Raw genomic sequence first — 144179 nt, 5'->3', positions numbered from 1 at the left:
TAAGGCATTCATGCCCACAGTGAATACTATAATACCACTGAGGAGTGCCCCCAGGGTAACAGGAACCAGGGCGAGGGGATAAAAGAGTATAATCTATTATATTATATATAAGATAACAAAGAGAAGGAAAATAAAAAAAAAATAAAAGTGACATCTATTTCAAAATATCAGAATGGGAAACACAGCCCCAAATGCTGTTTTTTTTTTTTTTCTTTCCTATTATAATCCTTCCCCATACCACCTTAAAACAATAAAAGAGGGATTGAATCTCTAAAAAATGTATAGACATTTTTTATAGACACTTTTTCTGTTTCAGTTTTTAGAGGTAAGGTCTCACTTTAACCCAGGCTGACCTGGAATTCACTATGTAGTCTCAGAGTGGCCTCAAACTCATGATGATCCTCCTACCTCTTCCTCCTGAATGCTGGGATAAAAGGTGTGCACAATCCTGCTTGTCCTTTCACAGACTTTGATCATTTATTTTTACTTGGATGATAAACAGGCTTCACTTTTCCTTCTTGCCTTTTTACCCTTTGTATATGCAGAACTGGGAAGCTGAGTGGGCGTCTTCTCAATGACAGGTTATGATGAATGTAAAGTTATCTTTTATGTTTCTTGAAACATATGAAAGGGGAGGAGAGAGGTGGGGGGAGAGAGAGAGAGAGAGAGATGCAAGGAGGGAAGAGATAAAGAGAGAGAGGAAGAGAGAATATTCTTAGAAATCTTAAACAAAAATAGTAACTATAAGAAACAATGACAAACTAAGTTTAATTAACATTTAAGAAAGGCAATCCCCGAGAGCTGCTCACCCAGATGTTTCCATCAATAACACTTTGCTCATTGCATAGGCAAACATGAGCTCAAAATAATAAGCTCTATTGAAAAATCATTTAACTCACAGTTTAGCTTCTTCTTTTCTATTTTTAAATTTATTTGGAATTGATTAATACAATGTTAAATTTATGGGATACTATATTATATCTTTTTTTTTAAAATGTGCAATAAAGTTTATTTATTTGAGAGCAACAGAGAGAGAAAGAGCCAGATAGATAGAGGATGGGCTTGCCAGGGTCTTCAGCCACTGTAAATGAACTCCAAATGCATGTACCCCCCTTGTCCATCTGGCTTACTTGGGGCCTGGGGAACCAAACTCAAACTGGGATTCTTGCCTATACTTATAATAAATGTGAAAAATGATGTTATTGCTATTCTTTCCCAGTTCCCCCAAAGGTAACATCTTGTAAAACTTCATTACATGATGACAACCGAAATATTTTCAGTGAGAGAGTCAGGACCTGGAACTTTCCCACACTGCAGCGATACCAGCAGTTTCTCTCTGTGACCATGCCTGTGTCTCTTCTGCCTACATGGCTTCTTTTTTTTTTTTCCTTTTCTTTTATGTTTTCCTTTTGTTTGGTTTTTCAAGGTAGGGTCTCACTCTAGAGCAGGCTGACCTGGAATTCCTATGCTATATCTTGATATGTGTTTACAATATAGAAAGACTAGATCACATTTTTTAAAATGTTTCCTTTTAACTCTCAGTTATAGACACAGGTAGAGATACATTTCTTTGGTGCAATAAATTCTTATGGGAAACCTTTATTTGATCTTCATTCACTGAAGTAAATTGTACATATAACTAACCCAGTTTTAAAATAGACACAAATTATTTTATAGTTAAAGTTTTAAATTTGGGGATGGGTAGTCAGCAGTTACAGGTGCTTGCCTGCAAAATCTGCTGGCCAGTGTTCAAATCTATTTCCCACATAAAGCCAGAAGCACAAAGTGGTGCATCTAGAGTTTGAATGCAGCCCTAGCATGACCATACTCCTTCTCCCTCACATTTTCTCTCCCAAATGAGTCAATGAAGAAATAAAAATATTTTTAAAATAAAATTCAAATTTAAATTGGAACATGTATGAATATCTGAGACATTTTTCATGTTCAACTCTGAATCTTTATTGTACTTGTTATTAAAATAGACAAAATTATCCCTTCTATCAGACTCTGCACTCTTTCTTCTGCCTCTCTGCTTCCTCAGACATAGGTTCCTACTCTCTGTCTCAATTCTCTAGTTTCTCCTCTTAATCGTATTTACATAATATCTAAGGAATAAAAATGCAGGGAGAATAATGTCAGAAGACTTGGATCTGAGTCAGAGATCTATCATTTGCTTATTTTGTGACCCACAATAAAGTATTTTACCTCTTTCAGATAATTTATTGATAAAAGTGGGGAAATGCTCGATAGTATAATTTGGTTTTTATACAAAGTTCTATCACCACAATTCTTTTGGATCAATGTTGGCTTGAAACATACTAGTAATTTCCCTCTGGTCATTCCTCTTCTGTTCTGCTTCTTCTATGTTGATATTGATATTTGTTAATATTAAGGCAAATTACAATAATCTTTCTCCCAATGGGGTTTTGCTATTTTTAATTGCTTAAAATTGGCTTCTTTTTGCTTTACATGATCTTTGAAAGTAGATGAGTGCTCTATAAGCTTAGTATGTTCCTCACAGAACAAATTAGTTGCTATGTGTCAGACCATGTTGAGTACTCAGCAGAGTTTCTCAGAGAATTCCTAGGAAAGACTTCAGGAGCAAGGTTGTCTAAGGAGATCACCGGGAAGTAGTAGGAGTGAGAAAGAAAGGCATGAGGGCGTCTGGTAGCCACCTACTGTCCAGCGAGAAGGGGCTATAACCAAAGTACATGAGAGCAGCCCCCTGCTGTTAAAGCTGTTGGAATTATACACCTGACAAGAAGGACTTCCTGACTGGAGCTGGGAATGCCCAGGAAGCAGGGTGTGTATCCCGGGACAGGAGACAACTTCGAAAGAACTGAGGCTACTTGCAGACATGGGATGCCTTTGCCAGCAGTGTGTGTGGCTCAGCACAAGCCACCAGTGAAACTTCTATAGCAAGGACTAGGGGTTCATGATCCCAACAAAAGCCATGCTGCAAGCCAAGAGTGGTGGCTCGTCCCCATAAACTCAGTACTTGGGAAGTGAGTGAAGGACAATTAGGAATTCAAGGTTCATCACTTACATAGTAAATTTGAGACCATCCTGGGATACATAAGACCTTGTCTCAAAACAAAATAAGGGCTGGAGAGATGGCTTAGCGGTTAAGCGCTTGCCTATGAAGCCTAAGGATGCCGGTTCGAGGCTCGGTTCCCCAGGTCCCACGTTAGCCAGATGCACAAGGGGGCGCACGCGTCTGGAGTTCGTTTGCAGTGGCTGGAAGCCCTGGCGCGCCCATTCTCTCTCTCTCCCTCTATCTGTCTTTCTCCCTGTGTCTGTCACTCTCAAATAAATAAATAAAAAATGAGCAAAAAATATTTTAAAAAAACAAAACAAAAATAAAACAAAACAAAGTCATTCTCCCATCCAACCCAGCCTACCATTGGTAGGAAATTATTTCAGCCTCTTAGAGTAAGAATATTTATTGCCAGCCACCAAGACACTTTAGAATGTTTTGTTTCTTATAAGTGCTGTGACCTTAGTAAATGTTTGCTCAGTCTATTCATTCATTTCTTCATTTATAAATATTTATGAAACTCCTATTTATAGGCCTGACATTGCTTTAAGATGTAAGACAATACTAATGAACTAAATGCCTGAAGTCACAGAGTTTATGTTCTGGAGGCCATGTAAGATAAGAAATACCAAAACAAACAAGCAGGAAATGTCAGATATTGATAAGTGCCGTGAAAGCGTAGCTAGAGCAGTGATTTAGAGTGGCGGGATCTGAGGACTGACTCATGTCAATGACTCATCCTCCCTGTGGTGGTTTGAGTGTACAGTGTCCTCCAGAGCCTCATTTGTTTGTGATTAAGCCTCATACTTGATCCCCAGCTGGCTGTGCTGTTTGGGAGGTTTGTGGAGTCTTTAGGAGGCGGAGCCTTGCTGGAGGAAGCATGTAGCTGGGGGAGGCCCTGAGGTGTTATATCCCAGCCCTACTTGCTGCCCTCAGTTCACTGTCTACTTCTTCCCTGTTTCTGTGGAGATGTGATGCCTGTCTGATCCTACTATACTTTCTTCATCCTGACAAAACTTCCCCTCAAAACTGTGAGCTGGAAATAAACCCTTTCCTTTTACACATTGCTTCTTGTTGGGGGTGTGGTCCCAGATAATTGCTATATACCCTAGAATCCACGCACAGAGAACCTTGAGTGAATTCAATAATATGTAGTGTTTTCTGGTGTTTTTTTTTTTTCTAACTCTACAGCCAGCCTTTCATTCTAATACACTATGGTCAGAAAATTTTATTCAAAGTATTCATTGAACATGTTCAATTTCCTAAGCATTGTTAGGTGCTATGAATATAAGAGTAAAAACCATGGTCAGGCATTCAAGACACTTTCATGACTTTCTAATGTAGAGATCTGGAATCATAACCAAGTACAACAGAAAGTGACAGTCTATGATGGAGCCATGGATAGGACCATGGGAGACTTGTTGAAGAGGTATCTTTGTTATGATGGAAATAGTAAGACTATCTGTTTTGGTTAACAAAATAATTCTTCATGATATGTTTCTGCATCCCTTGTCAACACAGAGATCTTGTTTTATTTATTTATTTTTTTTTGTGGTTGTTGTTTGTTTTGTTTTGAGGTAGAGTCTCACTCTAGCCCAGGCTGACCTGGAATTCACTATGTAGTCTCAGGGTGGCCTTGAACTCATGGCAATTCTTCTACCTCTTCCTCCAAGGTGCTGGGATTAATGGTGTACTCCACCATGCCCAGCTGCAACACAGAATTTTTTATTCAGAGCTATCTTTTAAGGATATTAATATAGCAAACATCTTTAAGGTAAGAGTTAATGTTTACCCTTAGAGCAGAGACACATTTTTTTTAAACCAAGGCGCTAAAGAAAATGTTTCCCTTTCATACATGTTTCTTAGAAGACTGAAGTTTCCTAAGCTCAGGGCTCCTTACTATGATACAAACCACTGAGGTGCAGTATGTCTGCAGGCAGCTGCCACTCTGTTTTCCCATAAGTTTTGGAGGATGAAATAACCAAGCTGAATGTGAAGGTGTGCTCACTGCTGTGTCCTTAGTAATAAGTCCTTTCTCTGACTCAAGAGTCTTGTGTCTTCTGCACGAATACATACAATGTGTCGGGATGCCTTGTTAGCTGAAATTAGATAATATTCAAGACACTTAGTAATTCCTGAACATGCTCATCATTCAAAAATGGTTTAACATTTCTGGTCCTTAATCTTGTCATTTAAAAACATGGGATATAAACCCTTTTAAGATCACCATAAGAATCCTGTAGGATGTCAATGGTGTAGCAGGGATAGTCAGTTCTTCCTTAATGTTTATTCTTTCTATCTCCCATAATATAGAAAATGTTAGTGTGGAAAACCAGCAGATTTACAAAATCTCTTGCAACTAGTTATAAGCAAGCAATACATTGCTGGTTGGTCAGTGGGATGTGAGCAAAAGTTGGAAAGACAACTTTCAGATGATATTTTTAAAGAGAGATTTCTCCTGCCTTCTGCATTTCTCTTCCTGTTTCCTGAAATATAGACATCGTCGTTAGGCAGGTTGGGTCATTTATATAGAAACACACCATTTATGACAGAACATTAAGGAGTCTGGAACCTCAGTCTTTTGGGGACCACCATTCAAGTCCTGAATTGCTCATATGTTACAGGAGAGGAAAATAATCTGTCTTGCTTGAGATAATCCTATTTGATATATCTAATGGAGCCTGAGTCTTCCCTAATTAGTGGGTGCATAAGAACACTGTAGTGATGTATCAGAAAGATCCTGTAGTGGTGATGGAGAGAAGACAGGTGAGTTAGAAGGGAGATCATCCATGTGGTTATTTTCCAAAGATTTTGAATACTGGCTAATCTTTAAGCCTTAGCTGGCCTAGAGATGCTTATAAGTACTTCAAATTCAACAAACAAGTACATTAGAAACACATTGAATTTAAGCTAAACATGTTTACTCCAGCTACTTTAATGAGTTTTAGAGGCACTGAAATCAAAGTGTTCCTTAAGCTGTTCTACAAATGGTGTTTGTATCATAAAACTTCTAATATTCGTGACCACTGATGTTTTAGGAGATGTAATTTAGAAAACATGGTGATTCAGAGTCTATTATAATTAGTTATATGTATTTAGCCCTTTATATTTCTTTTCTCCTGTGCAAGTTTACTATGTGTGATTGTGTGTATGTGTGTGCGCACACACATGCACACTCAGATGGATATGCTCCATGCATACTGGAAGCCAGAGAAGAATAACAGATATCCTCCTATATCAGTTATTTGTGTATTTCCTTGAGATGGAGTCTCTCTCTGAACCAAGAAGTGCAGTTTTCATGAGCCCTAGTGATTTTCTTATCTCTCTCCTCACATAGTGTGGCAGGTGTCACCACAGTCAGCTGTGTACATGTGTCTAAGGGAATAGAACGCAGCCATTCCCAGGCCCTCATGCTTGCATGGCCGTGTTCTTAACCACGGAGCCATCACACACACACCTGTTCACATATGAGAACCAAAAAGTTACAAGTATATCAAATACCACTGAGTGTCAATTTTCTACCTTGGCTTTTCACTTTTGTCAGTGTGTAAGTGAACAGGAAAAGAACAGAGAGTCCACTTGGGAAGGGTTAAAGGTTCAGGAATGTCAGTGGAGGGAATGCTCTAGTTTCAAAGCAAGAGGTTGGATCATATTGGGGATGGCCTGCTTGCTGAGGAAGTTCCGACAACCTAAGAGGCAAAATGAAAAGAGGCAAAACAACGTGTGTTAATTCAGACTTTTGCAACTTTGGCTTTGAGAGTGTTTGATCTGGCAGGAGCTATTTTCCATGAGTAACTGTGCCCTGAACTTAAGGGATCAAATAGCAGCATAAATTGGATCAATGGTTAACATCTTAATTCCTTCCATGACCAATGTGAGGGAAAGTAACTCTATTTAAATGCTTCATAGAAAAACACTTCATGCAGAATCACTGGGTTGTGGGGAAGGGGGGAAATTAAAACTTGTAACCTCATGCCAAATATTCCTAAAGTTTTCTTAGCAGTACAGCTAATCCTCTGTGTTGGCAAAGCTACTTTTCTTTCATTATTTATGTATAGGTTGGCAAGAAGTTCTTAGGTACAAAGGAAACACACACAAAAGTATCATGCCACACTTGACATTGTTACTGTGGTGACAAGGTTTTCTCCAGCTGTCAGTTTCAGGAGCATTTCATTTCAGTCGATGTTGCACAGCTTTGTGGTGAGCAGTGGAAAACAAGGCCTTTTATCCTCTGGAATGTCTTCATTAGTAACAGCAGTAGTCAATTGTCTTGGTGAAAGAGGATGCAGCATACATGGAGGACAGTGTGGCTAGTGTCTTTAGGTAGCATGACCTATGTTGTTTTCATAGAATTGAGGTCAGTTCAGCAGTAAGATTTTTGGGTGCTAGGAAGGAAAGGAGAAGCTTCTAATTCTTCCATGCATATCGTTCACATAGGACACCCACCACAATCTCTATGCAATGTTTTCTCATTTCCTTCCAGGGCTGGGTCATTAACCACCTAACAACCTGAACACAAGTATGAGTTGTGTCTCTAGGACCAGACATGAGATGGTGATTTCTTTTGTTTAAAGAGCAGTGGAGCAACTCCAAGAATAAAAGAGATTTACTTTCAGAGATTAATAACTTCCATATGACCCAGATAGACCATATCCCAAGCAGTCTAAGTCATCATGCTACACAGACACCTGCTCATCTGTGTTTGTGGCGGCATTATTCACTGGAGCCAACTTGTGGAATCAGCCTGCGTGTCCATCAACCAATGATTGGAGGAGACAAATGGAGTTTTATTCAGCTATAAAGAAGAGTGGAATTATGTCTTTTGCAGTAAAATGGACAGAATATATGGAGAGAGAGAGAGAGAGAGAGAGAGAGAGAGAGAGGGAGGGAGGGAGAAAGAGAGAGAGAGAGAGAGAGAGAGAGAAACACATATGACGTGAAAATATAAGTCGATTTGGGAAGAGTTAAAGTACATGATATAATTAAACAAAAATTTTATGAAATACATTGTTTTGTATGATAAAAATTAACCAGTAATCCCTCATAAAGACATTAATAGCAGGATTTTTCAGTATTTGATGAGACATTACTTCTGTGGCAAGATGATATGCATAGAGAAAAAGCTTAAGGGTTTCTTGATCAAGTGTTAGCTTGGAGAACATGAAGTTATAAATGAATCAGGCTTCTTTTTCATAGGCCTTTTGGATCTTTTGTAAAATGATGCATACTCTGAAACTTCTTCGAGCCAAAGAAAATATACCAGGTTTTCTGAATTTAATTCAACACAGAAGCCTTTGTTATAGGTCTAGAGAGTTCCTTGAAGCACCTATTTTGGAAAAGGCTAAAGGAATCAGTTAACTTACCAGCTTTTACATCTAATGAGCACCTAGATCTATATTATAAAAAACTAAAACAAAATGTTAAAGACTGCTTTCTAACTTGGCAATGTGACCAAACTCTACATTCATGGCGAAAATATTAGAGCTAACAGCATAACAACAGGGATGCAGTTTATTAACTGGGAATATTAAGAATATAGACATGACTTACTTACTTTGAGTTGTAGCAGAATTAGGCTGTAAACTTTGTGCAATTGACATATCAATGGAATTCCTCCTTTCCTGTTCTTTGAGGGAGTGTGGGTGTGCACCACAGATATTGTGGCAGGACCAAACTCACAATCACCTCTAAAACACAACAGAGTGATTTGAAAAGGCTGGTTCTCCACTGTTGGTGACACCATTCTTATGGGCATTATGCTCCAAAATGAGTAAGTTCCTGGATTGCCAAGTCTGCAGTTTGTTTTTGCCATCAGAGAGTGTGCTAGTGCACATGTGTGCAGGTGTGCATATGCAAGTTCTCATCCATGTGCAAAGGCGGGGTTAGAGGGAGGGAAGACTTGGAGAAGGGAAACACAGCACGTGTTCCAAAGTCCTCGAAGCTCGTGGACTGCAGAGGCTGTGTCTCCTCTGATACTTCCAATGCTTGATGGGATTTTAGTTTTCAAGTTATCATAGACCATGGTCACTAGGGTTTGGTGTCATACACTTGGCTCTATTCTATAGAGAAGTCTTCACTTGACATTTTACTGTCCCATCCTGGAAAATGTGACAGGCAATGAAATAACCTTTGGTTACAAGCTGGGTGATGAGTTGTAATTTGAAAATATAAAGTGAATTTAGAGCAGCTTAGTATGAGGACTAAGAAATAAAGATTTCTGGAGCCTTCTTAAATGAATTTCATCTTCATGTCTGAGCCTTTCTGAGCCATTTTTCTTCTCTGTGCATATGAAAATACCACCTCAGGTTGATACAGGATTCAATGAGTTCATATTTTAAATTTTCATTTGTTTATTTTATGTCTTTGAGAGAGAGTGAGAAAGAGAGAGAGAGAGGATGCCAGGGCCTCCAACAACAGCAAATAAACTGCAAATGCATGTGCCACCTTATGCATCTGGCTTAATGGCTACTGGAGAATCAAACCTGTGTCCTAAGACTTCAAAGCAAACACTTTAACCCCTAAGCCACCTCTCCAGCCTGAGTTAATATTTTAAAAGCCCTTATAATACTACCAGAAACTTAATGATTGTTGTTTATATATTAAAATATTTTACATTGTTTTAAAAATACTTTTTATTTATTTATGAGAGAGGATAGAAGGTAGAGAGAGAGAGTGAATGTGGGTGCACTAGGGCCTCTTGCCAGTGTAAACAAACTCCAGACCCTTTGTGCATCAGGCTTCATGAGGATTATAGGGGATTAAACCTAGAGTGACAAGTTTTGCAAGAAAGTACCTTTAACCACCTTGAACCATCTCCCTAGCCTAACATTTGGTTTTTGTTTTCTTTTTTGGATGCCATAGCACTCAGAAGTCATTCCACCAGACACCTCTGAGAAAGCTGGCAACCTAATGCCTCCCTAGTAAAAAGCAGTGACATGGCGCAGGGCAAGTGTTGGCTGTACAGAGAAGTAGTAGCAAGACCCTGGTGAGCTGCAGAAGAAACAAGGGGAAGCAGGCAAGGGGTCGTGTGCTGCAGAATACTCTCCCCTCCAGTGGGCTCCATGGAAGAGGTATGGGGTGGCAATTTGCAGGCCAAACCAAGAGTAAAGCAGGTTCTTTCTCACTTTCATGTGGTGACTGTGGATGTTTTTTCTTCTCTACAGGCTGACACAGATAGGCCCACCTGCAGAGGTTCAGCAATGGTGGCACAGTTAGCCTAGGGGTGACCAACACTGAGTTTGCCCACTGCTCACTGTGCTTCCCTTGAAATTCTGAGATTGTGTGGAAGCATGAGCAGAAGGCATGTAGCAGTGCTAAGGGTAGATTTACTGGAGAACGAACAGATATATCTGCTGGCCAAGGGCTTTAGGCTGGACTACCTGAGTATGGATTTGGCAAAACATAGTCATAGACCCAACTCCTCTAGCAGGGAGCAACAGAAGGGGCATTTGAGGACTGAGATGCGTGAGATAACTAAAGGCTTGATCTACCCGATGAGGGGCTTCCAATTGTACAATGGACTTTACAACCAGGTTGGACTATCACAGAAGTTGGTATTTATAAGGAACATCAGATATAGTATGGAAAAATAGTGATGCTATGTTTTATGCACATCTGAACACAGAGTAGCTTGAATGAAGATCTCCATAACAGAACCAGCCATTGCAAAGATGATTGTTGATAGCTCACTGCAAGGTGTTGTGCTGGTTGCTTCAAAGGAAAGGGAGTGAATCAATACGAGTCCTTTACAAAGAAAAGAGCAGGGGAAGCTCACTGGGCTTAGTTTTTATGCGCTGAATTGAAAGGGTTGCACAGGGCATCAGATAAAGTTACTCCGCAAAAAGAAATGTAAAGTTGGTGCAAAATGCCAATGGAGCTAGGAGATGCGGACCGATGGGTAAGATCACTTGTCATGCAAGCACCGAGGCCTGAGATGACATGAGTTTGATTTACGTGACTTCCATGTAAGTGGCTGAGCTGAGCTACACGGGCCTCTAACCCCAGTCTTATAGGGAGCAGGGACGTGGAGAATCACTGGAGCTCATGGGAACAGCAAGCTTCTGGGTCAGTGAGAGACTCCATCTCAAGGAAATATGCCAGTGAGTAATAGAGGAAGACAATTGACATTGTCCTCTGGCCTTCACATGTGTGCTATGGGGTGCACCAATCTGCACACACATGTGCGTATTATCACATCACACATCACATACACACACACCAAAAGAGAGAAAAAGATAAAGGAAGGAAGGGTAAGAATGTAAGGTTTAGCACAGGACAGAGAACAGATATGTGAAAACTCAGCCGCTTAGTCACTTAGAGATGATGACTAGAGTTGAGAGAGATAGGGGGAAGAAGAGGCAGAGAAAGAGAACGAGAGAGAGAGGAGGCAGGTCACGTTTGTTTATTAGGTGGATATGTACGAACCCCTTTTGGGGGCAGATGTAGCAGTCAGTGTGAAGAAGGATAAGCCTGGAAGTGCTCATGGAAATTTTCAAGGAAAGTCCTAAAGACTTGCTATGTTGTGCCCCTCATATAGCAGAGACCACGTGGGCTGGCCAATAACAAGTTCTCTGCTTCCCAGTCACCTCTTTCAACTAACCACATTTTCTAACTTCCTTTGCACTAGGGTGGCCATGACATGGAATTCTCTCCAGTGGCATGAGGGTGTTTGCGATTTGGGGAACTCCTGGTCTACCACAAAATGTCAGTCTTTCAGCCCTTGCTTTTCTTCCACATAATTAATTCTTTCTTTTTATAACTTCCCACTTAATAAAGAAGAGGAGCTAAAGGTAGATTTCTTTGTAGGCAGGGCTCTCACCCCTCTGAGCTGCAGGGACAACAATGTGAAGACTTGAGTGAGAGATATTATCAAGCCTTTGTTGTAAAGCGACTAGTATTTAGAGTGTTTCAATTCCAACAGCTCACATTATTGTCTGCCCAATTAATATAAATCAAGATTGAGTTGACTCACTAGCTTGCACTAACAAAACCCCAAGGGAGACTGGGTAGTTGTAAAGACGGCATCTTATTCCTTCAGTTAGACAAGTGTATCTGTCATTCAGACCAGAAATTCCTCACAATGACATGGTCCAAGTTTCTCTCCCTGTTGTAAGACTGCTTAGAAGCCAAACCTAGCCAAAGACACCCTGTCTGCTTGCCATGAGAGACCACTGCACACAAGAACCACAGACATATGACTTTCATAAGCTCTTGTCCACTGTGGAGATCCAGATAGAAACGAGAGATATTTAGGGAGCATAAAAATAGAACAGGAGGAGTTACTTGAAACAAGGTCTAACAGTGAGGAACTAAGAGACACTGAAGCACCTATCTCTTGAGATCATGTTCCCAGTGTGACTGAAAATATTAGAAGGCTGATAAGTAAACTTCCTTATCAGATAAATTCTCAAGTGTTCACTTATAGCAGATAGAAGAGTCTCTGACATCCTGCCCCTCCATACTATTTCCCTTTTCTTCTGCTGTCATAGGTCATTCTTTTCCCTTTCTATTTCCACTGGAGAAATACATTGGTTCACTATTTTTGTTTATACATTTAATCAGGTTGCCCATCTCTCTCCTCTAAGTGTATGTTCATTTTATAGTCTACTATATAGATTCAATGGCTGGAGAGGAGTGGAGAAAGATGTTTAAGGTTTCTAAAGGGGGATAGCACCATCTGAACGCTGGTCTATAGAAAAGAATGAGGTAGACACTTGCCCTTCAGAGTCTGACAACAAGCACATGACAACCAAGATTATAATGTGATGTTGGACAACCACAGGAGGTGGATCCAGAGGCAGTCTTCGCGCAGAAGAGGGAGCATGGCTGTGCTTGATTGTTGGGCATATGTGGAAATAAGAAGCTTCATGTTTGAGGGCGTGATTGAGCTGAAACACCCATGCAGATTCTCTAGCAAGGAAAGCAAGCTATAAAATGGTTTGAGGTGCCCATGACTGTAACCCTCTGGCAAGGTACAGATGGTAGGGTAGGCATAACACTAGAAGAAGGAGATGAAAGGAAACAAAACCAAAATTTGTTTGGAAAACACCATAATGAAAAATACTTCTTGCAGACTAAAAATCATCCAGCCGGACAAGAAATGCACACTTGTGCAATAGTGGCATAGAGCCCCTGTGGGTAACAAAGTGCTCTCTGATTGAACATGAAGACCACTCAGTGGGAGAGAACTCATATCTGGTACTGTGTGCATGTATGTGGGCATGCATGTTTATCTCTGTGCATATATGTGTGAATGCATGTGTGTGCTACATGTGCATGTGTGTGTATGTGTTTGTGTGGTGATTGTGTTTGCAAGTGTGTTTGTTCATGTGTCTGTATGGTTGTACATGTGTGTCCATGTGTGTGAGTGTGAGTGTGTTTGCGTACCTTTGTGTATGTGTATGTGCTTTTGCATGTGCGTATTTGTGTGCAAGAATGTGCATGTGCTCATGCATGTTTACATGTCTTCTTATGTGCATGCGCATGTTTCTATGTGCGTGTGTGTGAGTGTGTATGTGCATCTGAGGTTGTACGTGAGGGGCATGGGCATGTCGGGGGGAGCGTGCATCTGTGTGTGCATGCGTGCCTGTGTGTTTGTGTGTTTGCTTGTGTGTGTGTGTGTGTGTGTGTGTGTGTGCATGCATGTGTAGATGCCACAGGTTGATATCAGGTATTTTCCTCAATCGTTTCCCTCCTTACTTTATGAGGCAGGGTGTCTCACTGTGCTTGGAGCTAGCTAGGAAGCCCCAGGAATCCTCCTGTCTCTGCTTCTCCAGCACTAGGATTGCAAGTGCATGCCACCTCCACCATGCATGACATTTTCTTATTTTACTTTGAGACAAATACAGAGACAGAGGCAGGCAGAAAGAGAGGAGAGTGAGTATGGCCACACCAAGTTCTCCTTCCACTGCAAATGAGCTACAGATACACATGCCACTTTGTGCATCTGGCTTTATATGTGTACTGAGGAATTGAATCCACATCATCGGGCTTTCAGGCCTGGCAAGCAAGTAAGCACCATTAGCCACTAAAGCATTTTGCTATCCTATACCTGGCGTTTGACATGAGTGCTGAGATCCAAACTCAAGTCCTCATGTTTACACGGCAGACACTTTACTAATGGAGCCATCTCCCTCGCCCTTGTGTTTTTATCTTCATACAGCATTCTGGTGTGTGTGTGTGTGTGTGTGTGTTCTGGTTCACAATCCTCCTTTTCAGGATTCCAGGCATATTGGACTCAGGCCTACACTGATGACTGTATATTAGCTGGATGACCTGCCTCCAGATGAGGTCACCTTCTGCGGTATTGGGTGTTAGAATTTCCATGGAAATTTTGGAGGGTTGCATTTCAATCCATGACAAAGTACATTTAAAGGTCAGCTAAAGAAAGAGAACAAAAGAAACATAAGACGAGAATACAGCGTCTGAGTGGAGCAGGCCAAGGGCTGATCAGAGAAAAGTACGAGAGTTCGGCAGATCCCAGCTTTGCTTCTTCCAGTTCCTGCTCCGTGTCTTGTCCTTCTCACCTGCGACATAGGGGTCATCATACCCCAGAGGGTATTTCCTAGACATCTATCTTGAGGATTTCCTATGATTAACATGTGTATCAACAAATGCTAAGCAAGTAGTAGGTACTCAGTAGCAAAAGGAGCTAGACATAATCACACAATTATGACATCTTTAATATGTCTGTGCTACTTAATGCCAAAGGCTCTATTTAAGCTTTTAATGCACAACATCATTTAAAAGCTGACACCTTGTTCAGGCATGGGCTGCTTTTGTCTCCTAGCATGAGCAGTGCTGGTTAAATTCCTAATTTACTTCAAAAGATGTGAATTATGACTGTGAAGCAAGATTTTACATCTACCTTCTCTTGGACTATCTGGAAATGAAACATTTGATTTGAAGCCTTGAGAATCTTGTTCTCCATCTCACTTGGTTTGGATTAATGTGGTAAATGATCGACCCACAAGAACAAACAAAAGCTTGCCTTTCTCTGTGCATCTGGCTCTTGAGTAGCCCAGAGGTTAAGTTTCTTCTCCTTCCACTGTGGTTCCTACCACCAATGAAACGTCAAGACTTTTCATTCAGGAATTAGGAAGGGGATTGGTTGGAAAGAAAGGATTTAGCAGAAGTGTGAGAGAGATGAATGATAAGAATGGTTGTGGATGTCATCAAAATAGATTCATGTAGGAAATTGACAAAACTAACAATGAAGATTCTTCATTCAGAATAGTGACTTTTTTCTTTCCTCTGAGAGCTAAGAAGTAGTTTAGATACCATGCACATGCCTGGAAATAGCCTTTCACATTCATGGCACACCAAAAATGGCTGGAATGGGTGTCTGCTCATGGCTTGAGCTCCTCCGAAACCAACACAGGGCTACAGGTCTATGTTGTTTGAACTCCCAACCTCTGAGCCCTTTCATTACTGGTATTTTGCTGGCTTGCTTAAGGTTTTAAAAGTAGCCTTACTTCTTCAAGTGAAAGACACAAATATTCTAAAACATGCTCATTGTCTAAGCATTTGTGGGATATGGTATCCAATCTCTCTCTCTTCTTTTTTAGATACTACTTCATTACATTGTCCATCAGTCCTAGAACTCCTGTCCATGGGTTTCAATGCACCAAATATTCTGCTTTGCTCACCCTCTAGTAACCCCAGCAAATCTGTAAGCAGCTTGTTTGGAATAAAAGGGAAAATTTTCAGGCATTGTTGATCATTCCTAGTCACCTGGGTCACTGCTGCTAGCTTCCATGAAGAAAAGCAAGGAGCAGGAAGAACACTGCATGCTGACCTCTTTGGCCATGGGCTTCTGAGTCATGGTCAATAAATGTTCATTTGTTTAAACCCTCTACTGCTTCCCCTCAACCCCCCAGCTTCACTCCTCCCTTGATTAGGTCTTTCCCCTACTTAACTCGGATTGTTGCCAGTTTCTGAATGGCCCCCCCCTTCAGCGTGACAATATCTTAACTAACTTATGTTCGAAAGGCCCACTTCTGATTTTAGGCATATGGACCTTTAAGGGCTACCACTGCTCTTAGAATAAAGTGAAAACATTCTTACTTATCAGTCAAGATCCTTCAAAGATGTGCTGAAAAATCCTTCCTTATGCCACATTCTCTAGTCACATATCAGTCAAGAACCTTCAAATACGTGCCCAGAGACCCTCCCCGTGTGCCATGCTCTTGCCAGTGGAGCTACCTTCCCTTGGTCACTTTCATCTCTCTGCATGGACTCCCCCACACCTCTGTCTGGTGCATCTAAGAAACCTTTCCTGACAACTCTGGTCAGAAGTTGTCCCTTAGGGAACTCCATTCCTAGGACACATATCATTTTTGCTTCATACCTCATTGATTTGTCTGTTCAGCTTCATCCTGGACTGAGATCTCACTGAACAGAGGTGTCTGATTCATAGTCCCAAAGCACCTGCCATGGTGTCTGAACACACAGCGGACACTGAGTACATGTTTAGGAATGACGGAATGCCAGACTAACGCATCTCCATTGTCTACCCACATATAAACACCAACCACACTGTTGTAAGCAACACTTTATGCAGAACTGCTGGATCATTTACCCACCCCAGGAAGACAGCTGTGTTGCTTTCTCTCATACATTCTTATCACAGTCCCCGTGGCAATAGTCACTTGCCGTGAAAGCAAGATGGATGTAGGGGGCGGGGAGAGAAAGGAGGGGAGCAGTATGTTTGTGTTTTACTTGTCCTGCTGTTGCCTCAAATTCATTCCCCGCATCTTGTCTTGGTTCGGAAAGGCCAAGTTGATTATCACCTGTCTTGTCTGAAAACTTGTCTGAAATGCACTGGAAGATAAGCACTCAGAAAGCTTGGTACTGGAAGTTCCAGCAATATTTTGTGATTAAAGACCCCGTGATCTTCCCATGGGAGGTGAGACAGTGCCACGTAGTTTGTTTTCTGTGCTGTGAGCATGCAGAATCCCAGATGTAGAGCTAGCTGTGAATCAGAGCAAACTGAGGCGTGCTCCCCAGGGGATGCTTCCTCTCCCTCTCTCTTTCTTCCATCCTCTCTCTCTCTCTCTTTCTCTCTCTCTCTCTTTCTCTATCTATCTGTCAATGTGTGCTAAATGTAGTTTGGATGACTAAACATAGTTTCAGGACTTCCTTTTCTCATTAAACATATTATGCATTTAAAACAGAGGCTTAAGCCAGGTGTGGTGGTGCATGCCTTTAATCCTTTAATCCCAGCAGTCGGGAGGCAGAGGTAGGAAGATAGCTGAGTTTGAGGCCACCCTGAGACTGTACAGTGAATTCCAGGTTGGCCTGAGCTAGAGCGAAACCCTACCTTGAAAAAACAAACAAACAAATAAACAAAAACAAACAGAGGCTTAGTTAACGTCAAGGAGAATAGAGTAATATAGTATATTCTGTTTGAAAAAAATACACATGCATATACATACATATATACATGAATACACACACACATATATATATGCGTGTATATATATATATATATATATATATATATATGAAATTTGTTGTCTCTGTGTCAGAGGGTAGCGACAAATAAAGACAAGGTCAAATCAAGAGGCATTTAGCATGATTTGAATTTTATCATATCCCTCTTCATGTCACCACTGAATCATGAAATCTGTCAGAAGTTACCAAGTAGATGGTATTTCAGCCTATCAAGTAAAAATTCCTGGGCAGTGAAAAGCATGTGGAACTAAGGGAACGGCAAGTGCCATTTGCACTTGGCTGGCAGTGTGAGGCTCCCCATGCCATGGCCTCCAGCTCTGTACCTGCTGGACGTGGCTTTTGGAGCTGGCGTTGGGGCAGCAGCCGCACGTAGGGCATCTGGGAATGGAATGAGTGCAGTTCCCTCCCGTCAGTCACGGGTGTCCTGCACGTTACGTGGGAAGCCCAACATGTTTTCCAGAAGTGAGCAGAGTCGTTGAGAATTTGTATGTTTTGATGTGGAGCTCATGGCTCCTTAGTCAAGTTCTCTGCAAAACTGGAAAAAGAAATTATGAAATCTATTTTATTTCAACAGTATGAAATAAAAAGATTTGTTTAGTAGTTTTCCATGAGGTCTTATAATCGAAATCCTTGAAATGTCTCAAAGACTAATTAGTGGTGATGGTGTTGGTGTGTGTGTGGCATCCTGTTATAGGTTTTTGTAAACCCAAAGTTGGGTACATTCCAAGAGTATTGTAGCTGAAACTAAGCAAATAGTGTTAGACGAAATGAGAAGGAGGGAATTAGAGGTTCTTGGGGGCAAGAGAGCCTGTCACTGGATTGTCTTAAATCTCACACCTAGATCTTAAAACAGTTAAAATATAAGCTCAGCCTATGGCTCTTACAATCTTTCCAGCCCCTCTTCCACAAAATTCCCTGAGCAGTGGTGGATGAGTTTTAAGTCTACTTCAGTGATAATAATAAAAAATAAAAATGTATAAGCTCAGAGTAATGCAAAGTACTTCTTTTCTAGTTGATACCTTTTTGTTTCACCAAAAATCTAGTACAAACAAATCTAAAAGAAGAACTCTTTCAGGGGGATTTTTATTAAAAATAGCAATAGCTTATTTTTGTGGAATTATTTAGTGTTTTCAAGTTACTTCACACCAAATATTTTGTTTTGTCCTCACAAGGGTGCCAAGACTGGTTTTCTTGTTCTCTAAGTTACAAAAATCTAAGATACAGAAAATAGGCATAAAAGTCAAGGCTAGACTCTAGATGTTTTTCATCATAATTCCATACTACTTTCAGTAGTTCACCAAAGAAAAGGGGAAGACGGTAATCTTTTACATCTACTAGAGTTCTAAATTTCCTGAATGTGGCTATAATAAAATGGGTAGTAGTGAGTAACTGAGGATTTCAATGAATTCAGGTTTTGCCCACAATTGGATAATTTTTGACCATAGTTTTGGTAGTCTAGTATAGGGATAATTAATATTTTATTTACTTAAATTCTTTCAATAAAGCACCAAATGAAAAAATTATAATTTAATAACATTTATAAAAATAAATGCTTACTTACACTTGAGGACTTGACAATAATAACTTATCAAGTGAAAGTCTTATTGAGCTTCCAGCTTTCATATGTCTGAGTTAGGCTATACTTGCAGTTTCCCTCTCACGTATGAATCTCCAGAACCCACATAAACAGCTTGACATGGTCATGCACACCTGTAACCCCAGTCCCACAAAGGGGAGCGGAGACCAGGAAATCAATCACAAGGGCTTAAGGAAAACAGCAAATTCCAGTGTTAGTAACAGAATCAGGGAGGCAGAGCAATGGAGTGGACACTATGTTCTGTTCAGGCCACCACAGGCAAGCCCCACTTTCCCATACACAGGACAGTGCCCTGCACCGCAAATGCCCAAGGCATATAAATGTGCATACATGACACACAAACCACATTACACACACACACCCATACAAGAAGTACATTTTTTTTTTTGAAGTAGGAACTTCCTCAACCCAGGCTGACCTGTAATTCACTAGGTAGCCTCAGGCTGGCCTCAGAATCACAATGCTGGGATTAAAGGTGTGCCCCACCATGCCTGACAACATTCTTTTTTACAGGAAAGGTAAAACTGATTGCAATTTTCTAGAAAAAAAAAATCAAAAACAGAAAGTACTTTTGACAGCTCCCTTGAAAGGGTAGAATGACTTACAGGCATATTTCAAGGTCTAGACAAGTGTGTGAAATGAATAGTCTAATCAATAACAAATTAATTAATTCTCTAAGTAATTTCATGCTACTCCATAAACCTGAAATACTGACTGCATAACAATAGCTCTGCCACACATAATCCTTCTGAGGATTACTGACTGAGGCGACCTAGAGATGCGTCCTAAGTGGCACACAGTCATTCTGTTCATCATGGCAGCCACGGGTGGCTACTGCCCACTTACAGTGTGGATATAATGCTTTCTGATAGGATGGACATGGAAAGTCCTCACCAGAGTTTTCATCTCACTTTTCTTTTCAGATTTGGGTTACATAATGAAATGATAGTATTTGAAATGAATTGTATTCAGCAGATTATGTTATTAAAATAAACTCCAATTATATCTTTTTAATTTAAAAATTATAATGATTGCAGAATTTTAACTAGAATATGCAGTTTATATTGTTCTTCTGGATAGCACTATTATAGCATGAATTTTTAAAAATGTTTTATTTTTATTTATTTAGCAGAGAAAGAGGGAGAGAAAGAGAGAATGAGTGCACCAGGGCCTCCAGCCACTGCAAACGAACTCCAGATGCATGCAGCCCTTGTGCATCTGGCTAACGTGGGTCCTGGGGAATCAAACCTAGGTTCTTTGGCTTTGTAGGCAAACGCCTTAACTGCTAAGCCATCCCTCCAGCCCAAGCACGAACATTTTATAGAGGGAGGTCAGTGCAGTTTTAATTGAAGTACTATAAAGCTCCTTTACACACTCTTCTGCCATAGATTACACTACAACCGCTCATTCTTTGGTGAGTCGTGAGAAATGAAAGAAAGAGGAAGATTATAAGGTCAGGCAGGTACAAAAGCTGCCACATAAATGGATTGCAACATGTGGGAGGTTAGAAGTTCAATGAAGGGGTTTTGTTTAGGAAAAGAGCTTAGAAGATGGTGAGCCTGGGGGGAACAGGGAACACAGAATGCAGGAATCATCATGTCCCCCTGAATGCATATCCACAGGGAAAGGACTGCTGCTCAGAAACATGATTATAACTCAGTATCCTGGGCATGGCATTTCCAGGTATGGCCTGATGATTTGACATCTACTACTCTTAATGATTTCAAAGACCACCTGTACTTAAGTTACTTTTCAGAAACCCCAGTCTTAACTTACTGTCAAAACTTTGATTATGATGAACAATGTGTTTGTGTCCAGCCAAAGAGAAAACTAACCATACATCTGATAACAGTCTGATCAGTTGGATTACATCTGGATCATTTAAGCCTACACCTCATCAAAATGTCCCACATAACCACAATCAAGTACTGTGGTCTCGATGATCTGAACCAAGAGTTGCTGAGGAAAATGGCTGAGTGGATAAGACGCTTGGCAAACAAGTGTGAGTACTAAGTTCAGATTCACAGAACCCACACAAAAGCAGATGTTGTGGTGGGCACCAGTAAGCCCAGCGCCTCCCTTGGGAAGGGAAGTATAGACAGGAGAATCTCAGGGAAGCCCAGAAGCTCACAGGCTGACTAAACTAGAAAAGGCAGAGATGAACAAAAAGAGTGAAACCCTGGGCTGGAGAGATGGCTTAGTGATTAAGACACTTGCCCGGAAAGCCTGAGGATCCAGTTTTGACTCCCCAGAACCCACGTAAGCCAGATGCCCTAGGTGATGCATGTGCACAAAGTCACCTAGGTGTACAAAGTGGGACACGCGTCTGGGGTTCATGCAGTGGCTAGAGGCCCTGACATGCCATTTCTCTCTCTTTCATAAAATATTAATAAATTAAATTTTTTTAAAAGAATGGGAGACCCCAATTCAAGTGAGGTGGAAAGTGAGGCTCGACACTGAAAGTTATCCTCTGACCTTCACATGTATGCTATGGTACACATGCACCCACACTCACACATATGAACATATGACACATACACACCACAAACACACACCTAAAAGAAAGGCTTGGTATAAGAAATGGTCACATAACGTATGATGGTATTTTGCCAAACAGATGGTCCTCAAGATTTCTCAAAGTCTTTGTGATTAAGATCCATGCAATGTGGGCTGGAGAGATTGCTCAATGGTTAGGCACTTGCCTACAAAGCCTAAAGACTGGAGTTTAAGTCCTCAGTACCTATGTAAGCCAGATGCACAAGGTGGTGCATACACCTGAGTTTGTTTGCAATGGTTAGAGGCCCTGGTGCACTCTCTTTCTCTCTCGAAATAAATAGATAAATGAATAGCTTTGAAAAAGATCCATGTAATTTGCCACTGGTTCTGTAACCTGAAAAGACATCATCTCCTTAAAATTGTGCATCTTGGCTGGTCATGGTGGTGCATGCCTTTAATCCCAGCACTAGGGAGGCAGAGGTAGGAGGATCGCCATAAATTCAAGGCCACCCTGAGATGACACAGTGAATTCCAGGTCAGATTGGGCTAGAGTGAGACCCTACCTCGAAAAAAAAAAAAAAATTGTGCATCCTTTCTTCCACGAGATGATCCCATGGCACTGTTCATTTGCCTCAGGCAATCATAAACACAGAATTCACTGAGTGATTACTTGTGATAATCTAATTCATGAGTTTTGATAAAATTATCTTTCTCTAATGTCTTTTTACTCTTTTATTTTTTCTTTGGAATTCCCTAGGTACATTTTCACAGTGTTAACTCTTCGCTAGAGCACACATTCAGCTGTCTGGCAGGGGGAAAAGCCAGCACCTGCTCTGCTCCTCAACACAACTACAATTTCAGTGGATCTCTGACCTATGTCCTTGTCTGAGGTTTAGTCATGTATGTTTTCCTCGTGGGCTCACTGGAGACTTCTTCAAGAAGACAGACAGAAGAGCTCCAGGAATACATCCTCATTTACTTCAAGAGAAGAAACAAATGGTCCTCAAATTTTTTCTTCTAGGGCTGGAGAGATGTATTAGCAGTTAAGGTACTTGTCTGCGAAGCCTAAGAACCCAGGTTTGATTCCCAGTACCCAAGTTAGCCAGATGCACAAGGTAACACATGCGTCTGGAGTTCATTTGCAGTGGTTGGAAGCCCTGGCCCACCCATTCATTCTCTTTCTCTCAAATAAACAAATAAATGAATATTTTTTCTTCAATATTGAACAAAAATCCTACATGAGAAAGATATTGCCTCTTTGGATTAATAATAAAAATATGAAGGAAGTATGAGGTGATAGATTGAGTTAATTAAAAAATCTTGATATTCAAAGCCTATGGTGTCCTGAAGCTGTGCTCTGAAGCTTAATACAAACTCCTTACACATGTGCAGGGCCTGTGGGGTCAGCTTGTAGCCTTCCTCTCTAGAAGTCACCTGTCGCTCTCTGCTTGCTCACTGCAGCTCAGGCACTGAACTTCACGTTCCTCAGTGTGCCAGCTCATGCCTGTCACAGGGCCTTTGCACAGCTGTGCCTTTCTCTTAACTGTGACCAGTAGATCTTTCTATGCACAGCTCTTGGCATTTAGCCACATTTGGGCTAAAACAATCAGAGGCCCTTTAAAATGTTTTAACTTTTCATTGATAATTCTCATGTATGTACATAGTATATTTTGATTAAATACCCCTCCTATTGCCTTCTCTCTTATTATATTTTAAACCTTCCTGTTGTGAAATAGATACAAACATACAACATCAATATTGAGAATACAGATAGTTGCAACATTTACACTAACATAGCAACTACCACCCAGTTTATGCAGTAATCAGCACCCCTGTGGTGGATTGAACGTGAAGTCTCTCCCATGGGCTCATGTGTTTGAACACTTGGTTTCCAGCGGGTGGTGCTATCTGGGAAGGTTGTGGACTCTAGCAGGTGGAGCCTTGCTGGAGGAAATGAGTGGTGGAAGTCTCAGCTCAGACTTGAGACTACTCTGTGTTGTGAATTGCAGTGTCCTTACTGTCCATGCAAATGTTTCTGCTCTTAAAGAAACATAGGGGTTTAATTATGGAAAATAAAGTTTCATATTTTCTTCTCTTTCTCAACTTATAGATATTAAACCAGTATATCTTTGGATTGCACTGTGTTAGAAAGCTTGATTTTAAAAATTGCTGTTTTAGTTGCTGACTTGAGTTGCATACAAAATGAATTATGAAATTAATTTTGGCCTGAGATCAGGAAAAATTTTCTAGCAATTTCTGGTCAGCCTTGGCTAGAGTGATACCCTATCTTGTTAAAAAAAAAAAAAAGAGAGAGAGAGAAAGAGAGAGAGAGAGAAAGAGAGAGAGAGAACCAGTCCTGTTCCTCCTGCCAGCAAGTCGCCACTTCTCCCTGAGTTCTCATCTCGCTGTCCTACAGCTGCTGCTCAGCTTGTCATTGGCCCAAAGAAAGGCCAAACCAGCTCTCTTTCCCCTTTGCAACGCCTCTGACAAGCCATCCTGATAAGACGGGTTGTGTGACGGGACTTGTGTGGCGACTTGCCGGCCGGGGAATAGGAATGCTTTTCTTCTTCTTTTTCTTTTCCAAGGTAGGGTCTCCCTCTAGCCCAGGCCGATCAGGAATTCACTATGTAGTCTCAAGGTGACCTCAAACTCACAGTGATCCTCCTACCTCTGCCTCAGTGCCAGGGATGCTTTGTAGAGGAAGAATTGTCTGAGTTGAAAGTTGAATGTGACTGGAAGTTATCCATGAAAAGGGAGCGGACATGTGCTCTAGACAGGGCCACAGCAACACAAGGGCTCAGAAATGGAAGTCATTCAAAATCCACAGGTAGGCTAGAGGGACTAGAACAAAGACAGTAAGGAGCGAACAAAGCAAGAGGTGGGAGTGGGGGAGTGCTGGATCGTAAAAGCCCATGTGAGCATTGGTGAGTAAGGATGGCAAGGAAGTGTTTGTGAGTCAGAAATGTGATATCTCCGGTTGAGTCCCATGCTACTTAAACTAGCCACAGTGGCGTTGTCTTTAGATCAGAACGGAGACACTACACACATAGAGCCCGTTTGATTCCCATTTTACTTGTGTGGGTCTGGGTGTGTGCTCAGGCCACAGCACACATGTGGAGGTCAGAGGACAATTTGGGATCATGTTCCTCACCTGCCATCTTGTTTAAGGCAGGGTGTCTTTTGTTGTTCACTGGTGCATTCACCAGGCTAACTGACAAGCTTCCAGGTGTCTTGTCTTTGCCTCCCATCTTACCATAGGAATGCTGGGATTACAGACATGCACTACTAAGCATGCTGCAATTACAGATGCAAACTACCATGTCTTTAATGTGGGTGGTGGGGACCCAAACTCCAACCCTCATGTTTGTACAGCAAGCCCTTTTTCCACTGAGCCATCTCTCTAGCCCCTTACCTTTAATTATTTTTTAAATTAGTTGTGTACACAGTGTGTACACAGTCATGTTGGTACCATCATTAGCCACCTCCTTGCCCGGCCCCTAAGCAGGGACCCTCCTCATTGGGGAATATGGGTTGTGCAATGTGGGGTAGCCATCAGTTATAGGTAAGAGGCAATGTCTCTGTGCTTAATGTCCCAACATGTGGCTCTGACAATCTTTCCACCCCCTCTTCCATGAATTTCCCTGAGCCATGATGGGTTCATTTTAGGTCTACTTCAATGATGAGGTCTTGGGAGCCTCTGTGTCTCTGGCTCTCTGGTTTGGTAGGAGTTGAGTGTTCTCTGTGTCTATCTCCATCTTTAACTCAACTCTCAATGTGTGTATCATCAGCCCGGGCTTAAAAGTTCTCCATCTTTTTCATGTCTATAGTATACTAAAGTTCCTCCCTTTCCTGAGAATCTTTAAAAAACTGCCTGAGACATGAAACACTAGTTCTAAGAGATGATATGAAAAACGAAGTGAGAGGAACTTTTGGGTCAAATGTATCTACTTCTTGGAAAATTACAACACACAGGAGACCCTGGAATAACTTACAGACAGAATAACCATTTTAACTGTTTGCATTACCACTTACCAAATATATGTTATGACAGGATTTGTCACGGTAAAATTCTCCAGTTGTTTTGTTGCTGCTCATCTCATAATTTACCTAACAATATCCCTAGACAGTGGGAGTCTGCCTAGTGACCACTGGCGTCATCTTCCTCCTCTGTCTCCCATTGGGCCACTGTCCTATGCATGGCTCCTGCAATCTCGTTTTCCCTCCTTAGTCTCTGCAGTTCCAGCTGCATTCTACATTGCCAGGAACGTGTCATAGTCCTGAGATAAAGTTTATTTGATTGCTTTCCTTACTCAAGAGGCCCACTGGGTCTGAACCGTCCCATCTAATTGCCACAGCCTTATAAATGAGGTTTTTTTTTTTTTTTTGTCAAAGTTCCAGTTTTCACTTAAAAAAAATATTTTCTGAAGCAAGCCCAACAAACTGGCCCTATTTTTTGTTTTTTAATGCAAGAGAGTGAAAGCCACTGTAATTGGACTCTAGGTACATGTGCCCCCTTGTGCACATGTGTAACTAGTCTACATGGGCTCTGGAGAGTTGGACACAAGTCCTTAGGCTCAGCAGGCAAGTGCCTTAACTGCTAAGCCATCTCTCCAACCCTTAAAAAAATGTTTTTGATCATGTATGCAGTGCATTTTGATCCTGTTCACCTCCCATTGCTCTCACTTATCTCCCTCCCACTTCTGCTAAATCTCTTTCTCACAACCAATTCCCACCTTCCCTTTATGTCTTTTCATGTGTGAGATCCATTGAGATTAAATTGAGTTGCTTTCATGAGCCTGGGCAATTTATCATGTTACTCCCCTCTGTCTATCTGGCCTGCGAGGTCCCTCCCTAGTACAAGAAGGGTATATTTCTTGCCTTGTGGATATTATCTTTCCCACTGCTCTGACAGCTCATAGCTATTCTGCCTTTGGTTTAAGACCCACCTCCTCCAGAATCTTTTTCTCTATTTGTACACACTTGATTTTATTTCCTTAATATATCAATGCTTCTGTAAAGTGGGTGAGAGTTAATCTTCACTGTCAATGTGACCGGATTAGAATGTCCTGTGAAGCACACCTCTGGCTGGAGATAAGATATGAGGCTAACAGACACCTTGTGCTGTCTGGGTACCCCAGGCACTTCCTTCTATGTCAGAAAATGTTCCTTTGTTTCTCCCATCAGAACCTTAGGCCTTTAAGCCTGAAAAGAGAACAGTCACCATGACACTAATTTTCATCACCCCCAACCCTTTTTGCTGTTGAGTCCTCCTACATATCCCAAGCTGGCCTTGAACAAGTACAGGTGATCATGCTCCAGCTTCCAAGCTTTTCTGGGATCACAGGTGCGTGCCATCACATCCAGTTGGCCTTGACATTCACTCTCGGCCACCACCATGCTGTCTGTCACAGAGGCCTGCTGTCTTTCCTTTGTTCTAACTTGGCCGCTCTGCGCTCTTTTCTCTTACTCTGAATAGACTCCTGAGAAGCCTGCAGCTATTTTAGGGACTCTGTGTCAGGTGGCCTTAGATGAAACTGGGCCTTCCTGGAAGTTAGCTGGTGGTGGCACCTTGCAGGATTCAGTGTTCTCTGTTAATTAAATTCTGATGAATAATTAAGAATGGAAATATTCCAGGAGAGCAGAGCTCTGGAGAGGTTAACTGCACTGGCAGCCTAAGTGTGACCTGCCACATTTGTTCAGCATTGGCATGAAAGGAAGATATGACTAATGTTAAATGCTGTCAAAAAAAAAAAAAAATAATAATGGCTTTCCATCAGCAGGGAAATCCTTACGCCATCCAAAGTCATTTATCTATGCCCATCAAAGCCAATGTGAAATGTTTATTTCCAAAGTGGGAAATGTTTATTCCATGCCCTCTCTGCAGACAAAGCCCTGACTGTGTCACGCTAGATGACAGACAAAGCAGCAGCTCTTCTTCTCGTGACACATGCGCAAGTCGGAAGGAGAAAACCAGTTGCTGTTACGCCACATGCAATCCTTCTCCCAGCTGGCTAGGGATGGCTTTCCTTATTACGTGTCATAACCCATTTGGCACGGGAAAGTCATTTTAAAGACGAGTCCCTGCAATGCCAGGAGTAAGTTCAGTTGTCTGAGGAGGCCATGTGTTTATTTCAACTAACAAAAAAAGTTTTCCCACTTTATATGTGTTCAGAGGTATGGCATTTGAGAGATTCCTCAGAATTGGGATCCTAGAAATTTCAGGAATGTCTGAGCAATATGTGAATAGGGGGCAAAGGACCTACCAGCTCATTACTTGATACTCTAGCAGCACAGCAATCTGGGAGATTCACATTCTCCCACTCCCACTCTCTGGATAGCCCACATAGTTCAAGTGAGATTGAGAAGGGACCAGCAGCCATGCTGTTGCTACGCTATGCTGGGTTCACCCAGAGTTCTCATGGCTTTCATGTGGTGAATGAACTTCTCTGGCTGCTGTTACTTCTGACTATTCTAGGACAGGGATGTATTCACAATAATCCACCTTCCCACTCATGTAACATTTGATATTTAATCCACCCTATTGTTTTGTCTTTTCATTTTAACTACTGGCTTCCTGTCTGTGCCTCCTTCTAGCCATTGGAAAATTTTAAGTTATGCCTTCTTGTTTGTATTAGGATGAAGTGAACTTGCCCCAGACCCAGATCCTGGGCCTACAATCTCCTGTTGAATCTTCTGATGCCAGATGATTTAGGACTTCATTTTGTGGCTTGATGTTTTGGACTCCTCTAACTTTCTCTGGCACCCCAATAAAAACTTCCTGGTCTCTGAGTCAAGCTCCCTCTGCCTGGCTCACTCCACTCTGTGCTCAGTTGAGTTTCAGTGGTCAAGACCTTAGGGCATAGATGCCTTTTTTGCATGCGTATATGTGTGTGCATGAGTGTTTGTATGCATTTGGGTGTGCATGTACATATATATATGTATGTGAAAGTCAGAGATAACATTCAGTGTCTTCCTCATTCTCCCACTTTGCTGGCTGAGGCAGGGTCTCTGTCTCTCACCCAGCCCCACAACTTGATGATTCAGCTAGTCTAGCTAGCTGGCTTCCCCTAGGGGGTCCCCTGTCTCTGCCTCCTAAGCATTGGGATTACTGATGGGCTGCCACTCCCACCAAACATTTGTGGGGGGATTAGGAATCAGATCTTTGGTCCTCATGCATATACAGCAAGCCCTTTACCACTGAGATATTGTCTCCCCAGAACACCCCCTTTGTTTGAATGTTTCTTCCCAACACTTCTTTTTATCTTGGGTATCACCTTACCTCTTCAGATATTTATTTCTTCATTCAAAAACATTTATGGTTTTCATGCTGTGTGGGGCACTGCAATTGGTAGAAAGAAAAAAAAAAGATAGCTCTTTTCTACAAACAGTTCATGGTCTAAGGTAATGCTACAAACAATAATGTAGATAGATTTTAAAGTTTACAAAGTGTTTTGATATACATATTTCTTAACCAGTATGCTGTAAGCCATAGATTAATTAACTTTCCATATTTGAGACCACAGCTAGTCCAGGGCAGTCATGAAACTTACTTTCTCATGATGTAATTCGGTTTCATACTGGAGAGAAACTTATATAAAAAAAAGTGATGGATGTGGGAAAGCCTTCAGCCAGAATCAGCGCTGTTTTCAACATGCAAGAATTCATCTCAGGGAGACAATAAATGTACATGTTTCTTTGTCTGAACAAGCTGGTTTTTGAGCTGTATTTTCTGTGAAATTTTTTAAAGAGGGAGGTCCCATTTGAGGATCATTAGAGGTCTTAAAACCAAAACTGAGAGAGAATGCAATTTATGCTTTTGAGACTACATACACACACACACACACACACACACACACACACACACACACACACACACACACAAACACACATCTTAGCATAATCATAGTGTTTCATCTTTAGTTTGTACAAAGTCTGAGATATCACATAATTCTATTTTCCCACCACTTGGTAAAAGTTGCCACTTGGTGAATATTCCATATCATCAGAAGAGGTATGGCTATGTCCTATTGCATTAAAAAAGTGTAAAAATACCTTAAAACTAATAAAAATATGCTTCTGAACATTTCCAATAAGACTTGTCCACCATATCAGGTTACAGATCTAGAAAGGAGCCATGTCAGGGCCACCATGAGGAGCCTCCTGTCATAGGTCAGTGCTCCAGGCTGCGTAGTTAGTTCCTTTGGGGGACACACGCACTCACATTGGTGAAATGGTTTCAATAGCAGGGGGTGCCAGGTGGGAATGAAATAGAGAAAATGTAAAGGATGGGTGGGGTGAGGGACCCCTTACGCAGTGAGGTCAGAAAGTGCTAACAGAAAAGATGATTTCTGGCCTGAGAAACGAAGAGATAGAAGATAGCTAACAAGTAACAAAAGGGAAAAAAATAAATAGAAGATCCTAGGGCTCCAAACCAGAAATGAACTTCTTTAATTTCAAAAATATGAAGTCACTTGCAAAATCTTGTTTTTAAAAACTAGGGGCTATAAACCAGGCATGGTAGCGCATGTCTTTAATCTCAACTCTCGGGTGGCAGAAGTAGGAGGATCACCAAGAGTTCCAGGTCACCCTTAGACTACATAGTGAGGTCCAGGTAAGCCTGAGCTAGCGTGAAACCCTACCTCAAAAAAAAAAAGAAATAAACATTAGGAGCTGTGGGGTTCATTCAGTAGTTAATGACGCTTGCTTGCAAGCGTACTGACTTGAGGTCAATCCTCTTCAATGTTCATGTAAAGCCAGACATAAAGCAATGTGCCTGCCTGTCATCCCAAGATGCCTACAGCAATGGGAAGGGAGTCCAGAAAATCTAGAAGCTTACAAGCAGCAGTGGCAAAACTATGAGAAGCTCTGTCTCTAACGAAGGTAGGAGAAGAGGACAAACACCCCAAGTTTGTGTTCTCTAACCTCCCCACATGTGCTGTGGCAGACTCACACCCATACACACATAATACACATGAAGACATACATGCAAGACACATATGTACACATAAATAGTAATAACAATAAAAATGAAACTGAATTCATCAGGTCATTAAAAAAACTCAAGTCAATGAATACAAAAATATCAAGCTAATGCAATAAATTAAACTAGAAAGAGTGGGTAATTCTACAGAGAAAAATGACACAAAATTGTATAGAAAATTCACAAATTCTCTTCTTTTTCTCAGAAATGTTAGCATTTTGCTCAATGCATAAGGTCAGGATGGATTAGTTGAGTGACCTATGGACTCATTCGTAGAGTTAAGACACGAGCTACATGACTAGGAAAGGGAGGCACTTGACACTACCTACCAAACGCCCCATCGGACCCACTGAAACAATTCTATAGCGCTCCCTGTGTTGTCTGATGTCTGCTGCACACGGGGACAACCATGGCCAAGAACTTCTGGCGTCTGATCGTATATTTAGCCTCATTTTTTCATTAAAGGCAATTTGTCAGATATTCTGAACACAGACTTGAAGACGTAGTTATGTATTGAGAAATGAGTAAACACTGAGATGTACCCAACACCTCTTTAAAGACACCCAGTTCTTCAGTCCATCTTAGGATCTTGTAACAAGATGGCTTTAAAAATGTTGAGTGTGGGCTGGAGAGATGGCTTAGCGGTCAAGCGCTTGCCTGTGAAGCCTAAGGACCCTGGTTTGAGGCTCGGTTCCCCAGGTCCCACGTTAGCCAGATGCACAAGGGGGTGCACGCGTCTGGAGTTCGTTTGCAGAGGCTGGAAGCCCTGGCGCGCCCATTCTCTCTCTCTCTCTCTCTCTCTCTCTCTCTCTCTCTCTCTCTCTCTCTCTCTATCTCTATCTGCCTCTTTCTCTCTCTGTTGCTCTCAAATAAATAAAAATAAACAAAAATCTTGGGCATATTTCCTTAGCAATTAACTGAGTCATTAAAACCTTGGTACAATCTTCCCATCTTCTCATAGTAATGAGATATAACAAGCTGAGTTTTCTACATATAATTTCTGCATTGCCCAATTTGTTTTTTTAGCAACTTGACTTGAGGATGTGTAGCTCTTTTGTTATATAGAATCCTAGGAGACACGCCCTTGTTGCACTCATAGCTTTGCTAGTCTAGGCTTCTGGGAATTTGTGTTGCTTTCCTTTAAAGCGTCTAATATAAAGTCTTTATTTCCTAACATATACAAACAAGGGACCATTCTTATAGTTTCCCCTTTAAATTTTAATAGACATCTAAAAAAAACATCTTGATTCATATCCTCCACACACATCTGTTTCTCTAGCTTCTTTTCAAATGGCCCACCAGTCAAGGACAGCTCAGGCAATATTCTGTGATTCATCCTTGATTCTCCTCTTTCATTTAAACTCCATCTTCAGTCATTAGAAAATATCTCCATAGCCTGGCTTCATCTCACCAACCCCATTGCTGGTCCAAGGTCCTCCCACTGTCACTGTGCCCTGTCCCACGCAGACTCCTATTACTACCCTTTACTTACTAGAGAATGTTCTCAAGACAACCTGTTCTGGTTACTTCTGCATATATGTGACCAAAGTTCCAGAGAGAAAAACCAGAAGGAGGAAAATTTTATTTTGGCTTATGGCTTCAGAACGTTTGTCCTTGGTTGCTTGTTCCCATGCACAACATGGTGGCAGGAGCACGGAGTAGTGGGGGGAGCTGTTCCCCTCCTGCTGGAGAGGAAGTAGAGCTGAACCAGCAAGGGGCCGGGGACAAAATGCTGCCAAAGAACTACTCCCAGTGTCCTGCTTGCTCTAGTGAAGTGTCACCTCCTAAACTTCCCAGAGCATCCCAAAATAGGATGACCATCTTAGAACCAACTCTCCAACACATGAGCATTTGGGGGACATTTTATATGTAAATTACAACACCGCCATTTGGGATATGCTCTTTTTTTTTTTCTCTTTTTATGGTTTTTCGAGGTAGGGTCTTGCTGTAGCTCAGGCTGATCTGGAATTCACTATGTAGTCTCAGAATGGCCTTAAACTCACGGTGATCCTCTTACCTCTGCCTCCCAAGTACTGGGCTTAAAGGCGTGCACCACCATGCCCAGGAGGGATATTCTTTTAAAATATAAACTCTATGGGATGGACAAATGGGTTGATGGTTAAGGCACTTGCCCTGCAAAGCCAAAGGACCCAGGTTTAATTCTCCAGGACCCACGTAAGCCAGATGTACAAGGTGGAGCATGTGTCTTGAGTTTGTTTGCAGTGTTTGGAGGCCCATGGTGTACCCATTCTCTTTCTCTCTTAAATAAATAAATAAATCTATTTATTGCTTTACTGACTATGTAAACCCTTCCACTAATGTTTCATCACACCAGTGTCTCTTCCATATATAGAGAAAGAGATAGGGTTTTACTTAAGCCCAGGCTGACCTGGAATTCACTATGTAGTCTCAGGGTGGCCTTGAACTCATGGTGATCCTCCTACATCTATATGTTGACTCCTCATTCTCTCTTGTCTCCTTGCTCTGCTTCAGTGACACTACCTGGCTCATTTCATTTTTTCTCAGAGGGTGGAAAATAAGCATGTTCTATTCTCTGCTGAGAATTTTGCTCATGTAGAGGGATCACTTCCTCATGCCATTCAAGTTTTACCAGGTCCAAGAGAATGTTCCTACAGACCCTACTCAACACAGAACAGCTTGGCACGATGCCTACCCCTTCCCTATTATTGCCTCCTCAACTTTAGGTGATGTGCTGTGCCCATTGTTTCTTCCTTGCTAAACCAGAAGCCCTCTTAAACCAGACCTCTCATCTGCTTGTTTGACATCATAGCTCCAATGCCTAGGACAGGGCCTCAACAAATTATACACTGAAAATGGGTAGATTTGTTGTAAAGAACTTATATTTTATTTTATATTTATTATATTTATTTTATATTATATTTCAATTAGCTTCTTATTAAAACTTAATTTTGAGAATTCAGAGAAGTGGGAATGACTGAATGAAAGCAATACCTAAATTGACTATATGACCAAAATAGAAAATAAAAACAGTAATATATAGAAAGGAGCATGAATGGCAGTCCATTGAATTTTAGTTGAATATTCAGAAGGTTGACCTGATATACTTGCTAAGGGTTATAATTACATTTTATACTATTAATTTATACATATTTAAACTTACATACTTATATTTTTGTGTTTTCTGTGTGCTAGTGACTATGCCATTTCCTACATAAATTACTTTCCTCACTGCCCTGGATGTAGTGCTGTTACAGGTTCTTCACAGGAAACATGGCCAAGAGAGTTTATTTCTAGTCAAAGTCATGGCTACCAACTAGTGGTATTTGCCTTTGAAGCCAGGAAAACTCCAGAGCTAAAAAAAAAAAAAAAAAAAAAAAAGGAGGACGATGAAGTGGATGAAGATCTATGTTAAGTGGAGGATCCCAGCATTTTCTAATTGTCTCCCTCCTGTAGTCTTTGTTTCTCATACGCTCAGGAGTTGGGACTTCATGCCAAACCAGGTTCAAAATCATCCTTTCCCAGCTGTGCTCTCAGTATGGAGAATACGTCTTGCTCCTATTCACATAGGCCCAAGTCTTCCTTCTTTTCAGCTAGAGCCTATATTGGAGTATCAGGTTTTTGGGTGATCCCCAAATCCCCAAGTTGCAAGCTCCTGCCTACGCTGAACATCCACATCACTTTAGATAGCATAAATTATTCTGGCCTATGTTGCTCAGGTCAGGCTCAGATCCTTTCAGAAACCATTCAGGAAGAGAGTTATGTAAGTGGAGAAGAGTTCCCACAAAATTGCTACGGTTTGACAGGAATCTTCCAAAGGATCACATGTAAAGGTTTGTTCATGCACTGGAGAGATGGTGAAATGGTTAAAGGCATTTGTTTGCAAAACTTGTGGCCTGGGTTCAGATTTGCAGTATACACGTAAGGCCAGATACACACAGTGTTGCATGCATCTGGAGCTCATTTACAGTTGCAGGAGGCCCTGGAATGCCCATTCTCCTTCCCTTGTCTCTCATGTGTCTCTCTCTTCACACATAAATAAACTATTTTTTAAAGGTTATTCCATAGGTGATGGCATTGAAAGGCACTATGGACCTATAACAGGTGACACTAGAGATTCGTAGATCCACCATAAGGAGTATGTCCTCAAAGGGTGTGGGAAGACCCTGGCGTCTTCATTTTCCTCTGCTTCCTGTGAGTGCTCCAAAATGTGTTACTGTCAATGAAGCCTTTACTGAAGGCCAAATGAATGGCTGCATCCCAGTCAGTCTTGAAGCTAACCCCCCAGAAGTAAGAGCCAACATAAACTCCTTTAGTTCATGAGCAACCTGTGGCAAGTATTTCATGACAACAATGCAAACTGAGTCGTACAAACTCTCATGATTTTTCCGTTTACTCCAACTCAGACATAACCTTTTCTATATTCTTATGAAGAGTAACTCTAAACTCTGAAACAACTTCACAAAAGATATATCCACCACTTTCTCTTACTACCGCCGTATATAATATGACACGACTCTCCCATCGCCCTTCTCCCAGTTACTCTTCTTCCTTTGCTATTTGCCTTTTAAGTTTTTATGTTTATTTATTTATTTTGAACCTCTCATTTTTGACATTTCCAAGTTCCTCAACTATTTAATTACACATTCTCAGAACTACCATATTTTGTACTGAGTCAAGAAATCATCTTTATCCCATGTAATACCTTTCATTTACCTAACATCTTATGCTCATCCAAGGTGTTCACACACTGACTTCAGCAAGATCTCAGCAATGCTATGAACTAAATACTGCCATCTCAACTTGGCAATATAGGCGTCTGAGTCATATAGCCATGTCTTTTGTCCTCAACTGCTCAGAAATGTGGAAGTGGGAGACAGAAGACCTGCTGCTCATTAGAAATTCCCTTCATCATAATCAGATATGTTGGACTAGATTCTTGCTACTTAGGGATCCTGTAATTGATAACTCAAAGCAGCAAAAAAAGCCTTATTCATGTCAGGGCACAGTAGACATTTTCCATCACAGTCATTTTTATTTGTGGTTGGAGAAATGAAAATCAAAAGAGATAAAATGACTTTTACGAAGTCATCTACTTAGTGGCAGAGTCAAGACTAAAGTCAAGACAAAAAAAGGAAAAAAAAAAAAACCCTTTCTAGATTACTAGAAAGCCCAGGCTTTCTTCTATTTATTTATTATTTATTATAGACAAGGCCTTACTCTGTAGATCTGGCTAGTCTTGAACTCTCAATGGTGCCTAAGCTAGTCTCAAACTCTGGGTAATTCCTTGGCCTCAGCCTAAGCCTCTAGAGTGCTGGGATCTCAGGCACGACAGGGCTGTCTTTCTAAGCCGTGCTGTTTTATGGAGCAGGTGTGCTCTGTCAAAACGTATGCCCGAGAAGAGTGAGGAAAGGAGCTAAAGGACCGCCCCACCTACCTCCATTCATACCACTCCATCAGCAGCCTTTCTTTAAAAATGAACTGTTTTTCTAGGCTATGCCAAAAATGAGTCACCATAGCAGGCTCCTAAAACAGCCGGCCAGAGGGATTATGCAGCCTCGCCTAGGGTAATGGAGCTGTGTCTCATAGGGAATCTTGTCCTGTTCACTTCTACCAGAAAGTGGGTCTGCTGAGAACACCTGCCACTCTCCCCTGCTCCCCACTCCATCAGGCGCTGCTTGCAGGAGTTCTGAGTAAGTCAGCTGGGTTGCCAGAGAAGTCTCCATAACTTCTTGTCTACTAAGTCAAAAAGTAACAGCTGGGTGTGAAAATAAAAAACCCGGTCTCTTTTCTTAACAGCACGAGACCTGGCCTGAGGGGGCAACGGTGGTGTCTGAGGCATGTCATTCACAGCTGCTGCCTGGAGTGACTTTTCCCTTCCTGAGGTTTTCAGTGGCCTGGGTTATGAACATCTTCCCGTGTTGCTTTTCTTCCTGAGGACCTTTGTCCATGCACCACTGGCATTTGCCCCCTCTGGTCGTAAATGTTTGCACATGGCTGGGTGTGAAGTTCACTGACAGCGGACATGCCCTGAAGCTGCCTTTTCATGACTCCTGCAAGGGAAGCTGAGATTTCTCCTGACAGAAGGCAAAGCCAGAACCCAGCTCCTGGCCTGACATTCTTTTTACTGGAAACCACCAGCTTTCTAAATTTGGTTGCTGTTTCTTTTTTTAGTGGGATAACACAAAAGCCTGAATTTCTCTTGCAGAGAAACAGTGTTAAAGGAGGGCAATGCCCATTTGAAGATCTTTTGCAGGCGTCCATACTCAGTCATCTTCCGGTTTGATTCCCCACTTACACAGACTAATTATGGGGTAAAATAAATTGTGAGTTTCCTTCACATGAAGCAGAAAGAAGTATTATAAAAAGAGGGAAAAAAGACATTCACCAGCTGCCCACATTCATTTTTATCCTGTGAATGTGATGATTAGAAAACCGGGTATGAATATGCTTTAAGCAAACAGCCCAAGTTCAGAAGAAAGCTCTGTGTGGGGAATGAACCAGAGCCCTGGTCCCACCGAGAGCTCTGTCATCAGCAAAGGCAGGGCCATCTGTCAATGCTGGTCCCCTCACCCTCAGCCTCTGGCTACTGGGGCCCAGCTGACAGACGGGCATTCTTAGCCAGCTTGTGGGCTAGGTCACAACACCGACACAGGTCACCTTGTGTCTTTAGGGTATTTTATTCCCCTTTGCTATCAATTCTGATTCTGGGAAAGGAAAATTGAATTTCTGGGCTAAGATTAAATGATGAGAGTATGCAATCTGTCCACTTCTTGCTGGTAACCAAGGAGGCTTGTTAAATTGAAAATGGAGGTCGGGCGGGGGGTGGGGTGGCTGGTGATCCAGCCTGCTTTTCCTTCAGTCCTCCAGGATCAGAAGCAGGGAACCTTGGCTGGGTCTGGCCCATTTTCATGCAAGGGCCTCAGAGCTGCGTCTGCCTTCACAGAGCCCAGTGTAGTCATAAGCAGATGGAGAGTAGAGCACAGGGGAAATGAGAGGCGCTGGTACTGATGGAAAAATCAAAGACTGGACTCCATGTGCTAGTGAGCGGCAGGGTAGGAACAGGGCACAGGGAAGCTTCTAGCATGTACTCTGCCCTTCCAGCTGGTCTGTATTGCTGCACCACGATTTAAAGATCAGTCTTGCATTTCAGCTCCTGAATAGGTGGCATAGACTTCCTTTCAGTATTTTTGTAGGGCTCCTCACCAAGCCCCTCTCCACTAGCACCCCAATGAAGCCCTATATTTTCTACTTTCTCTGGGGTAGCTCCCAATTCTAATTTCTCCTCCACTGAAGAATGCCCCCAACAGTGGCTACCTCTCTAGACCCATATGCATGTGAGGCATCATTCATTCTATCACTGAGCTGTGTTCCCAGTCCTCTCTTAGTACTGTGTTCATTTTGTGCAGGGTCTCCCTAAAGGCCCAGGTTGGTCTTGAACTGTCTCTATAGCCTAGGCAGTCCTAGAACTTGTGATCCTCCTTTCTCAGCCTCCCAAGTGATGGGGCCTGAGTCTCCAGATCTGGCTTTCCCCTGCTTTCTGACTCATGCACCAAGTGACTATTTCTTATTTTGGTGTCAAAGGGCTTTCCTCAGTGGCAATGACCTAGTTCCAAACCTCACCTTACATATGTACTGGAGAAGAAGTTTTCAGTAATCAAATCAGAACCTGGTCAATTACTGCTGAGGTAACTTGATTCTGTAATTGAGGGGATCAATCACAAGTTCTGACCAGAGATCTGGTTGGGTGCTCAGCAACATTTTAGTTTGAAAGGGCTAATGGTTAGAGCCTAAATATAAATGATAGCCAATCTGAGAGATTTCATTTATGTAAAGAATGGTTTCAGAGCCGGGTGTGGTGGCGCACGCCTTTAATCCCAGCACTCGGGAGGCAGAGGTAGGAGGATCGCCGCGAGTTCGAGGCCACCCTGAGACTCCATAGTGAATTCCAGGTCAGCCTGGACCAGAGTGAAACCCTACCTCGAAGAAACCTAAAAAAAAAAAAAAAAAAAAAAAAAAAAAAAAAAAAAAAAAAAAAAAAAGAATGGTTTCAATGGACAATGAGAACTTCACCTTCTCTTCTGATCAAATACTGATCATTTAATGTTTTGGTTTTTTTTTAATCCCCCCCCCCCACCTATCATTGTTCGTCAGAACTGAAGAAAATCAGCAATTCTGGCATTTGGGTCATCACCACAAAAGGTACAAACCCTACAGTCCCAAATGTTAAATCTTGAATGTTTAAAATCCTTAAGGTCTCAAATTGTGGTATACCATCATCCCCCAAATATGATATTAAAAGAATAAAAGGTTTAATTTATGTTTTAAAAGATTTTATATTTTCATATTTCAAAGATTTATTTGCAAATCATGTAAAAAATAAATGAAAACTTCATAGACCTTTTCACATAATCAAAAAGACAATAACAACAAACCCATTGTTGCAAACATAAACATTCTAATGGCAGATGTGGAAGGGTCAAATGGTTATGAACAGACCAACTGTATTCATAAAGAAATAGGTAACCTCAATGTTAGACCTGAAACCCTGAAATGATTAGAAGTAAATGTAGGTAGAACACTTCAAGATATAGAAGTAGGGCCAGGTATGCTGCTACATGCTTTTAATCCCAGCAATTAGGAGGCTGAGGTAGGAAGACCACCTTGAGTTTGAGGTCATCCTGAGCTACAGAGTGAATTCCAGTAAACACTATCTTGAAAAAAAATCAACACACAAAAATATATGGATGTAAGGAAGGACTTTCTGAACAGGACTTTGGTAGCTCAGGAAATAAGGTAAACAATCAACACATGGGAACTTATGAAACTACAAAGCTATTGTACAGCTAAGGAAACTGTCCACTGAGTCAAGAGATAGCCTACAGAATGGGAGAAAATCTGTGATAGCTATGTATGTGACAGAGAATTAATATCCAGAATTCACAAAGAACTTATTATAAGCAAAAAAAAAAAAAAATTCAAACTACCAAATTAAGAATGGTTAATGGAACAAAGCAGAAAGTTCCCAAAAGAAGAAACACAAATGGTCAATAGAAATTTTTAAAAATATTCAATCTCTTTAGTCCTAGGGAATATGGAAATTAAAACAAATTTGTGACTCCATCTCACCTCAGTGAGAATGGCTATCAATAAAAAGGAAATGAAAGCAAATGCTGGCAAATGTGTGGAGAAAGGGAACCCTTATTGATTGTTGGAAGGTAAACTGGTGCAGCCACTATAGAAATCAATGTAGAGGTTGCTCAAAAACCTAAAAATAGATCTACCATATAACCACTAAACCAGCTAAACCACTCCTGAGCATGTGCTATAAAGACTCTACTACTTTAGAAATACTTGCTCATACATGTTTGTTGCTGCTCTATTTACAATAGCTATGAAATGCAATCAGCCCAAATGTCCATCAACTGATGAATGGATAATGATATGGGTATATATACACAATAGAATTTTATTCAGCTACAGGGAAAATAAAATCAGGAAAACCATAGGATGGATGTGGAAGATATTACACTAAGTGAGATACCCCAGGGTCAGAAAGACAGACCCCCGCATGCTCTCTCTCTCTCATATGTGGATAACAGCACTATGTTTTTAGCTTTGTAAGCTAGACAGAGGCCACCATGGAAGGCTTAAGGTAAGAGAATAATAGATACATAAATAAAGAGATAAGTCCTGGGGAGCTTAAAAATTCCACGGGGGGTCAGAGAGAAGAGAGGATGGTATGAGAGTAGGGTCAACCAAAACTAATATGATATGGATAAGCCATATAGAAACCTACTTCTTGATTAGGTAATTAAAATATAGTTAAAAGAAAAGAGAGAGAGAGAGATAATTCGGGCAAAAATATTCTGTATGGTGGATAGTTCTGTGCCCCAAGCTATAGCTTAATACAGGAAAATTCCAGCACCAGGAATGGGATAGCTTCCAGTAAGTTGTTGGTCAAGGGGGCCTATGAGACCTCCAAAACAATAATGGCCATTACCAATGCCCACTTTAAGCAGGACGAATCTATTGCTAAAGGAGCTGTGTGCATTGGCCATAGGACGATAAATTAAGCTAGAACTTAGGTAGAAGATCACCTCTTTCCTGCTGGCTAGTTTCCATAGTGCTGGACAAGCTATGCAGGATGCTGGGGATTGTGTTAAGATAGTTGATGACTTATCTTAACAGGATCGTGTTAAGATCATGTACATAGCCATCCATCCAGGCAAGATGTGCCCACTGGTACAATAGTGGCATGACTGTTGTGGGAGTAACCAATGGCTTTATAATTGGATTTGAAGTCCACTCCACAGGAGGGAATTCATGCCCAGTACTGAAAACATAGACAAAAGCCAGTGATTTGAAACAGGCGTGGTGACACATGCCTTTAATCCCAGCACTCAGGAGGCAGAGGTAGGAGGATTACCATGAGTTCAAGGCCACCACAAGACTACATATTAAATTCCAGGTCAGCCTGGGCTAGAGCAAGACTTTACCTCAAAAAAAAAAAAAAAAAAAAAAGTCAGTGATTGGAAAAGTCACAGGTCTTAGAGAAAAGCTGTTACTGTTGTTTGGCTAAATGGATATGTTATGCTTATCCAATGGCCCTCTAAATATTTATGTATATGTCCATACATTAGCTGCTCTTACTTTTTGCTCATAATAGCTTCTTTTTGTAAATGGCAGTAACTACTGGGAAAAGATGCATCAAAGTGCTGATAAGAAGAAACAGTTAAGTGCTCAACACTAAATGAAATATGTTTATCATACCCAACAAGGCTCAGGGAATATTGTAGAAGAGGTAGAAAGAAGAATATAAGAGCCAGAGAATGGGAAAGAGAACCTTAGAATGCTGTTTTCTAACCACAAAGTGGTCATTGCATTTATCCCCCCAGAGTGACTGTTGTTACCTGCACATTGATGGTAGATGATGGAAAAAGGAACAAAAAGACACAAAACTAGAAGAGCTAGTTATAAAAGAAGGGATATGCAGAAGAGATAAGTGGGGAAGGAGGACAAAAAATAATGGAAAGGGATTGTGATCAAAATACATTATGTATATGAATCAAAATTGTCAATAAAAAGATGAAAAATATTCAATTGCATGCATTATATTTCTTTAAGATGTACTATAAGCCAAACACGGTAGTGCACACTTGTAGTTCTAGCCCTGAGGCTCAGGTGAGATGAACACAAGTTTGAGGCCAAACTGGGATATGTGTGTGTCTGTGTAAAATCTCTCTTTTGCAACATATTTTTCATTAAATGGTTCAGACAGTTTATGAGTTTCCAATACAAAAATGAAATATATTTTAAAAAAGAAGTAAGCATGAAAGTGAGATAATAACTACAACACCAAAAAAAAAAAATCAAATGAATTGTATAAACACATATTGCTAAGGTTGAATATTATGTGCACCTAACCCTACAAACGTGCTCATCTAAAACACTGTGGTAGACAACAATGTGCATATGCAGCCACCAAAGATCTCAAGAAAGTTTATCCTTCATAAATGTGGATATACATAAAGGGCACTTCTTCATTTGCTGAGAAGTTTTCATCATTGTTATGCTTATATATAAAGCTTACCAACAAACTCAGCATTATGATAGCATATTTTCAGTCAAATTTGCAAGAAAACCCCACAAAACAAATTACAAATGTCATCATTTATATGCTTAGCTTATTAGGAATGATGTATAAATAACATTACTTAGGACAGAGAATTGTACCCAACACTTTTGGCAATTTTTAAATTGTTGGGGAAGCCAGGTGTAGTGGCTCACGGTTATAATTCCAGCACTTGGGAAGCTGAGGTAGGAGAAACACTGTGAGTTAGAGGCCACATCATGAGTTCTTAGGTTGCATAGTGAATTCCAAATCAGTCTGGGATAGAGTAAGACCCTAAATAAATAAACAAACAAATGAATAAATAATTCCTGGATAAAGAAAACTAAAAAAAGAAATGGAAAAAAATAAGAACAAAACAATCCTCCAAATATGGAAAAATCCATTTCAGGGGCTCATTATGGCATGAAGTCCTCCACAAATGCCTGCAAACTTTCATGATCACTTGCTTTAAAAAACAGTTATTTATTTTAGAGAGAGAGAGAGAGATAGAGAAAGAGGAATGGGGTGCGTGGGGAGGAACAGAGAGTGAGTATGAGTATGCCAGGGTCTCCAGCCACAGCAAATGAACTCCAGACACATGAGCCACTTTGTGTATCTGGGTTTACGTGGGTACTGGAGAATCAAACCTAGGTTATCAGGCTTTCAGGCCTGGCAAGCAAGCAAGCACCTTTAACTAATGAGCCATCTCTCTAGCCCCTGTCTGTACTTTTGAAGACAAGGTCCCTCATTGGCCTGGAGCTCAAGTAGGCTACACTGGCTGGCCAGTTAGTCTCAGGAATCTGTGTGTCCCCACCTCTTCTAAGTGTGCACTACCATGCCTACCTTCTTTAAAATTGATTCTGGAACTACAACTGAGGTCCTTAGGAGTATCTCCCCAGCCCTGGATGCTGAATCACAACAAAGAGCTGGTTTTCCTCATGTTAAGGTTATCATTGCCTAGAAATATTCAAATGGCAAGGATCTGGAGAAAGGTTGTAAAGAGCATAATTTTCCTTGTTAAACCCATTGTCACCTGAGCCCACAGATCAGTTCTCAAGTCCATGCGCCAAGTGCAGAAGAGGTTCTGAGTGTGAACTCCAGTCTCTGGAGCTTCATCAGATGGCAAGAGTTCCTTCTAATTTTACATGGAAATTGTTCCAGGTGTATGTCACTAAAGTCAAATGGTTAACATATACTAAGGAGTTGTAATAATGAGTTACAAAGGGGATGAGGCCACTTTTTGGTATGTATGTTCACCTTTAAGTCTTATAGCAACTCTGTAAATAGCTAACGTCATTATTAATCCTATCACTATTACCTCCATGTTAGAATTGAACAAATAAAGACAGAAAGAAGCAGTTATCCTCCTTCATCAAAGCCAATGAGTGGTAGAAGTAGCTCTCTTGGGGCATGGGAGATAGCTCAATGGATATAGAACTTGCTGAGCAATACCTGAGTTTAGATCGCTAGAACCCATATAAAAGCCAGATGCTATAGCAGGTGCCTGTAATCCAGGCAAGCCTATGGTGAGAAGAGAGGTAAAGACAAAACAATCTCGCAGCTTGTAGGCCAGCTATCATGGTGAACACAGTGGTGAAAAACAGTAAGAGACCCTGCCTCAAACAAGGTGGGAGGTGAGAACTGATAATGAAGTTGTCCTCTGACCTCCACATGTGACATGTGCACCTTGGCATGTGAATGCCCACACTCACACACATGCACGTACCAGAAGTAAAAAATAAATGCTTTCTCATTAACTATCTTCAAGCTCCCATGTACTTAGAGTTGTATGAGATAAAACCCACACTCCCATACAGACAGGAATTTCCATATCAATGCTCCCCAAGACAAATGTATACAGTTATCCATATCTGATGGTTCTGCACCTGCAGATTCAACCATTTGCAAATTGAAAATATTCAGGGGAAAATGTAGTTATGCTAAATATGCTTGCTATGAATTCCTTCCTTATAATTATTCCCCAAACAATTCAGCACAACTTGTTCCACAGCATCTTCATTGTCTTTCTTACCATAAGTAATCTAGGGATGACTTAAAGGATTTGTATAAGTTCTATTTAAGTGCAGTTTTCAGGAGGATGGATTCTAGAAACAATCTCTCTTGAACACCAAGAGATGACTTCAGTTATGCCCCACATCATAAGAACTGCTTTCCTCTATTCTGTGATTCCCTATTAATGACCAAATTCCCCTCCATCTGGATATCTTTCTTTCCCTGGTCCTTGTCACTCACCCTAACTCCACTCTCCTCTTCCACCTCCCTCAGAGCATTTTCCCCATTCTGACTGGAAAGGTGAGGGCCTCCCCTCTCTCTTGCCATTGCATTTGATTCCTTGCTGCTGCCCTTATCCTTAGTCTACATTGCTCCACTTCCAGAATTTTTGAAAACATAAATGAGCTATGCCCTTGCCAATTGTCTGCAGACAAGACCCAGAGAAGTAAAGTCCTCTGGCCAAGACCTGAAGCTTGAGCGTCAGATTTACTATGCACCCAGAGGACTCTGAGCTCTGTCTATTGTCAGCCATGCTACCCAGACACTGGAGAACAGGTCATCAAGCACTCCCCATCTCTGCCAAGCTCAACCTCAGAACTTCTGAAGGGCTGTTTTGTCTCCATCTGACTTTAGTTTGCAGTAAAAATCAGAGAGTCACAAAATACCACACAAACCCCACCAATTTTACTGAGGTCTTTCTTGTCAAAGTCTCCTTAACACCTAGGGTTACTCGCCCCACAATCAATATAGGAAATTTTTATAAAAAAATTAATTTGTCAAATCTAATAGGTACAATGCTAGCTTTAAAAAAAAAAGTTGTTGAAAATATAAGTTCTCTAATGGGATCTGTTTTAATCTTTCTCTAATGCAGGCATCATAGATCATTTTCTGATCTGTTTCTAAACATTAGAAATTCACATGTCAATCATATTGAGTGACGGAGGATGAAAGACATTGAGCTACACAAGGTCACACATGTAGTAGATAGCATGGCTGGGATTTGAATCCAGACAGGCTCGCATCTATGCCCACAATTTAACCATAACTCAGAGAAAACTCTGAGACTTTAGCAATGCATATATTTTCAAGATGTCTAAGGTTTAAACAATGTGATCTGTTCTGCTACATTGATTTCTAAAATAGATCACTCATCTTCCTGACACAGATCTCATACTTTCTAGTAGGAGAGGGTTAGTAGCATGAGCACAAAACTGTGTATTTGCTTAACTATTCTCATCCCCCCCGCCCCGCAAACAGGAAACTCTAAGTCTAAACTGATAAAGGGTGAGTCTTAGTGAGTTGCTTAGTGAGTTTGCTCCTGTCCTCCTGGTTTATCCATTTCTTTCATCGTGGTAGGTCTTCTGTCACTTTGCTGCATGCTCTTGCTTGTTTGTACCACACTCTTTTTCTTTGCTGGGGATGTAGCTCAGTGGGAGATCAGTTAGTTACCTAGGACATGTGAGGTCCTGATGTTCTGAGTCCAATCCTCAGCAGCACCAAAGAAACAAAACAACAAATAGAAGCAAATGTTCTCTGTCGCAACCAGCTACTTCCAGTTTTCTATCAGAGTTGTACCTTAAATGAAAGTAACCAGATACTGAATGGTCTCTAAGGCCTTCTCCATGAGCAGAGAGAGTGCATGCAGATAATGATATACCTATTTTTTTTTCAGGGGCTTGCATACATTGCTTGTCTTCTTTTTTTATTTCCTTGGTCTCCTCATCCCTGAGCTCACATCTGGGTAAGGAATGAATGTACCCCACATGATGTAATAATTTCTTTTTTTTTTCTGGGCCAAAATACTGACACTTAGGGAAGGAAACAGGTTAAATTTTGGCCTATAGTTCCAGAAGGTAGAGTCTATTGTGGCAGGAAAAGCATGGTAGGAGCAGGAAATTATACCATTGTTACATAAGAGGAAGGAAAGAGAGAGAAAAAGAGAGAGAGAGAGAGGACAGCAAGCAAGGCTGGACTGTAACATCTCAAGGCCCATCATGCAGTGACACACTTCCTCCAGGAAGGCTATACTTCCTAAAAGTTGCAAATCTTTCCAAACAATACCACCAGGGGTGGATGAAGTATTCAAACACATGTACTTACAGGCATCATATTACACTCATGCTACTATACATGTTGAGTGCAATGTCATGACAAAATAGATAATAACTCATCATCACTAGTTACTGTATTTCCTCAATCACACTACTAAAAGGCATGGAGAGAAAGAAATAGTTGTTCGTATTTTAAAAAGAATGCAAGACTGGGGATGTAGCTCATTTGGTAGAGTGCTTACTGATCATATATGAAACATGGTGTTCAATCCCCAGCACCATATAAACCAGGCATGGTGGCAAAGGATTGTAATGCCAGCACTTGGTAGTTGGAAGCAGAAAGATCAAAACGTTTCATGTCATCTGTAGCTACACAGTGAGTTTCAAGCCATCCCTGGATCTCTAAGACCTGAAGAAAAAAGTAAAGTAGGAAAGGAAGGAAGAAAGGAAGGAAGGAAGGAAGGAAGGAAGGAAGGAAGGAAGGAAGGAAGGAAGGAAGGAAGGAAAAGGGAAGGAGGGAGGGATGAAGGAAAGGAAGAGGAAGGGAGAGAGGATAGAGGAAAATAGGTAGAGATGACAATAGTAAGGAAGAAGAAGCTGTGACTATCACACCATGAAAAGTACCTTTTGCATAACCTAGGAACGAAGCACAATGATGTCTTATGAGCTATTAAATGGAGGGATTTCCTCCTATTTGGTGATTTTTGTTTTTGTTTGTTTGAGATAGGGTTTCACTCCATATCCTAGGCTGGCTTTGAACTTGAAGGAATCCTCCTTCCTCAGCCTCCCAGGTGCTGGGATAATAAGGGTAAGCCACCACACATGGGTGTATGAAGACTGTTCTGAGAAATACCTGACATTGAAGGGTTCAAGGTGAAGTATGGGTTGTTTCTTATCAAGTGATTTGTTCCACACATGACACAGACAGCGGCAACCCCAGGCTGATGCTAGCTCCCTACCTTACACAAGGATTCGTGGCTATAAAACCACATGATTATTTCCTTTTCATCTTCCCCAGTGCTAAAATTATACCAAACATTTTCAGATGGATGGAGTTTTTGTTCCTGGCTTGTCCTAGTGGAAACAGAGGAGTCCTCCGTCTGGACAGAGCTGTGGCCAAGTTGAGCAGGAGGCTCTCTTCTATTTCAGATCCAGCCAAATTTGGGAGATGGTAGCTGGATGAGAACCAAGGTGCTTGTTTTTATCTTATAAAATCTCTTGTGGTCTCCTAGTTGCCTCTGTGACATCCCAGAGGGATGTCATCCACATCAGAGAGAAGGGACCATATGCTGCTAGAGAAATTCCACAGGGGTGCATTGTTTCTATGACTTAGAACTTTTTCTGGAAGGCTGCTCAACAAGCCTGAAACAGGGCACTGGCTCTTAATTCAGTTTTGGGGGACTGCCGAGGGAAGAAGAGTGACTTAGTTTTCAGGTTGTAAATCTCACACTCAGAGCTCATCACTTACTGATCTCATGTGTGGCAATTCCTTTATCCTTCTGTAAATGGAACTGAAGAACTGTCAATAGCATGTCAATAATATAAATACTCTTAAATTATGTGGTTAGAGAAGTTTTAGTTTAACACTTCCTCAGAGCTTATTAATGATCAAATCTCATAAAGAATTTAACAAGCAATCACCATTTCAGGTCTTTAAATTATACACTTCACATCCTTTAACACCTAAGTCCCTGCTGAATTGGATCTATACATTATCAGAATCATTCTCTAAACCAAATTCAACAGATTTATTGCCAACCCTATCACTATTGTATAGATTACTCAATTGAAAAGATATTTAATTTGGGCACCATGTATAGTCCAGGCAGTTTCCTGATGGATGAATTATTAATTAAAGATAAATTAGGTTACCAGGAAACTTTTTCTTAGTTTGACTTTCTAAAGCAACAACAAATATAACTGGGTCTTCCCAGAAATGGCATTGTGGTCTAACCTATTATCCACCCACTGTTCTGGTTTTATGTGTGATAGAACCCAGCCGTGAAATCAGGACTCTATTTTTAAGGCAGTTCTCCAAACACCAGAAATTTCTAAGTATAGCAGGGACTATATTAATAGCCAATTGAGACACTCATCTCTGCTCACTGCTTGCTTATAACTCACCCTTTGGTCTACCTGGGTAACTGGGTGGTATGTGAGTAATGAAGCACAGGTTCTATTGGTAGCTTGTTTTTTGTTTTTTTTTTTAATCAGCTGATACTGGGTAAGAAAATGAATATTCCTCACAGGTCTCAGAATAGGTGGCTGCCCAGCTGCCACATTGCTTCCTTCATGGTGGTCCCTAAGAAAGAAATGCAGCTAGTCTAGCTATCAAATGTTATCTAAGAGCCAAAGAAGAGGAAACGAAGCCCATGCCCTAGTTAATGAGTTAATGAATGAGTAAATACTTGTTTAAAGTATTATCTTATGATTTGTTATTTCTCACTTTGCCCTCCCTTTGTTTTTAAGAACCTCCCTTGCCCTTTCCTCAGCACTCATTTTTGGAGTTCCACAGGAGACAGACATCCCTGGTAGTCCAATATTTAACTCTGCTTCATCCGTGTCCACAACCATTACCAAAGTCTTTCTCCAGGGTGATTAACATACAGGTGGGTTGATTGTCCCCCCTCCAATAGAGTGAGAGAAGCCATGCAGCCAACAGACTGCAAGCTAAGGCTCAGAATGGGATGAGAAGGAGCAAGACTTTCTCCTTCCATTTCTAGCCCTCAGGAATTGTGTAAAACCATGGTCTTTCTGAAGAAGAAACGAGGAAAGTGGAGGAATACTAGGAGGAAGAAAGAAGAGAGGACAAAGGATGTATGGCTACCCACATGGAAGGTTTACTTGAAATTGGAGTTTTTCCTGCTAGTTAGCTCATAGAAGCCCTATAGCAACATTGAAAAGGATTAACATCATTATCATGAAAGTCAGAGGCTCTACACAACTTGCCACAGGGTGCCCAGTTAGTAGTATGCAGACCTAGAAGTTAAAACCTGCACGTGTGCTGCTTTCTACCCTTCTGTGGTAGTCCCACGGGTGAAAAGAGAGCCATTCGGAGCTCCCAGAGCACCCTTACCCACCGCTTTCCTCACCCACACTGTCTGAAGGGTTGAGACACCTGTGGTTGAAACCAAGTCAATGTCAACAGAAACACTGGAGTCTCAAACGCTGCTTTCATCAGGACAGAAGAGCACCCATCCCTCCAGACAGGCTATCATTGCTCTATCTTGAAGGTATTGACATTCATCAATAATGTGGTTTGGTTATGGCTGGGGAGATGGTTCCGTGGATAAAGCACTTACCTGGCAAGCACCAGTGCTTGAGTTTGGACCTATGTAAAGTCTGTTCTGCAGCCGTGGTGTCTGCAGAGTGCCTAGGGTGAGAAGGGAGACAAGGACAAGAAACCTGGAAGTTCATGGGCCAGCTGGCCTGGCCCACCATAGTTGTGAACAGTGAGAGAGACCTGGCCTCAAACAAGGCAGACAGCCACATGCCTGAAGTTGTCCTGTGATCTTCACATGCATGCTGTGGCAGACGTGTGCTCACCCTTGCATAAATGAACACACATCATACGGATATACACCGAAAAGAGAGATGCTTTTGTTTTTCCCTGCCACCAAGATTGACATATCTTGGTGGCATAGATTAACAATCAGAATTGGGCTGGAGACATGACTTAGCAGTTAAAGTGCTTGTCTATGAAGCCTAAGGGCCCTTGTTCAACTCTCCAGGTCCCACATAAGTCAGATGCACAAGGTGACTCAAGTGTATAAGGTCTTACATGTGCACAAGGTTATACACACATCTGGAGTTTGATTGCAGTGGCTAGAGGCCCTGGGCCTCTGATTTTCTCCCTCCCTCTCTCTCTCATAAAAAAGGCCAGTCTGTTGGGCTTGCCTCAAAAAAAAAAAAAAAAAATCAGGTGGTTGATAATGGTAATAATTTCAATAAGGTAGAAAAAAGCTACAATTCCTGGAATACAAATTAGAATATATAAATTTGGCTATAATTTCTAATTACACATAACAATACTATGAGGACCATACTGGTGCTTCATTTCAAAGATGGAGCTATGGAGGATCAGAGGCATTAAGGAAGTGCCCAAAGTTAAACATGAGGAAAGCAGCCAAGATGCCACTGAAACTCTGTATGCCCCCAAAGCATTCCTCTCCAGTGCACTCTGTTCCAGCTTCTCCTTCCCCATGCCTGCCAGGTTGAAGGGAAATCTGCCCAATATGACCAGAGCATCTACATACCTGCCAGCACTCAAACTCCCAACTATCAGTAAATCAAAAAATTACAAATTCTCTGCTTCATTCTTAAGCCATCTTGTCCTTGTTGTTTCATATGAATCAACCTGCAGCAGTTTCCCAGTGCCCAGGAAACCATTCCCCAAATGCTTTAATGGCCTCTGCAGTCACCTCTGCCAAGTTTCCAGCCTCATCTCAGACCATCTACTTGAGCTGAACTATCGATTCTCCTTCTTTGCGAAACATACCAGGTCCTTGCCCTGTGCCCAACAGTTACCCAGTTTAATCCACCTCTCCTCAAATCTGCCTACTTTCTCTTGAATCCATCTCAGATTTTCCTTCTAAAGTCATCTGGAAAGTTCAGGTAGAAGGACTTGATTTTACCCTCTTTACTTTTAATAGTAATGAGCTCACTTGCCAATGAATTTTGTACAATGTAGGGGCCTTCAGAGCCTTGACACAGTGTTTAAATATTATTATCCTATTCAGCATTTTAAGTGTGATCTCAGTTGGGGAGCAATCCCCTCTCACACTCCTTCATGTCGCTCATACAGCACAAAATGTATTGTCTGGTAGGTTGTAGTCCAGACCCTTTGTAACCCAGCACTGTGTCATGGTACAAAGTGCTAAGGTCCAGTTCTATAACAATGATAAGGCATTAGTGGGAAAGACTTTCTGCCACTGTTTTGACTTGGGTGAGAGTCACGGTTATTTTCCTGCCTTGGTACTAATTTTCATTCAACTTTAGAGGCAGACAATGTAAAGGATAATGAGAAAATGATACTGTCCTCAAAGATCACGTGACATTTGACTAATACATCATTGATCCTTAAGTTCATTTATTGATATCAGATCACTCCCTTTCCATCTCTATGTCTTTGAGTATGAAGATACAAGGTCAGAGTGGTGAACAAAGGGGGTAGGTAGGATAAAGCAGATTAAAAAGAATTCCATTAAATTCCTCTGGTAATTCTGATCAACAGTCTCCCTGTAAAGCCATCTGCTTTTCAGGAGCAGAAAGGAGCATATCTGGGATCCACAGTGAGATTATAGCTATAAACCAACCAGGTTTGGCTCTTCCTTATGGTTGTTTATCTCTCAACCTGCCTGTGGATCTGTAGTGGACAGAATGTCCGAGAGCTGGAAGATATCTCCTCATTTACTAGGAAACTGCTTCGAACAGTTGCTCTGTAACTCAAGAGTTTCATCTTGGGTATACAATTGAGGCAAAGAGAAACACAAGCCATCCAAGAAAATAAGAGGGGAAATGTCCTCCCTGAAAGCTGTTTGCCTATATCACACTACTTTGCCACCTCCCCTCTGGGAAGTGAAAAGGAACCTTTATAGACAAGAATGCTAATTATAATCATTACCTAAAGTAACAAATCTTTCTTGACAAGGGCCAGTGCTGTCAGATACTGAGACTGAAACTCCATGTTCCATTTTAGCACAAATTACTTTTCTGTCCCCTATGACAAATGCCTCCATTTGGATCTCAGAGTAGCTCTTAGAATGAACATGTAATTATCTGCTCTTGTTTACAGCAACAAAGGTCAGGTTCTTTAGCAGATATTAATAACTGCTGTGCTTAGCATGCTCTTCCAGCTCATCCCACAAGCTGAGCTTTGCCCTGATTTCAACCTTGTGAAATTTTCATGGGGCCCAGTCTGTACCCCCAACTCTCTTATGATTGCATATTGATGGTAATAACTATCCTCAGCCAACTTTACTTTTATTACACCAAATTCGTATGCATTACAAAGACATCACCTTGCTCTATTAGGGTTAAGAGAGTCCATTGGAGAAATACTGAAAATTTTATCTAATTAATTGGGTCCCTCAAAGTTCTAAAGAGTCCAAAAGGGCATGAACAGAAGACAGTGATGGCACTATCATTGCTTAGGCCAGGTTCATGTGAGCTAAGTAGAAAATTAACAACTTTGAAGAAAAAGTCCTACATAGCACCAAAATAATTTTGCCTCAACAACTTGGCTATTTGAAATGCAAAATTGGGCCAAGTACCACATAAATTTTATATTTATATTTATAAACTTGCAATATAAGCTACCATTTACCATGCCGTGTTCTAACCACCTAATGAATTATTTAATACTTATAATAATAGGATATAACTATGGATGTAATTTTCTGTTCTGAAGGATAGAAAACTGAAGTACATAGAATTATGTAACTGCCTAGTTAGTAAGTAATGGAACGGGATTTGAACCTAGAAAGTTTGGTTATAGATGCTAAGGGCCTAACCACCATTTGGTCCTACTTTTTCAACCTGGTCAATGATTTTCAGTGTCAAAACTAGGTGGATTCAAGCAGGAAGAAAACTTCAGACGCATTTTACTTTTATTTGGCACAGCTTCTCTATGTAGAAATATAGTATACAATTTTCATATGATCAGAAATAAAGTGTTTGGTCCCATGTTGAAAAGGGGATAGTTAATTTTCCAAAGGGAAAAACCCATCATTTATTGATCACCTCATAGCACCATGACATAGAATTCAGTATTTACTATAGATATCTGTCCTCTACAGATGAGCAACTCAGAAAAGTTAAGCAAGCAACAAAAGTACAATGTTACACAAGTAAACACACACACACACAAAGAGGAAAAATCACTTAATTTTGTTACTTTCGTCTTTTGGACAAAAGGTTAAATCACACAAAATTGAAGACCCAACCTAAGTGAGCTTACATTTCATTATAAGGATTAGTTCAGAAACATGAAGTGCAGTTGGAATGGGGACAGTCAACGGTCAAAAGCTGCATCAGGACAGACAAATGTCAAAGCTCTGTGTTCAAGTTAGTCCTATTTACTATGTTTGGTTCCTGAATGTCCTCCAAGCATCCAAGTGCTACATGATTGGACTCTAGTCTGTGGGACTAGCAGGAGGGGCCTAGTAGAAGGAAGGCAAGTCCTTGTGGACGTTCCCTTGGAGGGGACATGGAGACTCAGCTCCTGCCTCATTCACACTCACTTCCTGGTTGCCACAGCTGAGCAGGCCTCCTCCACTACTTACTGCTACTGTGTTGCACTGCCTCATCACTGGCACCAGAGAAACAAGCTAACCAATCATTTACTGAAAATTCCAGAAAGGTGAACATAAACAAGATTTTTTTTTTTCTTTTAAGTTACTTGAGATTTTTTTTTTTTTTTTTGGTCACAGTAGTGGAAATTTAACACACTGATGTGTACTTAGCATCTCTTTCTCACTCCTGTTAACTATGTGCGTGAAAATCTACCAAGGCTGCCCATGTACTTTTAAACTTTTAGATTTCAAATTTCTCAATGGTATTGTTTATACTGTATAATCAAACTCTACTATTTCACTTGCTACATTGCCTCTCTACTCAGAGTATATTTGTTTAGTTATTAATTTGAGCAAGGTACCATATCAAATAATCCAGTAGAAATATAAAATTAAAATCTCTGCTGCATTTTATAATCAAATAAGAGAATGCATGCAAATATTTACTATTGTTATCATTAATCATATAATAAATATGCTAATGTGTATTCAAATTATCTTATTTAATACTACAGGGGTTTCTACTACCAGCAATAATTCATAAACTCCTTTTCTGACCAACTGGTGGGCCATCAGGCTCCATTAAGATAGCAACATGAAGTGGGTTTGAGATTTGCAAGTGTTTTATTATAAAACTTATCAAAGAATAAAAGCTTTAAAGTGCCTATATTAATAAAGTAGAAAGGTCACAAGTAAATAACTTAGTGCTTCACTGTAAAGCCTTGGAAAAAGAAGAACAAGGCAAACTGAAAATTAGTAGATGGGAAGAAATAATACAGATTAGGGCACAAATTAATAAAATACAACCCCCCCCCAAAAAATCCAAAGAATCAATGAAAGAGGTGTTTCTTTGAAAGGATAAACAAGACTGATAAACCTTTAGCAAATATAACCAAAACAAAGAGAGAGGAGACACAAATTAATAAAATTAGAGATGAAAAAGGCACTATGACAACAGATACCAGAGAAATTCAATAAATCATAGGTATTTACAACAAGAACATATATTTCACTAAGTTTGAAAATCTGAAAGAAATGGATGATTTCCTTGATTTATATGACCTACATAAATTAAATCAAGATGAGATTAACCACTTAAATAGACCTATAACAAGTATGGAGATCCAAGTGGTTATCAAAAATCTCCCAACTAAAAAAAGTCTAGGTCCATATGGATTCATCAGTGAATTTTGGCAGACCTTCAGGGAAGAACTAACACAAATGCTTCTTAAACTTTTCCATAAAACAGATAAGAAGGAATCCTACCTAACTCCTTCTACAAAGCTAGCATCACCCTGATTCCAAAACCAGGCAAAGATAGAAAAAAGAAAAGAAAAGAAAGTTATGGACCAATCTCCCTCATGAACATAGATGCAAAAATTCTCAACAAAATATTGGCAAACAGAATACAAGAATATATCAGTAAGATCATTCATCCTGACCAAATAAGCTTTATCCCAGAGATAAAGGGATGGTTCAACATATGCAAATCAATAAATTTAATACATTATATAAATTGACTGAAGGACAATAATCACATGGTCATCTCATTAGATGCAGAAAAAGCATTTGACAAAATTCAAATCCCTTCATGATAAAAGTCCTAGAGACTGAGAATAGAAGAAACATACCTCAACATATTAAAATCCATTTATGACAAGCCTACAGCCAACATAATACTAAGTGGAGAAAAACTGGAAGCTTTTCCACTAAAATCAGGAACAAGACAAGGGTGTTCACTGTCCCCACTTTTATTTAATGTAGCACTAGAAGTTCTAGCTATAGCAATAAGGCAAGAGACATACATAAAAGGGATACAAATTGGAAAGGAAGAGATCAAGTTATCATTATTTGCAGATGACATGATTCTATATATAAAGGAACCTAAAGACTCTACTAGCAACCTGTTAGAGCTGATAAACACCCACAGCCATGTAGCAGGAAACAAAATGAGAACACAGAAATCAGTTATCTTCCTATATGTTAGCAACAAACACACAGAAGATGAAATCAGAGAATCACTCCCATTCACAATTGCATCAAAAGAGATAAAGTACCTTAGAATAAACCTATCCAAGGAAGTGAAGGATCTCTACAATGAAAACTTTAAAAGACTCAAGTGAGAAGTTGCAGAAGACACTAGGAAATGGAAAGACATCCCTTGTACTTGGATTGGAAGAATCAGTATTGTGAAAATGGCAAACTTACCAAAAGCAATCTTCACATTTAATACAATCCCCATCAAAATTCCGATGGCATTCTTCATGCAAATAGAAAAACAATCCAAAAATTCATTTGGAAGCATAAAAACCTTGAATATCTAAAATAATTTTGAGCAACAAAAATAAGATGGTGGTATCACCATACCTGATTTTAACCTATACTACATAGCCATAGTAACAAAAACATCATGGTACTAGCACAAAAGCAGATATGTAGAACAATGGAACAGAATAGAGGACCCAGATGTAAGTCTGGGTAGCTATAGCCACCTGATCCTCAACAAAAATATTCACTGGAGAAAAGACAGCCTCTTCAGCAAATGGTGTTGGGAAAACTGCATATGTATCTGTAGAAGGATGAAAATAGACCCTTCTCTCTCTCCATGCACAAGAATTAAGTCCAAATGGATAAAAGACCTTAACATCAGACCTGAAACTCTGAAACTGCTAGAGGAAAAAGTAGGGGAGACTCTTCAACATACTGGTCTTTGCAAGGACTTTCTAAATATAACCCTAGTTTCTCAGGCAATAAAACCACAGATTAATTGCTGGGACCTAATGAAACTACAAGCCTTTTGTATGGCAAAAGACTCTGTGAATATGGCAAAAAGGCAACCTACAGAATGGGAGCTATACATCTGATAGAGGATTAATATGTAGGATATACAAAGAACTCAAAATCTTAAATAATAAGAAATCAAATAAGCCAGTTAAAAATGGGCTATGGAATTAAATAGAGTAGTGAAAAGAAGAAACACAGATCACATATAAACATCTTAAAAAGTATTTGACATCCCTAACCATCAGGGAAATACAGATTAAAACTATGTTGAGATTCTATCTCACTCCTGTCAGACTGGCTACCATCATGAAAACAAATGAACATAACTGCTTGTGAGGATGCAGAAAAAGAGGAACCCTTCTACAATGTTGGAGGGAATGCAATCTGGTCCAGCCATTATGGAAATCAGTGTGGAAGTTCCTGAGACAGCTAAAAATAGATCTACCATATGAGCCAGCTATAGCACTCCTTGGCATATATCCTAAGGACTCATCTCACTACCTTAGAGATACTTGCTCAACCATGTTTATTGATGCTCTATTCACAATAGCTAGGGAATGGAACCAGCCTAGATGTCCCTCAATGGATGAGTGGATAATGAAAGGTGGCACATTTATACAATGGCGTTCTACTCAGTGGTAAGAAAAATGAAGTTATAAAATTTGCAGGAAAATGGATGGGTCAGGAAAGGATTATACTAAGTGAGGTAATCCAGGCTTAGAAAACCAAACATCACTTATTCTCTCTCATATGTGGATCCTAGCTACAAATACCTGGCCATCTGTGTGAGTAGGAAGAAGACTCAGTAGCATAGGCCAGTAAACTAAAAAGGAGATATAAATGGAATAGAAAGGGAGGGAGGGGGTACCTAATAGGATGGTATTGTATATATGTAAGCAGAAGAACAGATTAATGGGGGTGCAAAGGCCTAAATGAGCTCAGGGGAAGAGATTGAGTAAAGGAAAGGTGGAGGGAGGTCTAACAAAAATCTAAAAGGATATAATAAATCATATGGAAACTTACATTTTTGGACAATGGAACTCACAGGAACCATAGATTGTTACTAGAAAATTTTCAGTGCCAGAGATGTGGGATACCTTCCAGTGAGTTGTTGGTCTCTGATGTCCCAAAAACATTACAGGCCATTGCCAAGGTCCTTGGTTTCCCACCAGAAATAGATGGTAAGACGCTATTGCTCAAGACTCCACATACTTGGGCTGCAAGCCCACTGAGAAATACTGCTGGAACTGAGCTGAAAACCTCCTCCATGAAGACCAGCTGACAGAAAGCTGGAAAAAGCCATTCTGCATGCAATTCAATGGGAGAGAGAGAAATCACTAGTGAAGATACTCAACAGTGGACCCTGCAGGCCTTATATTTGGCCAGCCTGAAATGAGCCAACCAGTACAATAGTGGCATGTCTGTTATGGGGGGGGAAACTAACTGCCCTCTAATTTGACTGGAGGCCCTCTCCGTGGGAGGGAATACATCCATGATACTGAAAACCTACAGCAGGGGTTGTCATGAGCCCTAGATGTGTAATGTCTGCTGCTGTCTGGATAAAAGTATATATTATGCCCACCAAACTACCCAGTAAGCACTTCTCTTAATGTTCATACCCACATATTAGTTCTACTCTCACTTTTGGCTAGAAAACCTTCTCTTTTTTGATGGCAGTGACCTTGGGATGACTCAGGAAGCACCATGGTGTTGAGAAGTGACAGAGGAGTGCTCAGCATTGAAATATCTCAAACACACCTTCCATGGATCAGGGTTCATTGCAGAAGAGGTGACAGAAAGATTATACAAGTGAAAGGAAGGGTAGGAGTCCTTATAATGTACTCCTCCAGACACAAAATGGCTTGGATATCCATGACCTCACAGTGCCTGACACTACCTACTGAAAACCATCATAATAGGGAGAAAAGATCATGACAAGAGAGGGGAAAGAGGACATGATGGAGAGTGGAGTTTCAAAGGGGAAAGTGGGGGAGGAGATTACCATGCTATTTATAATTATGGAATTTGTCAATAAAAAATATAAAAATAAAGAAATGTTAAAAATAATAATTAAAAAATAAATAAATAGGGCTGGAGAGATGGCTTAGTGGTTAAGCGCTTGCCTGTGAAGCCTAAGGACCCCGGTTCAAGGCTCAACTCCCCAGGTCCCATGTTAGCCAGATGCACAAGGGGGTGCACGCGTCTGGAGTTCGTTTGCAGAGGCTGGAAGCCCTGGCGCGCCCATTCTCTCTCTCTCCCTCTACCTGTCTTTCTCTCTGTGTCTGTCACTCTCAAATAAATAAATTAAAAAATTTAAAACAATAAATAAATAGTAGTAATTTCAGAGAGCAATTGTTTCATTCATCTTCATGGTTTGTGTGAGTCAGAAATTTGTAAAGAGCTTGGGAGACAGCTCTGGCTTATAGTCTAGCATGTGACTGCATTCAGATGGAGCTGGCTGTGTCTGGGACAGTGGAGATAATAATTGACCAGATGGGGCTTCCCAGTGTTTGTCCATCTTCATGTATTTTCAGGGTTTCTCTTATGGGCTAGTTTGGGTTTCTTCTCAACATGGAAGCTTCAAGACAGGAAAACTGCTTTCACAGTGCTGCAAGTTTCAAGAGAGAGCCTCTGTAAGCAAGGTGGAAACTGGGTCACCGACCATTTGGCCTGGCTCAGAAGTTCTGTTGTGTTACTTCTATGATACTCTTGATCACAAGGGTAACCAAACATTCAGTTCCCCAGACAAAGAAATATAGACCATATCTCCCTGTAGAAATGTTACAGTTAGGTTTTAAGTAGGGTATGTGGATCAGAGAGTGTGGTACTTATAATTCTAGCACTTAGGAGGCAGGAGGATCATCACAAGTTTGAAGCCAGCCTGGGCTACATAGTAAGTTCCAGGATAGCTTAGGCTACAGAAGACTTTATCTCACAAAACAAAAAAGGAGGAAAGGGTAAAAGGAAGGAAGAAAGGAAGGAGCGAGGAAGGGAAGAAGGGGAAGGGTGGTAGGGAAGGAACAAAAGTTAACTTGGCATGTGATTAGAATTTCTGATATTATGCTTTGAAAAAGGCACCAGCTCAGTCAACGTTTGTCAAATGAACAGAATGAAAGAATCCACAGAGCAATGCAAAACTTAAAGACAAACTCAACAAATTTGAAATGCACTCAAAAGGTTTCATTTAGGATTTTCTGGGTCTCTGTTCCATCTCCTACTCTATAAAACAGGTACGCATGTATTTCAAAGCATTAAGAGAAAGGTCTCAATAACCCTGATTTGCTTTATTAACAACGTTCCCTCTAGGCTGGCTCCAGGGAACCTCATTTGTGGGGGAATGGGTGTCATTTTTTTTTTTTTTTTTTTTTTTTTGCTTAATCTGTTTGCATGGCTGGTGGAAGCAGGCTTATATCTACCATTGTAGCAGAGAGCCTCTCTCTGCACTTAACATTGTCAAACTATCATCAGAATAGACCATAATACTTGGCTTACCGCTCTTAAAGATATCTTAAATTGCAGGTGCCAAGTCCATGCCTGTTCCTACAAAACAAAAGTTCCAAAAGACAAAATCTACATGGTCAGATTCATCTCAGCCCACCCCTTGGTACCAGTTCTGTAGTAGAAAGCCTCTGGTTGCTGAGATGACCTTCCAAACCAGGCAGTTATGGAAGAAGAGATTTACTGAAGCAGGGGAAGTTCCATAATGGCATAAGAAGTAGATGAGCTTTAACAGAGAGGGAAACCAACACCATTACCAGCACAAGCATGCACACTCCAGGAACTCCAGCAGAGCTCCAGAATTTTGCATATCTTCAGACTGAAATTTCAAGTCCATCCCCACACCTTAGGGCTAGACCCTAGGACCTGTCCACAGTGACACCAAGTTACAAGCTTGAATAAAATTCCTGAATCAACGGGGGACATTTATTCAAACTACCACAACCCTGATCCTGCCACATCTCCCCAAATATTTCCCAGAGATGAGAAATTTTCTTTCATAGGCTTACCATGGGAAGAAGGTTGTCTTGAACCTCATGAGACAATGAACATGGATTTTTGCATGATGCTAGAATAAATTAAGCCTCAAGCACTATTGGAGTTAGAATGTTTGTATTTTGCATTTCGAAAAGGATAGGCAAGCACTTAGGAGGCTTTGAAGGATCATAAATTTGACCAAATAAAAAAAAGTGTGTGTGAGAACCAGTCTTACAAAAAAAGGAGGAGGAGGAGAGAGGGAGAAATCTAATCATCAGGGCAAATGGAAAAGTTCACTAACGACAACTCAGAAATATTTGTGACATCACAGGACCAGAGGTCTTGAAGGACAAAGTTATTTCAGGGAAGAACATTGGGGCATTGTCCACAGGCTTGCTGCCTATCTGCCTCAGGATCAGGACTCTACTCCCAACTTCCTAGCAAAGTGCTGTCTATGAATCAGGTAGGTCCAGGTCCAGCTCACAAAGGCAGCAAGTTTTGCTGGGATCCACATGCCACTACTTCCGCAGGTGCATAGAGCTATTGGGGATCAAGGAAGATTATGCCAAAATTTCAAGGGAAAGCATTGTAAACCACACAGAATTTGGCTATTGAGTAGGATCTGCTACAGAAAGCCCCCAGTGGGGTGAAACCTGGTGGAGACAAGTGAATGGATCTGTATCTAGGCTTCCAGAAAGCAAGAGTTACCCATTGCATGCAAACAGCCTTATGAGTTTCCAGATACCAGCATGCCACTGGAGACAACAGTATGTGTGTAAGACCAGGGAAACTTCAGGGACTGAGCTCCCCAAGGTCTTGTCTGCCCAATGTGTGAAGCACTGGAGACTTGTAGCTTTGAATGTAATGTCCACCTTGTTTTGGACTGGAGCTTCCTTTCTGCTTCCCTATTTTTCACTTTTGGATTGGGAATGTTTATTTTACCCTGTTCTGCCATTGTATCATGAGAGAATGTGAGGGTGGTTTGATGTGGTTTTCCCCCAAAGAAAGGGCTCTCATGCTGGGAGCTTGGTTTCCATTGTGACAATGTTAAGAGGTGATAGAACTTTTCAAATAAGAAGCCTACTATGAGATAATTGAGGGACCACTCCTGAAAGAGGTTAAAATAGTTCTTGGGAACACAAGTTAATCCCCATATGAATAAGCTAATTCTTACATAAACACTGTTGCATATAAGATAATCTTTTTTTAAAAAAACTCATTTTTTTTTTTAAGTTGGGGATGTTTCTGCTACCAGAAAACGAAAATGGTATGTGCTACAGATTTCATTGTGATGTAAAGGAAGGTTGTAACTGGTCAGACCTTTCTTCAATAGTCATAGGAACTTTCAAGGATTCATCATGTTCTTGAGACACCCAAGAGCTTGCAAAGCACTCCCACTGCTACATTTGCACCTGCTCCTAATGGTAGACTCCTTTGCTTCTAGGTCCTTTGTTGTGTCTGAACAAGTCCCTTCTAATCATGTGTGTTCTTTAGAGTTCAAGACAGAATGCAGAGATGCTCTTTTCATCGAGTTTCCCAAGGAATTCTAAAAGTAGTCTAGGAATGTCGTTCTATGTGTTTCCACATTCCAAATAATTACCTTGCAATCATGTCTTAGCTTCCTGGCTGGTTGGCACTGTGCTAGGAGGTCTTTTAAGATCTAATAAAGAAAAGGAATTAAATACAGCACTTCCTTCTTCTCTCCCCTTTCACTATTCCTTGTGCCTTGGTTACCCTCCATTTCTGGCCCTGGAGCTATTTCCCCAAGAGTAGCAATCTGAAAGGTGTCAGAGGTGTATGATGGAGAAGGACAAGGAGGTAGGTGGTCATGGGGGAAAAAATAGTGCTTTCTTCTCCAGTCATCAGTCAGCATTTCTAAAGATAGCTCCATTCTGAAATCATGGCAAGATGGCATCAGTATTTAGTGTGATTGACACTTTCTCTTTGATGTGAGTATATGGAGAGAATAAAGCTTCTTTCATTGCTACCTGTCATTCCTGATTTTGGCAATTTGTTTCTTTTTTCCATTTCCTTTATAGCAAGGAGAGAAGTCTATGGGGCATCATGGAAATAAATAAGTCATGTGAATTCTGGGTACAGCCCACCATTACCTTGCTGAGAGTATAGACTCGGGAAGAGTATGTATAAAATCCTCTAGGCCCCTGGACTATTTATCTGTCAGTGCATAACAAAATTATCCTAATTTTAGTCACTTAAGCTACAAATACATATGATCTGAAAGTCTCTGTGGGTGAAGAATCTGGGTGAGGCTTTGCAGGTGAGTCTGTCTCTGAGAATTTGGGGGGTGGGAGGTTATTTTCAGGCTGTGTTATCACAGGGCTTTGCTCTGCTGGAGTGATATCATTGCTTTCAAGCCCACTCACAAGGCTGATAGCAGGAGTCTGCCACTGTGACTATTGGTGTAGGCTCTCAGTCATTTTCTGCATATGCCTCCCGAATCTTCTACCATGTGGCCCTCTTCATGGGCAACTTATCACAGGTTAGTGTGTTTCCTCCCAGGATGAAGGCTCTGAGTGAGACAAAGTTAGAGGGAACGGAGTAAGGCACTTTCTTGCCAAGCATGAAAGTGTTGTGCTGTTGTTGATAGAAGGCTGTCACTACACTCAAGGGGAAGGGGTTTCCCATGAATGTGAATCTTAGGAGGCAAGGATCTTAAGATGCTGATTTCTTCTATTTCAATCCCCTTTGTAGAAGGATCCTGCCAGCCTTGGAAATCAATACCTACCTTCAGGGTTCTGAGACCATGCTTCAAGTCAGACCTTAAACTCTTAGTCATAAAGAGAGGAGTTTGTGTCTTTTACTCCTCTATCTCCAGAGACCCCACAGAGCCTGGCCCATAATGCGTGCTTATGGATTTTATTCATTCAACAAACATCTATTAATTATCTACTAGAAACCATGTCTTGCATATAAGTGATGGGAAACAGCTATAATCAAGTTAGATATAAGTTTTCAATATCATGAAACATGCAGTCGGAGGAAAAAGTAAATAAGCAAACAAATGGATGAGCTATTACCCAGAGAAAAAAGTTTGTCAGGCTGAGAAAAAAGTATTTATAACCTATATTGTAAACAATATTTTAATCACTTTACTCTGTGAGGAGCTATATATAAATCAATTAGAAAAATCTAAATATGCCAAAAATCAGTTTTCAGTTAAAAATTGAGATGAAAAACAAAATTCAGTATCACAGGTATTCTAAGATCTGGAAATTAAAACACAAAACAGAACTAATTAATTACACTCTTGAAATTGCTCTTGTTTTAGTAATCATAACCAAAGTGTTCAGTGAGAATGGGCTTTTTTGCAGACTTTTACAGGAAGTGAATGTCAATTTTCTTTTCCTTGTAAGTGTCATGGGAAGATGCATCCACATTCTAGAATGAGGGAAAAGCCTTCCGAATCAGTGAGACTGGAGGCTAAGAGAACAGGTGGTAGTGATATGGTGCCTAGGATATGAAAGTACAGGGCGAGCCAGCTCTGCTTCATGTAGGAGAGGACTGCCCAGATGCTCAGGAGTGAACATAGTCATACATGCTCTGGGGTATGAAGTAGTACTGTGGGCAAAAATGAAAAAAAAAAAAATAGTTGCATTCAAGATAAACTGGCAGCAAATGCCAGGACAGCAGGTTTAAGGGATGTGAGGTGGTAGTGAGAACAGGTAGTTTGAGTTCTCTTTTCTAGCACGTGGTACAGACATTACCACTAGTGGAAAGAAGGGGGAGTCCTCACATTCATAGGACGATCACAGTTTCCCAAACCCTTTTGATGACAGCCCACTCAGTGAGGTAACATACCTGGAAGCCCATGTTTCCTCTCATTATTTTACAGTTTATTTTGTTAGCCAGTACCTTGGAGATGGGTGAGGTCCTACCAACTTCCACTTTTTGAATGATGTAAAAATTAATTAATATCAAAATAGAGTCAGGAAATGTTAGTGGTTTCTATATGTTAACATTTCATCAATTAGCACTTACGTTATGATGACTACGTAACTTACGTGGACAGAATAACAAAATCTAACCAGAGATCGTTCATGGAGATGATACCTCAGCCACGGGCTTCCAGCCTGCCTCCTCCAGGGCCCCCTCACTCACTATGCCTCCGCCAGGTTCTGGTCTCAAGGTCAAGAAACTCTCCATTTCCAGAGAGTGTTTGAGGGGCTGAGGAGGAGGTGGCTCATAAGTGAAGTGCCTGCTGAGCCAGCATAAGGATCTGAGCTCAGATCCCCATTTCCCATGGAAAGTGTCCAGCATAGCATTGTTCACCTGTAATACAGGCACTGAGGAGGTGGAAACAGAGAATCCTTGGGTCTCACTGGCTATCTAGTCCAGCAAAAGATGCTCTCTCAAAGAATAAAGTGGAACACAATTGAGGAAGACACCTAATGTCAATCTCTGGCTTTCACATACATATGCACATACACCTGTCGACCCACACAGATGTGCCCACACACATACGAATATACATACATACATGCACGCACACACATGCACACAAATACCACACACATGCATACGCTGACAAAGGAAGAGTTTCTTTGATTGTATTAAGAAGAGAACATTTTTGGTCTGCTTCAGTGATGAGGTGTTGGGGGCCTCTGAGGCTCTGGCTCTCTGATTTGGTAGGAGTTTATTTTTTCTATGTTTGTCTCCTTCTCCCTTGTGTTGGTATCTGGCTCATCAGGAAAACAGCACCTTTGCTTGTTTTGCCAATTTTCCTTAGTTTCAGTCAGGGCCTTTTTGAGGTATAATGGGGTGGCTCTCTCCTTAGGATCTGCATCTATCTGAAAAAGAGAAGCAGAATCTCTAACAGAAAGTAAGTTAGCACCAGGACAAATGAGATAACCCTTACAGATCAAAAATGAACCCAACATAGCTCAGGGAAATTTTGCGGAAGAGGGGCTGGAAAGAATGTCAGAGCCATGTGTCCTGATATGCAGAGAGATTTATAGTACAGGTAACTATGGGCTAACTCCACAATGCACGACCCATATACATCAACAAGGAGGGGCCATTGGGGAGGAGGTAGGTCATGGATGAGCCTAATAATGGTACCAAACTGCCTGTATTTGCTGAATATAAAACTAATAAAAAAATTTAAAAAAAAATAAAAGAAGAGAACAGCAAGCTGGGCATGGTGGTGCTCGCCTTTAATCACAGCACTTGGGAGGCAGAGGTAGGAGGATCACTGTGAGTTCAAGGCCACCCTGAGACTACATAGTGAATTCCAGGTCAGCCTGGGCTAGAGTGAAACCCTACCTCAAAAAAACAGAAATAAATTTTAAAAAAAGAAAAGAACAGCAGTCAGTTCCCTCTTCGTTCCTCCCTTCTCCATTATATGTTCTCAGACATTCAGTGTCTTCAGGCAGTTAAAGAATTGTATCTATTGTCATCTTTTAAAAGAATGACATTTAGAGTGTATGCCTACTTGCTAAATATATCATTTTTACTATATCTTGGCCCTGTGATCATTTTATAATAGTTAATAAATGTTTATAACAGTTTAATATTATTTTCATATTTTATAAAATAAGGTTTTGTAGGAGAACACCATTTTCATTCCTTGAATGTTTTTTGCAGATGATGCAAAGAGAGTGCTTCTGTTCAGCATTTATCTATTTATGGTCAACTGGTGAATCTACCTTGACCTGCAGTTATCGTTATGGTGAGAGCTGAAGTTCTTTGAAGAAATTCTATCTGTGTGAATGATCCTGCTGACTTCTTGACGTTGGCTAAGCAGAAAATCTTCATCAAAGAGAGATGGAATGCTGTAGGTCTTGAGATCAAGTTATCCTGGCCTGTTAGTATCCAATTACCTTAACTGTTGTATTTGACTTATAATAAGTAAATTTCCTGAACTATGTCAGCAAGTCTAGAAGACCTCTGGCCTCTACCATCCTCGAAAGCAAGAATGTTATAGACTCTCTAAAAAAGGTTTCCCATTGTGCTGTATTCTGCCTCCCTGATGTCCCCAACAAATGTAACTGGAAAATGTACTGACGTATGACTTTTTTGTTTTTGTAACTATAGAAGTTCATGTAATGTCTTTCATGGAAGATCATGTTATTGGCGAAGGGAGTGGGATGTGTGAGTCTACTTTCGCAGGCTATGATCACTCATCTTTGGCACAGAAGTTATTGTCACATTTACTTTAAAGTAGAATTATTTTATAGCAAAAGTTTTAGAAATTCTGATTCCACTTTATAGTTCTATGGTCTGAAGGTGTTCTCCAAAATTTCTGTGCTTAAATTTAATAACAATATGACAGCATTCAGAGGTGAGGCCATGGAGAAGAAAGTTGGCACCTTATGGGTTTAGGGCCCTTATAAAAGGAGTTGTAAGGATGGATTTACTTTCTCACCCTTCTACTGTGTGAGGACTCAGGGTTCCTTTCTTCTGGAAGGCCCCATCTTGAAAGCAGAGAACAACCCTCACCAGATGTGGTGGTTTGATTGAGGTGTCCCTCATAAACTTTGGTGTTCTGTATGCTAGTTTCCCAGCTGATGGAGCTTTGGGAATTAACACCTCCTGGAGGCAATGCATTGTTGGGGGTGGGCTTATGGGTATTATAGCCAGTGTCCCCTTGCCAGAGTTTGACATACTCTCCTGTTGCTGTTGTCCATCTGATATTGGCCAGGAGGTTATGTCACCCTTCTGTTCATGCCATCGTTTCCCCCCTGCCATTATGGAGCTTCCCCTCACGTCTATAAGCAAAATAAACCTTTCCCCCACCCCATAAGCTGTTCTTGGTCAGGTGTTTTCTGCCAGCAATGTGAACCTGACTGCAACACCAGACATCATTCTGCCTATACCTTGATCTTGCCAAATTCCAGAACTGTAAGAAATAAATTTCTATGTTTTAATAAATTGACAGGCAATGGTATTTTGTTACAGCAGCACAAGTGGATTAAGGTGCATACTAATAAGAATACTGAGCTATTTTATTCATTGTGTATTCATTTTGGTAAGTTGTACCTTCATACAAATATTTACATGCATTTTCTTGGCTTTTACCTCAAAGAAACATCTGTTTGATTTGTTTTGTACTGTACATTTATTTTCTATTTAAACTTTTATTATTTGTTTATTTGAGAGAGAGAGAGAGAGAGAGGGAGGGAGGGAGAGAGAGAGAATGGGCATGCCAGGGTCTCTAGCCCCTGCAAACTCCAGACACATGTGCCCCCTTGTGCATCTGGCTTTACATAAGAACTAGGGAAATGAACCTGGGCCCTTTGGCTTTGCTAGCAAGTACTCTTAATCGCTGAGCCATCTCTCCAGCCCTTATTTTCTATTTTTTGACTTAACTCATGTCCTACTTTCTTTGGCTTGCTCTGTTTCTTTTTTGTAGCTACTGAGATATATGGTTAGCTCATTTCTCTTCTTTTTATTGTAAAGACAAAGTACATATTTTACTATGTATGTGTGTGCACAAGTGTGTAGCAGATTTTTGTGCAAAATATTTCTTCACATGTGTCAGAATCAAAAGTGTTTGAGGGTTGAAGAAACGGCTGAGTGGTTAAGGCACTTGCCTGTGAAGACTAAGGACCCAGGTTCCATTTCCCACTACCCACAATAGGCAGATGCACAAGGGACCATGTGCATCTGGAGTTCATTTGCAGTGGCTAGATGTCCTGGTGTGCCCATTCTCTCTCTATCTGCCTCTCTCTCAAAATGGGTAAATAATGGGCTGGGGAGATGGCTTAGTGGTTAAGGCACTTGCCTGTGAAGCCTGAGAACTCATATTTGACTCTCCAACTCCCACATAAGCCAGATGCACAGTGACACAATCACATAAGGTCACACATGCACACAGGAGGTGCACACATCTGCAGTTTAATTGCAGTGGCTGAAGGTTCTGGCATGCCAATTCTCCCTCTCTTTCGTTCTCACTCTCACATTAAAAAAAAAGGCAGCCCATTGTGTTTGCCTCAAAAAATTTTAAATGCATAAGTAAAATAAATGTTTGAAAGCAACTCATTCTGAGTCTTATCAAGATGCTTCCTTTCAATAATTTAATTTTCAGAATATTTTGTATAATGTTTCATATTTTCATTTTATAAAATTTGTTTTATTGATTGAAATTTTAATGTACATGTACAAGATAGTTTGATACTATTGACCTTCCATTACCTTCTCTTTCCTCCTCTCTCACTGAACACCTTCTTCTTCCTAAATAGTCTTCCCTTTCACTTTGATGCATTTTATTTGTAACTCAGTTTAAATAGGGCTGCTTGCATGAGCACATATGAGGGGTTGGTTATTTACCAGAGCATGGCAGCTTACCAGTGGCTATGCCACTGAAGAAAATGCCTCTACTTCCCTCAGCAACCATTATGAAGAATCAGTAACTCATCAGGGAGAGGTGCAGGGTCTCATAAGTTCCCCCACCATCCATGACAGAAGGTTGATGAGCCCAATCATGCGTAGTTCTTGTGTAGGAAACAGGTCTGGACCACAGCCACGGTGAGTTCATGAATGCAACAACCATGTCATATCCAGAAGATAGTGTTCCACAGAAGTCTTCCCTGTCCTCCTCCATCCACCTCTTCCAGTGTTCCCGAGCTTTGGGGGAGAAGATGTAGATGTGCTATGTAGCACTGAGCTCAGCAATCATGTATTCTCTCTTAGCATGATGACAAGCTTAAGCCTTTCCACCAGTCACTGTTCACTACAAAAATAATTTTCTCTGACCAAAGCTGAGAGCAGCATTAACTTATAGGCATAAACATAGATATTTAGATAGCAATTTCATGAATGAAACATCTCCATTTAGCTAATACACAGTGGCAGTTTCCCTCCTAGGACCCAGGGCCTCCCTAGCCATAGGTATTTGATTACATGTACAGTACCAATGAGTCTCAAATCCAATCAGATAGCAGTTGATTATCCTCCATAAGTCATGCCACTATTGCCCCACTGGATGTATCTTGTCTGCCTTGTCAGTTTTATGGCGAACGAGGTCCACATCTGGGTATGACTGTTGATTACTTTTCTTCTCTAGAAGCCTTAATAATACTTTCTGTCACTATGAAAACAAGCTAGCAGAGAATAAACTTCTAAATCAGTTACAACTTGATTTCTTAGTGTCCAACACCTAAAGCTTGTGTCTTCAGCAAAAGGATTTTTATCATTTAGTTCTGGTGGGCAACCAATAGTAGTGGCAATAGCCCATGTTGTTTAGGGAGCCTCAGAGGCCACCCTGACCAACATCACATAGGGAGGTATCCTATACCTGGCAGTGGGATTTTCTTCAGGGAATAGCATTATCAACCCATGCAGAGTCCTATTCAAACGGTTCATTATATTTTTTCAAATTGCTAACAAAAAAGAAGTTTCCCATATGGCTGTTTCATACCTATTTAGTTTTGGTTAATCCTCCTCCCTCCCCTTTTACTCCTCATCCCCCCATTCCATCCCACTTAAACTCTCCACCCCAAGTATTCTGTTTTTCTACTTTCATAGCACATATGTTCTTCTATCCCCCTCCCTCAAACCCTCTCTTTTCTTCCTCACTCATTGCCTCTGCCTAGCTTTGAAATCTCTATTGATCTTCACGACAACTTACATATGAACTAAAAAAATTTGAAGCCAGGATCCACATATGAGAGAGAGCATGTGACATATGTCTTTGTGAGCCTGGATTGCCTTATTTAGTACAATAGTTTGCAGATCCATCCCTTTTCCTGAAAACTTTATAATATCATTTTCTTGACAGCTGACTAAAACCCAATTGTGCATATGTACCAATCTTCATTCTCCATTCACCAGTTGATGGCCATTGAGGTGGATTCCATTTTCTAGCGAGGTTCAATGTTGGTGGTGTGATGAGTATAGCTGCCTTCTGTTTCTTAGCCACAGTGAATAGAGCAGCAATAAACATGTGTGAGCAAGTATCTTTGTAGTAATGTACAGAGTCCTTAGGGTATATGCCTAGAAGTGGTATAACTAGGTCATGCTATTTTTAGCTTTTTGAGAAAACTCCACACTGATTTCCATAATGTATCAATTTGCAGTTCTCCTAACAGTGAATAAGGGTTCTTTTTTTTTTCTTTGCCAACCCTTTGCCTGTGTTTCTGTTTCTTGTCTTTTCTTGATGATAGTCATTCTGAGTGGGAGGAGACAGAATATCAAAGTAATTTTAATTTGCATTGTAATTATGGATGAAAGCTTTAAAAATATTGATTGTCCTTTTGTAGTTCTTTTGAGAATCTTCTGTTCAGTTCTATAGTTTATTTTTGATTAGGTAAGTTCATGTAGCATTTTGCATGGGGTTTGTTTATTGTCTAATATGTTCATTTTTGGTTATACTGTTTTTATGAAACACTACTTTAATGGTATCCTAAAAGTTTCAGTGTATAAATGTTTTTATTTAGTTCCAAATACTATCTTTTTATTATAATATATTCTTTAGTTTATTGGACAATTATAAATGTACTTCTTTTTATTTATTTATTTATTTATTAGAGAGAGAGAGAGGCATATAGAGGGAGAGAGAAAATGGGCATGCCAGGGCATATAGACTAGACTCTGCAAGTGAACTCCAGATGCATGCAACACCTTATGCATCTGGCTTGTGTGCATACTGGCGAATTGAACTTTCATCCTTAGGCTTCACAGGCAAGTGTCTTAACCACAGAGCCATCTTTCCAGCTCATAAATGTACTTCTTAACTTCCAAATATATGAAAATTTTATGTTGTTGACTCTTCAACATAATTTCCTTACCGCCATATGATTTCAGTCTTCTAACTGCAAGTATGTAATCAGTTTTGAAAAAAATTTACACATTCTTTAAATGAATGCATTGGGCAATTGTTTAGAGATAGATTATGTTTGCTAAAAATGCCCAAAATTTCACAAATTCTCATCTGCTTGGGTGAGGGTTAATTTTCATTGTTAACTTGACTAGATTTAAAACCATGTAGGTAATAAGCCTCTAGACATTCTATTATGGCATTTCCAGAAAGGTTCAACTGAGTTGTGAAGTCCCATTCTGAATGTGGGGAGCAGCATTGCATGGGCTAGGGTCCCAAACTGAATTAAAAGAACTAAGTAAGTGGAGCATAAGATTCATCTCTCTTCACTTTCTGACTGTGGATGCTATGTGAGCAGCGACCTTCTACTCCCACCACCATGATTTCTAAGCCATGATGGACTGTCAGCCAAAAGAAATAACCTTTATTAAGTTGTAACAGTAATGAGGAAAGTAGCCAATGCAGCTTGTTAAATATACACATATAAGACTGGAAATGTATGTTTTAAATTTCTCACTATGGGGCTGGAGAGATGGCTTAGCGGTTAAGCACTTGCCTGTGAAGCCTAATGACCCCAGTTCGAGGCTCGATTCCCCAGTACCCACGTTAGCCAGATGCACAAGGTAGCACATATGTCTGTAGTTCGTTTGCAGTGGCTGGAGCCCGTGACATGCCCATTCTCTCTCTCTCTGCCTCTTTCTCTCTCTGTCTGTCTCTCTCAAATAAATAAACAAAAATAAAAATAAAAAAATTCTCACTATGATGAGACCTTGTATATTTTTCCTTATATTGTGTTTATTACTAATTTTTTTAGAGAGAGAGAGAGAGATTTGGCTTGCCATGGCCTCAGCCACTGAAATTGAACTCCAGACACTTGTGCCACCTAGTGGGCATGTGAGACCTTGCAGTTTCCTCACCTTTCTGCATCCGGCTAACTTGGGATCTGGAGAGTCAAACATAGGTCTTTGGTCTTCACAGGCAAGCGCCTTAACTGCTAAGCCATCTCTCCAGCCCTCATTTTTGAGATACTATGAAGTATGTGCAAATATGAAGCTCACATAGTCTTGTGATAAATTGAACTTTTAAAACATAATTTTAGCAGGGCATGGTGGTACCTGCCTTTAATCCCAGTGCTCGGGAGGCAGAGGTAGGTGGATCACCAAGAGTTCGAGGCCACACTGAGACTACATAGAAAATTCCAGGTCAGCCTGGGCTAGAGTGAGACCCTACCTTGAAAAAACAAACAAACAAACAAAAACAAAAACAAAAAAACCCCATAATTTTATAATGCAGGCCATTGCAAAAGCACTTGGTTACTTTAAAAAGCTAAAAGGTAAGACCATATTGCTGAAGATACCACAAGCTGCAGTTACAGGACATTAAGAGACCTGCTGGAATTGAGAGGAAAGCCAATTCTGTCATGGCTAGCCCTCAGAGTGCTGGAAAGTACTATGAGAGCTGCTATGGGATAATGGTCATCAATAACATGAAAAAGCATTTAGCAACAAATAACCGGATGTGATGCCCACACAAGTGCAATAGTGGTACACAGCCATGGTGAGGAATCAATTGCTCTTGATTTGGCTAACTGATCCACTCAGTGGTACTAGACCCATAGCTGGAGCTGGGAAACAAGTCAGAACCATACCCAAACACAAGCCCACTCTACAATATCAAGCTACCATCAATCACGGGGTATAAGAGGGCCTACACCTATCAAACTGTCTATCAAAAAACTAAGTGTTATCTCAATTTTCCGGATGCTAACTTACTCTCCGTTGGAGAATCTGCTTCTCTTTTCCAGATAGATGCAGATCCTAAGAAGAGAGCTGCCCAACATACCTCAAAAGGGGCCCAACTGAAACTAAGGACAACTGGCGAAATAAGCAAGGGTGATGTTTTCCTGTGAACTGGATACCAGCACAAAGGGGAAGGAGATCAACGCAGAGAAAAATCAACTCCTACCAAATCAGAGAGCCAGAGCCTTAGAGGCCCCCAACACCTCAGCACTGAAGCAGACCAAAAATGAACCCAACATGGCTCAGGGAAATCTTGCGGAAGAGGGGGCGGAAAGAATGTCAGAGTCACATGTTGGGTCATGATTTGCAGAGACATTTATCATACCAATAACTGGGGGCTAGCTCCACAATGCACGACCCAGTTTCATTAACAAGGAGGGTCTAATGGGAGGGGGTAGATCACAGATGAGCCTAAATAATGGTACCAAACTGCCTGTATTTGCTGAAAAGAAAACTAACAAATTAAATTAAAAAAAAAAAAGAAAAGAAAAGTAAAAAAAAAAAAAAAAAAAAAGAAATCCTGCAAGCTGTGAAATCAGCCTATGCAGGTAACCAGCTGTTCTCAGATAGGACGTGAGTCCTCAGTGGGACAGAACTCATACCTAATACTTTGAAGCAAGTCAGAATCCTATGGATAAGAAACTCATAGACTGAAGAGAGATGCCTCCACTGCTCTTTGACTATGAAGAGTGGGTATACACATCAAAAAGTCTCTCAGGTTACTCGTTACTATGCTTATTCCCTTTAATCTAAGCTTCTCTCACTTTTGGTTAGAGATTCTTTTTATTTTTTTAACAGATGGAAGAAAAGACTGGGGTCATCCAAGATCCACTAATATGACAAGAAAAAAAAAAATATAAGCTGTCTGCCTACTATGAGATATGTCACCTCTACCACATCTGCCAGGAGACAGAAGATACCACAGAGGAAGTGGGGATTTTTACAGGAGAATTGTTCTGTGGAGATGACGATAGGCATTGTGGTCCCTCAAAACTCATCAAAGCAGAAATTCAGAGGCTGCAGAGAGCTTGACATTCAATCAGATTTCTATCACACCCACCAAGGCTCAGAGAACATTGCAGAAGAAGGAGTGGAAAGATTCTCAGAGCCAAAGGGTGGGTAGGTATATTCTGAGGCACAGTCACCCCTACCAACATTTACTGAGGCCTTCATGACCCCAAAGTGAATACAATAACCCTGCTGAGAAATATCTTCAGTTGAATGGAGGTGAGGGAGAGAGGCCTTTTTAAAAAAAATAAATTAAAAAAATAATAATTGCATTGAGCCAGGTGTGCTGTCACACGCCTTTAATCCGAGCACTCAGGAGGCAGAGGTAGGAGGAGTGCTTTGAGTTTGAGGCTATCCTGAGACTATATAGTGCATTCCAAGTCAGCCTGGGCTAGAGTAAGCCCCTACCTTGAAAAAAAATTATAATAATAATTGTTGTTATTGTTATATTGGAAACTTTAATATATGTAGCTACTGTCAATTGTCCATATTCCCATCCACTTATCCTATTTTGTTCCCTCTCCTCTTGGCCCATTCTGCTGTGAACCCTCTTCCGTGGGGGGTCTGGTAGTCACTGTGGGATCATGAGTGCAGCAGTCTTTGGTGTTGAGAGGACGCTGTCCCACAGTGTGCTTTTCCACCCCGTGGCTCTTACATTCCTTCTGCTCCATCTTCTACAATGTTCCCCGAGCCTTGGAGGACTAGCTACTGTGACATGAACTCCTTTCCTCTAGTAGTCTGTCATATGTCATATGGCTGCAGCAGTTTTTGCATAATTAATGCTTACATAATGCAAGCTTTCAGGCTCTTGATTTGTTCCTGTTTAGATGTGTCTCTGTTAGTTATCTATATTAAAGCATCCATTCTAAGGGTCCTTTCCTTCAGACTTGTACACATCTGCTTACATTTAAAGAAATCACTAATAATTTGGTTTCAAGTAAGGCAATTTCCAATTTTTCCTACTATTTGATGTTCTTTTCCCCTTCTCTTTCTTACTTTATAGAATCATTGTGATGGATTTTTTTCCCTTTAAGAGAATTCTAGGTATGTGTATGTGTGATATTCTATGTATTTAGATGTGTGTGTGTGTGTGTGTGTGTGTGTGTGTGAGAGAGAGAGAGAGAGAGAAAGAGAGAGAGAGAGAGAGAGAGAGAGAGAGAGAGAGAGATTCTTATGTACTTAGGTACATGTGTGAGCAGTTACATGTGCATGTGTGTGTATATGCATATAGGGGCCAGAGAAAACCTAGGGTATTATTTCTCTCACGTGCCACCCAGTCTTTTTTGTAGTTCTGGGCATTGAACAAATGGCCTTGAACATGCTAGGCGAGTACTCACCCACTGAGCTGCATCCTTGGCCAGTCCACTTTAAAAGAAAAACACAGTCTCTCACTGGCTAGGAGTTTGCCAATCAGGATACACTGGCTCACTTGTGAGTACTGAGGATCCCCCCCGCCCAATCTCCACTGCCCTAGCACTGGGATTACAAGCACTTGCCACCATGCCTGGCATTTTTACATGGATAGAGCTCAGGTCCTTATGCTTGTAAAGCAAGCTCTTTATTTGACAGAGCTGAATTCATAGCCTGACTGGTAAAGTTTTGGCTTTCAATAATAATTATAGCAAACATAGTATCTTTTTCTATCTACCAAGGTCAGGTTTTGCCCTATTTTGGGGGACACAACTCTGAGTTTGTAGAAGACTAACTCCTGGAATGTTCCTATCCAAAAGTGGGCAAACAGCTTCTAGGAGCCGAGCTTGAGAAGGGAGAGAGCTAATCCTAGTACACCCAGGAGTAGGCTAGCTGCCTTTAAGCCACTAGTAAACCTTCAGCATCTTCTGTCACCTTTGCTCTGATGTCATTGTGGCTGTAGCTTCCCTTGCATATAGGCACTCACTGACATTTTTATTAAGCAGACAAAAACCCAGAAATACATGAACAAGTTCTACATTGCATGTACAAAAAACAAGAAACTTTCAACTCTGGATAATCTTTAAACATTTGTGAAAGGGCGGGATTTAGGGGTACGACCTGCTGGACTCTGCTTATCCAGAACATACACACACTCCGATCACAAATGTAATCACATTGAGCCTGCCTGCTGTCTTCAGCAGATCTGTGGGCCCACAGTTACCGGCATTGTGGTCTTCAGCATTATGGAGAGCACAGGAGTCCAATCTGTGGAAATGGGCCCAAGACCATAGCTTAAGATCAGTCAGCATCTCTAAACATTGCTTGTCAATATTGGTCATCTGAACTGTTCAGGCCAAAGGTACTCCAAGGCAGAGGAAACCTGGTCACATGGCTTTAAATTGATTGCATAATTGTAAGAATAACTTTAGAGAAAGTTACAAGTAAGGAATTTACCATCTCGTGGTAAAAATCTCAGCATAGTTATTGGTAAGGTTCATAAGAAATATTCCAATATTTCTTTCCCGTATTTCATTCTTAGAGTCTATTCCTACAGTTTGTTCTTATAGTTCCTTCCCAGTTCATCCACACAAGGTTTACTTACTCCCTTCTTAAACAATATCAAAACTTTAAGGAGGGGTGTGTGTGTGTGTGTGTGTGTGTGTGTGTGTAGATGCATGTGTCCATGTATTTGTGTGTGAAGTTTAGAGGAAGACATTGGGTGTCCGTCTTTATTTCCTCTTTGCCTTATTTCCTTGAGACAGGTCATTGTTTTCCACAAGCCCTAGTGACCCTCCTGTCTCCTGTCTAATCTCAGTGCTGGGGTCACAGGGGTTCTTGGCCACCTCACTTTTGCATATGTGTCCTGAGGGTCTGAACTCAGATCCTCATGCTTGTTTAACAAGTGCTTATCCACCAAGCCATCTTCTTGGTTCCCACTAAGTTTTTTTTAAATTTTAACATAGCTCCCTTTTTCCCCATTATATGCAATATATCCTATTCTTTCTATATTATTTGATAAGTTCTTACAATATATTACAAGTTTTATTTTATACAGTCAACATTTATGATTCTCAGCTGACTCAGGCTGTAGAGCATGAGACTCTAAGGATCATTTAGATCCGCACATGTATTTGCTCATTTTCACTGCCCTTCATTTCATCCTACATCTCTAACCTCTCCTCTGGTGCAAAGTTTCTTCTTTCCAAAATATGTCTTTAGAAAACTCTTTAGTGAAGGTTGGTTTGTGACAATATCTGTTCTGATTCTCTTGAAAGTATCTTTAATTTTACTTACTTTAATTCTTGGGGAATGTTTTCAAGGGATAAAAGTTCTAAGTTTGGGGCTAAAGGTATGGTTTATCAGTTAAGGCGTCTGTCTGCAAAGCCAAAGGACCCAGGTTCGATTCCTTAGGACCCATGGTAGCCAGATGCACAAGGGACACATGCATCTGGAATTAGTTTGCAATGGCTGGAGGCCCTGGCAGGCCCATTCTCTCTCCCTCTCCCTTTCTTTGTCCAATAATAAATAAAAATAAAATATTAAATAAATTAATAAAAAGTTCTAAGTTTGTAATAACAGTAATTACAGTGCTCAACAACCAGAATACACTCTGAGAAATGCCTAGTTATGTGACTTTTGTCATGATGCAGACATCAGAATGTACTGAAACACTTAAGAAGGTTGTCTCCTCTAGGTCATATGTACTGTCAATTATGCTGTCCATTGTTTTCTTAAATGTTGCTATGTGACACATGGCAATCGTCATTTTCTTTTTGAGCACACTGGAGTTGCTTATCCAACTTCTGGCTTCCATGGTGCTTCCTGAGAAGTTAGCTGTCAGTCTAGCTATTGTTACTCTCATTCTCTCTCTCCTCCCTCTCTTGTCCACTTCTCCTTCCCTTTCTTTTCCTCTCCTCTCTTCTCTTCCCTTCCTCCCTCCTTCCCTCCCCCCAGATCTGGTTTTCTATATTTCATGATGTGGTTTTGCATTTTTCCTCTTTTGTGAGATTTGTTAAGTTCTCATTATGGCCAATTGTCTGTCATCAGCTTTAGGTGATTCTAAGTCACTGGCTGTAGTAGTCCCTGCCACTTTTCCAGCTTCTCTCTTCCAGTCAAAACTGTGTTAAACTTTGTTAAACATTCTTGGCTTCTTGCATTTTTTACCATTTTGTGACCTCATGCTTCTTTTTGACTAAATACCACTAACCCATTTTCTTCTCTTCAGCTGTGTTTAATTTATCCAAAAGTTGTCCACAAGGATTTTTTAAAATTTTAATATTGTCATTTTTAGCTCTATTATCTCATTTTGAGTTTATTAGAAATCATGGGGTTTCTACTCCTTCATATTTATGCTCACTTTTTCTCTTTGTGAATATAGCAAACACTGTTTTACATTCTGCGGCTGATAATTCCAATATTCAGTCCCTGAGGGCTCTGTTATCCAGTGTACTTGCTTGGCTCTTCTTGCCTGTGCTTTCTTTTCTGCCAGTGTTCTTTTACTTCTTGTGTACTTGAAAAATGATTTGTAGAAATAGGTTGAGGCATAAAGTGAAGTTACCATCTTTTAGAGAGGATTTTTATTTGCTTTCTCCAGGCCTTGGGGAATATAGGCTGTCTAATGCAAGTTTAATCCAACTTCAAAGCTAGAGTTTCCCTTGAAAGTTCAGTGACTGCAGCTAGATACAGTCACTGGAAGACTCACAGATGCGCCTTGGCTTACACTGAGGCTTTGTCTTGATAGAACCATTGCAAGTTGAAAATATTGCCATTGGAAAATGCACTTAATATACTTTACCTCCTCAAACCCATAACTTAGCAACAGAGGAGTACATTAAGGACAATTGTCATAAAAGATTTTCCTATTTCTAGTGACCAATATTATAAATGTGGAAATTCCCATTTCAAATATATTTCTCTTCCTTCTTAGAAAATGTTCATCCTTGTCATAAGGAAGTTACAGGGGATTTATCCACATTCTATATTCTGTGTCAATTTGGATTGCTCTTTGAATGTACTTGATAAAAGCATATGTCATTGTAATTGCTTTGTATGTACCTATAGCTTATCCCTTTCTGTCAATAACTGCTATCTTTCTAGGCACTAAGAATATTGTGTGCAAAGGGAAATGATGCTTTCTGTCATGTTGTTTATGAACTCAGATAAAATGTGAATCCAGAATACCTTTCCAGACTGATTGACTAAAATGCATAGCTTATCCATTGATGGATAAGTTACCCCAATCCGACTTCCAGAAGCTATGAAACAGAAGCCAATTTTTTTCTAACTTACAAGAAAGTGTATTTATTGAAAGCTGAGCATGGTGACACACGCCTTTTGTCCCAGCACTTGGGAGGCTGAGGTAGGAGGATTGCTGGGAGTTTGAGGTCACCCTGAGACTACACATGAATTATAGAACAGGCAGGGCAAAAGTGAAACTCTACCGCAAAAGAAAAAGAAAGAGAGAGAGAAAGAAAGAGAGAAAGAAAAAGTAAAGAAAGAAGGAATATTTATTGAAATGGCATCAATTAACTCACAGAATCATTGAGGAGGTTGGTGAGCCAGAAAGTGATTAAACCAGGACAAGGGAGGTGAGGCAGCAGGTAGGAGCACATGTCATGTCTAAATCCAGTCCAGAGAGGACCTGCTTCATTCATCACAGTGTGTAGAGATTCTGCCAGAGACAACTCTGGAAGTCTCCACAGGAGTGCTGCCCAGCTGCCTCTACCAGGGCACATTCTCTCGTCCTGGCTCTTTGTGACTAACTCCTGACTTGGATTTGGTGTCTGAGCGCCTGATTGGCTCAGCCTAGGCCACATAGTCACTCTAGCCACATGGGAGGATGAGAAAGAAAGAATCTGGCATTTTCTGAAAGATTCTATAAACACACTGGTTGTGTATTTGAATTAAACTGATAACCTAAGTGATTTTCCAAACATAGTAAGGCAATGAAGCTAATGAACAGCCAAAAAAGAATGACAAAGGCATTTACCGTTATTTTTGTACAAGTGACTCTGACCAGTCACTGTGCTTAGACTCTCACTGTATCATTTCATATAATTTGTGGAACTACCTTGTTCTTTTTTTGACAGATGAGGAGGTGACTGAGGGTCAGAGAGTTCAATAACCCTCCCAGGTCCTCTTAGGCAATATGTTCCAGAGCTGAGTTTTTCAATCAAATCACTGACCACAGAATACATGCCTAACCAGTATACCCCACCGTCACCCCCCCCCACACACACCTACCCTAGCCCCTCTGTTAGGGTTAGGGTTAACATCCTTGTTCACTCACTAGTGAGAGACTGGGGTCATCTGTAAAATAAAACTTTCATTGTATGTAGTATTTCAAAGGATCATTAGGATTTAGGAAATCTCCTTCCAAACAATGCATTAACATAATTCGCTAACAAATGAAGACTGGTTGCTGTGCATTACTGGCAACATAAATCCCACGTGTGAGATACTCATTAACCATCTTTTAAGATGCCATCTTCTTAGATCATTTAATGCGTGTCAGAAATGAATTTCCAGAAATGGCATTTTAATCTATGGCATCCCTCCTTCACTCTCAGCCAGAAGGATGTAAAGCCAGAAGTAAACAAAAAGAGCACCCCAGTAAGATAAACCACATGAATTCAAAAGCACAAATGTGATGTATTAAGGCATATTTGGGTCTTTTTCAGCTAATCTTTTACTGAGGTAGTCCTATGCAAACACTTGAACAAGTGAATCAAGACAGGGACACTCTGCTACCTAGGTTGTAACTACAAATAACCCTGAACCTCCTAAGAGTAAAGTCACGTTTGTCAGGTTGAAACCTTGCACAACTGAAAAGGAAAAACAAAGCAACATGGAAAAGCTTATGAAACAACAACAATAATTAGGTTGGGTAGCGGTCAGTCACCTGCCTCATAAATACTGGAAATTGAACCTCGTACTGAAAAACAAAACCAAAAATGAACCAGAGCAGGCAAGATGGTACAGAAACAAAGGCAGCAGGAAGAAGATGGGTCCCCTGGGGCCAAGACAGGACTCTGAGGCAGCCACCAGGAAAAGATGCAGCCTGGGTCTTGGCAAGGAAGGCACTTCCCGCTGCCCTCAGTGATGTGGCTCTGAGAGACAGATCACCACAGTCAGGCAGCTCGGCTGAGTACAGGAAATACAGAGAGAGGGAGAGGAAATGAAAGGGAAGAGTATGTTACAAGTATTGAAGGCGAGGGAAAATGTCATCTCTGTGAGAAGGCAAAACAGCCAAACAAGGTTTTTCTCTTCTATGGACCCAAGCTCCCGGGAACTTTCCGCAGTTGTCGGTATGCTTTCATTTCATGGCTGTCTAAATATGCCTTATGACATAATGTTAGGCAACAATACAATTGCAAATGTTTATGTTGCCTCAAGAACTTTGGTTTAGATGTTTCCGGTTGTAGCTTCTCTGTAGCTGGTGTCCTCGGGATGTTCACACATCTTATTTTCCTGAGAAGCAAGTTGAGGTTTTTTGTTTGTTTGTTTTTTGTTGTGGTCTTTTTCTACTGTGGCAGGTTTCATCAAGTGCACTCAAAGTCACAAAACCTTGGAAGAAAAGGATGACTTTGAGAATAGAATTCACTTTTAACTATCTTTGCTCAAAGAAATCCTCTTGAATGTATATTGTCCAAGAATGTTTCTGGGCTCTGCTTTAAAATAAATAGGCCTAGACGTTCATGGGGATATACTGCTGACAAGTACTGAAGGTGAGACAATCAATCAGAAGCTCATATCACTAGCGTGGCTATTCAGCACAATGCATGTAGTCCTTCCTCCACACTGAAAGGACAATGTCTTCACAAATGTTTGCTAGAGATGAAGTCACTTATTGAAGCTGTAAGTAAATAGCATCCAAACTTGACTTTCCCCTTGGCAGTGCCTCCCCATCACAACCTGGATGGCAACACAAAGACTGTCCACACAGCAACCCTGTGTGAAGCTTCTTTCTGTCTAGATTCATCCACCCTTGCACATTGTTTCTATGGCACAGAATGCCGTTAGGTGTTTGTTTGTTTGTTTTCCCCCTCAGTAGATCGCATCTAATGTACTCCAAAGCTTTCTTGAAACAATGGGTGCAAATGAAGTCACATCTTAGTTTTTATGTATATGTATGTCTATTCATGTTTTTGTATAAGTGCTTGTGTGCACATGCATGTGGAAGCCAGAGGACATCCTCCGGTGCCCTTTCTCAAAGAATAGTGTCTTTCTTTCTTGAGACATGGTCTCTCATTGGGCAGGGGACCATCGATTTAGACCAGACTAGCTGGCCAGTGGGTCCCAGGGGTCCTTCTGTCCCCATTTCCCTGCACGAAGATCACAAGCATGCCACCACACACAGCGTTTTGGTTTGGAGATCAATTCAGACCTTTATACTTGTTAGCCAAGACTTTTGCCACCTGAGCAGTTTCCTCAGCTCCTGAAGTCATCTGAATATGATTCTGCTCTTGCCCACAGCTACTCGCATATACAAATCAGTAGCACCCTCCACTGTCCTCCCATCTGCCACGTGGATCCTGAGTTCATATGTGCTGTGAGTGAGTCAATCCTGATCCCCATTGGGTATGGTTGATCACCTCCTTTTTCTTCTCAGACCATTCTTGTCCGCTTCCCAGCCAGCCACATCTTGACTCCTCCTTGCTGCTTGCAGCAGCAAGCTTATCATTGCTGGGGCAAGATACCTGACCACAGGCAGCTTATGTATGAGATGAAAGGATTTATTCCAGGTTAGTTTTGAGGGGAAGTTTCATCAAGACAGAGGAAGCTGGCTCACTTCCTCATACATCCACAGCAGAGGGAGCAGCAAGCCTTGGCTGTCTCTGAACACACATTAGGCTAAAGTGAAAGGTGTGTCCCCGCAGTACACCTCCTCCAGCAAGGCTCCACCTCCCAGCTGGGGATTAGGTAGGAAGCTTAATCAGAGCTACTTGATGCTATGCGGACATTTATGTTCAAACCCCCACACTGCGGATGCCAACAGTGGCCATTATGCTCAGCAACAGCCAGGCCAAGAACAAGAATTTCTCTAGCTCCAAAGATGACTATCTAAATACTCCAGGGTGCCTACCACTTTCCAGACACTGCTTGGGCACTGTGGCACTTTCTGCATCTCTTGACTCTGGCTCAGGCCCCTACATGGCTGGGAAAGGTCCTTGTGAACTCTGCTTTTAAAGGTGCTTGCTTGCACAACCTGTGGGCCAGAGCTCAAGTCCCCAGTCCAACCACCTAAAGACAGACAGGAGGCATTTGATTACAGTGTCAAGAGATGTGTGTGTGTGTGTGTGTGTGTGTGTGTGTGTGTGTGTGTATCTGTGCTTGTGTGTGCACACACACATACACACAAATAAATACAAATTTAAAAAAAAATAAATGAAACTATAACTTGCTGCTCACTGAGCAGACTCTGAAAGAGAGCAAAGGCATGGCAGGGGACACAATCATGCCACCCCCTCCAAAGGCCGCACCCCTCTTTTTTCTGTCAGCCCAGCAGGAGAAACATCCTTATCTTGTAATTGAAAGTACATACCAGTGCACATTCATTCACACAGGCTGTGATGGGAGAGGGTCCAATCATTGCAATTTCAGGAATGGCTGAGCTCTCTCTCCCAGTCTTGATTCAGCGCTGACATTCTTCATGACAGTCTACTGGGAGTTTGTTAATGCAGTTGAAAAAATACTTCTTAGCTTTCTTTATGTCATTTTAGGGCTTGCTGACTTCATACTGTCTCTTTCCCAGACTGAGGAACCTAACTAACATAGCATCCTCTCTGTCATTATTTATTTGACCTGGTGATGGCTTTTCTTACAAAACCCAAGCAAATCTCAAGCAAGAGTGTCCCAAAGTCTCTAGAGTCACAGTCCAAAGCAGCACTACTGCTGGCCTGCATGACCTGAGAGAAATGTGTAGCTTCACTACTGATAAAATAATAGCTTTTCATGCCATACAGCCACTCTCCCAAAGTATCCCCCAGCTCTTGTCTTTCTGTTATTCCTTCTCATCAGAGTTCTACACGCATGACAATCACTAAGCCCAGAAAGGAAGCAAGCATACCATACATCTTCTTTTCATGTATCTCCTCTCCCATCCCCACCCCCCCCCCCCCCGTGCAACATTCCCGCTTTGATCCCTCATCCTCTGCCTACTGTCTACTCCAGCAATTTCTCACCTGCAAAGTATAATTTGATCTCTCCTTTGGGTCACCTTTTAAATGTTTATTTATTTATTTTGAAGCAGAGAGAGGCAAAGAGAAGAGAGACAGATAGATAGAGAAAAAGAATGGGCACACCAGGGCCTCCAGCCTCTGCAAATGGACTCCAGAAGCATGTGCCAATTTGTGCATCTGGCTTTACGTGGGTACTAGGGAATCAAACTTAGGATGTAAGACTTTGTGGATAAGCACTTTAACTGCTGAGCCATCTTCCCTCCCCCAATTTTTAAAATTTATTTATTAATATGTAGTAGAGAGGGATAGAAGAGATATGTATATATAGAGAGAATGGTGGGACACCCGTTAAAATTTTTTATTTATTTATTTATTTATTTATTTATTTATTTATTTATTTATTTGCAATCAGAGAGACATAGTGAGAATGAGACAGAGAGGGAGAGAGAGAAAAGGGAGAGAGAGAGAGAGAGAATGGGCACACCAAGGCCTCTAGCCACTGCCAATGAATTCCAGATGTGTGGGCCACTTTGTGCACCTGGATTATGGGTATGTGCCATCATACCCAGCCTCTTAAGCTCTTGCATGTATTTTTTAGGCGATTTGGTCCTTGCAATAACATAGAGTAAAAATACTGATAACTTTATAAGAAAAAAATCTCTTCATATTCTATGTTTTACAAACAGAATGATCTGCTCAGAAGCCTCTTCAGGTCTTTTCTTAGTAACTCACTATGTTCTTAAGCACAAGCCATCATGCCTCACGTTTCTCTTAAGAACTACTTCATGAACTACCCAGAACACTCAAACTTCCCTTGCATAATGACACCCTTTCTCCAGCCTATTCAACATCTACCCACAGTCTTAGAAAAAAATCAGACAGAATAATCTATTAAATCTACATTCTGAAGATAATTCTCTTTTTAATTATATGCAGCTATAAATGAAGTGAAGATTAAAACTGTAGCTTGAATGTAAGATCCTGAGCACCATCTACACGCATGCTTCCTGACCGTCCACTGAGGCTGATGATATGCGATACATATGGAAGCTAGAACCTATAGGACCACCCTTTCCATGATGCCCACCTCTGCCCATGGAACATAGTCTATCCAGCAATATAACTTAGAGATAAGAAAGAAAGGACTGGAACAAGTCGAATCTTATTCAAAGCCTGCTTTTACCACTTTTGAGCTGTGTAACTTTCCACTTTTGAGCTGTATAACTTTGGGCTGGTAATTTAGAGCTTTTGTGCCTCCATTCCAATGTCCATGAAAGGAGGAGAATAATTACAAAGCTCATAAAGTTGCTGCATTTTCCTGGTTTTACTTTCTTCTACAGAAGTCCAGTTATCCTTCAGATTTCAGTGATATATTTGAGGACTTCTTCCAGTGAGACCTGCAAAGTTGTGATCTTGATCCCAGAAGGTCATCAAACACTTCAGCTTTGGTGAGGTCTCTTGTTACTGCCAGCACGAGTGTCTTCTAGAAGGTCTATCATGGCACACTGTGAGGCAGGGCAGAGTGGTGTGATGAACAAGGCCATGGCCACTCTGGGGCTCGGAGTCAAGTTATTGTCCCGTCCATGCTACCAGTGCGACTTTGACTTTTGTAAGTTTCAACTTTAACATCAGTAAATTGGAGATAATCATATCACTTATCCCACATTGTTCTTCTGATGACAAAAAATGTCATAATCCCATTTAAAAATTTAGCAAGTGCCTAGTACATAGTTGGCAGTCAATAAGGTTTCAGTGTATATGCTGAAACAAAGCCAAATCTCACATTTGGTTTAGTGGCACCCAGCTCAGGGCACCATTTCTCTGAAGCTGCAGTTGCCTTGGGTAACACTCCATTCAAGTGAGACATCAATGTAATTCTCTTGATTTATGACTTCACTTATACTCTACTTTGAGCACCATTCTGATTGGCGATAGAAAATTAGTGAGTTGGGGTTGGAGAGATGGCTTAGCGGTTAAGGTGCTTGCCTGCAGAGCCTAAGGACCCAGGTTTGATTCCCCAGTACCCACATAAGACAGATGCACACAGTGGTGCATGTGTGTGGAGTTTGTTTTCAGTGGCTAGAGACTCTGGCATGCCCATTTCCTCTCTTTCTCTCTCTCTCTCTCAAAATAAGTAAGTAGAATATTTTAAAAGGAACAGGAAAATCAGTCGATTTAGAGTCCTACTTCCCAGGTGGCAAGTATGCTTCCAAGGGAACTGCACAGCATCACCATCTGGTGCTGGGCAAAGGTGGCCCCTAGTCTTTTCATCCCCCCACTGAGAAATACTCTCCTCCTTCTGGGGTCCTCAGTCATCAGTGAAGCCAACTATAACTGTGTCTCAAAAGAACAAAAATGAGGGGCTGGAGAAATGACTTAGAGGTTAAGGTACTTGCCTGTGAAACCTAAGGACCCAGGTTCAATTCCCAAGTACCTATGTAAGCCAGATGCACAAAGTGGTGCATGCATCTGCAGTTTGCAGTGACTAGAGTCCCCAATGAGCCTATTCTCTCTCTATCTGCCTCTTTCTCTCAAATATGTGGAAAAAAACTTTAAAAAAATACTAAACAAAGAATAAAATGAAACTCAAAATAAAACAGAAAAAAAAAACCTGATATGAGATGAACCCTAAAATAACAAGCTCATTATAGAGAAGACGTCCTTTCCATGGATCTGCACAGAGAAGGCATATGTAACAATGTTCTGTGTGACTCGTTCAGCTTGAGGTCCCTCATCCTTGGGTCATTGTCATCATCTGGCTGTGTGCACAACGCAAGCACTGTACTGAATCAGAAGTGCTTTTCCTGAACAAACAACGGCTGTTCTATTAGATTTCTAGCTATTGGGTTACAACCAGAGTGGAGTCAATCCTTCCCTGAAATAATTCAGCGCATAATCCTAAATTAATGTGCTTAAAAATAATGCTAATAGCTGACATTTGTGCTACTCTCTACGAGCCAGCTACTGTGCTAAGGTTGAGTTCACCTGCACAGTCATGTAACAACAGAACTTCTGCATTCATTCTATGGAATAGGCTGCCAAGGTTTAAGGATTTGTCCAGGTTTACAGTGGCAGATCTGCATTGAAGACTGTGGCGTGTTCATCTGCAGCTAAGGCTTGTGATCTCATTGTCATTCTAAAAGAAATACTATGAATGGTAGAACATAATAAGAAAACTTTGCTTCTATACTCTGTGCTTTCCAACAAATTGCATATTAATCTACGTCACATGATTCATTAAGCCCTGTAACATAAAGGCAGTGAAAATCAAGTAGAGTTCATCTTAATAGAACTGTTTGCAAGACCAAAGGAATGAAAGTCCCATGAGAATTTCCTATTATATATCTGCCTTTTGCTGAAGAGCAGACACTTAAAGCAAATTATTGCAATCTAGTGAGCTGGTTCTATTTAAGTCTCTTCTCTTCTATGAATATATTTCCTGGGCCTCTTCAACATAGTGATAAGGGATAGTGCCCAATTGACATCTAAATTAAAAAGTCAAATTTCCTAATATGAATATTTCATGGAGAGTCAGTTCATCATTGGTGTTTGGTGCAGTACGCAGTAGTTTGCTTTCATTCACCAGTTTCCCAGGAGTTTCACTTAGAAAGTTTCCTGTGTGGTGAGGAGGTTCTTTGGAAATTAAAAAAAAATAACAACAACAACAAAAAAAGCAGACTCACAGACTCTACAGATAAGTAATACATCACTGCATAAAAATTTTTATGAGCTTAACAGAGAATAGAATCCCACACCCACACTCTTTTATAGACCCGATTAACAAGAAATTTTCTCCAAGCAGATGGAGCATGAAAATTGCTGCCCCTCAGAACCAGTTGTCTGAGTTTAATATTTTCACTTGGTTTTCCACTGTTATCATTATTATTGCCATTTTAACTTACGCATTACAGTGATAGCATATGCCTCCAGGTACAAGAGGAAGGAAATTTTCGATTTTAGTGTTTGTCTTATTTGCACTTTACTTGAAGCAATTTGGTTTACCACATGGAGTGAATAAAGCTGCCCTGTTATTTTATTTTATTTATTTATTTTTGCCCAAAATGCATACAATAACTGTAATGGACTATGCTTTCATTACTGAGTAGATTAATTTTTTCTTTTACTGAGGGGCATAAACAAGGAAATAATTTCAAATTGAATGGTGTCTAGTGAACCACAAGACACATTTTCAACCTCGGCATAAAACATTTTCCCAGCATCCTAGCCAGTGTTTTCCAAACACATGATCCAAATGTAATAAATGCAACAAAACTGTGTTTGCTTGTTTGGTTGGTTTGGGTTCATATGTACTAATTTTTCTGCAAGAAAATATAGACAAAATATGTAGAAAGTATTCACTATGTTTAATATTTTGACTTTCTTTCTGTCTTGGGAATCAAATTGTTTCTTGTTCTCACTCCCTTCCTTCTTACAATAGTCTTTAAATGCTCACATAACATATAACTATGGACACAGCCTTCCTTATATGCTAATTATCTTAGCTGTGTCCACACCCAGATTCAGGCGAGCCTGGCCGTGTTGGGACATTCATTAGAGGCCGTTCGGAGCTGTACCAGCTTGAAACATCCGCTCTCTGGAAAGGAAGGAAAACTCAGAGGAGTCGCACTCCTTTCAAGACAGTGGGTACGGAGATAGGTGAGAAAGGGTCACTCGGGCAACAGTGTAATCTTTCAGATCACTAGCTATTCAGTCTTCTGGGTAGTGAAGACTATGAATAAAACATTTTAAAATGCTGTTTAGCAAAAATATCTCTACACATTGAAGGCACAAACCATTTTTTTTGTAACCTGGGTAACCAGTAGTTATAATAGTAATCTGCATTAATCAGACTTTTCCTGATCACTACACATTTAGCATTCATGAGCCAATCGAATCATCATGCTGTCATTTTGATGCAGTCATCATTTTTCACTTTATAGGTGAGGAAAATGAGGTTTCAAGGGATATATAACTTACCTATGGACACAAGACTAAGAAGTGGTAAATCCGGTATTCTCACATAAATCTCTATAAGTTTATAATGCACAATTTGATTAGAACACTTTGTAATAATATGTTCCCGAAAGACACCAGAGTAGAGTGGCCAGCTGTGGAAGCATGGGCTGAGGCGTGATTTGTGTCTACAGTGGAGAGGGGAGAACAGAAAACATTAGTGCGGGTGTCAAGCACTGGGGTAACCTTGCCACAGCTTCTTGCGAACTGCTTAGCAGCCCCTCTCTTGTTAAGCAAGAGATAAATAAAGTGTTTCCTGATAGATACTTTCCAAGATGAAGCTCAAGACTCAAATTTTTGCTGAATAGCTAGGGAGAGACTGGAAGACGCTGGAAGTTTGATTAGAATCATTTTATTATATTTACTGCTTTAAATCTCAGGCTGCTTGTGCTGAGACAGGTTGTGGGGGAAATCTTCAAATCAGGTCTTGGCATGGAATAACACAAGGAGACTGGCCCTCTGTGTTCATCCTCAGAAACCCTTTCATTTCACTTCTTAACGTATGTGGGTTCTGGACTGCTCTCTGCGTTTGCCCTGGCCTAGCTTTGCAGTAGGACGTGCTTTTGCCTCTTTTGTCTCCTAGCCTCATTTATTGCTCAGAAATAATAGCCAAAGACAGACCTTGACCAAGTGAAAATGGGTGGTCACTGATTTCATCTGAGACACCTACTCTGTCCAGAAAATATTGAGCAAAGTGCTAGGGTATTCCATTATGTCTAAATCTTGGTTCTTTGCTCTCGGTCCAGTTCCTTTCATCCTAACAGGGGGAAGGAGAGGCCTGTAGCCCTAGCTACTCCCAAGACAATATGAAACACAGTTAAGTGGATACCAAATGACCAAATGTCCCGTGTTTCCAACACTGAATACAATACTCGACTGGCGCCATCGTTCCTGTCAATCCTAGCTCGGTAGATGTATGTTTTTCACACAATTCTTCCTGGCCTTTCCACTCTGTTTCTTTAGCTAACTCCTGCCTTTCCTTCTCTCTTTCCAAACAAATCCCTCCACTGACACCCACTGAAAGGACTGCGTCTGCTTCCAGAGCCACCTGTAAATCAAGCTCTCAATGAGATGTTCAATCCACCTTCTACTCTTCAGGCCATCTGTCCTTTTCTCTGCTCAGACAAGTCCAGAGCATTTCTAGATCTATAACAGTCTTTGAGCCACCAAAGGGAAGATGCATTTCAACTCATTAATGAGACCACAGTGAGTGCATTGCACCAAGATCGACTTTTATGCACCCAGTTACCACATTAGATGTCAAGTGTGCACCAGGGGGTTCTTAATGAGTTACAGAAGAGAGTGTCTTTGAAATGCCTTGGCCTTGTCTCTTTCTCCTATAATCTGGTGTCTTTCCTACTCTGCTAGAATGAGCAGCATAAATGCGGCAGAGAACTGCAACCTAAGGAAAAAGCTTCATGACAATGGGGTCTGTGTTGCTCACCACTTTCTCTGTATTACCTAAGACAAAGTGGCCTCAAATGAAATATAGACAAAGTCACAGAAAGATGGAATGAGACAGTGTACTTGGTCTGTCTTGCATGATTTTTTTTAAGGGACTCTTCACTGATATTATGTGACGTAATACAAGTGAAGAGTACTGAAATTTGAAAGACTAGATGGACCCCATCCAGTTACACTGATTCCCTAAGCCATGCTCTTTGTGTGTACAGATTGCTAAGTGACAGTGTGAAGGTCAGTGCTGAGATCAAGTAGGGGAGAGTAGAATCAAGGCAATGGAAAGAATTTCAAATGGCCATTTATTTTATCCCCAGCTGGCAACTAAATCACCCCATAAAAGGATGAGGATGATACAATGGAAAGATCGCAGGCGTTGCAGCCAGACAGAGCTGGGTTTGAATTCCTTTCTGCTACTCACTGACGGCATGGCCTTGATAATTTAACAGCTCTGAGTCGGTTTCTCCTTTTAAAACATACATATCATCAGGAAATATTTCATAGAGTTCCTATGCCTTGCTCAGACTGACTCACAGAAGGACCTCAGTAAATTTCAGTTCCATTTCTCTATAGAAAGCTATTAGGGAAAAAAATCATATTTGCAAAATTAAGCTGAAATACCCTTTAGCTAGCGGCACATTTCAAATATTCTAGCCTTGTAAGTTTGTACATTTTGTAATTCTATTGAGATTAAACAGCTTTTACTTATTGTTCGAATGTTTTTACTTACTATGGGTTGGAATATCAGTTAAAAATATCACCAGTGTTAAATCCCCATTTGTCCAATAGCTCTTCATAAATTTAAGATCATTATCCAGCTCCTTGTGTGCCTGCTGTAAAACTCAATCCTCACTAGAAGTGTTTAAGGAAATTAATTCTTTTAAACATTTAGTGTGTCACTGGGTCTTAACCTGCTCCAAGACAGCGGGGCCTTGGCTTTCCTTCTGGCAAAGTAGAACCTAAAACAGTGACAGGAATCCTGACTATGAAGCCTGACTATCAAAGCCCCAGGAGAACAGAGTAGATATTATCTCCTTCAACTAAACAAAGTCAAACTCCTCCAAAGGCTTTTAAGTTTAATGTAGTTGTCACACAGCCAATTGACTTACAAGGTAACTGGAGACAGAGGAATCCTTTTTTCTAATGGGAAGTGTCTAAAACCAGACAGAAGGTTCTGGCGCAGATGTTTCCATGCCAGAGTTGGATTCTTAGTCCACAGTAGTGACTGACTCTCAGGACCTGGGTAATGTCTAGCAACCAGTACTGGACAGAAATCTCTATTGACATAGGAATAAGAATTGTTACTTCCATAAAACTATAAGATATTTGAGGACAACTTTTACATTAAAAAGATTACCTGAAAGTTAACACCTAATATTAATATAACATTGTAATTATTATTTTCAATGTGTAGCTATTATTTCTTTAACAAGAATTTTGTCTTGGGGCAGGGGAGTTTTTGTTTTCTTTTTGCTTTTTAAGACATGTTCTCTCACTCTAGCCCATGCTGATCCAGCACTCTGAAGCCCAGGCTGGCCTTGAACTCATGGTGGTTCTTCTACCTCAGCCTCAGGAATGCTGAGATCAAAGTTACAAGCTACCATGCCCAATAAGAATGTTACCATTTTAAAATAAGGTATAATGGGCTGGGGAGATATCTCAGTGGTTAAAGTGCTTGTCTGCCAAACCTGACAGCCGGGGTTCAATTCCCTACTAGCCATGTGAAGTCAGATGCCCAGGGTGAGCAGAGACCAGCTTGATCGCCCTCTTCTCTGGTATTCCTATGGCTCCAGCTCAGTCACAACATGTATTAGGTGTCTGCTATCTTCTGTGGGCCATACACGCTTTGAGGGACTTACATTATTTATCAACTGACTCAGCACTGTAACACAGTTCCATATGTTTATGAAATTCACATATTGCTACATGTGTTCATAGGAGTGTCTGCCATCAAAGGGAACAGCAGCTCCAGGACCAGTGCCACAGAACCACCCTATTTACTGAAAGCAGGAAGTCAGGTGCACAAAGTGACACATTCATCTGGAATTCATTTGCAGTGGCGCTTTGCCCTGGCATGCCCATTCTGTCTCTTTGTCCCCCTGTCTCTCTCTTTCTGTGCTTCCAAGTAAATAAATAAATAATATTTTTAAATAAGGTATATCACGCTAGTTTTTTTAAAAAAAAATATTTAAAAATTGTTTCATGGTCCATTAGTCCTCAAGCAGAAAATAATAACTCTGGGCCAGGTGTGGTGGCACATGCCTTTAATTCCAGCACTTGGGAGGCAGAGTTAGGAGGACTGCCATGAGTTCAAGGCCACCCTGACACTACATAGTGAATTCCAGGTAAGCCTGGACTACAGTGAAACCCTACCTCGAGAATCCAAAAACAAAGAAAATACTAACTCTGCCCTGGCTTTGATTAAAAAAAAAAGAAGGTAATTAAAAAAAAATTAATATGTCTTCTTGAAGTATATACCTTATGTTCCTGCTTTCAGTAAATAGGGTGGTTCTATGGCATTGGCCCTGGAGCTGCTGTTCCCTTTGATGGCAGACACTCCTATGAACACATGTAGCAATACATGAATTTCATAAACATATGAGGGAAACATGTTTGGAGCATAAGACAATCCAGACACATCAAAATCCTCAGCCTTGATACTTGGTAAGAATGAAAAAAAAAAATCACTCTATAGAACTGTGAGTCAACTGATGAATAATGTAAGTCCCTCAAACTGTGTGTGGCCCACAGAAGACAGCAGCCACCTAATGCATGTTGTGACTGAGCTGGAGCTGTAGGAATAGCAGTGAAGAGGGTGATCAAGCAGGTCTCTGCTTGCCCTGGGCATTGTGCTTCCTAATCACATACCTATCACCAGCATAGGAAAGCTTAAATCTCTGTGTTTGTGTTTGTTTGGGTTGGTTTCATTTGGTATGGTTTGATTTATTTTTTTCTGAGACATGATCTGATACTGTAGCCAAGGCTGATCACCTTGGTAGTCACTATGTAGCCCAGGCTGCCCTCAAACTCAGAGATCCTATGCCTCAGACTTCTAATTCTCAATTGTTATGTTTTGATAATCTGTATACTTTAATAAATATCTACACAAAGCACTTCTGAGAGGATTTAAGATGATCAATTTAGTCAGTTGCATATTGTTTGGTATACCACAAATGTCTTATCATATAAGCATAATTAATAACAAATATTGATTAGTTAATTTTATCTGTACTTTATTTCTAGAGAAATCAAGCTAGAAGTGAGCTGGAAGGTTCTTTCCTGCTGACTAGAATTTCATAGTGCCAGAAGGTGCTAGATAGGGCACTGGGAGAAAGTCAATAATGGTCTTACCAAGTTGTGTTCCCTGCATGCTGTACTACTGACCTACCAGGCAAGATGTACCCAGTGGTGCAATGGTGGCATTATAGTTATGAGGTAGCTAACAGCTTTCTGATTGGATTTGAGGTCTGTTCCACAGGAGGGAATTCATGCCTCATACTATCAACCTGGTCAAAAACTTGAGGCTAGGGAAGTCATAGGTCCAAAGGGTGGGAGGAATCTATCATTGCTATGGTAAATGGACAGGTTGTCAAACTGTTTTTTATTCATGTGTATGCCCACTGATTAGCTCTGCTCTCATCTTTGTTCAGAGAAGTTTCTGTTTAAATGGGTGGTTGCTAGTACAGAGAGACTCTCACAACTGGTCAAAGTGCTGAGCATAAGTAATTGTTGAGTACTTAGTCCTAAAGAGAACATCTATTTCACTCCCTTCAAGGTTCATGGAACAGCCAGGAATTGGGACAGAAAGAACAGAAGAGCCAGAGGATGGGGAGGAGTGCCATGGAACAGTGCCTTCTGCACACGTTAGGGCTGCTACACTCATGAGCTCCCAGCAGCTGTGCTTGCCTGCACAAGCCTGAGCCTGTCAACATTCCATCACAGAGGGTGTGGGACTGATGAGGCCCCATCCTTCTACCAGCAGTTAATACTTGCTGGGGGAGGGAGAGTTATTGTCCTCCATGGTATAGCCACTGGTAAGGTGGCTGTACTCCAGGAGAATAATCACGTGTCACTGGGCATGGTGGTGCCTGTCTTTAATCCCAGCACTTGGGAGGCAGAGGTAGTAGGATCACCATGAGTTCAAGGCCACCCTGAGACTACATAGTTAATTCTAGGTCAGCCTGGGCCACAGTGTGACCCTGTCTCTAAAAATAAAATAATAATGATAATAATAATAATCACATGTGTGAGGATTCAATATGAGAGTCCAGTGAATCTTAGCCATTGCTTGAAAGAAATTCTCCATTTTGTTCAGCGATTATAAATGGATGTAAGAATGTGAATGCTGGAGATCCATGGGAACTTTCTTACAGTTTAGATCCTTCTTCTGACTCCTTTGGTCCATCAGAGAGATATTACTATGGAAGGAAGAGTGAGAATTTAAAAAGCATCTACTTTATGGTCACTCTTTTTGAGTATTAGCTATTTATAAGACTGATAGTAAATGTATTTTAAAATAGTTTAGCAAAAACAAAATTGGAAAGGGTTTTGAAGGATAATTATCTACCTTTGGTTCTATAGGTGAAGGCACTGCATAAAGATCTCCTGAGGTCACTGGCCGAGGAGGTCTGGGCATCAGAATGAGTTCCATTCTGTGTCTGCCATAGATTCTATTGCAACTCTATGAAAACTAGAACTAAGGTGTAGCAGACAGCTTCAGGTTGCTCAGATGAACTTCTACACAAGGCACAGTTATGATTGAAGGGATATTTATTGAAGCTTACAAATCCAGGGGAAGTTCCATAATGGAAGAAGTTGGCCTGCTCTTACAGGACCACACATAGAGAGAAAGAGAAGCCACAAGCCACTCCCTCCACCTCAAAAAAAAAACCAAAAAACAAAAAAAAACAACAAAAAAAAGCCACACCACAACAAACACACTTCAGGAATTCCAGGCACTCTGTAAACCTTTAGACTGGAATTGCAAATCCACCACCACACCTTAGGGCTGGACCCTAAGATCTGCCCAGTGACACCTCCTCCAGCCAGATGGCTAAAAATCCAGTAAGTTTTAATAAACTCCAGAATCTATTGGGGACATTTATTCAAACTAGCACAGAAGAGGTTGACAGGTTTCTTCTGCATCCATATCAGCTATCTACATTGGAATACTTCGCTGTGTTTCATTAGTAAGAGCTTGAGTATGCACTTCTCTTCTACTCAGCTGAGGTATGCTTTTGACCCTTACTATACTATACTATACTATACTATACTATACTATACTATACTATACTATACTATACTATACTACTATACTATTAATAACCATAGACTGACAATAATTCATCTGCATACCCAACAATGGACCCGGCTCTGCAGCCCTCAGAAGAATCTTGCAGTTCTTGCAGAATCCTTTGCACCTCTAGCACTTCCACCATTTTGCTAAAGGATTCTCATCACCCTTCAGAAACTGAGAACCTAAGATTACAGGACATTAGAGATATTTTAAGGTCCCAGACTCCACTTCCTCTGGGGTTTTTGAAAGGCTAAAACTTGATTACAATCACTCCATTTTCAGAAAGATGTCTCCTTTGGGACAGAAGGAAGATTACAGCAGCCTCTAGTGATTAACTTCTGCGTTTTTAGCTACAATTCTCAAACAGTACCAATCTCTTGCCACAGTTCTAAGAAATGCTTCATGACATCTCAGTGGGACTGCTTTGATCACATATTTATTTTGGTACTCATCCCTGTGGATAGGAGAAACTGAGACTTTGTGTGTCAAACTTTGAAGCAGCTACATCAGAACCATTTTCAGTGAGTATGCCAAAAGATGGATCTCCACTTAGCAATCATGTAAGTGGACTTGATTTTGATTAGCCAAAAATCAACAAATGTCCTCTAATTTCGGGAAGGTTCTTTAGTAGCGAGATAATAGAATAACAAAACAGAGAAATTTTTGTCCACTAAGATGGAGGCCAAAGAACCACATAATGGAAATCATTTTAAAAATCATAAAACTGTGAACATTTTATATGATTTGAATGAAGCCCTCATATTAAATATATCATTACTGAAATTGTGAAAGTTATTTTAGTACTGAGAATTACTATTTCATATAAAAGGTGATAACTATGGGATTACCATCAAGAGGGTTTTCTTAGAAAAAATTATACTTAGCTCAAGACTTGGAGAAGGAGCTGAAGGCCAAAATGTTGAAGGCAGAGAACCCCTGAGAGCCAAGTTAAGACTTGGGATGGAGTTGAAAGAGTGCTTGTCTAGCATTCACAAAGCCCAGGCTTCAATTCCTAGCACCCTGTGTAACAGGGCATGGTGACCCTGCAATCCCAGCACTCAGAAGGTAGAGACAGAGGCAACAGGATCAAAAGTTCAACATCATCCTCCACTACATAGTGAACTTGAGGTCAACCTGGGCTACATGAGAATCACACACACACATCTATCTATCTATCTAACATATATAAATATATATGTTATGTGTGTGTATATATATGCACATATATATATATACACACACACACACACACACACACATATATAAATATATATAAGAGAGAGAAAGAGAAAGAGAAAGAGAGAGACCCCTTCCACATCTCTATGTTGGTGATCAAGATGCAATTGATAATTAGTATAATTAGTCTTAGCTGACGTTATCACAAGGAACTATTTGATGAACTTGCCAAAGGGACATCCAAAGCCAAATAGCATGCCAATGGCTTTGCTATAATAGATTTGAAAGATGCTCAATGGATGATTCAGTCACCACAAGGAGCAGCAACATTCTTTGGCTGCATTGGAATTGACACACGAGGGGGGATCCTGAAGCCTTGCGGATGAGCATTCCGATGAACAAGAGGAGCAAGCACCGTGAAGCAGGCTGGCTGCAGTAGGTCCCCTGTAGTTCATTTTGCTGTTTTGAGGTGTTCCAGAAAGAAAAGATCATTATTGGGAGCAGGATTAAATTTTGGTTAAACAAAACATAAGGAAGCAATTGTGTGTTATACAGGAATATATTTTCTTCATACATTTCTCCCAGGGTCCATATTAAACTTGGCTCACTATGCTTGAAAACCAGGGTTTTCCCTTTGAGTCATTCATTCGTCAGTTCTACCAGGAATCATCGGTTAAAACACATACTACGGGTTGTCATGCTCTTTGGAAATGAGGAGGAAGGTGCTACTTTAGTTAGAAAGCAAAGATTTGGGACTGGGGATATTAAAGAGATAGTTGAGAAGACAACCAATAACAAAGGTGACATTAATGAGGCCATGAATTGTGATGTTCCCCAAGAGAGAAATGACAGTTTAATGGCTATGTGGGGCTAAATTGTTGCTTTGCTGCCTTGGATCAATACCAGAAAGAAAACATTGACAGCAGTGAAGTTGGAGATGCATTGTCTGGAGGCTTTCTGTCTTGGCTGGCCTCTGATAAGCCTCTGGAGGAATGCACTGGCGTTGACCACTACCCAGAAAGTGTGGTGAGTAGACAGACTGACAGCAGCTCCTTTCCTGACCCCCCTTCACAGAGGGCAACATGTCCAGGTCCAGAAGTGCAGACACTTCCCTATCTGCTCCTTGCCACAGAAGAAAGTTTGCTGTCACCTTTTCCTGCCATACCATTATTTATTCTTAACTCGTTAGAGGGGCGGTAATGCCTGCAGGAACTTTGGTCTCTCAGCAGGTAAAAACTGATGTTGATGTCCATATTTTGTTTAGTGTTTTTGATGTGTCTTATGTACTAAACAGTGATATAACATCTCCATAGAAATTTTCATTTCACGTTTAGCTACTTTGTAAATGTATGTATATTTAATAAATTGATCACTTTTCCTATGTTCCTTCTTTGAATGCAAATACACCAGTCTTTTTAAGTTATTTATTTATTGGTAAGCAGATAGAAACAGAAAGAGAGAGGGTGTGAGAGAGAGAGAAAAAGACAGAGAGAGAGAGAGAGAAAGAGAGAATGGGCACACCAGGGCCTTCTGCCACTGAAAACAAAATTCAGATGTAAGCACCACTTTGTGTATTTGGCTTTACATGGGTACTAGGTAATTGAACCCAGGTTGTTAGGCTTTGCAGGCAAGTGCCTTAACTACCAGGCTGTAATTCTCAAAACATAAAATTTTAGCTTTTTATTTAAATATATTTATCTAGGGCTGAACGCTTATGCATGCACACATGTACAGATGTGTCACATGTGCACATGGTAAGTGATCAAATAAGGTACAGAAGTATTTAACTTGCCAAATTATCCCAAATAATCTATCATATATTCAATAATATAAACTTTGGACATTTAGATAATTTGACAAATATAAAATTATAATATTTAAATCATACCCTTATTCTTAGTGCTCTGTAATTCAATATGACCAAAAGATCATATAGAGTGGGGAAAGTTCTCAGTGAAAAACCTAAGTTATTATTAAAGTGAAGCTATAAAATACTAAAATGCATGTTTGACTTTGGGGCATCCCCAAATCCCATGGCTTTCTTTGAAAGCTTAGTTAACCAACCTTCTAGAGCAATCCCTATGTTCTCTTGAGGCTGGATGTCCACCAACTCCAATAATCTACTTCAACCCAGCATGCACGATAGAAGTGTTTTTACTCACAGTTTTAAAGCTCTGAAGGAGCTTAAGGATTAAGCAAAGCAGAGAGATATAACCAGACTTTAATGACAAAGAAAGTATCTTCTATTGCTTTTTTCCTGTATCCAACAGACAGAAGAAAATTCAGCTGCAATCTGCATGAAGCAAGAGTGAGAAAAGCATGCTTCTAAATTCAAAGAAAATTTGTTTATGATCAAAACTAAACTAAACAAATGATTGACTGAGTGTTTGACCTAAACATTTATACTTAATTCTTAAATTTTCATTTCTAAGTTTTTGAATGTGTAACTAGAACATAAATATGAACATGTTATGCCATTACATAATACACTGGTGATATAAAATTCATGTTGCTATACATAGCTTCATCATTGTTATTGATTATTTGATAAGGGCATTTTCACTTTCATTTCATCTTGCTTTCCCAAAACATAGATTGATAAAGTCTCCAATTCATTGAGGCAGCTTGTTTCATCAAAACCACTAGAAATCCTTATGGGTGTAGACTTGTCCTTCGAGCAAGCTTTCCTTGTCTGTTCTTTTCTTTTTTTGTCCTGAGGTATTATTGTGCTTTCCTGGTAATTGAGCCACTGAGGAATAATGAACAGAATGATCTGTTTCAACGATTTGTGGCTCATTATGAGCACTGAGGGAAAAAGATGAAATCAAAGGTCACGGTGAGACTTGATTGTTCATCATTTTCTGTCAGACAGGAGTAGAGGCACACCTTGAGAAAGAAGCTGTTCAGGAACAGCAAATTTTCTTTGTAAGTCAGGCAAAGGCATGAGTTATGTGCATTTACAACCAATAAATGTTTTCAGGGTCTTTAGTATGGCCAAGACAATTTAAAGATCCTTTTCATTTTTAAATATGGTCATATCTAGACATATGGGAATCTACGAATCAACTATATTTTTTGAAAAGAAAAATGGGTTTGGGGTTGGAGTGGAGGAAGATTTTCAATTTATTCCTTGTCTATGTCCACTGATAACTATGAAAGGTGTGACATGAGCAAAGCATGTTTGCTTTTTCAAAAAGCAATTACTTATTTATACTTGGACTTATTCAGTATAACAGAAATGCAGTGTCATGCTAGGTAAAATTTGTCCTCAGTGAGATATGTAATAAAAAGAAAGAAATTAAATTAAGGAACTAACTATGGTTGTCAGAAGTGACAAAAAGAAAGTGAGATTGTGCCTGAAATGTCTAAATGGGATGCCAGCTGCTCTGGGGTGAAAAGATACACATGAAGGAAGAATTTATTGGAAATCTGGTGGTGATAAGGGACAGACACAAGCAAGAAGGAATAGTGCAATATTTTAAGCAGAGGAAATGACATTTCTCAAGTTCTAGGAAGAAGGTAGTGTGAGAGTGAGGGGCAGGGGTAGAGACAGGCAACAGGTAGAGAGAACCCATGGGCCTTGAAGGCATAAGGATCTGAATTTCATAGGAGACCTTTTAAAAATGTAGGTAATTATGATAGATGAGAGGTGTTAAATACATAGATGATATCTGGATAAAAGATGATAGATAGATAGTAAATGATTTGAAAGATCCGGTGTCCTTTTCAATAATTTGGGAAATTACCTGGAGAAGTAGGTAATATTAGCATAATGGTGGTAACTTTACCCATCAGTGATAACAATGTTAACAGAGAGAAAGTCAGAGTTAAATGACATTTGGGAGGCAGAATTTAGAATATAAAGGATACAATGAGTGAGTGAGTGAGTGAGTGAGTGAATGAGTGAGTGAGCGAGAAAGCAAGCAAGGTTCATTGAGCGGAAAGCTATTCCCCTGCATCTAGATGAGATAGGGCAATTGTCTGACATGAGGAACATGGCAAGCAAAGGAAGTGTTAAGAAAAATTATTGTTCCCCATGGCCTCATGTGTTTGTGATTAAACTTCACACTTGGTGGAGCCTTGCTGGAAGAGGTGCATCACCAGGGACCAGCCTTGGGATGTTAAAGATCCAGCTTAGCTTGCCAGTGCCAGCCAGCTCACAAGTTCTCCTTCCTGCCTGCTGATGAGGAGACGTGATGCCCAGCTCTCTTCTGCTAAGCTTTCCCCTGCCATGATGAAGCTTCCCCTTGAACCTGTAAGCTTAAATAAACCCTTCCTTTACACTGCTGCTTCTTATCAGGCACTTTGCCCCAACAGTGAGAACATCACTGCTATAACGTCTATTCTGGAACTGTTGCTTGTGTCATATTGAAGTGGAGACAAGGGAGTAAGAGTTCATTACCTGGGTCTGGAATCTAGAGGAAAAAGTCTACACCAGATGTATCTGTAAGTTTATAACTAAACACCTAAAAACATTTATTTTTACCACCTACTATGTAAGAACTTAAAAAATATTGAGTTGTTGAACCTTCCCAATAAATCTTTGAGGCAATTTTACTTGTAAATTTACTTGTAAGATGACTGAGGACCAGAATTATTAGTCTCCCAGTAAGGAGTACAGGGTAAGGGGCAGGAGAGATGGCTTAGTGGTTAAGGAACTTGTCTGCAAAACCAAAGGATCCAGGATTGACTCTCCAGGATCCACATGAGCCAGATGCACAAGGAGGCACATGCGTATGGAGTTCGTTTGCAGTGGATGGAGGCCCTGGTGTGCCCATTCTCTCTCTGCGGCTCTGCCTCTGTCTCTCTCTTAAATAAATAAATTAGTCTGGCATATGCCACTGCTACAAATAATTTTTTTTAAAAGAGTATGGGGGGAGGGAGGGTATTACCATGGGGTAATTTTTATAATCATGGAAGTTGTTAATAAAAAAAAAATTTAAAGAAACAAAGAAAAGAGTATAGGGTAAGGATTCAAACCTAGGCAGTCTGACTCCAGATCCCACACTTGTTAGGCTCCCAGGCTGCATATGGATGTGGACAGATTTGCCTAAGCAGAGGTGGTAAGATACCAAAAGAGAAGAATAGATCCCTGGGGAACTCAGAATTTTTAATGTCACTACAACACAGTGAGTTTATAAGGGTGGGGGAAGGATGCCATTTTCACAAATCCATGTCATGTTTGCCTCCTAAAATATTTGTCCAGCTAGGACTTGCACTTTAAAGTCAGCAGAGCACAGAAGAGGTAGAGAACTATTCCTTCCCATTAGCCTGTGCCTCTCCACTGCCAACACAGTCTCTAAGATTTATCCTGCTGAAAAATCCAGGACAAATCTACAACAGCACTTTGTAACTCTGAACAATTGGTGTTTCTCCAAGACTCACACTTCTGCCAATGACTTGACTTGTATTATTTTTAGTGAAATATCATATAACAAGCTGCTCCTAAAATATTTCCAGCCCAAAATGCTGGCAAGAGAAAGCTCAGAAAGGAAGAGAGCTAGATGTAGAGAGTGACAATAGAAGAAAAAAAAAAAAAAAGAAAAGGAATAGTCAAAGAGATATCATTGAAAATAAAAACCAAAGTTGTCATGGAAAGAGCTAACCTCTTTAAACAAAGCAGTTGAAAACCCATTACCACATCTGTATCAGTCAGCTTTCCATCCTTGTGACAAAACATCTGGGAGAAACATGCTGAGGAAAGGTTTGTTTTGGCTCACAGTCTCAGAGTGTGCAATCTACGGCTGTCTGGCTCCATTGCTTATAGGACTGTGGTGAAGCAGGATACTGTGGCAGCAAGCATGTAGCAGAACAAAGCTGCCCACCTCACGTCAGCCAGGAAGCAAGGGGGTGGGGTTACATATGGTCCCCAAGGGTGCCCCCAAGGATAGACTTCCTTCGACTAAGTTCTATTTCCTATGTTGTTATCACCTCCCAATAGTCCATATAGTTAAGAACCTATCAACGACAATCCACTGATGACATCAGAACCCTCATGATGCAACCATTTCTTCAAATCCCACTCTCTGCACATTGTTGCATTGGGGACCAAGGCCGTAACATGAGTCTTTGAGATATGTATTAGACCCAAAGCATAAGAACATCTCAGACCTAATCATAATACTGTACTCTTGAAATCTTAGGATGATAAAGACATTTTCAGGTATTGCTTATTTACAAATATTTCTTTAAAATTATGTAGATAATACAAATGGAATTATTCTTTGTGCTCAGTGTGTTTCAAAATATATAAACTGGGGCTAGAGAGATGGCCTATTGGCTAGGGCACTTGCCTGCAAAACCTAATAACCTAAGTTCTATTCCCCAGTACCCACATACAGCTAGATGCACAAAGTGGAACATGCACCAACAAAAAACTATAAGTTGATTTTATTTATTTACTTTTTTATAAGCTAATTTTAGTTACATACTGCATGCAACACATAGCCAATATACTGTTAGCTGATATGTGGGTGTAATTTGCAACAATTTTCATTACATTTAACAAGTATGAAAATGGCAGCGTTCATTGTTATGTACTTTAGAGTACTTGATACCTGTGAAAGTCAAAGCCCTGAAGGCAATTATGGAAAGCTGCCCTCATGAGTAGAATCCCAATTAATTAGTTAAAACTTGGTTATAGAAGTCTTTCACATTTTTGGTTATGTTCAGTCCTAGGTTTTGAGCTTTTTGCAACTGTTGTGAAAGGGATAAGTTTTTTTCATTTCTTTGTCTGGGAGTTTATTATTTGTGTATATGAAAGCTACTGATTTTTGTGATGAAAACTTCAAGGCACTAAAAAAGAAATCAATTGCTAAAGAAAAAATAAGTAACATGCTTCAAGAAGTTTCTGAACAAAATTCCAATAGTGCAGGAAATAGCCCCAAGAATTAACTAATGGGATTACATAATTTTTTTAAAAAAATTCTGCACAGCAAAAGAAACCATCAGCAAAGTAAACAGACATCCTGCAGAATGGGAGAACATCTTTGCCAGCTATACCTCAGACGGTCAGTAGGCTTGTGTAAGTCAGGGTTCTCAAGAGGAACAGAACTAACAGAATGAATTGTGCTTTTTAAAAAATTAACTTATTGAATTAGTTTACAGCAGTCCACAATGACTATTTTCAGGCCTAAGAGTCATGAAACCCAGTTGCTGCTCAGTCCACGAGGCTGGATGCCTCAGCAGTCCCAATCCAGCACTGAAGGCCTGGAGGCTTCCTGGAGAGATGCTGGACATTGGTGCATGCTGGTCTTCACTCCTCTCTGGAAAACTGAGGAAACTTGCTTCCAATGCTGAGGAAGGATAGCCAAACAGGATAGATGCTTATGCAAGTGAGGGCCCTCACCAGCAAGCAGCACTGGCACCCAGGTATGAAGGAAGGGGATCTTTCCTCTCAGAGCTTCCTTACATACAGACTACCACCATGAAGGCTGCATACTCTGGGGAAGGGCTCACTCTGCTGAAAGAACTTCCTCCTTCAGTCAATCATTCCTTCCTGGAAGCAACCTTAGAGAACCACCCAACTGGATGGAACGTCTGGTGATTCCCAACCAGATCACATTGACAACAGAACTTAACCATCACAAGGCTAAAACCAGAATTTACAAAGAATTGAAAAAATTAAACACCAAAATAATAAAGAAATAAATGAATAAATAAATAAACTGCCAAGCACCAAATGGGTCTGAGGCCCTGAAATGGCTGTAGGGTCTCTCTCTCGCTTGCTCGCTTTCTCTCTCCCTTTCTCTCTCTCCCTCTCTCTCTGAAATAAATAAATGAATGAATGAATGAATGAATGAATGAATATAAAAACGTTAAACCTGAGGCACAGCTCTCCCAGAAACAGAGATCCTAAATACTCCCCCAGTGAACAACAGTAACCCTACTCAGGGGGGTCAGAAGGGAAATGAGGACCCAGGGAGAGGGGTTATATTACAACTTTTGTAAAAAAAAATTGATTAATTAATAAAAAATAATATTTTTAAAAAGAAAGAAAACATGCACTCTTCAAAAAAGATAGAGATTCTCCTGCAAATAAGTCTTCAAACCAGACATAATGTAATAAATAGCTAGTGAAATTCAACAGAGTGAAGTGATATAAGATACAAGCAATTTCAGGGCTCCTTATGTAGACAGAGGAGTGAGTTTCCATTTGTGTCTTTACAGCCAGGGTCCAAGTGGAAGGTGTAAGTGACATGGGGAAAGCAGTGAGTCCTTTTGTCCTGGGGCCCAGGTGATGGCATCTAAGAAGGCCACAGTCACTGAAGAGACAAAGAGGGAGCCTGTGAGGAACAGAGCCACACAGCATCTCCAAAATTACACTTGTACTCTCGGAAACTCTTGAACCACACATGTGCAGAGCGGGCTCAGAATAGCTCAGCTAAAGACAAATGTTATGAACTGACTTTGGAAATGCTACATAAGAAATTGAGTTTTCGGCTGTAGCACTGGGAAAATAAAAAGAAAATTACAGTGAAAAGAGCACTGAAAAAGCTACTCTTGAAAATTGAAATGAGAATTCCACTGTGCAAGCAGGACCCAAGCACCCTTCCAGCTGCTGTCTGAGTGTGAACCTTGGTCACCTCCACCTTCTGACCAAGCTCATCTCAGATAACCTAAGTGGCATGAGCTGAATAATTACTTTAGTCCCAAAGGCTCAAGATGCACATCAAGAGGTTATCATGCTTGTCTCATGGAAGTTGGAAATTATTTCACATGGAAATTAAAACCCTCAAAAACTAAAAAGTGGGCTGGAGAGGTTGTTCAACAGTTGAAGGTACTTGCTTGCAAAGCCTGTTAACCTGGATTTGATTTCCAGTACCCATGTAAAGCCAGATGCACAAAGTGGCACATGCATCTGGAGTTCACTGGCAGTGGTGGGAGGCCCTGGTAGGCACCCATTCTCTCTTTCTCTCCCCCTATCTCTGCTTGTAAATAAATAAATAAAAATATTTTTAAAAAAACTCTAAAATATGCCTGAAATGCAATGACATGGTTAATTATATGGACTGGAATACATTTTACAAAAAAAAAAAAATCTCCTCTTGCTATTTCACTAAGTGGCCATGTTATTTTCATTAAACTGGCCTCTAAATATTTCTTTATATTCCCATATATTAGTGCTGCTCACATCTCTGCTCAGTATGGAGAATAGGTGACTGTGGAGTGCTTAGCACTAAACGAGACATCTATATCACCCCATCCAAAGTTCAGAGAACGCTGCAGAAAAGAGGCAGGAGGAAGGTAAGACCCAGATGATGGGGAGGGAACTGTGGAGCACTGACATGGCGGGCCGCTGCATTTGTGAGCTCAAGGCTACTGTTGTTACTTACACAAGACCTACATAATACTGGACCAGTCAACATTCAGTCGTGGATGATGGAGGAGTGCGTGAAGCCCTCATTTTTCTCTGAGAAGGTTTTAACAATTAATGGTTGCTAGGGGAGTAGAAGACATTTTGTACAGTGGTATAGACACTGATAAGTTGCAGGTGTTCATGCAGGTAACCCTAATTAAATTCCGTAGGACATTCAAATAAACAACAAACAAAAACAGAAAACATCTGTTTTAGTCAGCTCCACATTGCTTGGGTGGACTTCCAAGAAGACACAGTTTATGGAAGGAACAGGATTTATTTCAAGCTTATAGATGCAGGGGAAGTTCCATAGTGAAGGAAGAGACTTGCCTCCTTTCGCAGATCCAAGCAGAGAGAAACTACCACCAGCCACTCACACCAAAAGCGAGCACAAAGCAGGCTGCAAACAGCAGGGGCCAGGCCAGACTCAGGCCAGAGCTCAGACTGTTCTGCCTATATCTTTAGGCTGGGATTAGACATGCTCCCAAACACATCTCTTCCAGACAGACAGATGGAAACCCAAGTTTTAATAAAAACACCTGAGTCTACTGGGGGCCATACATTCAAACTGGCACAACATCAAAGTAGAAGAAATATTACCTGGGAAAAATAAGGGACTCAGTAGAAGGTATATGGGCAGGGGTGACAAGAGAACAGAATGGGAGGAGATTATGATCAAAATGCAGTGTGTACATGTACAAAAAATGGTAACAAAAATAAAAATTTAATTTTTTTTCCATTTTTAAAGCTTTATTTTTTTATTTATTAATCTCTCTCTGTGTGTATGTGAATATTAATGAATATCCCATGGCACATATGTAGAGGTCAGAGGATTTACCTCTTAGGTCAGTTTTCCCCTTCCACCTTTTGTTTGAGGCAGGTTCTCTTTTTGTGCATTGCTGATTTCAATGATTCTAATGCTTTCAGTTTCCATCTCACCAAGGAGCTCTGATGTTACTGACATGAAATACCTTTTCCAGCTTTATGTGGGTTCTGAGGATCTGAACTCATGTACTCACAGTTACACAGCAAGGGCTTTACCCACTAAGCCATCCCAGCCCTTCCCCCTCCTAATTTCTAAAGATATTACCACTTGAAAACTTGAAGAACAATCTACACAACCATCCTCACTTCTGACACCAACTAAAATTTGGGCTTACCAAGGCTGCCTTCAGATTCAATAATTCACATGAAGGACTCACATAATTCACTGAAAACTGCTATCTCATAGTCATAGTTCATTAAAGTGAAAAGATGCAGGTTAGAATCAGCCAAAGAATGAGATAGACGGGAACTCAAGGGTCCCACAGTTAACACTTACAGCTGCCTTTCCCTAATGGAACCTGTGGAAATGATGCCTAACATTGCATGCAGAGTCAATGAGGGAAGCTCACCTGAGCCTTAATGTCTAACATTTACTATATCTCTGTTGCATAAACCCGGTGGACCACCTACATGGCTGGCCTTAGTTTCTAGTCCCTCTAGAGATGGAACTGGTACCAAATGACCCAAAATTACCACCATAAATTGTACTGTAACAATCTGGTGGGGCTCAAAGTCCCCAAGCAATCAGATAGTTTTATCAAGAAGGCCCTTTCAAGTGTTTGGAAATTTCCTTTGTTTGTAGCAACAATAATAAAAACCTAAGTTGAAAAGCCAGATTTATATCAGCCACTGAAAAGTAAGCAAACAACAGCAAATACATTGAAATACTATACATTGGCAGCAGTATTGTGAAATACTACTCACCCGTTAAAAATGAGAAAACATAGGGACTGAGGAGACGGCTTAGAGATTAAAAGCACTTACTTACAAAGTCTGTTGGCATGGGTTTAACCAAGCCATACAAGAAGTGGCTCATGTGTCAGTAGCTCATTTGCAGAAGCAAGAAACCCTGATCTATCCATCCATCCACACGCACAGAGAGAAAGGGGGTGGAGAGGAGGGGCAGAGAAAGAGAGAGAGAGATAAAAATAAACAAATAAAATATTGACATGTAACAGTATGGGTAAGTTTCAAGAGACTTACATGGCTGGTGTTAATTACACAACTATACACTGTATGCTTTCATGTATAGGAACAGAATAATAGACAAAACTACAGTGATAGAAAGATCAGTGGTTAATTGGACAATGGATTCAGAGAAGAGGAGTTAAGGTGGCATGTGGATACTTTCTGGAACGACAGAAATACTTTATGTTATGACCTGGAAGATAGTTATATAACTACACAGTTGTTACACTCATCAAAGTGTATACTTTAAGTAGGTAAGCTTTAATAAAAGTCAACTGTGCCTCTAAAACAGAGAAATAAAATAAAATAGCATAACATGTCCATAGATTCTGCCACTGTTACTGATGCCTGTGCAATAATGTATCATGCTAATGAAAACAGGACTTGACTCAAATCATTACCAACAGTGCTTTGAGATTCTAATCTAATTTTGCCCCTAGAAATTGCTCCAATGAAGAGGCTATTTCTCTGGATCTTGGTTTTTGATGGTCTCTAGTGTCCCTACAAATGAATAACTAGCACATGTCCTTAATTTCTTGCTCATGTCAAACATCTCCAATTGATTATAACCAAACCATTATGGAGCACAGAATCTCAGACTCCATGTCAACCTAGCACTCCAGGCAAACAGTGCCAAATGCTGATATGTTGCATGAAAATTCTTTTTGCTATCTCTACTCTTGAAAGTGAATGAACATCTGCAAGTGTTTTAAACAGGAGTCTAAGGATCATACCTCACTTGATGCTCTTGGCTCTATCAGGCTAGCCTAAAATAACAGAAAGGCTAGCAACTTCTAAATGGCAATGTAGTGCAGAGCAAGTACCAGGAAGAAGAGAGAAAACACTGTTTGCATTGAAGTTGAGCATTGGGAATGTTGTCGAAATATAAATCAAAATAAACCCTAAAATCCTTGCAATTTATTAGCATCCATTCAACTGGACTCTGATATTGTCTTAAAAAATTATTCTCATGTAACTATCATGCCAAACTGTACCTGGCTTCAGTAGACATGTATAAGTGATTGTGAAGTCTGCCATGGGTAAGGATGGTCTGTTACATACTTCTACTCTATGATCTATGCTTTGAGTACTGTTAGGTGTTTTAAAAATATAATTTTACTAAAATCTCACAACACTACAACACAGATATTATTTTCTCAATCTTTGCAGATGGAAAAAAAAAAACAAATTTCTGAGAATGTGTGTTGTGTTTCTGAGTCCCATGCGCCATAAATGTATATGGTACAATTGGACTTCAAAGATAAACTTTTTTGACCTTTTCACCCAGCATGGTGCCCACACCACTCCCAGTTGAGAGGCAGAGGGACAGATTTAAAATCTATGCAAATCCCCACACCTTTGCCCTGATACCAAGTCTGTGCCTACACAATCCGCGGTTGTGATGAATTCTGGCTTTAGCCTGATCCACATTTTGTCACCTCTACCAGGCATGAACCCAACATGCACCACTCTGATCCAGACTGGAATGGGACCTTGTTGAATCCTCTTCCCTTCACCTTGCATGGGGGAGCACAAGGTGACACTGTGACTGGGCCTAGCATTCAAGTTCCAGCACTTGGAATCTCCTTAGTGATCCTCTTTACTCCACCATGTTGGTGCAGTCAACCCATTATTGGAGCTAGGACCTTCACTGCGGTTCAGTACCCAGATTCTCTTCAGCAACCTTCCCACACACACTCTGGGGTGGGGACACTAGCTGTCTTTCATAAGGGAGGGTACCCAAGTATAAGTTGCAGCATGGCTCCAACTGAATTGAGACCATTTCACCTACCCCACCCACAAGGCACCCCCACCCACTACTAAACATGTGCCACAATCCAGAGCAAAGGCCAGTGAACACAAAGAAACATCAAGCACTGTTCCAAGTACTCACTTAACATTGTGTTCAAGAAAGACCTGTCTCCAGATAGATAAGCCACAGTGTAACAGGAAAAAAAAATCAAACCACTGTGACTCCCCACAGAAACCTCCAGTCCCATAGCAGAGGACCCCTATGAGAGCTACCTAGAGGAAGCTCCATGGGCTCAACAGAATGATTTGACACACATACAGAGAACGCAGAAAAGTCCTGGATTAATGCATGAATGAAATCCTGAATAAATTCAAAGATGACACAAATAAATGTCAAAATGAATGCCAAGAGAACAGAAACAAACATGGATAAAATGAAGAAGTCTAATGAGGACATGAAAATGGGACTCAATAAAAAGATAGTAATTCTGAAGGAAAACCAAACTGAAATAAAGCTGGAAATGACAATACAATAAGCCTAACAAAAAGTTTCATGGACAGTTTCCCTATAGAATGGATCAAGTGGAAAACAGAATACCAGTCCCTGAACACAAAGAATAGACACTGGATCAATGAATCAAAACCAATAAGAAGCTAAAAGAAAAAAAAATACATATGGATGAAACATGGGTAAAATGTGCAACACTTCCCCAACCAAAGAAATTGAAAGACCTATACAATGGAAACTATAAAATACTAAAGAAAGAAATCAAGAAAGATACCTGCAGGTGGAAAGATCTCCCATGCTCATGGACTAGAAAAAGTAATATGTTGAAGATGACCATCCTACCAAATTCCATTTATAGATTCAATTCAATCCCAACCAAAATTACAGTATCATTCTTCACAGAAATAGAAAAAAAAAATCTTAAAATTCATATGAAAGCACAAAAGACTAAAGTACTGGTTAGCCTAAACTATCCTCAACAAAAAGAATTATACTGGAGCCATCACCATATATGATTGCAATTTCTACTAGAGCCATAGTAATAAAAAGCATGGTACTGCACAAAAACAGACATGCAGATCAATGAATAGAATAGAAAATGTAGGTATAGATCCATGTAGCTATAGCTACCTTAGTTGTGATAGACTCTGAAAACATACACACTGGAGAAGAGAGTTTTTCAACAAATGGTGTTGGGAAAACTGTATATTGGCACATTAGATGAATTAATCTAGACTCCTATCTCTACAATGCATAAAAATCAACTCCAAATGTATCAAGAACCTCAGTAAGACCTGAACCCCCAAAATGATTAGAGGAAAATATAGAGGCACCACTTCAAAATATAGGCATAGGGAAGGACTTTCTGACTAGGAGCCCAGGAACCTAGTAAATAAGACAAGCAATCAACACATGGGACCTCATGATACTAAAAAGCCATTGTACAGCTGAGGAAACTGTCAACTGAGTCAAGAGGCTACTTACACTATGAGAGAAAATCTTCATCAGCTACCTATCCATCAGAGGATTAATATCTAGAATATACAAGGGCATTTAAAAAAACTAAGCAATAAAAGATAAAATGACCCAATCAAAATGGTTGATGGAACTGAACAGAAAATTCTAAGAAGAAACGCAGATGACCAATAAACATCTAAAGAAAAATTTTGACATCTTTAATCACGAGAGTAAAGCACATTAAAACTACTTTGACATTCCATCTTACTGCAGTCAGAATGGCTACCATCAAAAAAAAAAAGAAAAAATCAAATGATAGCAACTACTGGTGAGGGTATATGATGAAAAGAGGAATCTTTATTAACTGTTAGTGGAATGAAAATTGGTCTAGCAACTATGGAAATCAGAGTTAATATCTCTCAAAAAGTAAAACCCAGTTCCACCATATGATCCAGGTATAGTACTGTTGGATATAAACCTTAAGGATTATAATTTACTAGAGGGATACTTGCTCATCCATGTTTATTAATGTTCTATTCACATTAGTTAGTAAATGAAACCAGTCTAGATGGATGGATAATGACAATGTTGTATATATACACAATGAAGTTTTATTTCACTTTAAAGAAAAACTAAATTATGAAATTTACAGGAAAATAAATGGAGCTGGAAAATATTATACTAAGTTAATTCCAGTATGGAAAGACAAACACCACATGTTCTTTCTCATGTGAGAATTCTAGCAATGATCTGTGTGTAAGTTGAAGTAAGAGTTCATACTGGAGTTCAAGAAGCTATAAAGGGCCCATGTGGAAGGAGGAAGGATGAGTCTTATAGAAAGGAAATAGCACATATGCAAGTAGAGAGACAGAATACATGGGGTAGAAACATCTAAATGGGTTCAGAGGAAGGTGATGAAAAGCGGAAGGGGTAAGGAGAGGCTTAACCAAAACTAAATACAATATGAATAGCCATATATAAACCCTGCTTTTCTGTAATATAATTTAAAAATGCAATTTAAGCCTTAGGTTGTATAGGAGAAACCATGTGACAGTGGTAGGAAAACTCCCTGTGAGCTATTGATCAAGGAGGCCCATGACCTCCAAAATAACACAGGCTATGGCCAATACTCTTGATTGCCCACCAGAACTACAATCTAAGAGCCTGTTGCTGAAGACTCTACATTCTTTGACTGCTAGTCTCTGAGAAATCAAGCTAGTACTGAGCTAGAATTCTCCTCCCTGCTGGCTAGCTGCCATGGTGTTGGAAAGTGCTGTGCAGACTGCTGGGGAACAAAAGTCATCAACAGTCTTAACCAGCAGTGGACCCTGTGAACTATACAACTTGATACCAAGGCAAGATGAGCTCACTGGTGCAATAGTGTCCTGACTGTTATGGAGGTAACCAACTGCTCTCTGATTGGATTTCAATCCTTCTCCACAGGAGGGAATTCATTCCTGGTACTGGAAACCTAGTCAACTGTTTATGGCTTAGTAGGTCATAAGGCCTAGGGGAGAACCTATTACTATTATTATTGACTAAGTGCATGTACTGTGCTCATCAAATTGCATGTTAAATACTTATGTTTATGCTTATAAATTAGTGCTATTCTCATTGTGATCAGAGAAACTTCCTTTCTCAGATGGTGGTGGCTACTAGGGAGACACAAATCTCATCAAAGTGGTGAGCAGAAGTGATAAACACAGAATTAAATGAAACATCTCAATCACATCTGCCAAGGAGCATCACAGAAGAGGTAGTGAAAAAAAACCTAAGAAGTACAGGATGGAAAGCGGTGCTTTAGAATATTGTATTCTGGATGCAAGGTGGCTGTTTTATTCATGACCTCACAGCAGTTGTCATTACCTGAACAATATTGAGTCCATCAACATATTGTCATGGATAATGAAGGAAAGAAAGAAACCATCAAAATAACAGAATGGTCAGAAAGAAGAAGGGTTTCAGTGGAAGTGGCACAGGAGAGAGGGGAAAGGAGAGAGGGATGGGGGAATTATGATCAAAATATATTGTGTATTTATATAAAGGTTATCATGAAAGTTATAATAGAAAAAGATTTACTTTCCCCACCATGCCATGCTCTCTGTGTTAATCTTTGAAGCACTACCTCAAAGCAGCCTAGTTCCTGGGAAGTGTCTGGCATAAAATAGATTGTTAATAAATGTTTTTTTCAGACTTAACAGCAAGACATGCCAAATTGGCAATGGCAGTCTGAAGTAATCAGGTTATTCCATTTAGGAAGACATCAAGCTGAGAATGAGACTGAATCACAAGGGCAGCCATATTTGAAAACAGAGGTTACATGCCATGGCTCAGAGCAGGTTGTATCCATAGACATCATCCTGAAGTAACTGGCTTGAGCATCAGTTTCAAATACACAAGGCAATGGTATAAAAAGTTGTATTAGGGCTGGAGAGATGGCTTAGTGGTTAAGCACTTGCCTATGAAGCCTAAGGACCCCAGTTCGAGGCTTGATTCCTCAGGACCCGCGTTAGCCAGATGCACAAGGGGGCGCACAAGTCTGGAGTTCATTTGTAGTGGCTGGAGGCCCTGGCATGCCCATTCTCTCTCTCTCTGCCTCTTTATCTCTCTGTTGTTGCTCTCAAATAAATAAATAAAAATAACAAAAAGTCATATTATTTTCTCTTGTTTATTTATTTTTATATTTATTTGCATATATGTATATGCATGGAGTATATAACTGTGTGTGCATGTGTGTAAGGGGACAGGCATGCCACTGTAACCAGAGTGTTTCTCCTCTTTGTCAGTCTTCTTTGGAGATGGGCCTTCTCTTATTACTGACTCATGCAACCTTCTGGATTCTCTGTCTCTTGTTGCTACAGATGCGCTGGAATTACTGATGGAGCACCATTTGTGTCCAATTTTGCATGGTGAGGAGGCATACACTCAGGTCTGCAGTCTTGCAAGCAAGTGGTTTTGACCACTGAGCAATCTTTTGTTTTGCATGTTTATATGTGTGTGCTATGCATATGTGTGTGTGTGTGTATATATGTGTGTGTGTTAATCTAGGCATGGATGCATGCACATGCAAGTGCTGAGGCATGTGTGTGAAGGCCAGAGTTAAAGTCAGGCATCTTCCTTCATAGCTCCCCACCTTATTTACTGAGGCAGAATTCTCTCTTGAAACTCTCTCTTGAACCTAGTGCTCAGCAATTTGACTAGTCTAGCTGGCCAGCTCTCCCAGGGGATCCCTTATTTCTGTCTCCCAACTGCTTGGATTACACATAGGCCAGGAAGTCCATCTGTCATCCATGTAGACCCTAGAGAGTCCAACTAAGGTCCTCCTAGTATCACAGCAAGTGCTTTACCCCATTGAGCCATCACATCAGATCTTCAAGTTTATTCATGAAAAACTTATCAAATGAAAACTTAGCTATGTTAACCAATTGCTTAAAATTCTTGGTTGTATGGTAGTGGGTATTGTTTTAGTCCACAACCTCCAGAAACAAAACTGTTTGAATATTTGCAGAGCTATATGAATGGCAATTATGTAGGAGTCTTGGCTCATGTTTTTATGAAGGCTAAAAAGTCCCATCACGGATCATCTGCAAGCTGAAGAACCAAGGAATCCGGTAACATTATTGAGTACAAGTCCAAACTCCTCAGGATCACAGAAACCAACGGGTAACATCAAGGTCCAAGGCTTGAGAGAACATCAGGAAAGGAACTTTTACAAGTTCCAAAATCTAAGTGCCTGAGGACATGGAGGTCTGAAGTCCCAGGGCAGGAGGAGCCCTATTGATAAGACTGAGCAAAATTTTCACTTCTACCTTTTTGTTTCATTAGGAGCCCCAGATCATTGAATAGTGTCTACCTGAATCAAAGAAGCACCTTCTCCCACTTAGTTCACTGAGCCACATGCTGGGCTCCTCTGGATAACTATCGCAGACACCTGGGGTAGCTCAGGCATTCAAATCAGATGCCGAACTTCAGAAGATGGTCTGACTCAGTATATACTGAAGCATTGAGAATAAACAATGCTTTACCAGCTGCCTGGGTGTCCTTTTATCCAGTTTTATTGATTCCTGTTGCAGGTATCTTTGCATTGCTGGCAGAAAACACCTGGCCAAGAGCAGCTTGTGGGAGGACAGGGTTTATTTTGGCTTACAGACTTGAGGAGAAGCTCCATAATAGCAGAGGAAATGATGGCATGAACAGAGAGTGAACACCACCTCCTGTCCAACATCAGGTGGACAATAGCAGCAGCAGGAGAGTGTGCCAAACACTGGCAAAGGGAATCTGCCCACTCCTCTGGTACTAATTTTACTGTGCAGTCAGTTTCACATTACTGGCAAAAATACACCTGACCAAGAGTAGCTTGTGGGAGGAAAGGGTTTATTTTGGCTTATAGACTCGAGGAAAAGCTTCATGGTGGCAGGAGAAAGAGATGGCATGAACAAAGCGTGGACACCACCTCCTGGTAGCATCAGGTGGGCAACATCAGCAGAAGAGTATGACAAACACTGGCAAGGGGAAGCTTGCTATAACACCCCTTAAGCCGACCCCCAACAATACATTGCTTCCAGGAGGCTCCAATTCCTAAATTGCCACCAGCTGGGAACCTAGCATTCAGAACACATTAGTTTATGAGGACACCTGAATCAAACCACCACAATACCCTAGGATTCTCCATGACCTGGCCAGTATCTTTGGCATCGGCACCACCTCTACCCTCACCCATCTAACTAGTTGCAACTCAGCCATGCCAAGCCCTTTAACGCTTTTATAAGTCTTTAATTCTTCATCTTTTGGCTTTTGTGTGCAGTATTGGTTCTTCCCCAAATGGCTTCTTACCCTCCTCTGTCTGTAACGGTAACTGAAGGCCTCACTGCTTCTCAAGCTCCCCTCAGCTGCCTGAGCCAGGGGAGGCTCCCTCGGCTGAGCGCCCTCGGATGTATCATGCTCTCCTCCGCCTAACCATGGGCCTTTTCAGGATGCAGATCACATGTGATCTTCATTGCCAAACACACTGCCTGGTAATAGTTAGAGCTTCATAATTTTTTTTGAATTGATGAATATTAATTGTTCTTGGGTGACACATGCGTATAGAAGTAGTAAGGAGAAGATCATGATCTCAGGCCATATGGAAAAGATCATTATTTGTAGTTGGGTTGTGGTTGGGTGGAGAGAGGGGGTCCATTTTTCTCCTGCAACAATTTATCTAGGTATTTCCACTAGTCAGTCTCCAATAGATTGTGATATTTATCGAATGACATTTTCCAGTCTTTTTGAAGCTTTTGTTTTTCTTACTTGAGTTATGGAGGAATAATATATGCTACTTTTCATCATGTCTGAAAAATACTGCTCAGGTGTCACCCCTGTCCCCATTCTCACTGTCTTTCTGCTATATACTTGCTCTTGGCTGTTGAGGTGACTGAAATCTCAATTTAGTAGAGTCACAGAGGGAAGTAGCCTGGGTCACTGCCCTTGGCACTGGGGAGCTTCCAAGTGGAAACATTCATACTGGAGACTACGCAGTTAAAATCTGAGAGTTGTTCTTATAAGAGATTGTTTCATTTATCAAGATTAGAATAGTCAACATGAATTGTATTTACACTCATACAATTCTTATGCAAGATTCTATAGACATTAGGAAAGAAAGCTTTCAGAGCTCAGGGGAGAATCATTTAATTAAGTAGCACTCATTAAATCTCACTGTGACATGTTCATAAAAAAGGAACAAAAAATGAAATGAAGGCATTTTAGAATAGACCAGAGGCATACTCAGAGCAGCCCTGGAGTGCAGCATGTGTGTAGAATGAGAAGTACATCTATAGGCGGATTTAAGCCAGTCCCTACCTTAATCTCAGGGCTTCATGCATTCACAGAAAGGTTTAAATGAGACTTGCTTAGTGAGGGAGAAAGCAAAGATTGTAATTGTAATTACAAGTGAATTCTGATATTCTTGCTAGTGGGAACATAGTGCATGTGCCAGGGAGGAGTTTTCCCTCCCTCCCTCCCTCCCTCCCTCCCTCCCTCTCTCTCTCTCTCTCTTTGGTTTTTTGAGATAGGTTCTCACTCTAGCCCAGGATGGTCTTGAACTCACAATGATCCTTCTACTTCTGCTATACAAATTCTGGGATTAAACACACCTTGCTTCCTAGGCACCTCTTCTGATCAATAGTTCTCTTCTCCTCCTCTTTCCCTTCCTCTTTATCTTCCTCTTCCTCATCTTCCTCCTCATTTGCAAGCTTCCTTAACCTCCCTGCAGCCCATAGTAGTTCTAAACTCATGTTCTGCTTGGTGTAATCTCCACCAAAGCAAAACTCCACAGATGCAACTCCTGATAAACAAAAAAGAAGAGAAATCCAGAGAGGAAGTGCACTTACATTAACAAGAAGAGACTTAGACAGTTGACCCCTGAGATATCTGTCCTATGATACACAGATGACATTTCATTCAACTCTATTCATTTAGCAGATTCTTAAAATAGATATTGTAAGACATGATAACACAAGCAAAATGGATATTGTAAGGACTTTGGAATGACTGAGCATGATTAGACTCATGTCACACTACCAGTAGAGCTCTAGAAACATAAATCAGTTTTCATAAGTTCAGTTCAAAAGGTTAATGCAGAGGAGATCTCTTTGGGTGGCCTCACCATTCTTGTTGAGTAGCAGCACTATGGTAGACATGAAAATCTACCATTGGCACTCCTGCTGTGAGGGATGTGATTGATTGATGGTCCCAGCTGTGACACTCATGAGCGCACTACACACAAGTTACCCTTTCCACAGGCTGTTTTCTCCTAGTGACTGAAAATGACAAGGGCACTATGGCAGGCTCATACTGTAAAGGTTGCAGGTGTTTTCTGGTGGGTGGCTTTGGCTCCAGATGACTTGGCTAGAATGTGATTGGTGTTGTACTCTTAAGATTCTGACAATCCAGTCCTTCCTTCTATCACATATGGGAGCTGTTCCTGCATTCTGGTATCTTCTACCCTTCTCCTTTATCCCTCAGTGTTTCCCTCAATTGTTGTCTTGATATCCACTTCTCAAAGGACTAGTTCAGTAAAAGTTTTCATCCAGAGGAAGGGTTCCAGGAACTAAGGCTCTCTTCTAGGATCCACAATAATTGGTATAGAAATAGACAGTTGGCCAATGTAGGATAACCGGCTATACAGTCCTAGGATTTAGGGATGTGAAGGACAAAGACAGGAGGTTTGGAGTCCATGGTGCTCAGATATAGTCAAGAGCTGGTTGATGGAAATATTGATGAGCTTTGAATACCATGGTCCCTGAAGCTGTTCTTCTATATTTTGGTTTTCATGCATGCCTTTATAACGTTAGCATTCTCGAATTTCTTTTTGTTTTATTTTTAAAAATTCATTCTATTTATTTAGTTTGGTTTTTCTTTTCTTTTCTTTCTTTTTTTTCAAATTTTTATTAACAACATCCATGATTATTAAATATATCCCATGGTAATACCCTCCTTCCCCCAACTTTCCCCTTTGAAACTCCATTCTCCATTATATCCCCTCCCCATTTCAATCAGTTTCTCTGTTATTTTGATGTCATGATCTTTTCTCCTCTTATGATGGTCTTGTGTAGGTAATGTCAGGCACTGTGAGGTTATGGATATCCAGCCCATTTTGTGTCTGTGGGGAGCACGTTGTAAGGAGTCCTACCCTTCCTTTGGCTCTTACATTCTTTCCACTACCTCTTCCACATTAGACCCTGAGTCTTGGAAGGTGTGATCGAGATATTATAGTATTGAGCACTCTGGTCACTTCTTTCCAGCACCATGATACCTTCTGAGTCATCCCAAGGTCACTACCATCTGAAAAGAGAAGATTCTCTACAGAAAGTGAGAGTAGCATTAATATAAGGGTATGAACATTAAGAGAAGTGCTTACTGGACAGTTTGATAAGCATAGTATATACATTTAGCCAGACAGCAGCAGACGTTACACCCCTAGGGTCCCTGTTTTAAGTTTTCAGTATCAGGAATATATTCCCTCCCATGGAGCGGGCCTCCAGTCCAATTAGAGGGCAGTTGGTTTCCACCATGATAGATGTGCCACTATTGCACCTGTTGGCTCATTTGGCCTGGCTGGCCAAATATAAGGCTTGCATTGTCCCCTGTTGAATATCTTCACTGGTGATTTCTCTTTCTTCGTTTGAACTGCATGCAGAATGGATTCTTTCAGCTGTCAGCTGGTCTACATGAAGGAGGTTATCAGCTCAGTTCCATGAGGATTTCTCAGTGGCCTTGCAGCCAAAATATGAAAAGGCCCAACGTGAGGTCAGGGGAAAAGATCGAGTAAAGGAAAGGTGGTGGGAGGGCTAATCAAAATCTAAGAGGATATAAATAAATCATATGGAATCCTACTTTTTTTGGACAATGGAACACTCAGGAGCTGTAGATTGTTGCTAGAAAATTTTCAGTGCCAGGAATGGTATACCTTCTAGTGAGTTGTTGGCCAGGGAGGTCCCTATGCCCCCAAAACATTATAGGCCACTGCCAAGGCCCTTGGTTTCCCATCAGGAATAGATGGTAAGACCCTATTGCTGAAGATTTCTTTGTTTAAGTATTTCATTTATTTACTTATTTAAGAGACAGGGGAGGAGAGAGATAGAGGAAGATAGAGAAAGAATGGGTGCACCAAAGCCTCTAGTCACTGCAACTCCAGACGCATGTGCCATCTTGTTCATATGGCTTATGTGGGACCTGAAGAATAGAACCTGGGTCCTTTGGCTTCGCAGGCTAGCACCTTAACAACTAAGCCATCTCTCCAGCCCCTCTCTAACTTCTTTTTAATGAATTTCCTTTTGTGTCAGATAGGCAGACACAATTTCTGCTACTTACAAGACAGATCTGAAGTGCTGTGGAGAGACAGCCCAGAGTTTTCACAAGTCCCTTATGGTGATGCAACCTTTAGCCAAATCCTCTCTGACCCTTGTACATACCAGAACTCTAATGACATCTCCATGGCATTGAATTTTGCCCTCTACACTGAGGCTTTATTTTTAAATTGTGGATATTTTTACAGGGTATTAAACATAATTCTAAAACTTCCAAAGTAAAGTTAAAAAGAAAACATGACTCACAGAAAGGACATTTTAATAGCTAGGAGTTATGGGAAGGGATTTGTCCCAGATCATTTCCTAAATCTTTTACATAAAACGAAGGCACCAAGAAACCACAAAAGGGAGTCTTGTCTTGTCCTATGTTAGGTACCCAGTGAGAAGGGTTAGAAAGTAGTATCATCAAAAGCAATATATTAACTTCTACTTGAATCTCCAGAGTTGATTTTAAACATGGAATACTACCTAGGACACTGTAGCTGCTTATCCATGACAGTTTTCTGAAAGAAAGAGATTTTTTTTTTCAATCATTCTGAAACAGATGGCAGAACTTATAAGAATAGTTTTGAGGGGGGCTGGGGGGACGGCAATATGTTAACTTCTACCTGAATCTCCAGGGTAGATTTTAAACATGGACTATTGACTTAGTATCTTAGATATTATATCTTAGATATTGGAGGGGGAAAAAAATACATAAACATTGCAAGGAAGCCCAAAATAAAATACAACCAGAAGAAAATGTCTTAAAACTTAAGCACCCTGAAAACACTTTGCCCCTGTTCTGTTCCTGGTCCACTTCTTTCAGCCCACTTATACCTGTTCCTAAGACACATGCTTTCACCTATGAGGCGTGGACTCAACAGAAGTGCAGAAGATACACGATATGAAACCGTATACATATTCCTCTTCCACTGCTGAACTAGCAGTCAAAATCAGAACTGGAATGGGAACACTGCAGTTTAAGAAAGTGCCTGAGATATCCAAGTGCCAAAGCAGGCCTTAGTACCCAGAACACTGTGGCTGCTGATCCATGAGAGCTTTCTGAGAGAAGGAGATTTTTTTTTCAACCATCCTGAAACAGACAGCAGAACTTACAAGAATAGCTTTAAAGGGGGCAGGGAGGATGGCTAGGTGGGTAGAGTGCTTGCCATGCTAGCATGAGGAGTGGAGTTCAGATGTCCAGCACTCATGTAAATGCCAGGTGGGTGCAGCAGCCTTCCTGTGATCGTAGCACTCGAGACAAAGGGAGAGAGGATCCCCGCGGCAAGCTAGCTAGACTGGATGACTCAGCGAGCTCTGGGCTCAAATGAGAAACCCTGCCCTGGTAAATAAAGAGGAGAGTGACCTAAGAAGGTACCTGTAACCTCCATCCCCACACACATGTGCACCCACATGCATATGAGCACATACACATATTTAATGAAAATGTTTTCTTTACTTTCTGAAAGTATTTTTCAATATTTTTATTTTCTTACTTGAGAGAGAAAGAGAATAGTCTCTTGCTGCTGCAAATGAACACTAGACATGGAGAATCAAATCCAGACTTACAGGATTTGTAAGAAAACACCTTTAACTGATGAACCATCTTACTAACCCCAAGATAAAATGTTGATAAATTATTTTTAATATTCCAGAATCCTTTTTTGGGTCACCACGCAGTTCTTTGAATAAAACAATTGGAAAAAAAGCAGACTAATGTGCTCATAATACCCACTCAGACATGGAAGCTTTGTCAAAGGGTGTGGTCTAGAGTTTCATAGGAATTCTACTAGAAGCTGAGAGTCTTCTTGGCCTTAGCAGTTCCCTCCAGAGATCACAAACATGTTCTTGGACACCAGACCAGCTGGTCATGCCTGTGTCTAAGAGGCAAAGGCTACCTATATATGTCACCTCTTCACTGGCAAGTCCCAGAGCCCTGGGGGTGATTTCAAATGTTTTCCATTTGATCTGGGACCAGAGAGGAAGCTGATGATTGGCCATCATCTGTCTAGACTATAATGAGGAAGTGAAAGGGCGTGGCCTTGTTTCCAGCCCTCTTCCTTCTGTCTTAATCTTTGTTGTAAGCAGAGGTAGGATGGCAGGCAGCCTGTGGAACATTCCCTCCTGCAGACTCAGCAGAGACTAAAGCACACCACTCCCTCAGAGGCCCAGTGACATATTTTCCTCCCCAGAGGATATGGAACAAGGTAATGACTCATCTGGCACATGTCAGTCCTCATTCTACTCTTACTCCTGGAGTTATATCACATTGACAGGTAACATCTAAGTTACAAAGGACATGTTCTCGCCTGCATGATTATGGGAAGTCCTTGTGTCTATCTGATTTTCTTCGAGGGAATTCTGGAAATCTCTATGGAGTTCTGTGTTCCACAGTCCCACTAATTTATACTTGCCACATTACTGAACCACTACTTTCTGATTTTCTTATGGGTGCCTTGAATATCCCATCTCTTCCTTCAGAGAGGCTCCATGGTCTGGATATTCTACTAAAAACCACCCGAACAAAAGAAAACATTTCCCCAAAATAAGCAGTGATTTATGGCCCATGTAAAAGGGAGTCTAAATCCAGATTGTGATGTCCACACAGAGAAACACAGTTGCTGATGGTTAGTGTTCCTTAAGAGCAGGGCTCTGCATAATTTAATTTAATTGTTTACTATAACTCTATGATCATGCATTTTATATTAATGAAAAGTTACCAAAGAACATATGGAAGCACAGGAGGTTAGACAGAAGGGATTGAAGGAGAGGTAGAGGGAGGAAGAGAGATAGAAAGAAAATATCTTTCCTCCGATCTCAGTTCTACCTATCTGCAGACAACCCTTGCTTCCAACACAAGTACCAAAAATGGACATTTGGCCATATGGTTGATATTTTAAATAATTCTTGAAATCCTTCCCTTGCCCAGAAATAATTAGCATGAATATTGGTTTTGCATTCTGCCTTTCATTATTCTCATTTCTGACCACTTTCTTATAAGCATCCTTTAATCTATCCAGTATTCTCCAAACAGACATGCCACAATAAATGGTCCTGGGAACAAAGATATCCGAACAGCCCGTCATACTCTATCTCCACTTTGAATCACATAGCTCATTATCATTAAGAAAATTCATGTAATTAATAACTCAAGCCAAGCATACATTGGGAAAGCAAAGCTGAGTTAACTTAGCCCAGGTGTCACAGGGTGTTTTGTCCATGGGTGGCTTTCCAAGGCACCTCTATGAAGACATCTCAGGATAACCCTGGAAGGACAACTATGCTGTGTAACACACTCACAGGCCCCAGAACTCCTTAGGGTTTCTCTCTCTCTCCTCCAGGCTTTCCCTTTTATAGTATCTGTGTTTAGAAGGACTATTTCTTTTTTGTTGCCTAAATAATTTCTATGAGTCCATCCTGTTAGGCTAATGCAAGGCCACTTCTTTTCTGTGACCTCCCTTTAGAGAAAATTGAATGCTCTCCTCTGCCCCATCATTGTACCTTGCACTTCTGTCTTTCATAGCATCCCTCTTCCCTCTCATTCCTGATTGTTTTCTGATTACACCATGACACTGTGCAATCCATGGTCATATAGCTCTATGCTCTGTCATCTAGCATAGTATCCACAACACTAGAAAGTGGCAATGAGTGAATGGTGTATTTGGAGTACATAATACAGAGTCTAATTTCCATGGTATCAGAAATGAGCATGGGGTAAAATGAGGGTGGGGAGACCATGAAGTATGGGTACAGAAATATATAGTTTGGTTCCATTATATGAAAAATGTCTTGCTCCCTTCTGTGGTAGAGGGGCGATAAAGTAAATCAAAGTCACAGACTTCAGCAGAGGAGGTCTGACCAGGCCTCGCTCACCCTGACTTGAAGACATTCAACAGTTCTGTAGCTGGTTTAATGAGTAGTCAAGATTCCTAGAGTCAGTAATTCCCATTGTTGCCACAGTCTGCCTTTAGAGATGGGAAATAAACAGCCCATCTCCAGCCCACATAAAATGCAGATGCCTCCCAAATCACAAGTTTGCCCTGGAAACTTGTCACAGTTGTCCGAGCTGCCCAAGTTGTTGCTTTCCATAGCTCTCCTTTATTGTTGCAGAAAAAAAAAAAAAAAGTCTAAGGAAGCAAGCAAAAATCAACACATGAAGCTTTTGAATTTAATAACAGAAAAAGTGAATATCTGGGTTCATAAAAATGAGAAATCAAGTTTGCATCTTCTCACCAATTGTACCTATTATCCCATGTAGCCTCTGGTATCCCACTCAGTATCGACTCTGCCAGCCAGAATCTACCGCAGTTAAAAATATGTCAAATATTCAAAACTGTGTGGCGAATGAATGTCTGTAAAGAATGTTATTAAAATGTTTCAGGAGAAACATAAAGCAAAATAGAAGCCAATTGCCTTGCAAGGTTATAAATGTAAGAACAAGGTCTGACTAAAGGGCACGCTAGGCAGGTCAGGACGTCTAACACTGTCAGTATGCTATTCAAGTGGCAGGGCCAAATAAGAGGAAAAAAATAAGGAAGGCGATAGAGATTGTCGCATATCATGTCTTGGCATCTGAGTTTCTAATAAGCCATTTGCCATGAAATCGAACTGAATTTTTCTTTTCAGTTTGCTTTTCATAGGCATTTGTTACTCTTGCCTCCTGCTTCTTCAAGCAGTGCCCATTCTCTAGGGGTCTTATTAAGAAAAACTGAAGGAAGCCACTCAGTTTTAGGCACCTGCTGTTGTTTGAATGGGGCCCCTTCAAAATTCAAGTTTGAAACTTAATGGGCAATATGATGGTATTAAGAATTAGGGCTTTGGGGGCTGAAGAGATGGCTCAGCAGTTAGGCTGCTTGACTGCAAAGTCTAATAACCTGGGTTTGATTCCCCAGTGCTCATGTAAAGCCAGATGCACAAAGTGGTGTATGCATATGGAGTTTGTAGTGGCAAGAGGCCCTGGTATACTCATTCTCTCTGTCTCTTGCAAATAAATAAATAAAAATATTAAAATAAAAGAATGGAGCTTTTTTGTCGGAGACATGACTTAGCAGTTAAGGTGCTTGCGTGCAAAGTCAGAAGACCCAGGTTTGATTCCCCAGAAACCACGTAAGCCAGATGCACAAAGTGGCACATACATCTACAGTTCATTTGCAGAAGTTGAAGGACCTGGCAAGCCCAATCTCTCTCTCTTTCTCCCTCTCTCTCTCTTCCTGTTTCTGTCTTGCAAATAAATAAATAACCTAAAATAAATAATAAATTTAAAAAGAAAACTGGAGCTTTTAAGCAGTACTCAAGTCACAAGGGCTCTTCCTGTGAGTGGAACGAAGACCTTCATAAAGCTGCCAGCTCGTCTTTCTGCCTCGCACGGTGTGGAGACAGAGTGCTCTTCTGTCTGCAGGGTACAGCAAGGGGCTTTTTCATTGCCTTTGCGAGAGTGATAAAATACTGGAGATCATCCACTTAAAGAAAGAAAGCTTTAATCTGCCTCGTGCTTGCCAAAGATTCAGTCCACGTGCTCAGCCCCCAGCTTTGGGCCTGTGGTGAGAGAGACCATGAAGGTGGAGAGCACGTGATGATGCAAAGCTGCTCGCCTCATGGCTGTCAGGAATCAGAGAGTGAAAAAGTGGCCATGTCCCTGTGTCCCTTCCAAATGCATGCCCCCAGTGACCCAACAGTCTCCCACTAGGTTCCGTACCTTTTATCACCTCCCCAAAATACCATCAGCTGGGATCAAGCCTTTAGCACAAAGTTTTAGGAGTCATTTAAGCCCCGACCATTAAAGTGCCATCATGAAAGTAGAAAGCAGACCTCACTGAAAAATTAGTCGTGCTGGTTGGTCCCTTGATCATGGACTTTCCAGCTTCCAGCACTATGACAAAAGCAAGTCTATTCTTTACAAATTACCTTGACTCGGGATGTTGTTATAGCAGTCCACAATGTGTGAAGATTATACCCACAAACCACTCAGTGACTGTTGAACAAACAACAGGGGGAGGAGGTGAGGAAAAGTGACTGCTCACTACTGATAATGTTTTAAAAATTAAAGTCAATCCAAATTACTTAAGACTGCCTCTAAATTCATTTTCTGCATGCTGTCCAGGACACCATTTTGCTCTAGGGAAGTATGCACATCGATATTTTCTCCTTTCTGCCCTGCGTTCCGGGAGGCTCACCCCTGTGATTATGACTGGGCTTCTGGCTTCCAGATTTGTTCAGTCAGCGGGAGGGATCAGCAGGAGATCAAAAAGAAGGAGAGGAACAGCAAGTGTGGTGTTTATTCCTGCTCTTTCTTACCATGATTCTCACAGTGGCCACAGTTAGGACTGCTATTTCTTCCATAGCCCCAGCTCTTCTTCTACCCTTTCTTGTTTATGGGAAAGCTATTATTTTGTTTAATATCTTTTTTTTTTTTTTTTTTTTTTTTTTGGTTTTTCAAGCTAGGTTATCACTAGTCCAGGCTGACCTGGAATTCACCATGTACTCTCAGTGTGGCCTTGAACCCATAGTGATCCTCCTACCTCTGCCTCTTGAGTGCTGGGATTAAAGGTGTGCACCACCATGCCCAGCTTTAAAAAAAAAATCTTTTATTTTATTTTATTTTTTATTTATTTTTTTAATTTAATTTATTAGTTTTCATTTCAGTGAATACAGGCAGTTTGGTACCATTATTTAGGCTCATCTGTGATCTACCCCCTCCCATTAGACCCTCCTTGTTAATGAAAATGGGTCGTGCATTGTGGAGTTAGCCCCCAGTTATTAGTATGATAAATGTCTCTGCAAATTTTTATTTATTTATTTGACAGAGAGAAAGAGGCAGAGAGAGAATGGGTATGCCAGGGCCTCCAGCCACTGCTAATGAACTCCAGATGCATGCTTTACCTTGTGCAGCTGGCTTATGTGGGTCCTAGGGAATCAAGCTGGGTCCTTTGGCTTTGCAGACAAACACCTTAGCCACTATGCAATCCCTCCATCTGGGAAAGCTATTATTGTCATTAGCTAGCCCACCTTGCCTGGGTGATTCCCTGGTATTTTCTCCCACTTATGCAGTACTTCCTTCAATAAATGATTTCAGTCAAGCCTGTTGGAGTGTGTCTTATGATTGACATGGCATGCTAAAGAGTTTTATTTTTACCCCAAGTATATCAGGAAAGGATGGAAATATTTCAAGTTAAATTTCAAAATTGTAACTCTGATTATGGTTTAGAGAATGGACTAGAATAAAAAAAGAGAATCGATGTAGATAGCTCAGTTAGATTTTTGCAGTGATTTCAAGAAATCATGGTGGCTTGACCAAGGTGCTGGTAAAGTGAGCAGTTGAGGATTCAAGAAATGCTCGAATGTAAAATCTGCACACATAACCACTGGGATTGGTCCAGCATGGAGACAGGACGAGCAAAGGTAGAGATTTGAGTTATGCCCTGTGATTTAAAAAAAAAAAAAAAAAACAGCACTAGAAGACCATTTTTCTAGGAGTAGATTTTTCATCGTCTTAAGTCCTTTGATGGTGAGTTAGCTTTAAGATACCTGAGTAGGCAAATAAATCCCAAGTCTAATAACTGAGAGTAGAAGTCTAGACTGAAGTTATAAATTTTAGCGCTGTCTGTGTGTAGGTGCTAATTAACCCTGTGAATTATGATGCCTGAGAGTAAGAAATGCTTTCAGTGCTACAGGTAGAAACCTTGGCGAGACTCTTTAGGGATCTTAAATATGAAGACAAGTGAACAAATTGGTGAAGAGAATCTGTCATTTTGATTTTTATTGTCCGGATCATATGCAAACATCTTAATATGAACATTAAAATGTAAAGTAATAAAAGGACAACATTTTATTAAGCATACATTTTTTTTCATTAGCCAAGGTGCTGTGTGAAATGTTTTAATATCTCATGGAGACTGCTTGCTAAAGTAACAACGTGATATGATGATGTTCTCAATTTTTTTTCATACCTGAAGCATAAGGACTTTGTTCTGCACAAAGATAAGTGACATTATCATGGTAAGCATCTTGCAGGGGATTACTATTATTTTTGGTGTAGTGTTTACTTTGGTGTAGCAATATGGCCTAGATTTGTATCCTTCTCATCTATATCCCCTTCCCTTCAGAAAATAATTCCTTGATCCAAAATTCTTTCTCCTATAATGGAAGCTATATTTCCATAGATTCTTATCACTATTTCTTTTAAACCTATTTACCAGATCTGACTATGATATATGACCTTATTTAAAAAAAGTATTTCATCTATTTATTTGCAAGCAAATGGGCACACCAGGGCTTCTTGCCACTACAAATTCCATATGCATGTGCCACTTTGTGCCTCTTTCTTACATGGGTACTGAGGAATCATACCTAGGCTGTCAAGCTTTGCAAGCAAACCTTTAATCACTGAACCATCTCTTCAGCCTCAATCTTCTCTTTTTCTACCCTGGAATCGAAATGGTGAAAATTGAACATGTTGAATGAAAATACTTGCTTTTGTAAATGGAACTAGACTAATTACCTTTGGCACAATAAAGACATTGCTTTAGTTGCACATATCATACATGTATACATATAGAACGTATGTTACATGCATAATTTGTCATTTCTAGCTCATTTTGCAGTGGTTTATTTCATACTTTATAATTTTGTTAATGCGAATTGTTGACCACAAGCTTGCTTTCGTAATCACTCTTGAGTCACTGGAACATTCTCTCAACCCTGGTTCCTTCACCAATACTGTTTCAGTATGAATGCATCTGTAGACTTTTACAATGACCTAAGTGTCATGAAGTTTCATGATTCTTTAACCAAGGGACAGGAAGTGAGAAGGACAGGGAGAATGGCTCATGAAGTAAGCATCAAGATGAGGAGGTGTGCATGCTGTGTGTGTGTGTGTGTGTGTGTGTGTATGCTCGTCACAGTCACATGGAAATTGTCACTTGATTGGTACTGAGGATGTTAGCATTTTTTTTCATTGCATATTTAAGAGAAATTCTTGACTGGGTCTCTTGGCAAGTGGAGTTGAGCTTCTGTGGAATAACTGCAATGTTTTTTTAACTTGGGAACATATTGTGGAAATGACCATCTTCTTGTTTGCCACTGAGCACCTTAAAGTGAACACAAATGTGTGTCCTTTTTATTTACAGACCAAAGTTCCATTCCCACCTTTCCTTTCCGTTGATCTCTCTGTGTCCTAATTTATATTGTAGTCATCCTTGGAAGTTGTATTTGATCTCCTTTTCTGGAGCATTGCAGGACATAAAAGAACAAAGAGCATACAACAAAATGAGAATCAGCACAATACAATGGAAGAAACACAAACTTTCTCATCAGACTTTCTAGGTTCAATCCCTAGCTTTCTCTCATTGATGGAGACCTAAAAGAGGGCATGCTGCCTGAGTTAAGTGTTGGTATACTCATTTTGTAAATAAAGAAAATGTCTTCACTGGAGATTTATTGTGAGGAATATTAGATAAAGCATGTGAGATACTAGTTTTTCACATGTAGTAAGTGCTCAATTTTTAAATACTATTAAAAAATATGTTTGCACTTGTACATGTTTCCACATGTACAAACATACCCAGGGTATGCAGACTTGCACTCTGAGGAAACATTAACATTTTCTTATTGATTAAGAGCTTGAGAAATTGGCAAGATAATGGCATTTGATGATATCCCGATGTCTCAGGAAGATTCACATGAAAGCTTTCCTAAGTCTGGTTGTGAGGATCTACTTGGGCTGCCAGAACAGAACATCACATACAGGGTGGCTTAAACAACAGAAAGTTATATTCTCAGCCTTCTGGAAGCTGGAAGTCCAAGGTCAATGTGCCAGTAGGGTTGGTATCTGGTGAGACATCTCTTCTTGGCTTGCACACAGCTGCCTTCTTGCTATACTGTCACTGTCTCTTCTCTGTATTTGCAAAAAAGGGGAGATAGCTGATATGATTTCTTCCTCCTGTAAGGACAACAGTCCTATTGGATGAGGGTCCCAGGCTTCTCACCTCATTTAACTTTAGTTGTCTTCTTAAAGAACTTATCTCAAAGTAAAGCCACATTAGAAATTGGGGTCTCAACCTCTGAGTTTGGAGAACAGTGCAATCTCTGACAGCTGTCACTGGTAAAAATGAGTACAGGAGCTGTCAGTGAGAGAGAGTCAGGGGACACCAAAACTAGATCTCTCTGAACTGGAAGAAAGATCAGTCAGAGGAGTAGTAAAAAAAATCACTCACTGAAGGTGGCATCTTCCATCAGAACAAACAGTTCATTGACACACATGGCTGCTTGTTGACACAGATGCAGAGATACTGCTCAGGACACCCAGGCTGTCCCAGATCATGAGGTCAGCCCAGGGCGTTTACACTCAGGCAATGCCAGATCAAGAATCACAGCTCCAGCTATGTGAGCTCAGCCAGGGCATTTCATGAGAAGAGGCATTTTTCCCATGACTTATATAACTCTTTTTGCTTAGGCCAGAAATGCCATGGGAACTATTTCTTAAAGACTCTTCTTGGCTTGGGACCACCAAAGTGTTTAGTATAGCCTCCAACAGCCCTACCTTGTCATTTTTCTCTTGATCACTCATCATTAGCAAGGGCAGCTTTTGAGGCTGCATTTGTAAAAATGTTTTGGTAATACCTTTTAGATGAAATTGTAATAGGGATTCTGAACTGGCAGTCTGCCAAAGTCCTACAAAGGGAGCATGTGTGTGTGTGTGTGTGTGTGTGTGTGTGTGTGTGTGTGTATACTTAACAGATATTAAAACTCAATCAAGTTTTATTTTAAAATCCTCAAACCATTCTCCTTACTCATGCATCATATGAAAGCAATATGAAACATCTGAGTTCAAAATACCCTTATGTTCAAACCCGGCAGAAATCAAGATGAATCAGCACTAAGATGCCAAATGGCCAAATGACCAAACTCCATTTATAGAAATATTGCATATTTGAACTGTTTTTGCCTTACCCACTGATAACTTATAAAAATAGAATGTGGAAAGGAAGGCACAAAAAAATGAAAGAGAAAAAGGAAAGAAATGGAGGAGCAGGAAAATCAGGATAGAGAGAAGAATAATGAGAAAAGGAATAAGAAGAGGGTGATCAGGTGGGCGAGGCCAGGACTCAGAGGAGAGGCAAGGAGAGAGGCTTCCAGAGGAGGGGAATAGATAAGGAAGGGGTAAAAGAGTGCCCTGTGGAGAATAATAAGGTGAAGTCTCAGTTCTACATCCAACTGTGGTCCATGAAGCTATGTTCTTTAAATCTGTGGGAATTTTTCACCTTCCTGTGTTTTTCTCCACACACCTATGTGCTATTTTATGTAAGTGGTTTAAAAGCTCTGTTATTGATGCTGTTTATTTTTTCCATTCTTCTTTCAGTAAGTTTTAAGCCAAACAAAAGGAGACAGATGCCCACTATGAAACTCAGATGTGCTCCAAGCTACCCCATAGCAAGCTGGCAGTTAGGCTGTGAGTGTGCAAGCACTCTCCCAGCTGATGGTACCCGTGTTGCTGCCCCTTACTGGTTCCACAGCATGAAGTCCCACTGGTGCCTTCCACAGAAACCATGCAGTCAGCCTGCTTGCTGGTGACTATGATACCTGCCTGACATTTTCTCACAGCTTCAAGAACCAAGATCCCTTCTGCTGGAATCAGCCCATACCACACTGAATTTTACTCTCTAAGAAAGACCAAGATGACAACCCACTCTCAAATGTTTCCCAAATTGTTAACAAATTACCATCTATATTGTAGATATACAATGCTCCCAGCACGGAAGATCCTCCGGGTCATCAGACACCGGCACCATGCTCCACGCTGCCTCTCCCACTGCACACCAGCCTGACACCAGCACCATATGGACCTCGCTGAGGTGGTTGCTGGCACAGCCCAGGGAATGGGCACCCCTCCCCATCGCCGTGCCCCTCTCTCTTTGCCCAGCCTCTGCACTGCTCAGTCTGAATCCACAAGGCAGTATGCCAGAGCCTGCCTACAGTTTCTGTAACCCAAATCTCAGTGTGAGATCCAGACCCACTGGCAGCAAATAGCCCAGAAAATGAGCTTAATTTAGAATTTCCAACTAAGCACTGAAGTTCTTTCCCTGGTGTTTGGGTCCAAAGAGCTGGTCCGGACAACACTCCATTATACAAAGCAATGGAACTTGGCTTTGGAACTGAGCAGGGCTCTCAGTTTCTCCATGCAGGGCTCTACAGCTGCCACTCACTTTGTCCATCACCACACTTGTTTGGAAGACTTCAGGACTCTCTGTGTTTGGCTACTCTTGTCTGCAGACTGTTGGACATAGCCTGCTTTGACTGTTTTGCTTGCATGTACATGTGTACATATATATGCATGTGTATTCATATGCATGTGGGTCCATAGCAGTGTGCCAGTGTGAGTGCCCAGGTGTGCATGCACATGTGGAGGCCAGAAGTCAACACCAAATGCCTTCTTCAGTGACTCTACATCTTGATTTTCTCTGAGATATGGTCTTACATTGAACCTAGAGCTCACCAATTTGGCTAGATTAGCTAGGCAGTAAGACCTAAGAGTTTGCCTGTTTCCATATTTGGAATTTTACATGCATTCTGGGAATCAAATTCAGGCAGCCCTGCTTGCATGAAAGCACTTCATGCACTGAGCCATCTCCCCAGCCCTGTTTTGGCTAGTTTTATATTATTTTATTTTATTTATTTTTGGTTTTTTGAGATAGGGTCTCGCTCTTGCCCAGGCTGACCTGGAATTCACTATGTAGTCTAAGGGTGGCCTTGAACTCATGCTGATCCTCCTACTTCTGCCTCCCGATTGCTTGGATTAAAGGCATGAGCCACCATGCCTGGCTATTTCTTAAACCCCATCAGATTAATACCCTGTTTTCCAGTAACGTATATATCTAACATATTTTAAAATTTAAAAAGCAGTTACATGAAATTTATTACCAGGCCATAGAAACTAAAGTTGCCATTGGACATATTCAAGCCAACCTAAGTGCATTCCTCTTGTGCCATTGAAATTAACTTGCTGACTCCAGGCATTTGTCCCCTGGAGCCACCAGGGGCAATGGCAAAGGAGGGAAAGAGCATCTGCAGGCAAGTCCTAATAGCTGCAGAAAACTTCCCAGAAGGGTGTGGCTCTGGGAGATGGGGCTGCGCAAGGGAGCCTTCCCATCAAGGCACTTTGCTTCAGGCTAGGATTATAGTGCCTGAGTGCGGCAAATACACTGTTTTACATCTCAGGCCCATTTAAGGTTTTGAATAGCAATTATCTGTGACTTTGATTAATCTAAAAACTGATAAAACAACTTCTTTCATACCTAGTGCAGTTTGGCAGTTTGTATCTTTCAAAATATGGAAACAACAATAAAAGGAATCCCTAAGGGCAAAGATATTGGAAACTATGGAGAAATTTTATTCTCAGGAAGTAAGGAAGGCAATTGTAGAATTACTTGTGATACCAAGAAGTTTACAAAAACACAAAATACCCGTAACAGGAGAATTGTGAATGAGTTATAAACCTTCATAGCATAAATACTAGGCAACATGTTATAGTTATTAGCTCAAATACAAAAGAATATTCATAATGTATTGCTACCTATAAAATAATAGGTGATAATGATGAGAATAAACCTTTTAGGTTGTAGGAGTATAGGTACTTGATAACTCTCATCTGAATATCTATGATTTTCTAATTTTTCTGTTGTTTTCATCATATAGAATAATTTAGAGGCCATACTGGTGAAGAAAAGTAAATATCAAGGCCAGTAAGAGAGGGCAAACTATAATGTCATTATGAATGGTGTTATGCTTAACAATAAAGTCAACATAAATCTTGACTTAGGATCATCAAAAATGCAGATAGGACTTAGGAGATAGCTCGCCCAGTAAACAGCTTGCTGCACTACTGTGAGGCCCTGTGTGTGTCCCCCAGCACCTAAACAAAATGCTGCGTAACCCCAGGGCTGGGGAGACAAACACAGGACAGATCCTGGGGGCTTGCTGGTTAGCTAGTCTAACTGAATTGGTGAAATCTAGGTTCAGTTGCAATACGCACAAAATAAAGTTAAGAATTACAAATGTAAATAGAAGAATGACCTGTAAATATATGGTACCTTGGAGAAAAATGTCCAACCCTTTGCTCTTCTTATATGCACAGCCTCCATCACAGCTCACTTCTAATACCCCTGTGCCTGAATCATTTCACTCATTTAATCCTGCAATTGAAAAGTCCTGCACCAATTTCCAGAATGGCATTGAACATTTTATCTTACCTTTTTAAAAAGCAGCCACTTTCAATTTTATGTTAATCTTTTTTTCCTAGTTCATTCCCCCAAGTCCCTTAATCCTTAACTGGTTTGAAGATGCCTGCTGCATAAGAAAGATCCTGCTTCTCTTCTTCTGCATGACTTCTCACTGGAATATATAGTTTAATTCCCTCAGTTATATAGTAGGACAGAGGCAAACATCTGCCATTATTGTCCACACAAATTCTTATTGCTTTATCAGACTGAGAATTTGTCTGAGCTGGGTCATGCCCTGCTTATCTTTAGTACCTGATAATACCTAGCATACAATAAAAGCTTAATAAAGGCTGGTGAGCAACATACGTAATCAAATATTGAGGGCAGACTCTGGTTGCTTCTGTGTTTACTAGACAGTTGTAAGACGTTTCTGTTCTCCCTTCACTAGCTGGTTCTCAGGGAGAGAAGGGCATTTCCCCTTCCCCAGAGTTCATTTAACAATGTTGGGTGCATCTTGTGGTAAAGACCAGGGATGGTGCTGGCCATGTGCAAAGAAGAGGACAGGTTTTCACAAGAGTTATCTAGTCTAAAACGGCAACAGTGCCAACATCAGGGAGCTCACTTACACTCTCTGTTCTTACCTAAAAGCTTTCAGTATGCCATGCTCAGGTTTCTTGTTCATTCCTACTGCTCCCAACACATGCACATGACTCGCAGAAAAAGTCTTCAAAGTTAACACTAGAATCCCGTAAGTCTATCTGGGCCCAGCTTTGAGCCCTGTTACTAAAAAATAAGACCTGCTTCTCCTACCTTTTGGGGTTATTGTGAGTGAAAAGTAAAAAGAATACAGCGTTATGTGCTCTTAGAAACAGATGGAATAGGTTAACAACCTCTGCCAAGAAACATGCTGAATGACCAATGGCATGTTTAGTACAACACAAATCTCACTCCTTCAAATAAACACACTTATTTTCTATACATCAGCATTATGAACTATTATTTATATAAAATAAAAATGCTGTTGAGGCTTTAAATTTTGTTTTGGTTTGTATTGAGACAAGGTCTTGCTGTGTGGCTGAGGCTCGACTTGAACCCCTCCTGCCTACACCTGCCAAAGGCCAAGGTTGCAGGTGTGCAGCAACATGACAGTTTATTGGTCTGGGAGACTAAATCCAGGGTTTCATGCATACCAGGCAAGCACTCTACCAATTGACCACATCTCCTGCCCCGCTAGTGAGTTGTTGATGGAAAAAAATGCTACAATTTTACATGAAGGTAAAATTGTAATAACTCGTGAACTCTAGGCAACCAAAAAAAAAATTTTTCCTGAGTTGGAAAATGCTTTCCTTATTTCTTTCTATGAACATAAACCAGAGCTGGAAAAGTGTGGCTGAGCTAAAGCCGAAACTCATTACCCATGCACATGTGATCATACAGTGCTCACTCATGTGGAAGACTTTGCCGAAGTCTTATTTATACGAACTCTGCCTCCTTTGGTTCAGCTGCCAGTATCTAAGCTTTTGAATTCCTAATCCATGTATCACATATGTTGAGAGCACAAATTCAAGGAACTGCCCAAAGAAAACATGCGTGTTCTGAAAGAAAACGGATCTCAGAACTTCAGAATTTAGATCTAAAACAGACTGTAAGAATTCTGAATGTATAAGCAATTGTCTTAAAACAAACCAGGTACATACATTCTTTGGTCAGGTTCCAAAGTGTTGACCTGGACCTGGAGGATGGTCTGAAATACGCATGCGTGTGTCTCAAAGTCTAGTGATACCGTAGCTGCAGCAGCAGGACGTGCACACTTGAGAGATTTGTTTCATGTGGCATTTTCCAATCTTTCCCCAATTTATGGAAAAAAGTTTTTGCAAACTGGGTCACTGTGAGAACAAGAGCTCTTTGGGGGAGCTGTAAGGGAAGTACAGCTGCTTTTAAATGTCTGAGAACACAAAATACCAAACACACTTATGACAATTTCAAGTCAAAAGAGGGACTGTATGAATTGACAGCTGTGTCATCTGTTCAGTGAATATTTATAGAGTCACTTTTATGTAAGTATCACAGGAGTGAGGTATTGTGTTAGAGGCAATGAATTAAAGGGGAGCTTACAATCTATCTGGGAAGACACATGCATTAAAATATGTCATCTGAGATATGTCACTAGACAATGAATGAGACATGTCAAGACATAGTCAGTAATTTCTGTAGGTCAAAAAAAAAAAATGAAAGAAAGCATGAAATTTAGAGTGACAGGAGGATTCGTAGTGGAAAAGGGACTTGGCTTGGCCTTGAGTGGCAGACAGACATTGGCCAAGCAAAAAAAAAAAAGCAAAAAGAAAGAGATATTTTTTGAGAGGAGTTGTAATGAGAAAAAAAGATCGAGAAGTGGAAAATCGTACACTCCTTCATTCAAAATGGGCATAATTGAAGCCGAAAATTGCTTAGTGGTTAGAGCCTTTGACTCTGAAGCCAAAGGACCCCAGTTCGAACCGCCGGGACGCATGCAAGCCCGAGACACAAAAATGGGCATAATTAAAGGTATTATTATATACATGGCATCATGGCAACTTCCATGGATGCAATGCCGTGTTTGAACCGCTCACTGCATCTTAATAGGATGCGGGGTCTAGCTGGACCGCATTGCTGCAGACACTAGTGCTGCAACACAGGATCTCCAAAGTGAAGCGCGAGCTCTCCTCTGGACGTACAAGATGATGTGTGGGGGTGCAGAACAGTGCTACAAATTTTAATAACTTCAATTTTTAAACTCATCATTTCTAATTTGCAATTACGTATATACAATGTACTCTGATAGAAGTAATGTTTGCACAACTTAAAGACAAGAACACTAAGGTTGAGTGTTATAAAAATTTGCTTATAGTAGTGCAATATTAAAAACTGTATCCCTGCTGTAATATTGAATGTGCTACACATCCTCTAGGAATCCCAACTCCTGTGGTTAGAGATATCCACCTACTTCCAGAGGGGTGAGGAGAGGAGAGGAGACAGGGAAGCTAATAAGTGGTAGATTGGGACTATACAGGGGAGTCATGAGCAGTTTACACCCAGATGTCCTCACAGTGGAGATATAGGAGTGAAATCAGGCTGCTATTCCACAGGGCAAGGGAAGATTGTCATCTGTAAAAGAGTGACATCTCACTCCAAAACTCTATGGGTATTTCAGTTAAATGATGAACAGGTCTATAGAGAGGTCAAAACTGTCTGCATTTAAAAAGCTTGGTGATTATAAACCAGGTATAAAAGTCTTATATTTTCTAGTAAGCTAAACACTAATGGTTCATAACCTTTGGCAGCTTTATATCCACAAATGATCACCTGTTCTGTTCAAGGAAGAAAACTTCAATTAAGAAACCACATAAGGGGTTGGAGGTATGGTTTAGCAATTAAGGCGATACCTGAAAAGCCAAAGACACAGGTTGGATTCCCCAGGACCCATGTTAGCCAGATACACAAGGGAGCACATGCATCTGGAGTTCGTTTGTAGTGGCTGGAGGCCCTGGCATACCTATTTTCTCTCTCCCTCCCTCCCTCTCTGTCTCTCTCTCTCTCTTCTCTCTCTTTCTTTCTCCCTCCTTCCCTCTTTCTCTGTCAGATAAATAAGTAAATTAAAATAAAGAAACACATATGGTTGAAAAACCTCCAGCCTGGATTTTTCTAAATTAGACAGTCTGAGCAGAAGACACTGCCAAGGTTAAATTAACCTGCAGTCTATCAAAGTCCCCTTTGCTTTCCAGAGAAAAGACTACAGACACATTCATAATCCTTATACTCTGCTGAACTATTCTCCGGTGGAACATCAAGTCCCTAGTTTGCCTGGTTTATGTTTAATGTCTGTGGATGATAATCAATTTTATAAAATACTGCACCCAAGCCAGATGAAACACTGCTAAATACCTTGAATGTCCCCCCCCCCCCCATGGAACATGAGAAGTGCTGGGACAAACCACAGAGACAGAAGGTGGGCTGATGGTGGAGATGCCATTCTATGTCATCACACAATTACACATGACTACTGCACTCATACACTGTTTGGTTTTAAGATACAGACAGAAGTCAATGTGACTTAAAGCTGCTGGTTTGCATGGCTGCTACTGTATTAAAATGTATGATAATTGCATTCAGAATTTAGAAGCCTCACAATCACAACTAGAATGCTATCATTAAGAAAGTTTTTTTTCTGTGCTATCCTGCAATGAAATTTTATTCACTGTTAGTGAGGAAAAAAAAATACACTGTGCTGTGAACTTTAGCTGTCTAATTTATCTGTGGCCCCAATAAAGAAACTACCAGTAGAAATGGAGATACTACACACCCTTGAGTTTTCACAATCTTACACACACACACACACACACACACACACACATACACACACATCTCCTAAGGTCAAAGAGATGTTAATAGATTCTTGGTCAGCATCATACAGATATAACTTTTCCACTGAGAAGTTGTAGATGTCTTTAGGAACTATTCTCCATGAATCACATGACCAATGAAGAGCCCTCTTGCATCCTCAAGGGTTCTTATAGGAACAGAAGTGATTTCAGTAGGCCAATTCCATTTCTCAGTGTCAAACTGGAGTGAGCTATCAAGAGGATCCTGAGGAAAGTATAAAACAGCACACACTCAAGTTCAATGCTAGACTAGAGATGTTTCAAATTGGTTCAAAATGGGGCTCCAAAATTGGAAGAAATTTTAAAGCTAGTGGTTTCCTAAGTCAAACTAAAAGAAAGTGAGCCATTATCTTTTGAGTTTAGAGAATTAGCATTCTCTGGATATAAAATCTACACACTCACTTTGACTATAAGAAACAATGTTTAAATCTGTTTTTCTTTTGTTATGTGCATACATGGAGGCTAGAGGCCAACATTGGGTGTCTTCTTCAATTACTCTCCACTATAAAGGATGTTTTTCTTATATTTCCCCCAGTGACAAAAATTGGAAAGACACATTCATGCTTTCTTTTGATTCAATTTTTATTCTTGGGCTGGAGAGATGGCGTAGTGCTTAAGCGCTTGCCTGTGAAGCCTAAGGACCCCGGTTCGAGGCTCGATTCCCCAGGGCCCACGTTAGCCAGATGCACAAGGGGGCGCATGCGTCTGGAGTTAGTTTGCAGTGGCTGGAAGCCCTGGTGTGCCCATTCCCTTTCTATCTGTCTTTCTCTCCCTCTCTCTCTGTCACTCTCAAATAAAGAAATTAAAACAAAATGACAAATTTTATTCTTGTTTCCTTTATCATCCACCTAAGATTTCTTGATTTTTTTTTTTTTTTTGGCTAAGTGATGGCATAGGAATTTATCACTGTGTATTTAAGACAGTTGGACCAGCCTAATCATCTTCTAGGAAACTCAAAATTATGTTTAACCAAATGCGTCCTTACCTAGAAAGGCTCTGAGTTTCATGTGATGGTAAATAATAAGATAGAATGTGCCACTTAATTCAGCAGGGCTTCGATACTAAAATTTCTTTTTTCATTCTAACAACAAAGTAGTGTCTTAGATTATAAGGTGAAAATTTAGATTTGGGGTTACAGTTATCTAAGCTAGCTCCCAGTTACTTGGTATTGAGAATTTGTCTGTTTACATGGATGAATAAAGAGATACGTGAGAACATGAGAAACAGCCTATGAGAAGCCAGGTAGATTGAAGACCAAGGGAGCGCTCATAAGCTCACTGCATACTTCTCAATAGTTGCAAAAAGAAGAACGTGCGCTCAAAAACTTTTACTTAATTATGAATTTGAATGAAAAAAATAGGGCTGGAGAGATGGCTTAATGGTTAAGGTATTTGCCTGTGAAGCCTAAGGACCCAGGTTCGATTTCCCAGTACCCACGTAAGCCAGATGCACAAGGTGGCATATGGATTTGGAGTTCATTTCCAGAGGCTGAAGACCCTGGTGCACCCATTCTCTCTCTGTCTATATGCCACTCTCTCTCTCTTTCTGCCTCTTTCTCTCTTTCAAATAAATAAAATAATATAAATGAAATAATGTATGGAATATAGGCTAATTTAAGTTTTCTAAAAGTATACCATGTAAGCACCACAGCATGGGTAAGTTAAGTGAAGGAAGCGTGACGTCCTTTCAGCTATGGGATGAAAACAATGAAGGCCGCTAGCAATATGTGTGTCCTGTCCGAGGAACACAGAAGCTGGAAGTGGTTTCAGACAGAATGTCGCCTAAAGTCCCACCCCATGCAGGAATTCCAGTAAAACATCCCGGACAGATGGTTATCCTGTCTGTCTATGCTACCAGTGACCAGGAAATATTTTAGAAGATAGCTCATTCATGCCCAAACAACCTCAAGTTTTGTAAACTTTGTATTTATGAGGAGAGATAGAAAGACAGAGAGAATGGGCACACCAAGGCCTCGTGTACAAACTCCAGATGTGTGTGCCACTTTGTGCATCTAGCTTTACATGGGAACTAGGGAATCAAAACCAGGCCACCAGGCTTTTCAAGCAAGGGCTTGTAACTGCTGAGAAACATCCCTAGCCCAGATTTTATAGCGCTTTCTTTTTGATGGTGTATCTCTCTAAAACTCTTATAACTACTAGACTGCATGATGTGTGGAACTCCTTTGTAAGGGCAATGTGTTGTGTTTAGTGATACATTTTCTTTCTTTCCCCTCCCTCCCTCCTTCCCTACCTTCCTTTTTGCTTTCTTGTTTTGTTTGTTTTTTGGAGACAGGGTCTCACTATGTAGTCCAAGCTGGCCTCAAACTTGTGATCCTCCCAGTTCAGTTTTTGTGACTGCCACTTACTTTCAAGTATTCTCTATGAGACATGAATAAAATAACAAGAGCAAGTGTTAGGGAAGATTCTGGGTATCGGGTACTGAGGCAAAAACATTTGGGAAATAAAGAGAGGTTCAGGAGACCCCACTCCTCCTTGGGGAGCTACTGGCAGTTAATGGTTGCATTGAAGGGAGAATCAGCTTCTTTGCTGTAGCCACTATAAGGTTGCCCATACTTTGGTAAATAACCTCTGCACACATACTCATTCATAATAATAAAAATTAAAATTGGTTATTTAATTAATTTAAGGACATCAAAGTAGAAGGGGGGTTCATTAAGAAGAAAGGGGTTCAACACAAGTGGGAGGGAGAGAGAAGGTATTGGGGATGCATATGATCAAGATTCATTATACACATGCATAGAATTGTCAATAAGTAACTAAATTAATGACTTTTAGGAATTAGAAGGCTTCTATGATATATTGCTAACACAGTAACATTTAGCAGGGATAAACACAAAATATTAACATAGTCAATAAACTAATTGCCTAAGAAGTGGCAAAGGGGACCTGTCTTGGCAGAAACATGTGCTAGAAACTTGTTTGTTTTCCATCCAGATTTCGAGCACAAGGCAGCCCTTGGTTAGAAATAAACAGTGAGAAACTACATAGGAATCACTAGCATGGCATGGCTTTAAAAAGTCTGAATGATCTAAGTTTAGTAATAATACAATTTTCATAGCGTTGACTTTTCTTGTTTTTACTGAGACTGCCTACTTTTCTTTTAATGAATCATGGTCATAACACGTCTTTGACCTTTGCCTTAGCAGATTTTGGACAGGCTGAATGCGTCCAGAAGTGATTAGAATAGCCAATGATCAATAAACCATATCAGATGTGAGAGCAACACCCTAGGAAAAACAGCAGCGGCAACAACAAAACATGCTGTGAAAAAAAATCAGGTTGGCTTCAGATGCTGAGCCAAGGACACACAGACACACATGAAAACTACCCAGTTGCACCTCTGTTCACTGCAAAAAGGAACTGTGTGTTTGGATGGGGGAAGTAGGTGGTATCGGGTCCTATTCATGCTAGGGAAGAGTTCTACCAGCAAGCTATACCCCCAACCCAGAAAGTCTGGGTTGCAGTCATACAGAGACTGCAGAATGTTCCACGGAGCCCTCAGAGTGGCCGTGAGTAGAGGTGCTCCAGCACTGGGGGGCGGGGGGGGGGGTATTCTGATGGTGAAAATGTGACTGAAGGAGAGCCAACAATGAAAATACTGAATCAGATGCTCATGGGGCGCCTTCCACTTGCCAGCAACCGCTAACTGAAGCAGGCGCACGGGCCACACCCACACCTTCACCGGGTGAGAGGGGACTGGGCTTAAGCCTTGAGATTCTAGATGGTGCTGGTGGAAGAGGCGCTGCAACATTATATCAAAGCAGAAGGGCTGGAGGGCTGGCTAAGCAGTGAAGGCGCTTGCCTGCAAAGCCAAAGGACCCAGTTTGACTCCCCAGGACCCATGTAAGCCAGATGCACAAGGCGGCACATGCATCTGGAGTTCGTTTACAGCAACTGGAGGTGGCATACCCACTCTTTCTCTCTTCCCATCTCCCTCTTTCTCTTTCTCTCTGTCAAATAAATAAAAATATTTAAAATTAGGAAAATGTAACAAATGTAACTTTATAAAGCACTGGTGAGGACAAAAGCTTTTTGTGACATTTCATTCATGTTTCAGTATTTACTGCCTGAAATATTCTGAGCATTCAGGTGTCCCGTGGAAAATGAGCTACCTGAAGGAGATGACAATCTGTCACTTCCACCATCCTTTAAAACCAAATACTATGACCAATTCAAAGTCATGTCACCAATAAATTAAATGTCCATACAATTTATCTTCTAAGTCAGGACATTTTTGAGAGTGGAAAGGGTGCTGTTAATTTAGATCGTCCCAGACAACAGGTGTTAAAAGGGGACTGCCCAGAAGAATGAGGGCATCCTGTCACCCTACTATTAATAAGCTTCTGTGGCAGCTGGAAACCTAAGCTTTCTGGGAATAACAGATATTCTTTGATGTTGAATGTGCAAACTGAACAGGAATTGTTTCGTCAGCCTAGCTTTCTTCTACTCCATTATTAGTGTGAGCTTCTGCCCACTGCCTCCATCCCAGAAATGGAGTTTTGGGTCATCCTTTAACAGTAGGCAGGCGGTTTGTTCCTGAGGTACTTTTATAATGGATCACCTCTAGTGGTAGTAGTATATCATGTGGAATTCAGGTAGGGGTGGGATTTATGTAACAAGAAGTGAACTTGGTACCCAGAATGAGAGGAGGTGAGGAGACTGTGAAAGAGAGAACACCACAGTGCCCCACTCTTTCCTTTCAGTTCTCAGGTATCCAACTGCATTATCATTCTTTCTATAGATATATATGTACTCTTCCAATATTTTTCCATATTACTTCAGCCACTTTGAGTCAGATTTTCAGTCTTTCGATCCAAATTGTACCATTAACTCAATATGTAAAGAAATGATTTAGGGCAGAGGAGATAGCTCAGTGGATAAAGTGATTGCTATGCAAGTGTTGAGTACTTGAATTTGGGACCCCAGAACCCACATAAAGCTGGACACTGCTGCAGGTGTCTGTAATCCCAGTTTACACACAGCAAAATGGAGACAGGAGAATCCACAAGAAGCTTGTGGGTCAGCTAGCCTGTGAGCATAAGGTTGAACAATGAGAGGTCATGCCTCAAACAAGGTGGAAGGCAAAGGCTGACACTCAAAAGTTTTCTCTGACCACCACACATGTGCCATTGCAGACACACACACACACACACAGACTTGCACAAAGATGGCATCCCAAGAAAACGTTCACTTAATTCCCACATTTAAAAATGTATTTT

This window comes from Jaculus jaculus, chromosome 6, assembly GCF_020740685.1.
Source record: "Jaculus jaculus isolate mJacJac1 chromosome 6, mJacJac1.mat.Y.cur, whole genome shotgun sequence".
Lineage (NCBI taxonomy): Eukaryota > Metazoa > Chordata > Mammalia > Rodentia > Dipodidae > Jaculus > Jaculus jaculus.
The sequence above is the reverse complement of the archived record's forward strand: the minus strand, read 5'-3'. Positions refer to the sequence as shown.